The 144,179-nt window shown below is 40.4% G+C and overlaps 4 protein-coding genes across 7 annotated transcripts in view; 3 read left to right on the top strand and 1 right to left on the bottom strand.

Annotated features, from left to right (window-relative positions):
• Window positions 1-47,736, bottom strand: part of lnx2b (ligand of numb-protein X 2b) — a 54,313-nt gene extending 6,577 nt beyond the window's left edge. The window contains exons 1-8 of one of the 2 annotated variants that reach the window (XM_034181614.1): window positions 47,465-47,736; window positions 27,744-28,311; window positions 20,352-20,545; window positions 16,936-17,135; window positions 13,726-14,139; window positions 11,939-12,085; window positions 9,836-10,010; window positions 1,532-1,775 (exon numbers count right to left, since the gene is read on the bottom strand). In XM_034181614.1, coding sequence (XP_034037505.1) covers window positions 1,532-1,775; window positions 9,836-10,010; window positions 11,939-12,085; window positions 13,726-14,139; window positions 16,936-17,135; window positions 20,352-20,545; window positions 27,744-28,150 — 1,781 coding nt within the window. In that variant the 5' untranslated portion in view covers window positions 28,151-28,311; window positions 47,465-47,736. Of the gene's footprint in view, window positions 1-1,531; window positions 1,776-9,835; window positions 10,011-11,938; window positions 12,086-13,725; window positions 14,140-16,935; window positions 17,136-20,351; window positions 20,546-27,743; window positions 28,312-29,591; window positions 29,666-47,464 lie in introns of those variants that run through there. The other variant, XM_034181615.1, reaches the window with a different exon arrangement.
• Window positions 47,737-75,005: 27,269 nt separating this feature from the next.
• slc25a43 (solute carrier family 25 member 43) lies at window positions 75,006-94,635 on the top strand. The gene is made up of 5 exons (XM_034181612.1): window positions 75,006-75,395; window positions 88,294-88,535; window positions 88,666-88,838; window positions 91,843-91,977; window positions 93,609-94,635. Exons 1-5 carry the CDS (start codon window positions 75,124-75,126, stop codon window positions 93,819-93,821), a joined length of 1,035 nt encoding a protein of 344 aa, XP_034037503.1. The 5' UTR covers window positions 75,006-75,123; the 3' UTR covers window positions 93,822-94,635.
• Window positions 94,636-98,499: 3,864 nt separating this feature from the next.
• On the top strand, window positions 98,500-102,933 carry slc25a5 (solute carrier family 25 member 5). Its single transcript, XM_034181613.1, has 4 exons — window positions 98,500-98,686; window positions 101,711-102,197; window positions 102,280-102,420; window positions 102,491-102,933. Exons 1-4 carry the CDS (start codon window positions 98,576-98,578, stop codon window positions 102,646-102,648), a joined length of 897 nt encoding a protein of 298 aa, XP_034037504.1. The 5' UTR covers window positions 98,500-98,575; the 3' UTR covers window positions 102,649-102,933.
• A 3,917-nt stretch (window positions 102,934-106,850) lies between these two features.
• si:rp71-46j2.7 lies at window positions 106,851-140,613 on the top strand. Of its 3 annotated transcripts, XM_034181676.1 has the most exons (16): window positions 106,851-107,172; window positions 112,104-112,197; window positions 116,446-116,659; window positions 116,957-117,099; window positions 122,972-123,128; window positions 123,266-123,315; window positions 123,800-123,984; window positions 124,096-124,206; window positions 124,334-124,459; window positions 135,862-135,960; window positions 136,044-136,202; window positions 136,624-137,230; window positions 139,561-139,624; window positions 139,717-139,895; window positions 139,990-140,078; window positions 140,219-140,613. In XM_034181676.1, exons 1-16 carry the CDS (start codon window positions 106,912-106,914, stop codon window positions 140,318-140,320), a joined length of 2,640 nt encoding a protein of 879 aa, XP_034037567.1. In that variant the 5' UTR covers window positions 106,851-106,911; the 3' UTR covers window positions 140,321-140,613. The 3 variants fall into 3 exon arrangements, with proteins under 3 accessions (XP_034037567.1, XP_034037569.1, XP_034037568.1); XM_034181678.1 differs by lacking the exons at window positions 139,561-139,624; window positions 139,990-140,078; window positions 140,219-140,613 and having other exon boundaries at window positions 139,717-139,858; XM_034181677.1 differs by lacking the exons at window positions 139,561-139,624; window positions 139,717-139,895; window positions 139,990-140,078; window positions 140,219-140,613 and adding an exon at window positions 137,805-138,066.
• The last annotated feature ends 3,566 nt before the right edge of the window (window positions 140,614-144,179 follow it).

Genomic DNA, 144,179 nt, shown 5'->3' with positions numbered 1-144,179 from the left:
ACTCATTTAAACTAACATATTCATCCTGCTGTAACCAGGTTTCTGTTAGGCAGAATAAATCAATATGTTGATCAATTATTATATCATTTACCAACAGGGACTTAGAAGAGAGAGACCTAATGTTTAATAGACCACATTTAACTGTTTTAGTCTGTGGTGCAGTTGAAGGTGCTATATTATTTTTTCTTTTTGAATTTTTATGCTTAAATAGATTTTTGCTGGTTATTGGTGGTCTGGGAGCAGGCACCGTCTCTACGGGGATGGGGTAATGAGGGGATGGCAGGGGGAGAGAAGCTGCAGAGAGGTGTGTAAGACTACAACTCTGCTTCCTGGTCCCAACCCTGGATAGTCACGGTTTGGAGGATTTAAGAAAATTGGCCAGATTTCTAGAAATGAGAGCTGCTCCATCCAAAGTGGGATGGATGCCGTCTCTCCTAACAAGACCAGGTTTTCCCCAGAAGCTTTGCCAATTATCTATGAAGCCCACCTCATTTTTTGGACACCACTCAGACAGCCAGCAATTCAAGGAGAACATGCGGCTAAACATGTCACTCCCGGTCCGATTGGGGAGGGGCCCAGAGAAAACTACAGAGTCCGACATTGTTTTTGCAAAGTTACACACCGATTTAATGTTAATTTTAGTGACCTCCGATTGGCGTAACCGGGTGTCATTACTGCCGACGTGAATTACAATCTTACCAAATTTACGCTTAGCCTTAGCCAGCAGTTTCAAATTTCCTTCAATGTCGCCTGCTCTGGCCCCCGGAAGACAATTGACTATGGTTGCTGGTGTCGCTAACTTCACATTTCTCAAAACAGAGTCGCCAATAACCAGAGTTTGATCCTCGGCGGGTGTGTCGTCGAGTGGGGAAAAACGGTTAGAGATGTGAACGGGTTGGCGGTGTACACGGGGCTTCTGTTTAGGGCTACGCTTCCTCCTCACAGTCACCCAGTCGGCCTGCTTTCCCGGCTGCTCGGGATCTGCCAAGGGGGAGCTAACGGCGGCTAAGCTACCTTGGTCCGCACCGACTACAGGGGCCTGGCTAGCTGTAGAATTTTCCACGGTGCGGAGCTGAGTCTCCAATTCGCCCAGCCTGGCCTCCAAAGCTACGAATAAGCTACACTTATTACAAGTACCGTTACTGCTAAAGGAGGCCGAGGAATAACTAAACATTTCACACCCAGAGCAGAAAAGTGCGGGAGAGACAGGAGAAGCCGCCATGCTAAATCGGCTAAGAGCTAGTAGCTACGCTAACCTAGCGGATTCCTAAAAACACGCAAAGTGAATAATGTGTAAATAATTTAGAGGTGATTCAGCAGAAGGAGTGCTTTAGTTAAGGCACGTAAAGATTACACTGGGAAACAAATCGTAATCTAGATAACTAGATCAATCTAACTGCGCAGATTAAACAGCTAACAGATACAGAAAAACACCGCTGTGCTCCGGAACAGGAAGTGATACAATACCGCAGTGAGAGCCAACCACCAGTAGAGGCAATCTACTGGTGGTAGATAATGAAGATGGTTCTACCTTGGTAGGCCCAGCCAGCGAGTCCACAGTGGGGTCCAGTTGAGCGAGTCTTCTCGTGAGTCATCCATAGCATCCTGTTCGTCCTTCGTGGCAGCCTCGATGTCCTCCTCGGAGTCCTCAGAGATGGTCTGGATGACCCAAAGCACCACCTGGGATTGAGCTGTCTGTGCCTTCAGCACAGAAACCGCTTCATTGTATGAGAGCTGGGTCAGATCAACACCGTTGATGCTCAGCAGAATGTCACCTGGGGGAACACCGACAATTTATCTGGACTTCAGCAGTACAACAGAAACACCTGTGATGAGAAACAACCAATCAGGGGTTTTGGCTACTTTTTACAAATGGACTAATGATGAATAAAGAGAAATATGCACACTTGGACATCATAGAATAGCTAAATGATAATAAAAAAGAAGTTCTTTTAGCAGCATGGTAGATCAGTGGTTAGACTGTTGTCTCACACCAAGAAGGTAATGGGATCAATTCCCACCTGTGACCTCTCTGTGTGGAGTTTGAATGTTCTCCCAGTGTTTGCATGGGTTCCCTCTGGGTGCTCCGGCTTCCTCCCACATCCAAAGACAAGCAGGTTAGGGGGACCGAAAACTTTAAATTGTCCGTAGGTGTGCGTGAATGTGTGTTTGTCTGTATGTTGCCCTGCAACAGACTGGCGTCCTATCCAAGGTGTACCCTCGCCTCATGCCCTATGACTGCTGAGATAGGCTCCAGCCCTCCCCCCAATGACCCTTACTTGGAGTAAATCATTGAAGATGACCCGGGGTCACCACATCAGATATGGATCCACATGTTGATTTGGGACACGTTTTCAATGGATGCCTTTTCTGATGCAACTCTACATTACATGAAGAATGCGCACTAACTGCTTGGCCACTTGAGAATGTGACCAAATCATTGAAGACATTTATATATCTTTCATATAAATGAAGAAATCAATTAACAATGACATACACAGGTATTCTGTTTCGGTGCAGATTGTAAGAATATATATAAGGATTAAACAACGAGAAGCCGTGCATTATACATTTTGAATGCACGACACGGAGTCTAAAACACCACAACGCGAAGCGGAGTGGTGTTACTCCGCAAAGTGTATTCAAACCGTATAATGCACGGCTTCGAGTTGTTTAATCCGCTTATACCATGGTCCCACACAGTGAGCTAACACACAAATATTTATTTAAGTTAACAGAACCTGATAAAAATGTGTAAGTATTTGGGACTATTTCATGCCAGTCTCAAGATATTTTCATCCTTGGCAACCGTTCTCTTCTTCTTTCCCGTCTTCAATCTTGTCCAGTTCGTCCAATGTTAAATCTTTACGCCGTTGTTTTTGCTGGTCTTCACATTTGCTCTCCTCCTCTTCCCATTGCTCAAATGTTTTATTTTGGCCAAAATATTAAAATTCACTTGGAAATCCATGTTTTATCGCATTTCTGTCATTCACCTGTCAAAACACAGCTGATCTGCTCCAACTGATTTGCGCTTTGCTGTGGTGACGACCAGAGCGGAGTGATATTACAGTGACTTAACTCGCCGAACTACGTGTGCGTATACACGAAAATAACGCACGCCAGTTAGACATGGAATTCTCACTGACCATGGTGTGTGATTACAAGGAAAAAGACGGAACGACTGGAGCAGCGCCGCATCAAATTTAGCCAGAAACTGGGTGACAACCAGGTGGAAACCATTCGGGAGGAGCTCGGAGTTGAGCCGCTGCTCCTCCACATCGAAAGGAGTCAGTTGAGGTGGCTCGGGCATCTTTTCTGGATGCCCCCTGGACGCCTCGCTGGAGAGGTGTTCCGGGCACGTCCCATTGGGAGGAGGCCCCGGGGAAGGCCCAGGACACGCTGGAGGGACTACATCTCTCGGCTGACATGGGAACGCCTTGGGGTTCCCCTGGAGGAGGTGTGTGTGGATCGGGAGGTCTGGGCGGCTTTGCTTGAGCTGCTGCCCCCGCGACCCGACTCCGGATAAAGCGGAAGAAAATGGATGGATGTGTGTGTATATATATATATATATGTGTGTGTGTGTGTATATTAATGAATGAATTTATTCAGCACGCACACACACACACACACACACACACACACACACACACACACACACACACACACACACACACACACACACACACACACACACACACACACACACACACACAGTCCAAAACAACAACAAACAAAACTTAAAATGAAAAAGAAGATGGACTGACACTGAAAAAGAAAATGGATTGACAATGCATCCGTGTCCCCGAAAGGGTATAGGCAGAAGCAAAGCTTTTTAACGCCTACCCCTTTAACCAAAAATAACATCATCTAGTCGTCAGAAAGGAGTGCAAAGAAAAAAAAAGAAAAAAAAAAAAACTATTCCCACTCCCATTTTCAACCACTTCAATCTCTTCAACTTAAAGGACACAATCCGAGTGTTACCGAACAAATTTTCAATTACAATTTGGCTACACACAAAACTCATCCTTCTTCATCAGATACATATCTTGAAAACATAATTTCTTTATATTGATTTTTAAACTGATTGATATTTGGACATCATTTGAGTTCATCCGTCAGGTTATTCCATATTCTAGGGCCACACATGGAGACACAGAAGCCTTTCCTGGTCGCCCGAGCGCCAGCAATTTTAAAATGATACAAGCCCCATAAATTATATTTTCCCTCTCTCTCAGTAAAATATTCTTGAATTCTAAATGGCACTTGTTTATTTTTCACTTTGTACTTTAATTTAACAGTCTTGAACAAAATCATATCATGAAGTTTTAATATTTGAAATTTAATGAACAATGGGTTGGTGTGGTCTCGATAACCTGCATTATGAATTTTTCTTAATGCTCTTTTTTGACAAATGAATAATGGTTGCAATGTAGTTTTATAATTGTTGCCCCAAACCTCAGCACAGTAAGTCACCTGGGTGCAACCAATGAACAATATAAAGTATGTAGTGCTCTGCCATCAAGAACATGCTTTGCTTTATTTAATACTGCAATACTCTTTGATACCTTCATTTGAATATGCTGAATATGAGCTTTCCAATTAATTTCTTCATCAATAATGACACCTAAAAACTTATTCTCTTTGACAAGTTCTATGTTTACCCCATGTATATTTAACTGAATTTGTATGTCTTTTTTATAATTTCCAAATAACATTAATTTAGTTTTAGACAAATTTAATGATAATTTGTTAATATCAAACTATCTCTTTAACTTTCTCCTGAGCAAAACAGGTTTGTGTCATCTGCAAAGAGAACAGCTTTAACCAAATCTGAAACTTTACATAAATCATTAATGCATAAAATAAAAAAATTTTGGGCCCAACACAGAACCCTGTGGAAGCCCACAAATGATGTCCAGACATGAAGAACAGTAGTCCCCGAGTTTAACAAACTGCTTCTGGTTTTGTAAGTATCTTTTAATCCAACTCAGAGCAACCCCTCTGATCCTATACAGTTCCAAGTTTTGAAATAATATATTGTGATCAATTGTGTCAAAAGCCTTTCTTAGGTCAATAAATAAATAAATGTGCTGCTATTACCCTTTGGTCCACATGTTTATTGTTCTCTTCTATGGAATCGAGTAGTGCCAGTGTAGTGGACCTTTTCGCTCTAAAACCATATTGACTTTCATCAAGCAAGTTGTGTCGTTCTACAAATTTATCCAGTCTGCTGTTATAAAGTTTTTCCAGTATCTTTGAAAATTGTGACAATAGAGACACAGGCTTGTAGTTAGTAAATAGATGCTTTCTACGAGATTTGAATAAAGGTGTCACTTTTGCCACTTTCATACTGTTAGGAACAATTCCAGTTTGAAATGATTTATTAAAAATATATGATAATGGTTTTGCGATTTCAGTAATTATTTGCTTTACTAAGGACATATGTACCTCATTATGATCCTTTGACTTTTTACTCTTACATATACTAACTATGTTAATAATTTCCCTTTCATCTACTGGGCTGAGAAACATTGTGTGCGGATTTCTGGCGATTAACTGCTGATTTTCCCATGGGCTACGTGGGATTTCAGCTGCCAGATCTGGCCCAACATTAGCAAAAGATTTATTGAAACTATTCACTACTTGGCTCATGTTATATTCATCTTTGTTGTTATAAGTAAAGTATGTTAAGTAGTTATTTGATTTGGGTTTATTTGCTATAATACTATTCAGTATTTTACATGTTTCCTTTGTTTTTATTATTGTTTAGTATTTTTCCAAAGCATGATTTTTTACAGTTCTGCATAATAGTTGTTAGTTTATTTTTATAGTCCTCATATTTAATCTCTGCCTGTCTTGATTTACTTTTAATGAATTCTCTGTATAGCATATTTTTCTTCTTACAAGCCTTTTGAAGACCTTTTGTTATCCATGGGTTAGCTTTATATTTATTATTTTTATTATACTGTAAAATTGGACAATTTTTGTTGTATATACTGAAAAATGTTTTCAAATTTGGAATATGCTAAATTCGCATCTTACTTCTTGTAAACAGGATTCCAATCCTGTAAAAGTAAATCATTTTTTAAGGCAGTGATAGCTTCTTCAGATTGCAAGCGCTGACAATATTGTGCTTTCACAGTACATTTTTTTTTATTGAACTTCAGATCAGTTACTATAAAAATTGGTAAATGGTCACTAATATCATTAATTAATAAGCCACTTAATGTTTTGGTATCGATATCATTTGTAAGTATATTATCAATCAGAGTAGCTGAATGTGAAGTTATTCTTGAAGGCCGAGTAATTTCTGGATATAGATTTAGACTGTACATGAAATTCTCAGTTACTTTATGCTGATGCGGGTTTAAGAGATCAATGTTTATATCTCCAGAGACAAATACTCTCTTATTACACATCTGTGAAAACAACTTCTCTGTCCAATTTTCAAACTCTTCAATTTTGGAGCCTGGAGCTCTATATATGCAGCTAATAATGATATTTTTACCTTTTTCCATACCTATTTCGATTGTGATGGATTCCAAAAGATTTTCCACAGCCATAGTCATCTGCTCTTTAATTTTGTAGTTAAACCTTTTGTCAACATACAAAGCCACTCCTCTATTTCATCTATTCAGATGATTGAATTCATAACCCTCAACTCATAGTTTGTATCATCACCCTCTGTAAGCCATGTTTCCGTTACGGCAATTATACTGAATGGTTGACAAAATTGTTTGAAATAGTCTTTGATACTCCCAAAATTTTGGACAGACTCTTGCTGTTAAAGTGGATTATTGACAATTTGCCATCACAAGTAATGAAGTTATTGTATTGTTCCTCTGTATAATACTGACAGTTACTATCTATGAAGGAATAGAAATGATTGTCCGGATCTATCTCGTATTCCGGATCCTGTATATGATGCTCAGTATATTTAAAAGGTTGTAATTCCAGATTCTGATAACCATGTATCATCTCAGTTATACTATTACTGTTCAGAAGCACTGATAAATGGTCTGTATGTTTGTCAGTCATTATAAAAGTTGGTTGTGTTCACTTACCATGTTTTATTCATATTTTGCCAATTCCTCCATGCTTCTGATCAGCAACACTTTGGCTTCTTCTGGGGACCCATTCAATTTGATGAATACTATTACAATATATTACAGTTTGTAATCCATGTGTTTTTAATTTTTTGTTGTTTTCTCAAGTATCTTGCCTTCTTTGCTGTATCTGCGTTATGTTTAGTGAGATGCTCATTTAAGTAAACATTTAAGTTTATATCCTAGTTTGAGCAGAGTAGTTTTGTCTTTCCTGTTGATGAACCTCATGATGACTGTAGGTTTGTCTGCTGAATTCTTCCTGGGTAACGGGTGACATGCTTCAATAGTGTTTATATCCAGATCGATCCCCCTAGTTTACAGAAAAGCAGCAACTTGTTGCTCCGTGGCGCGTTCATCTTGCTCATCGGGTTCCCTGCTGTTACCAGAGGCAGCTGCCCGAGCATACAATCTGGGTCTGATGTCTGATGATCAATTTGATGAATACTTTACAGTTTGTAGTCCCTGTGTTTTTAATTTTTGTTGTTTTCTCAAGTATCTTGCCTTCTTTGCTGTATCTGCATTATGTTTAATGAGATGCTCATTTAACATTTAAGTTTATATCCTAGTTTGAGCAGAGTAGTTTTGTCTTTCCTGTTGATAAACCTCATGATGACTGCAGGTTTGTCTGCTGAATTCTTCCTGGGTAACGGGTGACATGCTTCAATAGTGTTTATATCCAGATCGATCCCCCTAGTTTGCAGAAAAGCAGCAACCTGTTGCTCCGTGGAGCGTTCATCTTGCTCATCGGGCTCCCTGCTGTTACCAGAGGCTGCTGCCCTTACATACGATCTGGGTCTGATGTAAAGCCCAGATACTACAACACTGTTCATTCACGTGTACTACTCCATATCAGTCACCCTCTTTTCCAAAGACGCGATACGTTTGTCCTTCTCCTCGATAAGGCCTCTCAGGTCCTTAACTTCCTTTACTAGTGCCAGTATCTCCTTCTGCTGAGTTTTTAACGGCACCAACCTCCTCCGTGAGAATATCCAGAACCTTCTTAATATCCTCCAAATCTTCCGTCACGGGTGCTTTCTTTGGCCCCATTCTAAATGTCTTATTTAACAGCTGCTTGTTGTGCAACAGCTGTTAGCGTTTAGCTGTTAGCCAAAAGCCAGGGTGGCTTAGCCTAGCCTGTGACGTCCCGGCTTCCCTGCGGGGCCGGCAGGCCGACTGCTGATGTTAATAGGGGCCTCAAACGAGCTGTGATGAGCCGCGGGCCCGGCTGGTGTCTCCGGCGGCCGAGGGCTGGTGACGGATATATGAGGAAATACTGTCAAGTGACCGTGACGGATTTATTAGCAAACTAGTTTTTAAAGCAACACAAAAATAAAACATAAAATAAGGAGCTGCAACGATAGTGAGTGGATAAGAACTGTGCAGTTTGTTCATGTGTGGTTGTTTGTCATGGTATGTTGTATGGTTGTGGCCCCGTCTCCTCTGTGTCTCACATCACAGTTACTGTCTTCACCACTTGTCTCTCATTCTTGTCTGTCTTTGTGTTGTTTTGGTGGTCGGCCCTTCCTGATAGAAGTTGTCAGTTGGCTTTGAGTAGGATGTTGTAGGCTGATCGGGGTCACACACACACCACATTCACTTAAGCACTACATACCTTCTGTCTTACAAGAATAAATTGCATATATGGGTATTAATGTTCATAAATGGTTCTGTCAGTGTGGCATTTACCATTACTATATATGCAGACAGGGGAAAAAAAGAAGAGAGAAAAAAAAACCAACATAAAATAAGGAGCTGCAACAATAGTGAGTGGATAAGAACTGTGCAGAGAGAAATGACCTTTGAACACATTGACAAGTGACCTCCAGCAACACAAAGGCTTCAATTACCCACAGTTTACGGTATAAATCCCACAGTTTATGGTATAAATCAAACTCCTCACAACACCTGCATTATGTATTATTTGCAAGACATGAACAAAAACAAAGACTTCAGTCCAGGACACTGATCATCTTCTCCAATATTCTGTTGATTTGTTATATATTCAGAGCATGTTGTCCTGAACAAATGTAGGAAAAGTACACAGATGAGCTGAGAGCTCTTCAGCAGGAATCATGCTTTAATGGTCTGAAATGAGTGGTGTATCGTCTCATAGAAACCATCTTTAACCAAGTCACAACATGCACAGAAGCCCGACAACAGCCAGTGTTTCATTTTGCTCAAAAATCAGCATTAATTAATCATAGGTCTTGTGATTTCAAAACCCACACGCCAACAAAACATGATTTTGATTCCAGAATGCTTACTCATTCAGCTCCAAAAGCAGCCATCAAATTTTCAAATCATGGGGTTGGGCAGCATGACTAAGCAACCATCGTTCCTGCTGCCACGTGCGAATGAGCAGGCTGAAATGTTGAGCCCAGCCAGAACATAATGCGTCTCTGAGTGCAACCAAGCGGAAAGAGCCGTGTTCCTGTTCACACCTCACATAATATGTCACAACACCGAGCTATAAACACCATCTTATAAACAGGCCTGTGTGGTAAAAACAATGTGAATAAAGTTTACATTTTAGACTTTAAATTACTGGAACCAAATGAACACAACCCCTGATATCTAGCCAATAGAAATTTCTTGAAACTAAAACACTCCTGTAACTTTATCCACCAAGCAAGTCATAGCATGCAACATTACAGTGATACTAAGCAAAGACTATCTGGTGTGTGGTGTGTGTGTGTATACACACAGAACACCAGATGCTCCTTTTGTACCTCTTTTGATGGTCCCATCTCGGTGCAGACAGCCTACAGGCTGGACACTTGTGATGTAGACAGGCAGCCGACTGCGACAGTCCCTCCCCCCTGCAATGGTAATACCCAGGGAAAGACGAGGCTCCTTCTTCAGGTTCACAGTCTTTTCCTGGCTAGAAAATCCCCCAGGAGGATCCTAAATGAAGAATAGGTGATTTAATATTGGCAATCTGAGACAGGATGGTCAAGTTCACAGAAAAGATTTTTACTTAGTGATAGATACGCCGTGTTAATCAAATAATCTATAAATTATCCAGCCATTATCAAATTTTGTTTGGCGTAACCTCTATGACGTTATGTGCTGCTGACTCTCCAGGATCTTTCGACGTCATTAAGTCCACTTACAGAACCACTCGTGGAAACAAATGTGAAACATCTGAGATGCAGCTGACAGGTAAGGTTATAGGGGTCACGTGCGAAGCCCAACACCGACATGTCGTAGTGGAAAAGACGTGTGGAAAGTGTCAGCTTGAACCGACCTACTCGGTGCTCCGTAGAGTCTGTAAAGCATCAGAAGGGAAGCTAAGGGGAGGTGGCAGGGTGGGGGTGCTCTTCCTCTCCCAGCAGGGAGCTCATCCCCCCCAGTAAGACAAAAAGGCTCTACTCTCCAGGCATAAGCTAACTGTTACCAGCTTTGATCCTCTGCCACACAGAGAAACAGCCCAAAAAACTAAAGACAGTGCCCTCTTTAGCAGCAGAGTGAGCAGCACCCCAAGCCTTTTGATCAGGACGGAGGGAGGCCTGAGAAAAGTGCTTTCATCTCTGCTCACCGACGCAGGTGTCTGCTCCAAGAGATTCTCACTCTCAGCTCGGGAATTACTTTCCTTTATACCAAGCGTGAGTGAAAGCACAATCACATCAGTTACATTGTTTAAACAGAAACATACATTTGTATGATTAGTTAAATTTTAGTGGTGATCTAGATCTCCTTCAATATCACCTTTTATCGCTTGGCAGGAATTCCTTTTATCTCTTTTGATCTTGCCTTGTGATGCCACAAAGCTTGAAAGGTATCCCGCAACAAATGCAATTCTTTGACTGAATTAACTTTTTACATTCAGGTAGTAAATACTAGGCTCAAGTAGTTGGACAATGACTTTTTTTTTGTAATTTAGCCTCTGTACACCTCCATGATAGAGCTAAAATGAAATGACCAAGATGTGTCCGTTGTTTAGAGTTTCAGTTTTAATTCTACATGTTGAACAAAAATGTCACATTAACTAGTTAGGAATTACAGGCATTTTTATTGAGAATCACTCCAATTTCAGAGTCTACAAATAATTGGAAAAAACTAAATTACAAGTGCATCAGAAAAAAATGAGAATATCGTGAAAAACAACAATTTTTTGTCAGTCACTTTTTATATACTCTATCATCATTCTAGGTTCATTACATAAATATAAACCAAAATGTATCAAGCTTTTTTTTTTTTAATAATTACAGCAGCTACAAAAAAACAGAAAGGTCAGTCCAAAAAAGTGTCCAAAACAGTATGCCAAGTCTGACTGAATCAAGCAGTGATAATGTAAGGACACCTGTGAGGGTCTTCTGTGAATATGACAGCAGATTGAGGGGATAGAAAAGGATTTTAATAAAAGAAAACAGATCAAATCTAGGCTCAAGTCTGCCACATGTTTTCTTGTAAACTGTAGCTGAAATGCCAGACAAATGTTGGAGGCAGAATTTCTGTCATCACAGCCTCAGAAGCCTATAAGTCCTTCAGTGTTTGCATGTCTGTCTTGGTGGATTCCCTCATTAGTCTAAAGAAAACTGTCTGCAAACACAATAATTTGTAGGAACAATAATCATTGTATTTAGTTTGTCTAATGGCATCTAAAAATGGGTGGATTGTTTATTAAAATAGCTGTAACTTCTTAACAGTTAATACAAAAGTGAAAGTGAACACTAAGAACATCTTGATGGTTTTTTTCCCCCAACTCCATTGTGGTGGTGTACACAAACAAAATTACAACAAAAAGAACCTCACTGCATTTATTTTCATTTTCAGAAGAGTGAATGTGGTTGAAATCTGGGAAACGACATGATGTTGATGTTGCACGATACCTTCATGTAGGTGGGCTGCCGTCTAAAGTACTGTGGCTCAGGTGCCCTCCTTGCAGTTCTGCTGTGTGAGCTGTCTCTGCTGCTTCCTCCTTCCTCCTGGTTCTCTGCTGGCCTCATCACCACAAAGTTTACTCGCACTTCACTGCCCTAAATACACAAATACACACAAGTTGCATAACACACAGACATCTGATTCTGTGTTTCAGCTGCTGGACTTCATGTATCCATGTTACAGCCAAGCAACAACCGAGCTGCTGAGAATTTCCCAAACCATATCAGACTAAGAGTTGCTGAATTACATTCATTTCACAAAAAGAAAAAGAATTAAAGCATGTTTGAGGTAAGAAATCCACAGTCAGTAAATCCCTTTAACTGTCCGATTGATTCAGTGCAAAATAGCTGTGAAACCACCCAGCCAGCCATGAAATGCTATATGGTTATTAATGGTCCCCAGAAGATGCAAATTAAACTTAGCACACTGCCAGTGGCAGAGCGAGTATATTATGGCTCCTACAGTCAGGTCCATAAGTATTTGGACTTACAAATTTTGTCATTTTCCCCACTGTACACCACAACAATGGAGTTTAAATCAAGCATCTAATATTGCTTATAGTGTAGACTGCTAGGTTTAATACAAAGTGTTCAATAAAGATACTGCTTTAACAGTTAAAAATCTGCAGCCATTTTAATACACCGTCCTTCCATTTTCAGTGCCCATAAGTAATTGGACATACTAAACATGAGGATTACTGTTAATGCAAATGATCACTTTTACAGGCAGTTTTCTTTACATCATGTTGCAAGTCACTGATTTAGGGCTATCACTGACATCAAATTTTTTTATGTTGATATATCACAATATTTGCGATGTGTCCGCTATAATCTAGTAACGTACTTTGGGGACATTCTCAATGTTATTCTGTTTATTGTTCTTTCCTGTCATAATACACAACATGTGACTATCATTATTATTGTTATTACTACTTCAACTGTCCAGTGAGATTTTAACACTTGCAATTTGCGACTGGTATCATAGGTGGCAGCACTGCACCTTTATGTACATTACTGCTGAACATTTAATGGAAAAGAAGATGACTAAACATTAATAAATAAGTCATAACAGGATTTATCTTAATGTCTTTTATGTTGTCAAATTCTGTGTTGAAGCAGTTCAGCTGGACTTTTATTTTTTATAAATCCTAGACACCTGTCACTAGCAGTTATTTGTAGCTTATAGTATTGAGATAAAGCTGGGGCTGGGCTCTGTGTGTGGCTTCTTTGACTAAGAACGGGGACACTGCATGAAATGCAATGCCAATACTGCAACAGAGACACCAGCTCCATGATTAGCCACATCAGCAGGAGCCCATCAGAAGATGACCAAAAATATATAAAAGTCACTGGTGTCCCTTTGAATAAAAAGCTCAAAGTCGGCAAGAAAATCTTATTTAATTTCAACTCCATTGTGGTGGTGTACAGAGGCAACATAACAAAAACTGTATCGCTGTCCAAATACATATGAACCTGACTGTTCATCATGTTTCTAAATACATGACATCCTTTCCTGTAGCTCTACCTTCTCATTTGCATCTGTCCAAGTTTGTGGTTTATGAACTGGAACTTTGGGGGGGAATCTGCTTATGTGAATCCGAGTGGACTGTTTATGCATTTTATCTTGTTTATTTTTCCAGTTTATGATCTCCTGTGGGTTAATGTTTTAATATAGAGAACACTGACTTAACTCACTGAGTAACAGAATAAGCTACATAAATCCACTTGTCTTGTACCTGGATGATCTGGGCAGCACTCTCAGGTGTACCATGCCTCAGGTCATGACCATTGATGGCCAACACCTTATCATTGTTCCTCAGTTTTCCATCCTTGGCTGCCAGACCTCCAGACAACAGGTCCAGGACGAATACTCCACTCTCTTCTGATTTTCGGATGAGTTTGATGCCGAGTGGTTCAGCGCGATGACTCTTCATTAGAGTTACTTGTAGGACAGTGCCAGGTTTGTGATTGGAGGTTGTATTGTTGTGAAGACCAGCTGCACTGGTAGATGAAGGTTGATGATCAGATCGTAATTCCTTTGACTTGAAGCCTTTCTCTTGCATAACAGTGAGTCTGAGCACGGGGCAAGGCTTCCGTAGCACTGCGACAGCCCAGGAATGAAGCACAGATGCCAAACTGGTATCATTCACCTAGAAATATGACACCAGAAAGAACATAAACATCTGTAAAACAGCATACAACCAACAATTTATCCAGCTGTAAATATGTGTGTACATAGTGTATCATATTTGCTTGACTTTTTTTATTTTATTTTTTACTAATTTCGACTTATATTTCAAAGTGAATTATATGTTCAAAAAATAGTGGGGTAATGTGTGCATACATGCACGCGTGCGCACACACACACACACACACACACACCACAGTTTGGTACATTTTCAGTATAATGTAAACAAGAAACGTAACATTTAAGATATTTAGCCTCTGTCCTTTAGCCTAGTTTGTCTTTCTCGCAGTCTTTCCAGATTGTTAAAAAATGTTTTTTCTTGAGTTCTTGTGAAATATAGGTTTCAAAATAAATGTGACTTGTACTTCAATGTGACCTATAGTCTGGAAAATACGGTATGCATTTTACCACATCAGAAATTTCCTAATTCTTAATTTTCCTGTTGATTTTGTCCTGCCCCGCTCGCCTTCGTCCTGCCTGCTTTTACTATTAAGCATCGTGGTCAATGTGTGAACAGTTTTCTGTTTATCAACATTTTCTGAATATTTCCAAACCCTGCAATAACGCTACTCCCGTTGCAATTACATTGTGATGTAGACAATTAGCTGCAACACACAACTTGTGGTTATTTATGGTGTCTTTATCCCAACTAAACACAGCCTTTTTGTTTCATGTCTGACAGGGTACAATGGAGTGACAAAAACATACTATATACTGTATAGGGTAATTTGGTATCTGAAAAACACTGGGTCATCTTTCAATCATGGACTGCACTTTTACATTTCATACACCTCCCACACCAGTTTTTGCCCAATACCTGTAAAAGGTAAGGGCCACTCTCATGCCTCCTATACAAACGAATGTCATGCTTTTAGGTACTGCTAACATTTATGGTGCTTCTTTGCAATTTAACACAATTATTTATCTACATAAATTTATCAAAATCACCAACAGAACCACCATATGACATATGACCAAATGACAATAAATCACAATTATTTATAGTTCTTGCAGGAGTCCCAGTGCTCCTGTTCCAGTAGTGATACCATTCTCTGACTGTTGCACTAGCTTTTATGATGTGTGTCATTGTCTCCCTGGGATTTTATTGCACCAACGGAGATATGTTGTTTTTGCTGCTCAACATGTATCAGGAGATATTAATAAAGACGGCAACAGAATCACACCATGCCCCACCCTTGTTTTAAAATGGCTGCAGCCAGACACTTCTCACTGGACTCCATTAACGTGGACTGTTAACTATGTTGGTTTCTTACCATTGAAACAGTTAACTTTTTTGTATTAAAAGTCTTAAATTCTCCACAGTCGCTTTCTTTCACAAGAATCTCAGAGGAGCTTTGAGCATTTATCCATCTGACAAGTCCTCGGAGTATGTCACCATTTTCACATCAGTGCGCAAGTGGTGAGCATACAGAAATTTCAGACTGCTGACTATGATGACTTGAGGATACGACGTGAACATCTGAGAAGACAAAGTAGGTCTGTTTGAACTGTTCATTGTACTTCTGCTTTATGTAATGTAGCCTGTTTTTTGTCTTTCAATGTGCTCTTATTAGTATATTAGTTTTATTAATGTTTTCAATATAAAAGGTTTTGTCTTAACCCGCCCCATGAAAAAAAAACAAAAAAAACATGGTCTTGAAGAAAAAAATGGGGGGGGGGGGTGTCTTATATCCAGGCCAGTACGATATATGGAACTGAATATCTAGCACACATCCCACATCTTTAACTTTATTATGAATTACAGCGTTATTTGCTCTGTGAAAAAGAAAAATTAATCATAAATTAATGAAAAATATTAACTTTCAGCAACCTCAGGTGCAAATGTCATTATGTCTTTACAATATCTTTTACATTCAGTAACTTTGCACAATAGCGGAGGTTAAAGTTTCAGATCCTGGAGGCACTTTGTTGGTTGAAAGGTTTTTGTTTGTTTTTTGGTTGCCTATCGAGGAAAACCTGCATTTTAGAAAACACACTGAAGAATGGGTGTGACATCGGAGGGCGACATATTCGATAAGTTCAGTTAACAGTGAGACTACAGCCAGAGGGAAGAAATCTAATGAGAGGTTCAGTCAAGGCAAACAAAACTATAATGTATTGAAAATTTCTTCTGCACTCTTTTGTTCTGTTTCATGGGAACCATAAAAGTGCCGTGTTGCTTAAATTCAAAGATTTTTCTGAACAAAACACTATATTACACTTTAGAAATTAGTGTAATGGCTATTCATAAAAATATCAATACTGACATCTAACCATTTGTGTAATATGTAACTTTTCACACGAAACTCATGACAGCTGTACAAAGAACAAATATTTTATAAATTACACATTAAACTTGGGTCCACTTCATGTTTGAACTTTGTCTCTCTCAAACAGCAAAGTTAAATCAGTGACAAGAACAACAAAAAAAAAGTTGCTTTCACTGACATAGGCATTCATGCACACCAATTACTAAGCCACAGCCTGTTACTATGGTGCCAAAACATGTTTGTCTTGAAAAGCTGCTTTTTCGCTGGCTGCTGAACCACACTGTTTACAATTCTACAGAGGTGTGGAGAATGCAAGACAAAGTGTTTATGCAAAAACATTGAAATGACCTGAAATAGCTGTGTTAGCAGATTAGTTTCTCCTCCATGTGTTGATTCAGTGTTAAACAGACAGCGAGAAATGCAATTGTGGAATAACAAGCTACATTATTAAAGCAAAGCTCTAAGCTGATGCTTCGAGTCCTTGTCACCTGTAAAATATGGTCCCCTGGTGCCAGTCTGCCATCGCGAGCCACTAGTGAGTCCCGGGTTATCTCCTGGATGACTATGTTGCCAAGTGGGGTGTCCTTCCCCCCAACAATACGCAGCCCTAACTCCTCCTCCAGCTCTTCTCGCAATAACTCCACCACAATGGCTTCAGCCACCAGACTGGACCGCAGAGGGGTGCTGTCTGCAGAAAAAAATACATATGTTTGAATTTGTTTCTTATGAAATGCATTCTCACTTCTCACTTGGCTGAGTTGTACAACATGTAAAATATGTTTTGTTTTATAACATATACACTACCAGTCAAACGTTTGGACACACTTGAAGGGGAAAGTGTATCCAAACGTTTGACAGATACTGTGGTACATCACAATCACATGTGCATTGCAGATTAATCAATATTATTCTGTGATAAAGATAAAGACCAACTTTATTCGTCCCGAAGGAAATTATTTTGCCAGAGTACAGAAACAGTAAATAACAGTTAGCTAAATACACAATTACAGAAAGTGTAGTATTAAATAAAAATCAATCAATCATTTTTTCTTACAATAAGTCCAACAAATTTATGTGAAATGACTGGAAGATATATTGCACAAGATGGCTGACTATAATATTGCACATAACTCTAACTCATAACTGAGTAACTGAATAACTTTATTCATTATGTCATCCTGCAGAAGGGGAGGAATTATACAGTCTGATTGCCACAGGTAGGAAAGACCTCCTGTGGCGTTCTGTGGTGCAACTCAGTGGTCTCAGTCTATGACTGAGGGCGCTCTGACAGGACATCAGTGTGGTATGCAGGGGTGGGAGGTGTTGTCCAGGATGCTGAGCAGCTTCCTCAGCATCCTCCTCTCTGACACCCCCACCACAGACTCCAGCTCAACCCCCAGGATGATATTCAAACACAGAAAGAAAGAATTGCATAAAACTACACAAACTCTACATAGGTTAAAGAACTATTCTGATATTCCCATTTCTGCTTCCTCTATACACAGTGAGGAAAATAAGTATTTGAACACCCTGCGATTTTGCAAGTTCTCCCACTTAGAAATCATGGAGGGATCTGAAATTTTCATCTTAGGTGCATGTCCACTGTGAGAGACAAAAAAAAAAAAAAAAAAAAAAAAAAAAAAATCCGGAAGTCACAATGTATGATTTTTTTAATACTTTATTTGAAAGTTACTGCTGCAAATAAAAATTTGAACACCTACCAACCAGCAAGAATTTTGGCTCACACAGACCTGTTAATTTTTCTTTAAGAAGCCCTCTTATTCTGCACTCTTTACCTGTATTAATTGCACCTGTTTGAACTTGTTACGTGTATAAAAGACACCTGTTCACACACTCAATCAATCACATTCCAACGTGTCCACCATAGCCAAGATCAAAGAGCTGTCTAAGGACACCAGGGACAAAACTGTAGACCTGCACAAGGCTGGGATGGACTACAGGACAACAGGCAAGCAGCTTTGTAGAAGACAACAACTGTTATGATTATTTATTAGAAAGTGATAGAAACACAAGATGACTGTCAATCTCCCTCGGTCTGGGATTCCATGCAAGATCTCACTTTGTGGGGTAAGGATGATTCTGAGAAAACTCAGAACTACACAGGAGGACCTGGTCAATGACCTGAAGAGAGCTGGGACCACAGTCACAAAGATTACATTAGTAACACATGATGCTGTCATGGTTTAAAATCCTGCAGGGCAGCAAGGTCCCCCTGCTCAAGCCAGCACATGTCCAGGCCCGTTTGAAGTTCACCAGTGACCATCTGGATGATCGAGAGGAGGCATGGGAGAAGGTCGTGTGGTCAGATGAGACCAGAATAGAGCTTCTTGGAATCAACTCCACTTACCATGTTTAGAGGATGAGAACAACCCCAAGAAAACCATCCCAACCGTGAAGCATGGGGGGTGGAAACATCATACTCTGGGGTGCTCTTCTGCAATGGGGACAGGATGACTGCACCGTATTGAAGGGAGGATGGATGGGGTCATGTATTGCGAGATTTTGGCAAACAACCTTCTTCCCTCAGTAAGAGCATTGAAGATGGGTCATGGCTGGGTCTTCCAGCATGACAATGACCCCAAACACACAGCCAGGGCAACTAAGGAGGGGCTCCGCAAGAAGCATTTAAAGGTCCTGGAGTGGCCTGGCCAGTCTCCAGACCTGAACTCAATAGAAAATCTTTGGAGGAAGCTGAAACTTCAAACCTTAAAGATGTGGAGAAGCTCTGTATGGAGGAGTGGACCAAAATCCCTGCTGCAGTGTGTGAAAAATTAGTCAAGAACTACAGGAAACATTTGACCTCTGTAATTGCAAACAAAGGCTACTGTACCAAACATTAACATTGATTTTCACAGGTGTTCAAATACTTATTTGCCGCAGTAACATACAAATAAATTATTAAAAAAAAAATCATACATTGTGAGTTACGGATTTTTTTTTTTAGATTATGTCTCTCACAGTGGACATGCACCTAAGATGAAAATTTCAGACCCCTCCATGACTTCTAAGTGGGAGAACTTGCAAAATCGCAGGGTGTTCAAATACTTATTTTCCTCACTGTATATACAGATTAATCTCAGCTAAATAAAGCAGCGTGGTGGCAAAGTGGCCAGCGTGATTGTTTCCAAAACAGGTGTTTCCTGGATGAAGGCCACCTGTGCCTACTCTTCATGTAATATAGAGATGTGACAGAAAGACTATCATGTACCAAATCAACATGCAGCTCTGTAATGGATTTACTGCAGTGACCTTGATCAAAAAGGGAGGAGCAGAAAGAGCTTGGCTAAATAAATCATCAATATCTCTACAAAATTCACACATTTTTATTTTTATAATTATGAGAAATGATTCCATTCAGAATGATTTGTTTTAAATAGAGGCCATCATTACCATGGTGGAAATTTTTCTGGGGCTACAGATTACCAGTTGCCTAGCAACAACAGTTTTAGTGGACTTTGGCCCATAGGAGTAGTACTGGTTTGCCACCTATAAATAGCATATTCTTGCTCATTGAATGAGACAGTCTTCTGATTAAATCATCTGAGTTGGTACATGTTCTTACGATGAGACTGATGACTCATCAGGAGACTGACAATCCATCTTGGAACTACAAGCATTAGCAACTCCTGTCTGGGTTTTGACAACCCTCCCCACTGAAGGAGAAGGCACATCAAGAAAGCCGTTCACCGTCAGGAATATCTAACAACAATATTCACTGACACAGTTTATATTCCATCTCCTATTACACATTTGTTTCATCATGTTTGTGTGTCAGTGAGGACAAGAAATCCAGTGTCAGTGTATTACAGAACACAGTGCCTTCAGACCAAATCACTGGATCTGCTGCAATGTTTGGTGCCAGGATGGAAAAATGACTTCATACCATCATCAGCGTCTTCATAGGCATGATTAATGAGTCCAGGGTCAGCCTGGTCTCGTGTTGGAAGTCTGGACAGTGGTGCTGAATGTTTAGCTTCACCGGGAGGCTCGCCGTCACTCTTGCGTCCCTTGACTTCATTCCAAGAGGGCCTTTTTAGTTTTTCTGCATCCTCTCTTAGTCTTTTAAAAGTAGGACATCTTAGGCAAGACAAGAACAAGGAGAATTAGATCAGAGAATTCATAATGCAAAAAGTGAACTCTTCACTAATTTCAAATATACAAGTTACCTGTTCTTAATAAATTTAGAGCAGGTCTAGAAATTTTTTGAAGCCAAATATGCCTTTTCTCTTGGGGAACAATTATTGCTTAATTTTATTCATACCTGCTTTAATCACTTTTGGCAGTACAGGAGCTCACCAAAGTTCAAAACATTATAACCCATGCAAAATAAAAATCCTGGTTACATAAATTGTAATTGTTTCCAGTCAAGGTCAGATCCAATGATTTCACATCATCATTTAAAAAATATTATTATTTGAGTAGGCCTGCTAACAAACAGATGACGGTGAAAGCAGAAAACATAAGCACTTTGGTAGAAGTCTCAACAAGCACCGGCACTGGTAGTACAGGGCTTGGACACCAACTATAGAGGGGTGGTGTGGCTGTGTGTAAAAGACCATATGATGAGGATATGTTGATTAGTTTGTGAATTTAAGATGCATCAGATCATTCTCAAAAGCAACTGTGTTTTGCCTATGTAATATTCCATGAGTATAGCTGCCATGTGCTGAATGATTAGTGATGCTGGATGGACTATGGAAAATTAAAAACAACTGCCTGCCTTCATGTGAGCATCATGCAACAACCATTTTCAAGTAACCACAGTGAGAAACACAATGTCCACCAAGTGGGCATTGAGTTTCTAACACGGTACAAAATATAAAACAGAATGACAATGTAAAATTGTAATAAAAAAAAAAACAAACATAGATAGAACGTGTGGCTTAAGCTATCAAACCTTTTCACTGAAACTGGAAATTACTGATGGCAAAGCCAAAACCCTGTTCAGAAGGTTTCAAAAACATTGCATCATCTGTGTTTTTAAACACTGCTCTGGAGTCCTTATCAAAAGAAAAACATCACCAAGATGTGATACATGGGGCCATTGACATTTAAAATGTTCCAGTTGATCTGTCGTTGAAACATACTCAACACAAGTGAATGAACTAGAACCACAGGGTTTAGATTCATAAACGACACTTAAGCAACAACAAAAAATATTACGTTTTTTCATTTATTGAAAACCTACAGTTAACACAGGGCTTGTATGTAAATCATCACATACAGACCACTCTAAATCAAACTGATAAACTGAAATATATGCAGACAGCTGTAGGTTCTATCACAAAACACAGCCAAATTTTGTTTTGTGGATTTTGACTACAGAATTCCCATTTAACAAATTTTACCATACATAAACATTTCTGATACCCCCTTAACAGGTCCACAAACCTGATATTTTACTGAACTGCTATTTCTGTGTATATGCATTTCCTAATGAAATAATAATAATAATAATAATAATTCTTGTACATTTACATTGTATTTAAACCCCTATGCCTTTTTGTCGTCTGTACTAGTGTTCAGCAGTGCATATAATTACAGGTTATTACAGTTGTATGCAAAAGTCTGGGCACCCCTGATAATTTTCATTTTCCTTTATCTGCATTTCTGCAACAGGAGATGAAGGGTCAATGAGCTTACCAAACCAAATTTTGTGTTCCAATAATTAATGCTAAATGTATTCAAATCAATAAAATGAAAATGGTGCCCAAATTTATGCACCAGCCTAATTTTGTTTAAAGAATTATTGCACACTTTCTGTAAATCCTATAAACTTTATTCCACTTCTCAAATATCAGTGTTATTTGTCTGCTATATGATATATTTAACTGAAATTTCTGATCCAAACATCTATCTATCTAGTTTGTTTCCTTGTTTGATGTGCTTTCACCCAGTAGGCACTCCTTGTACTTTTCTTGCCATAACCCCTTGTGGTTACTTCATGCAATAAAGTATTACTAAGTAAAAATGATATATGATTATTATGATAAAACAGCAAGGAGGTGTTTCAAGATATTTGTTATCCAGTCATACAAGGAATAGACATACAAATCAGAGAACATGAAAAGGATTCAGGAATGTGTACTCATGTTGAATTTAGAGGATAAGTCATATATCATATTCAACAATTGTATTATAGGGCATCTGGGACGCACGGTTGAGTCTGACTAGTTAGTTTTCTAGCACTGCTGAATCCTGAACTTTGTCTTGTTGTTGGCTGCAACAGTACAATTTGCAAGAGAAAAGAAAAAAATCTCTCTCTCTCTCTCTCACACACACACACACAAAACCTTGTCTCGAGTTCAATCAATTTCTATCTAAACAGGAACTCTGTTTTAGCCTGCCACAGGAAAAACAGTTTATAAAAATGGGAAAACATTTCTTTAAAGAGCACAAAAAATAAATAAATAAAACTTTTAATGAAAGTCAGTTTACATTCCGACAAATAGGTCAACATGCTTTTGCCTTGAACTAACGTATAAACTAAACATGTGAATCTCATCACTGACAACGATTCGACAAGCATCTCAATACACCACCAGCGATACATGACAATATGATGCGATACAGTTCACCCCTGTTCCCAATTCGATGTGATTTGATAAGTATTTGATGGCAATTCAATTCCTCACAATGTTATATGATGCAATTTGGTGCGATACAACATGATGCAAAGAAATTACACCAAAAATTTAAATAGAAAATAAGAATCTGCAATTCAGTGTGGTACTATGGTATTTTTCTTTGTCTGATTCTACTAGAGACAGAGAATTTGTTTTATTCCTTATAAGTAGCAAATTTATCAGATTCAATATTAAGGAACAGGAATCAGTTCCCTCATATTTGGAACATGTTTGATCACACTGTCAGAACTTAAACAGTACAGTAAACAGTAAAACAATGCCACTCTCAATGAGTGACTTAAAACGTCATTCACTGAGAGTACCACCTTGGCAAAAGTAGTTTGAGATACTTTCTTACCAGTTTTGCTGAGTTAGGGGGCGCAGCGGCAGCCACAGCACTTTCAAAATGACCTGCGTCTTGTCAAGTTTCCCATCTTTTAAATAAAAGCTAAAATAATTCCAAATGCCTGATTTAAATGGCTTAGGTGCATCAAAAATCTTCTACAACTGCTTGCGCTGTTGTTGCGGGCCTCTAGTTTGAAGTAGATTTGTTGCGGTACAAATGTGCTTTCAGGCTTCCGTCTGTGGTGCATTCAACGTGCATCGGAAAAAAAAAAAAAAATAATCGATGCACACTGAATGAATCGATACACTCGCATCACGTACGTTTTTATCCAAATACCGATTTGTACTGATTAATCTCCACATCCCTACTTTATACACATATCTTAAGACATATGGATGGATGGATGAGATTTATTGTCATTACAAGTACAACAACGAGATTACGTCCACACTCAAATTGCCACAGACAGCAATTAATCCACAATTATTACTTGTTTACCGTAATAATGGCACACATCAGAATTAGGACAACACATGTACATTTGACATTGTTTATCTGCCGCCAGCTTGGGGGAAAAGGGGACCTGCTGCAGCTAAAACTGCGCAGCTCCCGGAGGGGAAAAGGGGTAGCGTGGGCGGTGGCCGGGATGGGGTGTGTGAGGAGATGCGACCGCCCTCGCCGAAGTCCCAAGCAGTTATAATACCGAGTAATACCGACGTTGCCAACCAAATGGTGCCCCCTAAAAATTGGTTCGCCCTGCCTTCACTGTGCATGCGCCATTTGGGACCACAGCAGCTCGTCTGAGACTGACTCTCGACACCCAAAGCAATCAAAGGGAATAAAGTTATTAATAATAAATGTTATTAACCATCAGATGAAAAGTAAAACCTTGTAAATCATTCTAAAGTCAGTTTTAAGCAGAAACAATCGGTGAGTCGCTACTGACGCTTTGAAATGACAGATTCGCAGCAAATGCAGCAGCTCCTCTGACTGCTGTGCTCTGATCGCTTCCTCCATCTTTTATTATGAAATAATGCTAAATTTATGTGGAAATGATTGCTGTCTTTTTTTTTTTGTTGTTTTTTTTTAAACAACCAACCAACCAGTGATGAGGAGACTCAATTTCATATAATGCCTTTTGGCATCTGTGAATTTTAATGCTCAACTTTCAGAATTTACTTTATAACTAAAAGATATTTGTGATATTTTCACTTTGTAAAAATGACAGAGTTAACATTAATATCAATAATCCATCCTGAATTAATTTGGTTTTTTGAACTGAATTTATTTATTTATCCGGCACACAGCTGAGCAACAACAAAGACAATAACAAAACATAAAAGAAACAACGTACGAAAATCCGTGTGGCCGAAAGGGTGAAGGCAGAAGCAAAGCTTATAAGCACCCTCCCCTTATACCATTATACCATTAAAAATAAACAATGTATATACACACACACATATACATATATATACATATATATACACACACACACACCTATGGTCATAATAGCTGTACAAGAAAAGAGAGAAAAGAAAAAGAAAAAAAAGTGCATAAACAATTTAACTTAATCACAAAATTTCAAAACACAACCAAACAAGTAAAAGTGAACAGTGACAAAATGTAAACCTAATCCTTCAACCTATAATGGGTAAATATATTCTTTTTGTAAAGCCTTTTAAAACCAACCAGTGTACCAAGTATTTTAATATTATCAGGACAATATTATAATATATTTTATATATATATATATTATATTCCAAATATTAACACCCCTGACGGAAACACATTGACTTTTAACAGTAGTACAGATCTTCAATTTCTCAAATAATAATGTTCCTCTCAAAATGTAGCTGGAGTCTCTCATTTTAAACAGATTTTGGACATGTAGAGGCAAAAGCTTATTTTTAACTTTATAAATAATCTGCATTGTAATATAATCAACCAAGTCCCAGAATTTTAAAATTTGCAGACAAGCAAATAATGAATTTGTTGGCTCTCGATATGGTTTATTACTGATAATTCTTATAGCTTACTTTTGCAACAGAAAAACTGGTTTAGTATTAATTCTGTATGTATTTCCCCAAACCTTGACACAATATATCATATATGGAACAAGTAATGCATGATATAAAGTGGTCAATGCATGTTGGGTGAGGAAGTCCTGGGCTTTGTGCAGAATTGCAATGGCTTTTGACATTTTAGTTTTAACATAGTTAATGTGTTTTCCAGCTTAATCTATCATCAATAGATGAACACCAAGAAATTTTGTATCTGTTACAATTTCAATATCATGTAGTAATAGTTTTTTGCTTAAAGTCCTGGACTTATTCCCAAATATGATACACTTAGTTTTACCAAAATGGAGCGATAATTTATTTAAATCAAACCATTTTCAAATTTATGTAATTTAAATCAAACCATAAGTCAAACCTGCTTTTCTGTTTATGCCTTTTGCCCAAGTCTGGCAGAGTGTATGCTGTGAATGTGAATGACTCTTCCTTACAGCAGTGGGCAGGGCGCACAAAGACAGAAGCTCTGACTCATTGTTTGTGTTGGGTCTGTGATCGCCTTTGATTCTAATCAGAAACACTGGCGGTACTTAAACTCAAAACTGGCTTGTCAGTAGCTGCCAGTGTACCGGAGTCGATACTAAAAGTTAGCAGTCATCGGTTAGCTTCCGCTAATTTTTTTTTCATCAGTTTGTTATACACGCTAACTTTTCAGTTAGCAGATTAGCAGTTATCAAAGCTAACTTTTTAGCTAGCTGTGCCCACCACTGTAAATAAATGCTTCACTGTTCATTATTCATTGTGCTAGCCTGCATAAATCAGCAACACCAAGCTTCAAAAATAAATGCTATTTACAGCCCGATGCAACTTACCTATATTTTTTCACCTCTTCATAACACGTTTTTTGGACAGCTGCGACTAATATGTCAAAGTAGTCTGGAAAATACGCTTATTGCAAGAAAAGAGGTGCACTTAGAGGCGTGTGCACACACAAAACATATTTGCATTTGATCTCATTACAGACTCAGCAGTCGTCAAATTCCATATTACAGGTCCACCCTCTGCAATATACATAAGTTATATATCATACTTCCATAACAAATTTGTGTGAGGTGCATATGAATGTTTCCCTAAAAACCAAAATGGAAGAAGCTGAATGAAAAAGAAAACGTGCACTCTAGAAGAATCAGTAACTGTGCATCTACTCCATTGCCTACTTACCCATGAATGTATGCCCAACATACAATTCCTATATGCAGTTTGAATAATTTGTTGCACACAATTGATAATTAATGAATTCTGACAGCACATCCCCACCAAGACATTCATACATCTGGGAAAACACAGATGTGTTGCACTGCCTCTCTCTACACATACATATATCAGAATCAGAATTAAATTTATTGCCAAGTAAGTTCTCACATACAAGGAATTTGATCTGGTGTCATTGGTGCATAAACAGCAATAAAAAGAAAAGGAAAAGAATATTTCTGCAAGAAGCAATTGGTGCGTAAACAACAATAAAAATAACAGGAAAAAATACTTCTGTAAGAAGTGAAGGAGTCAAGAAGACAAAATGGGCAAAACTATGTTCACTGTCAAATATAACATAGTGGAATGGGGCTGTGCAAGGAATGTAGAAGATGTACAGTACTTTTAAGTGCAGGAATGATCAATCTATAGCGGAGGGGGAGAGGCAGGGTAAATGGGGGTCTCCGGCATTATTTATAAGTCTAGCTGCAGATGAAAAGAAGCTGTATTTGTGTCTTGAGGTTTTAATCCTGATGGACCTCAGCCATCTGCCATAGCTCTCTGAGCAACCAAAAAAATGTATTCTGTGTCAGTAAATGTATTTCAAACTCACACACAATAATAATGTCTGTCACTCAGCATGATATTTGCTTGTTCAGCATGTGCGCTCTGTGTTTGTTCACCTTGGCAATTAACCAGTGCAACAAAACATTGCCTCTTGATATACATTCTTCTCCATTATGCTGGAGTTCTGCATGGACCTCAGATAGAACCATGATTTATTGCACAGCTCCTGACTAGACAACAGTAATGGAAAAACATTATAATGCACTGTATATGCAGTTATTTTGAAATATGCTGCTGTCTTACACTGAAACCTTGATAATGCAGCAGTATACTGCTGTATGATTTTGTAGTGTGCAGGCAGCTTTAGTATCACATTACAGAACTGGGGAAAATGGACTGTTCCAATCAATTATTTCAGTGGAGTACATGCTACTCTTAGTATGTGTGGTCCCTTTTAACCAGTACAATCTTACCTGTTGTGCAGGTGAGGCTGTAGTTCACAGCGCTGCATCTGTTGCTGGCACTCTGACTTGTGAGGGCACATCACAGTCAACTTGTCCAGGAGGTTTCTGACCAGCAAGCTGGAGGGACGGCACTGATGCAACTGCAGCTGCTGGCGGTCCACAGGGCAGAAATCCTGCTCTTTTAAGAAGTTGCTCAGACAATGAAAACAATAGGTGTGGCCGCAAGGGGTGTCCATTGGTCTGAGTAAAGGTTGCAAGCAGATGTGGCACACCAGCTCGTCATCAACTTCATCCTGGTACTCGTAAAGGTGACTGTCTTGGCTTTCATGCAGCTGCCCACATTCCTTACAAACCCGGGCCCATGTCAGAACCCCAATGCCACTGCTGGCAGAACCTTTGGTTTCTGTTGAAGCCATTTCCAGCAGTAAAGTAGTCCACAATTCTACAGCACAGTAAGAAAATCTGTGTCCGTTTTACACCTGTTTTAGTCTTTAAAAGCTGTGTCCTCTTAAAAGCATAAAAGTGAAAGAAAGGTCCATAGTCAACTCTGTTGTTTCCCAGTCTTCATTTTGGTTTTCTGTAGAGAGAAAGAGAGTACAGTAAAAATCCACCGCTGAAGTTGGTATATTCCTACTCATAATAGCGAGCCCCACAGGATACAACAAATCCACAGGACAGCAGCAATATGGCAGCAAGCTGCAGCTGCTTCCTCTCAGCAAGTTTCCTGAGGGACAAAAGGAATTCTCATCTCAGCTAAAAGTCACTGAAAGAGCTCCATTCTGTGAAATGAGCCAAGAGTAAAAGGAGTAAAGTCAAACCTACACTAATGTAAAGGAACAAAGGCACACTACCACAGGAGTGGAACAATATTGAATGAGCCGCGCAGAAATTAAATCCCCATCACTAATGACTTCTTGCGCCCAATCAGCAGTAGTCTCCGTCCCTAATCTCCTTTAATTCCCTGTCATAAAGAGAGCACTGATTAGGAATGCATTCTTCTGAGAAACCCTTGATAATTTCTTTGCATACACTAACTATATATAACAAAAAAATAATACATAAATGGTTATAACAAAGTGATAATATTATATCACACCCAAACACAACCACAAACTGTTATACCTTATAAAATCAAGTTTGTTGACTGAGGGCTTCCAAAAGTAGTCACAATAATGCAAAAAAGGTGAACAATTATGAAGTGTTTGAAGTGACGATCTTGTGTTGTACACAAGCAAGGAATACTGACTCAAAATTTGCACAAGTATTAGGGGTGCAGCAGGTTACAATACTCGCTGTTCAGATCACAAATTTTAGTCATGGATTGGATAATCTTTCAGATCGGGCGGGGGGTCAATGATGACTTTGATAAAACATTGGGAAAAGTGCCCCCTGATGGACTCAGTCTCCTTGGCTCCAAACCACAGTTGGCTCAGTGAGCTGAGGATGCCTGCACCAGGCTGCCTGCTTTCAACATGCTACATTCAAGTGAACACACATCTTTTATTTTCAATGCAACTATGCATCGAGATTTACGCAATTATTACTTTAAAAACAATTCACCATGACAATAAATCTGTATTTCACACCATTATATAAACTTTGCGTTTCATGTGTGCGCTGAACTGGAGGGGTCCATTTAAGTTTCGTTAAAGAAGAAATGCTTGCAACAATACCACTTTAAGAAGTGCAGCTTTGTTCACCATAGATTAAGTAATGAAAGCTGCTGTAAATGAAATGTTCCGCACACAAACCACCATAATTAATCTACTGTGGTTTTTCAGTCTTTGTGACCCAGTCCAGATTCCAGGTACAAAATGAATGTGGTATCTTCTTTGTCATTAGGTATGATCTACTCACCAAAGACGATACCTTTGTTGTCATGCACCCAGCAGCCACTGCACACAAACACAAGTCTAACATAGCAGCTGCGTTGGCTGCCTGAAGCCTGACTGAAACCAGAGCTCTGCCTCAGCAGCACACGATCAGAATAATGACTGTGTGTGTGTGTGTGGACTCATTTTCGGGCGCATGAGCATGGATGTGCTCCGACTTCGCAGCTGTGAGGAATGCAGAAGGGAATTCGTGTAACTAGGCACAGAGGAAAGGAAAAGTATTTTTTCTGCCTTCATCCATGCTAATGAACATGCGGGGGGGGGGGGGGGGGGGGCTCGGCATGCTGATGCTGCACTACTACAGGTAAAGCATTTCCAGAAACCAAATGAGTGACAGCAAACACAAACGACCTGATTACAACCATGTGTGTGAGTCCCTCCACATGCAAACACTGACCGAGGTCACACGGGCCTTCTCTCCTGCCGTCTCTTTTACTTTGCAAAGTGGATACTGGCTCCTGTAATAGATACAGCTCAGGAATCCTGTAACTCAGTACAAACCAGGCAGTGCCCCATTTATTCATGAAATCACCTGACCTGGTGCAAGAATGTGAAACGAGATAAATTTGCTAAGAGAATACATGTCATACTCCTGTCTGTAAAAGGTACAAGTTGTTCTTTTTCAAGACTTGCTCCAGCTTTAGTACTTTTATATTACTTTTATGTTTTTTTATTTAGTAACTGCCACTGAGTGGGTGTCACAACAGTCCAGGCAGCAGCTCTTGAGATTTCATTAAGGATACATGACTTGTCTTCATTATTAGACACATGCATAGTTGCACACACAGGTTTATGTACAACTTATGCCCCATTTACATCAGACTGAGAACTATATAAGAACTGCAAGGTCATGAAATGTTGTCAATTCTCACAAGTCTTGGCTGGTCTCCATTTTGATCTGTTATTTGCACTGACACCAAGCTTACATTGCGACTGAATGGTGTGAGTGAAAAAAAAAAGTTAATATTTGCGATTAATTATGCAAACCCATGCAGAGTCCACTGAGCGTCTATTATGACAAGACCGCTTATGAGACCCATGTATCTGTTAACTGGTCGCACAACTTGTGTAAGTGTTTTGAACAGTTCAATACACTCGCACACCTGACTGATGGTGACCAAGAGGGATCATTTCTCCAACCATGGAGACCAGAATGAGACCAGCCTGCAACCCCAGTGAGAGTCAGTGGGATTGAGGGCGAGCAGTGGTTATTTTTCAATCACAGACCGGTCGTCAACTCTGTGTAAATGGGGTGTTAGCTAAAAACTAACAAACTCAACTTCTTCCAGGTCAGGTCAGTTCCAAGAGCATGCATTCATGCTGCATTCACCACATCATTAAAAGGCCTTTGATCACGGATGGCAAGCACCTGGTTCATCCCAATTTTTCAAAACTACCCATCTACCTGCCACAGCTAGGTGAAATGTGGGCATGCCCTTGGCCCTCACCAGCCACTTGGGTTCTCAACACTGAGGCATTGTAATGCTAAATTTGTAGAACAGTAGCTCAGTGGCTAAGGAATTGGGCTATCTATATGTAGATCTGGGTTACAATTATGTTCGCACAACCTGTCTGTATCCTTGGACACTTAATCTACATTGTGTCAATACACCCAGCTGTAAATGGGAACCAGCCTTAGCTGGGGAAGTAACGTGCATCGGATTGCTGTCTCATCCAGGAGAAGCCGTAGACTTTCATGTACTTCACACTGTGGAATCTTGAAACAAGCACCAGCAGCAAAAGGCCTCAGGATTTATATAGAACTTCTTCTTCTAAATTGTTTCAAAGTTCCAACAGAAGGTCAAGATCATAACTAAGAAATTTAATGAGCTGAAGGCATCAGATACAAATGTTACATTGTCCACCTTTCAGAGAATGCACCATACCCATGTCCTGAAAGGCTGTCACATAACGGAACACCATCCATCTTGTAATTATTATTTTTAAAATATTTATATGGAAGTAAATGGCTGAATCACAATCAAGTTGACCAACTTGCAAGTGTTGATGTTATAGCCCAATCTACAATAAAGTGTGTGTTCAAAAGTATGGAGTTTGTTGTCATTTCCATTGTTGCCAAAAGATACCCTTACCTTCCAAATGTGATAGAGATCGGATGAAAACTTTGAGTGACAGCGAATTATGTGCTTCTAATTTGGGGAATTTTACCATTATGCTGGTGCATGCAAAATATTCAATTCAATTTATACAGCATTACTTGATATTCCAGTTTTGTAATTACTTTTTTCAGGTTCAGGAAGGCACAGCAACCAATCTCAACCATGATGACATATCTATATGAACATAGAACAATATTTAATTTCAGACTTTGTTTTTTCAGATAAACCTGCGGTGTTACAATTTTTTGTTTTGTAAGCACTTATAAAGGTAAAGGCCTTGAAAAAATAAAATACAGTGAGGAAAATAAGTATTTGAACACCCTGCGATTTTGCAAGTTCTCACACTTAGAAATCATGGAGGGGTCTGAAATTTTCATCTTAGGTGCATGTCCACTGTGAGAGACATAAACTAAAAAAAAAAAAAAAAAATCACAATGTATGATTTTTTTTAAGAATTTATTTGTATGTTACTGCTGCAATTAAGTATTTGAACACCTACCAACCAGGAAGAATTTTGGCTCACACAAACCTGTTAGTCTTTAAGAAGCCCTCTTATTCTGCACTCTGTACCTGTATTAACTGCACCTGTTTGAACTTGTTACCTGTATAAAAGACACCTGTCCACCATAGCCAAGACCAAAGAGCTGTCTAAGGACACCAGGGACAAAACTGTAGACCTGCACAAGGCTGGGATGGACTACAGGACAACAGGCAAGCAGCTTGGCAGAAGACAACAACAACTGTTATGATTATTTATTAGAAAGTGGAAGAAACACAAGATGACTGTCAATCTCCCTCGATCTGGGACTCCATGCAAGATCTCACTTTGTGGGGTAAGGATGATTCTGAGAAAGCTCAGAACTACACAGGAGGACCTGGTCAATGACCTGAAGAGAGCTGGGACCACAGTCACAAAGATTATGTTAGTAACACATGATGCTGTCATGGTTTAAAATCCTGCAGGGCAGCAAGGTCCCCCTGCTCAAGCCAGCACATGTCCAGGCCCGTTTGAAGTTCACCAGTGACCATCTGGATGATCCAGAGGAGGCATGGGAGAAGGTCATGTGGTCAGATGAGACCAGAATAGAGCTTTTTGGAATCAACTCTACTTACCATGTTTACAGGATGAGAACAACCCCAAGAAAACCATCCCATGGGGGTGGAAACATCATACTCTGGGGGTGCTCTTCTGCAAAGGGGACAGGACGACTGCACCGTATTGAAGGGAGGATGGATGGGGTCATGTATTGCGAGATTTTGGCAAACAACCTCCTTCCCTCAGTAAGAGCACTGAAGATGGGTCATGGCTGGGTCTTCCAGCATGACAATGACCCCAAACACACAGCCAGGGCAACTAAGGAGGGGCTCCATAAGAAGCATTTCAAGGTCCTGGAGTGGCCTGGCCAGTCTCCAGACCTGAACTCAATAGAAAATCTTTGGAGGGAGCTGAAACTCCAAACCTGAAAGATTTGGAGAAGATCTGTATGAAGGAGTGGACCAAAATCCCTGCTGCAGTGTGTGCAAACCTGGTGAACAACTACAGGAAACATTTGACCTCTGTAATTGCAAACAAAGGCTACTGTACCAAATATTAACATTGATTTTCACAGGTGTTCAAATACTTATTTGCAGCAGTAACATACAAAAAAAAATTATTAAAAAAAACATACATTGTGATTTCCGGATTCTTTTTTTAGATTATGTCTCTCACAGTGGACGTGCACCTAACATGAAAATTTCAGACCCCTCCATGATTTCTAAGTGGGAGAACTTGCAATATCGCAGGGTGTTCAAATACTTATTTTCCTCACTGTATGTTCAAATAAACTGGTTATTGTTCATTTATACTGAGGAGTTACAGTTGTATTAACAGTATGTTGAATATCATTGAATTTGGATTGTTTTCCCAAAAATTTGAGTTTTGTGACCACACCTTTTGTTCACCAAAATCCTGTAGTGTCCGTACATAGCCCTGGAGAATCCTCTACCCAAAGGATGTCAGTGGATCAAATTGTATGTAACAGTAGTCTAGCTTAGTCTTTATTCATAACAGAAAAACTCTTTTTCAATTCTCATTTGAAGTGAACATTTGAGCACTAACAATTGGAAACCGTAGTGTCCATACATAGTATCATGTATTGTGCTAAAATCAGGATAGTAAACAGCAAACCATTGAAATTTCAGCAAATAAATTTTAGTAATACACAAATTGTGATATATGTTTGCTGTTTGCATGTTTTATGGTAAAAATTAATATTCCTATACCATATTTTTAGTAATTTAGAAATCGAAATATTGAACATGTTGAAAATTTGTGGCACTTCAAAAAATGGTTAAGTTAATGATGTGTATCATAGAGTTAAATTCATTTTGAAACAATTCATTGCAAGAGAGTAAATGGTTATATTGGTATATATGGTTATATGGTTGAATGGTTATATTTGGATAATTTATAGGTGTCTTAGCTGTCGTGTCCATACATCAGTATCCAGGGTTTTCATATATCCCATAATCCCTTGTGCGCCAGAGAGTCGCTGCAGTCAAAACAACATAGAGAATCCACATGACAACTGTAAATGAATATTATACTACAAAAATGTAATTTTTTTTATGCGTTTCGTCACGTTAATAAGAGACTGCATGCATGATACCCTGAAAACTTGCTAAAACAATTATAACGAATAATCCGTGTCTGCTACGTTTAATCTGCGTGGAATTTAATAAACGGAAACCGAATTTCAGACATATTATATATATCAGTCTGGAACAAAGAGGACAAACAGTGTTGTAAAGAACAATAATAAAGAATTTAAAGAGCAAACTTCACTTTCCCACAGAACGACATGATCAGGAAGGGAGCATAGCTCACAGCAGCTCCCACTGAAAATAACAGAGAGATAGCCTGTGATTCCCGCATCTTCACATAAAACAAACGCAATAACGACGTCTATAAACCCAGAGAATATATTCACGAGAGTTTTAGGCACAATATAAAAATAGTTTTATGTTGCGATGTTAATGCTGTTGTCCGTGTGCCACGGTTAAAGTGCAGCCCGATCAGAGTGTCTCAATACAGTTCTCAATGTTACTGAGATCTCGCAGCGCGGCAACCTCTCCGAGATTTTGCGGGATTTGAAACCTGAAAAGGGTGGATGCACCAAAATCGTTGAAATTAACAAGTATGTGAAACAACCATGATGTGATGTATATCTGCCTGAAAAACCGTATATGATATTCCATGTGTCTAATAACCCACAGCATCTACATTACCAAAATTATTTACTTATCCTTGCTTTCGTTATCCTTGTTCTGTTATATATTTGGTTTAACATCATACTAACTTTCCTGTAAAAAGTACAGTCCGCCTCCCATCTAGTATGTATTATGTCAATGGTCTATCATGGGGCACCGGGTCCCAATTGCTAAAAAAGCTAGGGGTAGTGTTCAGGTTGTAGTCTTGCCCAACACCATATATGCACAGCTGTTTACGTTCTGTCCCTGTCATTGCTTTTCCAGATATTGTGAAGCAACGCCAACATGAATCCAAAGAATAATACAGCTAATGTGCGCAGATATCGACAGAAGATCAAGGCAACTGCCCCAGAGACATATGAGGAGAGAAAAAGAAAAGACGGAGAAAGAAAGAAGCCAGAGCCAAAAAAAAAAGGAAAATTCTCAGGAAGGACCCAGACTTATTACAGGAAAGTAGAGCCAAGAAGGCCGAAGAGATGAGAAAATAAATCATGAATAATTCCTTATATGCTGATTGCCTTCCTTACTAAGAACTATGGTCACATGTATCTCTGACAATACAAACAAAAGAACATTACAATCACAACCTAAAAACTGATAATATAATCACTACAAGAGAGCTATTACAATAGCATGTAGTGTCCGTACATAGCCAATTTAAGAATTTAACGTTTAGTTCAATGCGCTGTAATTTTGCAATGAAGACAGTTACTTCAAAAATATTTACCATACCATAGATTGTTTTAGAAGTATTTTCATATTCATCTGAGGAACTTCATTTTTCACCTCTTGTGCATCACAGTTAGTCAACTTGATTGTGATTCAGCCGACAGCAAACATTCCAACAGACTTAAAACACATATTGTTTGATAAAATTAAATATGGGAAAGTGTGCTTGAGAGTTTTTTTTTTTCAACTCAGCCACATGGGGTGTGCAGCCAGTACATTCTGAGTGCCGGTCCCAAGCCCGGATAAATGAGGAGGGTTGCGTCAGGAAGGGCATCCAGCGTAAAACAAGCCAACCCAACTATGCAGACTCAGAATTGAATTCCCATACCGGATCGGTCGCGGCCCGGGTTAACAACGTCCACCACCAGTGCTATTGCCCAACAGGGTGCCGGTGGAAATTGGGCTACTGCTGGGCGAAGACGACGAAGAAGAGGAGAAAAACGTTACCACGAACAGCGGGAGAAGAAGAAAACTACAAGGGTGGAAATGAGAGTGGGGACTTTGAATGTTGGTAGTATGACTGGTAAAGGGAGAGAGATGGCTGATATGATGGAGAGGAGAAAGGTAGACATATTGTGTGTGCAAGAGACCAAGTGGAAGGGAAGTAAGAGCAGGAGCATCGGCGGTGGGTACAAGTTGTTGTACCATGGTGAGGGCAGGAAGAGAAATGGTGTTGGGGTAATTTTAAAGGAAGAGTATGTTAAAAGTGTGTTGGAGGTTAAGTGAGTGTCTGACAGGGTGATGAGTGTGAAGTTGGAAATTGAAGGGGTGATGATGAATATCATCAGTGCATATGCCCCACAGGTAGGTTGTGAGATGAAGGAGAAAGAAGATTTCTGGAGTGTGTTAGATGAGGTGGTGGAGAGTGTGCCCAAGCATGAAAGAGTGGTGAAAGGAGCAGACTTCAATGGGCATGTTGGTGAAGGGAACAGAGGTGATGAGGAAGTAATGGGTAGATATGGTATCAAGGATAGGAATGGGGAAGGACAGATGGTAGTTGATTTTGCAAAAAGGATGGAAATGGCTGTGGTGAATACCTACTTTAAGAAAAGGGAGGAGCACAGGGTAACATATAAGAGTGGAGGAAGGTGCACACAGGTGGACTACATTCTTTATAGGAGATGCAAGCTAAAAGAAATCACAGACTGTAGGGTGGTAGCAGGAGAGAGTGTCACTAGACAGCATAGGATGATTGTTTGTAGGATGACTTTAGAGGTAAAGAAGAAGAAGAGAGTGAGAGCTCAACAAAGAATCAGATGGTGGAAGCTGAAGGAGGAAGACTGTTGTGTGAAATTTAGTGAGCAGGTGAGAGAAGCACTAGTTGGAGGGGAAGCAATTTGGACAACTGGAAAAGTACTGCAGATGTGGTGAGGGAGACAGCTAGGGCAGTACTGGGTATGACATCTGGACAGTGGAAGGAAGACAAGGAGACTTCGTGGTGGAATGAAGAGGTCCAGGAAAGCATAAGGAGAAAGAGGTTGGCGAAAAAGTTTTGGGATAGTCGGAGAGATGAAGAAAGTAGACAGGAGTACAAGGAGATGCGGCGTAAGGCGAGAAGAGAAGTGGCAAAAGCAAAGGAAAAGGCATATTGCAAGCTGTACAAGAAGTTGAATAGTAAGGAAGGAGAAAAGGACTTGTACCAATTGGCCAGACAAAGGGACAGAGCTGGAAAGGATGTGCCGCAGGTTAGCGTAGTAAAAGATGCACATGGTAATGTGCTGACAAGTGAGGAGTGTGTGCTGAGAAGGTGGAGGGAATATTTTGAAGAGTTGATAAATAAAGAAAATGAGTGAGCGAAAAGGCTGGATGATGTGGTGAGAGTAAATCAGGAAGTAAAAGAGATTAGCAAGGAAGAAGTGAGGGCTGCTATGAAGAGGATGAAGAGTGGAAAGGCAGTTGGTCCAGATGACATTCCAATGGAGGCATGGAAATGTCTAGGAGAGATGGCAGTAGAGTTTCTAACCAGATTGTTTAATAAAATCTTGGAAAGTGAGAGGATGCCTGAGGAGTGTAGACGAAGTGTGCTGGTTCCTATTTTCAAGAACAAGGGTGATGTGCAAAGCTGCAGTAACTACAGAGGCATAAAGCTGATCAGCCACAGCATGAAGTTATGGGAAAGAGCAGTAGAAGCTAGGCTTAGAAAACAGGTGAAGATCTGTGAGCAGCAATATGGTTTCATGCTGAGAAAGAGCACTACAGATGCAATGTTTGCTCTGAGAATACTGTTGGAAAGTACAAAGAAGGACAGAATGAGTTACATTGTGTTTTTGTGGACTTAGAAAAAGCTTATGATAGGGTGCCAAGAGAAGAGTTGTGGCATTGTATGAGGAAGTCTTGAGTGGCAGAGAAGTATGTTAGGGTAGTGCAGGACATGTACAAGAATAATGTGACAGCGGTGAGATGCGCAGTCGGAATGACAGACTCATTCAAGGTGGAGGTGGGATTACACCAAGGATAAGCTCTGAGTCCTTTCTTGTTTGCAGTGGTGATGGACAGGTTGACAGATGAGATCAGACAGGAGTCCCCATGGACTATGATGTTTGCAGATGACATTGTGATCTGTAGTGAGAGTAGAGAGCAAGTTGAGTCTAGTCTGGAGAAGTGGAGATATGCTTTGGAGAGAAGGGGATATGAAAGTCAGTAGAAGCAAGACTGAGTACATGTGTGTGAATGAGAGGGAGCCCAGTGGAATAGTGCAGTTACAAGGAGTAGAAGTGGTGAAAGTAGATGAGTTTAAATATTTGGGGTCAACTGTTCAAAGTAATGGAGAGTGTGGTAGAGAGGTGAAGAAGAGAGTGCAGGCAGGATGGAGTGGGTGGAGAAAGGTGGCAGGAGTGATTTGTGACCGAAGAATATCAGCAAGAGTGAAGGGGAAAGTTTACAAAACAGCAGTGAGACCAGCTATGTTGTATGGTTTAGAGACAGTGGCACTAACAAAAAGACAGGAGGCAGAGCTGGAGGTGGCAGAGCTGAAGATGTTGAGATTCTCTTTGGGAGTGACAAGATTAGGAATGAACATATCAGAGGGACAGCTCAGGTGGGACGGTTTGGAGACAAAGTCAGAGGCGAGATTGAGATGGTTTGGACATGTGCAGAGGAGGGACCCAGGGTATATAGGGAGAAGGATGCTGAGGATGGAGCCACCAGGCAGGAGTAGAAGAGGGAGACCAAAGAGGAGGTTCATGGATGTGCTGAGAGAGGACATGCAGGTGGTTGGTGTGACAGAGGAAGATACAGAGGACAGGGTGAGATGGAACGATTGATCTGCTGTGGCGACCCCTAACGGGAACAGCCAAAAGACAAAGAAGAAGTGCTTGAGAGTTTTTAGTAAACATTGAAGGAAATATACTTCTGTTTATTATATTTGAACATGTATCTGTGTAAAGCTATGTAATAAAATCCAATACTACTGCAATAACAGAGGTTTATCACATTCTAGCTGTTTTTCCAAGGACACACTCACAAAAAAAAAAAAAAAAAAATCCAAATTCTGTGTTACCTATAGCATGCCATTCTAAGATCAGAAAGGATACTCACCTTTCTTTGAATCCCCACATGAAATAGAGATTTGTCAGAATGATAAAAAATATGAAACCCTGCAAGTGTCCATCAACTATAATTTTGAAATAGTTCTTTAATCTTGAATTTAATGGAGAATTTTTGTTGACAATTCAAACAATCATGCAGAAGTATGCAAATGATTTCAGAAAAAGTACAAAAATACACTAGACTACTGTTAATTCTTTACCTATACTTACAGAAGACAGTTTTGCACTAAATACAGTGCAATACACTTTTTCCAACCAGAAAATGTGTGTCCAACACAACAAGCATGATGAGGGAACATGTTAAACAATCAAATGCTTTGCAATCATGTGACAGTCTAATCTTAGCAGGAAAATACGTATCTCTGGCTTTAAAGTGTCCTACGGTCCCACAGAGGCTTACCAGCAGCTGCGTGACTTCAGAGTTGAGCCAAATCACTTGCGTTGATAGGACATATGACTGAGTCACAAGTACAGCCACACCCCGAGTGAACACAACTGAGATTACACTAGACAAAAAAAAAAAAAAGTTCACTGAAGCACCAGACATGAGGTGTATCATGTCTTGAGCTTCAGAGAATGTCCGGCATTACCAACAGCAGAAATGACATAAATATTTGACTTACTGTAATGTTTAATTCGATAACACCAGGGGCAATCCATGTTAAGGGAGTGTAATTTCAGGAAGTTCTGAAAAATTCTAGCTAAATCTGCAAAAAAAAGAAAAAGAAAAAAAGCTTCCACAATTTTGGAAGCCAAACTAAAAATGTATCCAATATATGCCCACTTGAAACCTAGACCATGCCAACCTTTCGAGAGTTGCTTTTAGTTTGTCATTTCTATTTGCTGAGAAAAATATAATGCTGTATATTGGCAGTCTGACATACAATTTGAAACAGATTACATGTGTGCACACTAAATCAGTGCTGTGGCTAGGGTTTGCCATCCTGTTACAATCACTAAATTCTGCACAAGAATTAAGGCCTGTGTAGTGTCAGTATTTTAACAGGTTCCTGAACAGAAACATCAGGATTGGAAATATTGCAATTTTGACTATGTAGAGGTTATTTCCAAGATTTCACTTTAAATAGGCTTTGAAGGATTACGAAAAAAAACAAAAAACAAACCCTTTGTCTTGTTGGGGGTTCTCCCGCCTCCCGGTCATTTAATGTCAGATGACTCAAAGACTGACAGGAAACAGACTTCAATTTTAGATTTCATATTAAACAATGCCTTCACTGAACAGAGAATTGCTGTGACAGCTTGCAAGCTGCCCTCACACAGCGCTCTCCTGCCTCTTTCTGCCTGCCCTCAGCTCCGCACTCAGGTGTGCAGGCCGTTGCCCTGAGTGGATCAGTAAAGTTATGTGATTGGTTGAAAAAAAAAATGTTGCATTTGACATTTATAGGTGGTGACTGCTCTCATTGTATGTCTGAACCAGAATGTGTAAAAGTAAAACTGCACCACAGATAGATATTAGGGCACGGAAGACTCCACTGAATTTTGAAGGTAAGCCAGATCCAGATTGGCGGACATGAGAAATCTCGGATTGCTCGTTATTATTATTATTACTTCTATTTTGTCAGTTGATTTTTAAATGGACCACAATGAAAATAAGTGTTTTCACTTTCTTGTGTCATCCATGTATTTCTAATGTATTTACAAATATATTATGTACTTACTAAATAAAATCATGTACACATGCACTCAAACTTTTCATATAAAGATGATTTACTGCCCCCTGTTGGAATGGCGTATGAGTCCAGAATGTAGTTAGCTAATATAGGTAGTTTGTCCAAAAATATTAGTCCTATCAGCATTCCGTTTTGGTGCCATTAAGCATACCAAATGGCAAATGTCACCTCTTCCCAGTTTGTCTGAGTTTGAAGTTTTACACACAGGCATGCTAATGGACTTTTCTGCATTCTTCCACAAGCAGGTGCTTTTAATTTTACACATGCACAAACAGAGACGTGTCAGAAGACATCAAACACAGTGCAGTTCTCACTCATGGTAACAGCAGCATGACACTTACCTAAACTGATTAAACCAATTGAATTACAAAAACACAATGAATCAATAACACTAACAACACTGTTAAACTATCATAAACCACAATAATAACATTTAAAACCACAAACTCCAATGGTGCACTGCAGCACAATGTCTATTGTTCACTGTTAGCTAATATCGCTAATTTCTCCAGAAATATTCGTCCTATCAACTTTCTGTTTTCACAGTGTTCATTCTTGACCCAAATTACATACAGTTGTGCTCAAATGTTTGAGATTTTGGCAGATTTTTTAAAATTTTTTGGCCATTTTTCAGAGAATATGAATGCGCACACAAAATATTTTTTTCCACTCATGGATAGTGGTTGGGTGAAGCCATTTATTGTCAAACAACTGTGTTTACTCTTTTTAAAATCATAATGACAACAGAAACTACCCAAATGACCCTGATCAAAAGCCTTTTGTGGTAGTTGTGGATGAGGCTCTCGGATGGCGAAGCTGCCACTGAATGTGTCTTGGAGTTTATTTACATCAGTTACGAAGAAATACAAACAGCGTGGCACTCTATGGTAAATCTGCATGGAGTAGACCAGTGGTGTCTAAAGTATTGCAGAACTCATCCCATCTGCTCAAAGTGATGTTAATCAGTGAAATCACCTGCTGGAGTCAGAGGCTGCAATGAAAATCTGCACCCTCTTGGCTCTTCCTGGAATACTTTAGACATCACTGGAGTAGACAGTTCTCACAAACTGAGTGACTGTGCAAGAAGGAGAAGAGTGAGGAAAGCCACCAAGACAACCCAGAAGAAGTTATAGGCTTATGTGTCTATGATTGGAGAAATTGTGCACACTGCAAGTTTTGCATTTTGTATCACCCGTTATACAGCTTCATGATGAAGTGGTATAGAGGAGGATTTTCTTAAAAAGAGCTGAAAGTTTAGCTGCAACATGCCAGAAGGTACATCTGAGATGCAAGCCTAGATTTGATCTGTTTTGGTGAAAGAATATCCTTCTCCGCTCTACTCCAGTATGAAGCTAAGAGTGGTGATGCAAAATTTGCCTTGCACAATTTCTCCAATCACAGCCACATAAGCCTATAACTTCTTCTGGGTTGTCTGGGTTTCTTTCCTCGCTCTACTCCTTCTTGCACAGGTCATTCACAGCCCCCTTGGCTAATTCCCATTCTGAAGGTCCTCAGCGCTGAGGCACATGCATAATGGACTTCACACAAAGAAATGCACCACATGGCCTTATTACTGTAGCTCACATTCCTTCACAATGCAAGTCGTGTATCTCACTTGCATCTCTCTAAATAACAACTCAGTTCACACAGTCATTCCAAAGGTTTCCAAGAATTCTCTGAAGATAAGTATAGTACCTGGAGGCCCAGTTGCTACCTTAGATTTGTGTCCAAGTCTCAACCATACAATAAGTCTGAAAATTCCAGGAACCTGATGCCTTAGACCTTCATTCTCCAGTGCAAAGGTGTTAGCATCGACAAACACCTGTGCTCAGCAACCTCACATTTTCATAAACTCTTCACACATGTCTCTTAAGATCATAGGATGGGCTCCCAGGTACAACCCCAGTTCCAATGAAGTTGGGATGTTGTGTGAAATGTAAATAAAAATAAAAAAAAGAATACAATGATTTGCAAATCCTCTTCCACCTATATTCAATTAAATACACCACAAAGACAAGATATTTAATGTTCAAACTGATACTTTTTTATTTTTATGCAGATATTTGCTCATTTTGAAATGGATGCCTACAACACGTTTCAAAAAAGCTGGGACAGTGGCAACAAAAGACTGTTGATGAATGCTCAAAGAACACTTGTTTGGAACATTCCACAGGTGAACGTAAACCCAGACCACTCTGACTCCTCATTCAGCTTCAAATTCAACAGTTTCCAGACGAGGTGGAAAGAATGAACGTAGTACCAGTTTTATTCAGGAGCAAAGTCCTCCCAATTAGGACTTGCAACACTGATTGAAAGCAGATCCTCTACTGTGTCTACATGAAAAAATATTCTTACATGAGACTTGACTCTTTTCTGTGAGGAGAACCCCCTTTCACTTACAGAAGACACTGGGAGGATCAGTATTATCTGGATATGGCACTGGAAGTTCTTAAAAAAATATATCTCAACCACTCATGAAAGGAATGGACTCAGAATCCACGATTCTAACAGTTGTTGCCAATCAGGTTTGAATCCCTTCTTTTTCATAACTATAATTTGATACTTAAATTTGGGCATATTTTAGTTTGACCATAACACAATCAATGTTAAATATTATAATTTTGACTCCATGCTGCTTCAGTTTGCTGCTTATTATGCTGAAACACTGTGTGGTTGCTCTGCTGGGCGCACACCTGTCGCAGCACAGTTGATTTTTTGGACATGTTGGTTGTGAGGTCTGAAGGAGAAGGACTCAGTTTTACACACAGCTTATTTTTTCCCTACCTGCATTCATCAAAGATAAATATCAGGATTACAGCCAATCAGAGGCAGAGTTGGGGTGGGTGTTCACAGAATGTGGGGGGGAAGCAAAATACACACATTCGCACACAGAGACAGACCTGCAAAATACAGTGCAACCAAAGAAAATATTTTGTCATACAGATTTTTCAACGTGTGGCCATTTTGGTCGCACTCTTCATCAATAATTAATGTACAAAAAATGTTCAGAACAAATAGAGGACACACTGCTGAAGTGCAATACCATAAATACCACTGAAGTCAATGTGAGACATTATGAAGATATTCAAACTAAATTAGCCAGCAGCCACATTTGGCTCAAAATCTAATCAACTGTCCCATGATCTTAGAGCTACAGTGTAATCAAATTTCACTGTCTTTTTCAGATGTTATGCTTACATACTGACAAGCAAAATAACAATCAAATGTCAGATCACTAGGCCTGTCATGATAATTTGTTGTTGTTTTTTTGGGTGATATATTGTTCCAGAAATAATTCTGATAAACTATGTAATTTCAAGACAGTTTTAAGTAACTGATAACACCATTTCAAAGATTAATTTTCCTCTTTTACACCGTGATGTGCTGGGGGAGGTGAGGAGCACATCCAAGAAGGACACATCCAGGCCAGACAAAACTGCTCAGGCGGGCTGTCTCTGTGGTTGGCATGAAATTAATCTGAAGTCTGGTGACAGTGGCAGAGAAAAGAACACTGGACAAACTGCTGGACATGATGGACGATGCCAGTCATCCTCTACACACTGTCATCAGGAGCCTCTTCAGCCACAGACTGCTCCTTCCCAAGTGTAGGACCAACAGACTGAAAAACTCCTTTGTCCCTCAGGCCATCAGACTGTACAACTCCTCACTCAGGTGAGGAGGAGTAACAGGAAGACAGGATGGGAAGGAGAGGAACAGTAGCAGCCAGTAGTGAGCAGTATTTATATTTATATTTTCAAATTGTTTTTCACTTTCACTTATGATACTCTGTGGGCTTCTTACCCTGTGTGCTGCTGTACAATGCTGCTGGAACTTCAATTTCACTGAGGGAGTCTTCCCACAGGATTAACGAAGTTCTATTTAATCTAATGAACTTTTCCAATTAAGAATATAAAGAATACACCAAAAATATTAAAATATCCTAAATAAATCAAATAAAACACACACACACACACACACACACACACACACACACACACACACACACACACACACACACACACACACACACACACACACACAACACAGACTCTCAAGCTGTTAACAAAAACTACACAAACAAAAAAAATTTGAAACAGATCCATAATGTGCCCTTTTCTCTCGTTCTGTTAAAACCAAAACATTCCTACAGCACCAGAGCTTCCAAGTTAAGTTCGGTTGGACTTTTCTTTGAAACTTTCTGGTGGGTATTATGCAGTCATCAAGAAACAGACTTGCAAATCACCACTGAGAAACATTATCTTCACCTACTTCACTGTCACTCTTTGTATGTATATGTGTGTGTGTACGTGCACATGAATACCATACGTACTGCCCACCGTGAAACTCAGACAGAGATGAAAGTAACAGGCACAGCAGCTATATATATATATGTCCACTCTTAAGAAAAAAAAAGAAAAAGAAAAAAAAAACTCAGACGTTGCACCATGGTGATGAAAACCATGCTGTCTATTCTGGCATCATGTTCTCAACATTATTATGAAAACAAATACAAGCATAAACACTGTAAATGGGTAATACTGAGGACAGAAAAACTAAAGTCATGTCCATACACCATATGATTAGTCGCCATAATGACAGGCCTACCGATCACACGACCTCCTTGTTTTCTTTCTCATAAGTGTCCCAGATGTACTTTTTTTAGTGCAATGCACTCCACTGAGCGTCCCACTAGTGGATCATTACATTGTATGTGTTCTGAGCAGTATACAAACTATCACATTTTTTTAAACTCCTAAATCTGCCTGCATTTCGGTGCTGCACACTTCCAGTATTGACACAAGGATCGAAAAACAATGTCTCAGCTATGAAGCAACTGTTCAAATTATTTTACAAGGTTTAGGGTAAGAGTACAATGGGGTAACAGTAGTTTGGAAATCTGAACAATGCTTCCGCTTCGAGATTTTGCACACTTCTGGAAGCACTGCGCAGTAGCAGAATTCCAATATGGTTCAGGCCTATTCTGTAAATCCAGATGCCTTAGTATGTGAAGGTGAAAAGTTCTGAAACTGGACCTGGACCTCATGGACATCTGTGCAAGACCTCCACATGTGAGCAAAGCCACTATCTAGATGTGGGAATATTGTTCAAATTTGTAGAATCCATAAAATGTTTGGAAATTTGGACCATACATCCACTTCTGGACCACAGCTTTGCACATTTCAAGAAGTCTTGCATAGTAGCACAAGCCTGGTATGGTCCAGGTCCCAAATGTTAATAGATCACACTTGCAAAATGCACATAAAGATATGCATAAATATTTCTTACACAGGTGCCATTGAGACAGCCCCATACTCAAAACGAAAACTGCTATTATTACAGCACTCACTGTGATTTAAACAGCCCAGTCTCACTGTTTTTTTTTTTTTCCCCTGTTGGTGCTTTTCGTGACACAGTTTCTTTATTTTGCTATTTATAATCTTTCCCTTCTGCTAACTCTAACCATAACTGTAGCGCAAGTTTCTACCCTCCCCAAACATTAACCATGACGTCCCCAGATGCCCCCCCACCTTTCACCGCACATTTTTTTCCCCGTCACAAAATTAATTTCCGCCCCGTTACGAAAAACATCCCATTTTCGTACCCCCATCACGAACCCACAGATTAATGTACTTTTTGTAACCCAGTCCCACGAACTGCCATGAGACTGGGTTGAATTTAAACAACCCAATGTCACGGTTCATGCACAACCCTAATCTTAAATTTTGTGCTTGCAATTCATCAGTTGCCTCCTGTACATCTTTGACACCATGACGCCACACTTTATCTCGTGATAATTGTGGCGGTTTCTTATTAGATTCCATCCAATCACAGCGTTTGTTAACGGATGCCATATGTGAATATGGTTCCATACCAACAACCATCGTATTTCTTAATATTGTCGTAGATCAGCAGTAATCCCACTAACAGAGGAAACAAACAGGGATGAAATCATAATCCTGCTTGAAAGCAATAAATAACTTTCCTAAAGCGTCCCTTCTGAAGTGTACTTCACATTGAAAGATCAAATATACATAAACACCTTTTACCAAAGTCCTTAATGTAGTGAAATAACTACTTAAGCACAGTATTGAGTACTGGTTTAATAATACAGAGTACTGGTAATCACCTGCACCACCACACTGAGATCTCGTGTCGTGACCAGAACCATAAATAACTCACTGTCCCCTCTTGTCAGCCTATAAATTGTTGGTCTTAATCACTACGGCAAAGTGACATGTAACTGACAGAAGAGGTAATAAAAGGCTGTGACAATCACATATGATATGACTCCAGCTTCACATTAGAACTAAAAAAAAAAAAAAAAAAAACACTATCACGTAAACTGACTTTTATGTCTGCGACGAATAAGTCCAGTAATACACACAAATTGTACCCCCCTCCAGTTACTGAGAGTTTTGTTACATTCCTGCAAACTGTTTAGTTTGGTGTTTCCTTACATAATCGATCAGAATTTACCGAGATAAAAACTCGTCTTACCTGTGTCAAGGTTGCTTTGCGGAAGTAGCGAACCTCCTGCTAGCTAAAACAAAGACATCATTCTAAAACTCGGTGAATGCTTTTTTTTTTTTTTTTTTAATAATGCTTAAAAGCTGCTCAGTTTATATCGACGGAGAAGGATTTTCTTAACTTCCCGCTTTCGATAGTTTTTTTTTTGTTGTTTTTTTTTAATCCCAGTGTGCCGTTTCAGGTGTAGTCGAGCTACAGGCGAAGAAGGCTGGGCTTCGTTCCCAGTTTCGAGCAAACACTTTTGTTAGCTGCAAGATGTTCAGCACAGGCAGAACTTCACCCAGGTTATACCAGGTAATCAACGTTAAAAAGTAGTCGCTGCTTGCCAGACCGCAATGAGAAGCTCATTTCTGCTGTTTGACGCAGAATGTTTGTTAATTAATTAATTTATTTATTTATCTATTTATTTAAACAGTAGCGTCATTATACGGCCTCTTTGTCTTTTTTCCTCTTACAGCGTAAAAACTGAATTACAAAATACTATGAACTGAGAATAATATGGGGAAAAGGGGTCCTTGGCAGGGGCGTAGGCAGAAGGGTGTTGATGGGGCCTCCCCCCTCCCAACACACACACACACACACACACACACACACACAAACCTAATGTTATGTTCTGTGCAGGCTGCGAATCTGTACTATGGAATCTATACCATACTAGAATTGTGGTAATGTGCAAGTCTCCCAGAGGCGTACAAAGTCATGGTCCAAAACTAGAGATATTATTAGAATTTCCAAACTTTTGGTGTATTCTAGCAAAAATTACTCCCTACCCAAAACTCTTATTCTAGTCCTAGACCTGCCAACTTGTACACATTTTTTTTTGTGCCAGGCACGTATTTTGACATAAAAGTACACTGATACAATTTTTTGCCAAGTATGTAAAAGAAAAAAAACAGCAATGAACAAACAGGAAAAAAAATGTTCAGGTAAATTATTTTCCAGTTATGGTACAATTGTACAAACTATAGAGTATATAGTTATTGGTCAAAGCCTGCATGATGTCACCCAGAGACCTGGAACAGCCGATATGAAATCCATATCTGGGCGTTCCCATGTTGGCCACAGTGGCTGTGCTGATTCACGATGAATGTAAAATGTATTTATTCTCCCTTTCGTATGTCTAGTGTACTGGCATAGTATGGTACAATGCTCTTACTCTTTTAAATTCATTTTATTAGTAAACAGAGCAGGTCTTGGCCTCAACTTTATCTAAAGTCTGGGTCTGTTAATGAAGCTTAGGGCTAGTGGCCAGCAATCACCTTAGTATTTCTTCTGCTTTCCTGTTGCTTAATGCTGATGAATTATACCTTAGGTGTAGTTTTTCTGGCTGACTGATTCTGTTTTCTTTTTCTCTCTGTCCAAGATGTAGCTGGATCTACGTGTTGTGTTCTGTATTGTAAACCTTTTTGGTAGAATGGCCTAAACAGTGTGTCACCCCTTTGAGTCTGGTCTGCTTATTGTTTCTTCCTCAATCATCAGACGGAGTTTTTCTTTACCACTTTCACCTTGGTGCTTGCTCTAGGGGTTGGTAAGGTCAGACCTTACTTGTGTGAAGCACCTTGAGGCAGCTTTGTTGGGATTTGGCGCTATATAAGCTAAATAAGTTGAATTAGCTTACTAATGCATAAAGGGATGGGGTGTGGGTGGCTCATTGTGTGACGAAAGAAGCCTGAACATGCCCTAGCTTAGAGTCTTAACCACCTAAGTTAACAGGCTAACCTTGGTTCAAGTGTATATTAAATTATATTTTTGGGGACTGCACAGTGGTTCTAACAATTTTCTTTGGTGATGATATTAAAAGTTATGAGCCACTTATTTTCTCAGTAATTGCGCATTAACCAGACATTACAGATCAGGCTACCAATTGCTGCTAAAAGTGCAAACACCATTAGTACCACAAGAATTTCACATCGCGTGAATATCACCGCAGGGATGTCTTAGATGTTCCATTAGGACATTTCATCACACAACAAGTATATTTATTATTATTATATTTTTATTATTTGTATTTGTGCATTTATATTTCTATTTGCAAATTATTTTTTACTTTCACTTTTGATATTCTGTGGGCTGCTATACAGTGCTACTGGAACCTCAATTTCCCTGAGGTAGTCTTCTCAAGGAATTAACACAGTTCTGTCTAATCTAATCTAATTTATCATTCCAGGTGTAATAAAATCTCCAAAATGACAGCCCTCCACAACCTCGAGACACTCGGCTCACTCAAAGTGACCACGCCCACAATTATACAGAACTTTATGGCTTAAAACATGGGTGATCAACATTTTTTGAACCAAGATCTACAACCCCAATTCCAATGAAGTTGGGACGTTGTGTGAAATGTAAATAAAAACAGAACACAAATCAAATCAATTTTATTTATATAGCGCCAAATCACAACAAACAGTTGCCCAAAGGCGCTTTATGTTGTAAGGCAAAGCCATACAGTAATTACGGAAAAACCTCAACGGTCAAAACGACCCCCTGTGAGCAAGCACTTGGCGACAGTGGGAAGGAAAAACTCTCTTTTAACAGGAAGAAACCTCCAGCAGAACCAGGCTCAGGGAGGGGCAGTCTTCTGCTGGGACTGGTTGGGGCTGAGGGAGAGAATCAGGAAAAAGACATGCTGTGGAGGGGAGCAGAGATCAATCACTAATGATTAAATGCAGAGTGGTGCATACAGAGCAAAAAGAGAAAAACACTCAGTGCATCATGGGAACCCCCAGCAGTCTAAGTCTATAGCAGCATAACTAAGGGATGGTTCAGGGTCACCTGATCCAGCCCTAACTATAAGCTTTAGCAAAAAGGAAAGTTTTAAGCCAAATCTTAAAAGTAGAGAGGGTGTCTGTCTCCCTGATCTGAATTGGGAGCTGGTTCCACAGGAGAGGAGCCTGAAAGCTGAAGGCTCTGCCTCCCATTCTACTCTTAAAAACCCTAGGAACTACAAGTAAGCCTGCAGTCTGAGAGCGAAGCGCTCTATTGGGGTGATATGGTACTATGAGGTCCCTAAGATAAGATGGGACCTGATTATTCAAAACCTTATAAGTAAGAAGAAGAATTTTAAATTCTATTCTAGAATTAACAGGAAGCCAATGAAGAGAAGCCAATATGGGTGAAATATGGTCTCTCCTTCTAGTCCCTGTCAGTACTCTAGCTGCAGCATTTTGAATTAACTGAAGGCTTTTCAGGGAACTTTTAGGACAACCTGATAATAATGAATTACAATAGTCCAGCCTAGAGGAAATAAATGCATGAATTAGTTTTTCAGCATCACTCTGAGACAAGACCTTTCTAATTTTAGAGATATTGAGCAAATGCAAAAAAGCAGTCCTACATATTTGTTTAATATGCGCATTGAATGACATATCCTGATCAAAAATGACTCCGATTTCTCACAGTATTACTAGAGGTCAGGGTAATGCCATCCAGAGTAAGGATCTGGTTAGACACCATGTTTCTAAGATTTGTGAGGCCAAGTACAATAACTTCAGTTTTATCTGAGTTTAAAAGCAGGAAATTAGAGGTCATCCATGTCTTTGTCTTTAAGACAATCCTGCAGTTTAGCTAATTGGTGTGTGTCCTCTGGCTTCATGGATAGATAAAGCTGGGTATCATCTGCGTAACAATGAAAATTTAAGCAATGCTGTCTAATAATACTGCCTAAGGGAAGCATGTATAAAGTGAATAAAATTGGTCCTAGCACAGAACCTTGTGGAACTCCATAATTAACCTTAGTCTGTGAAGAAGATTCCCCATTTACATGAACAAATTGTAATCTATTAGATAAATATGATTCAAACCACTGCAGCGCAGTGCCTTTAATACCTATGGCATGCTCTAATCTCTAATAAAATTTTATGGTCAACAGTATCAAAAGCAGCACTGAGGTCTAACAGAACAAGCACAGAGATGAGTCCACTGTCTGAGGCCATAAGAAGATCATTTGTAACCTTCACTAATGCTGTTTCTGTACTATGATGAATTCTAAACCCTGACTGAAACTCTTCAAATAGACCATTCCTCTACAGATGATCAGTTAGCTGTTTTACAACTACCCTTTCAAGAATTTTTGAGAGAAAAGGAAGGTTGGAGATTGGCCTATAATTAGCTAAGATAGCTGGGTCAAGTGATGGCTTTTTAAGTAATGGTTTAATTACTGCCACCTTAAAAGCCTGTGGTACATAGCCAACTAATAAAGATAGATTGATCATATTTAAGACCGAAGCATTAATTAATGGTAGGGCTTCCTTGAGCAGCCTGGTAGGAATGGGGTCTAATAGACATGTTGATGGTTTGGAGGAAGTAACTAATGAAAATAACTCAGAACAATCGGAGAGAAAGAGTCTAACCAAATACCGGCATCACTGAAAGCAGCCAAAGAGAACGATATGTCTTTGGGATGGTTATGAGTAATTTTTTTTCTCTAATAGTTAAAATTTTATTAGCAAAGAAAGTCATGAAGTCATTACTAGTTAAAGTTAAAGGAATACTCAGCTCAGTGATGAGTAGTAAGATGTCCTAGCTTTATGGAGGGCTTTTTTTAATAGAGCAACAGACTCTTTTTCCAGGCTAAGTGAAGATCTTCTAAATTAGTGAGACGCCATTTCCTCTCCAACTTACGGGTTATCTGCTTTAAGCTGCGAGTTTGTGAGTTATACCACGGAGTCAGGCACTTCTGATTTAAGGCTCTCTTTTTCAGAGGAGCTACAGCATCCAAAGTTGTCCTCAAAGAGGATATAAAACTATTGACGAGATAATCTATCTCACTCACAGAGTTTAGGTAGCTACTCTGCCCTGTGTTGGTATATGGCATTGGAGAACATAAAGAAGGAATCATATCCTTAAACCTAGTTACAGCGCTTTCTGAAAGACTTCTACTGTAATGAAACTTATTCCCCACTGCTGGGTAGTCCATCAGAGTAAATGTAAATGTTATTAAGAAATGATCAGACAGAAGGAGGTTTTCAGGGAATACTGTTAAGTCTTCAATTTCAGAAGTCAGAACAAGATCTAAGGTATGATTAAAGTGGTGGGTGGACTCATTTACATTTTGAGCAAAGCCAATCGAGTCTAACAATAGATTAAATGCAGTGTTGAGGCTGTCATTGTCAGCATCTGTGTGGATGTTAAAATCGCCCACTATAATTATCTTATCTGAGCTAAGCACTAAGTCAGACAAAAGGTCCGAAAATTCACAGAGAAACTCACAGTAACAACCAGGTGGATGATAGATAACAACAAATAAAACTGGTTTTTGGGACTTCCAATTTGGATGGACAAGACTAAGAGTCAAGCTTTCAAATGAATTAAAGCTCTGTCTGGGTTTTTGATTAATTAATAAGCTGGAGTGGAAGATTGCTGCTAATCCTCCGCCTCGGCCCGTGCTACGAGCGTTCTGACAGTTAGTGTGACTCGGGGGTGTTGACTCATTTAAACTAACATATTCATCCTGCTGTAACCAGGTTTCTGTAAGGCAGAATAAATCAATATGTTGATCAATTATTATATCATTTACTAACAGGGACTTAGAAGAGAGAGATCTAATGTTTAATAGACCACATTTAACTGTTTTAGTCTGTGGTGCAGTTGAAGGTGCTATATTATTTTTTTCTTTTTAATTTTTATGCTTAAATAGATTTTTGCTGGTTATTGGTGGTCTGGGAGCAGGCACCGTCTCTACGGGGATGGAGTAATGAGGGGATGGCAGGGGGAGAGAAGCTGCAGAGAGGTGTGTAAGACTACAACTCTGCTTTCTGGTCCCAACCCTGGATAGTCACGGTTTGGAGGATTTAAGAAAATTGGCCAGATTTCTAGAAATGAGAGCTGCTCCATCCAAAGTGGGATGAATGCCGTCTCTCCTAACAAGACCAGGTTTTCCCCAGAAGCTTTGCCAATTATCTATCTAACACAATGATTTGCAAATCCTCTTCAACCTATATTCAACTGAATACACCACAATGACAAGATATTTAAAGTTCAAACTGATAAACTTTATTGTTTTTGTGCAAATATTTATATATATTTATAATATATTTGCTTATTTAGAAATGGATGCCTACAACACATTTTAAAAAAGCTGGGACAGTGGTATGTTTACCACTGTGTTACATCACCTTTCCTTCTAACAACACTCAATAAGCGTTTGGGAACTGAGGACACTAATTGTTGAAGCTTTGTAGGTGGAATTCTTTCCCATTCTTGCTTGTTGTATGACTTCAATTGTTCAACAGTCCGGGGTCTCCATTGTCATAATTTGCGCATCACAATGCGCCACACATTTTCAATGGGCAGCAGGTCTGGACTGCAGGCAGGCCAATCTAGTACTATGAAGCCACGCTGTTGTAACACGTGCAGAATGTGGCTTGGCATTGTCTTGCTGAAATAAGCAGGGACATCCCTGAAAAAGACGTTGCTTGGATGGCACCATGTGTTGCTCCAAAACCTGGATGTACCTTTCATCTTTGATGTGCCATCACAGATGTGTAAGTTGCCCATGTCATGGGCACTAACACACCCCCATACCATCACAGATGCTGGCTTTTGAACTTCGCACTGGTAACAATCTGGATGGTCTTTTTCCTCTTTTGTACAGAGGACACGACGTCTGTGATTTCCAAAAACAATTTGAAATGTGGACTCATCAGACCACAGCACTCTTTTCCACTTTGCGTCTGTCCATTTCAAATGAGCTCGGGCCCAGAGAAGGCAGCGGCGTTTCTGGATGTTGTTGATGTGTGGTTTTCGCTTTGCATGGTAGAGGTTCACCTTGCACTTGTAGATGTAGTGACGAACTGTTAACTGACAATGGTTTTCTGAAGTGTTTCTGAGCCCACGCGGTAAGATCCTTTACAGAGTGATGGAGGTTTTTATTGCAGTGCCACCTGAGGGATCGAAGGTCACAAGCATTCAGTGTTGGTTTTCGGCCTTAAATTCTCCAGATTCTCTGAATTTTCTGATTATGGACTGTAGATGATGGAATCCCTAAAGTCCTTGCAATTGAATAATGAGAAACACTGTTCTTAAACTGTTGGACTATTTTTTCATGCAGTTGCTCACAAAGTAGTGATCCTCGCCCCATCTTTGCTTGTGAACGGCTGAGACTTTTGGGGATGCTCCTTTTTATACCCAATCATGAGTGTCCTCAGTTCCCAAATGCTTATTGAGTGTTGTTAGAAGGAAAGGTGATGTAACACAGTGGTAAACATACCACTGTCCCAGCTTTTTTGAAACGTGTTGCAGGCATCCATTTCAAAATAAGCAAATATTTGCACAAAAACAATAAAGTTTATCAGTTTGAACATTAAATATCTTGTCTTTGTGGTGTATTCAATTGAATATAGGTTGAAGAGGATTTGCAAATCATTGTATTCTGTTTTTATTTACATTTTACACAATGTCCAAACTTCATTGGAATTGGGGTTGTAGTTTTAACATTGAAAGTGTATCAAGATCTACCAACCATATCGAAAGCCATAGCGTAGCCACAATATATTGTGCACCAACATATTAGCACAATTTTCTAGCACAAAGATAAAGTTTTTAACATTAATAATAACACATTACTGAAGTACGAGGTCTATTAGATAATAAACCGACCCTTTTATTTTTTTTTTAACTATATGGGTTTGAATGACGTGCAATTACACCAATCATGCTTGAACCCTCGTGCGCATGCGTGAGTTTTTTCACGTGTCGGTGACGTCATTTCGCTGTGGGCAGGCCTTCAGTGAGATGTGGTCCCGCCCTCTCGGCTGAATTCCTTTGTTTCACACGCTGCTCGAGACGGCGCGCGTTGCTTTATCAAAAATTTTTCTGGACCTGTGAGGAATATCCGAGTGGACACTATTCGAGAAATTAAGCTGGTTTTCGGTGAAAAGTTTAACGGCTGATGAGAGATTATGGGGTGTTTCTGTCGGTGTAAGGACTTCCCACGGGGCGGGACGTCGTGCAGCGCTTCCAGGCGCCATCGTCGGCCTGTTTTGACCTGAAAACATCCTAATTTAAGGCTTAATTCACCCAGGACGTCGTGAGAGAACAGAGAAGATTCAGAAGAGGCCGGCATGAGGACTTTATGCGGACATTCCACTGTTTAAGGACATTTTTTAATGAAAGACGTGCGCGCAAATTCACCGAGTTGTTTCCGTAACGACTCGGCAAATCTGTGTGCGCCGCGACAGGAAAAACACCTCCGTGTTGAAAACCATTTGTAAAATTCAGGCGGCTTTTGATGGCTTTCAACAAGTGAGTAACTGAGAAATTGTTTAACAGCTTGGGCATGTTCCAACTTGCCCGTCAAGGTTTCCAACGGAGGTGTTTTTCCTGTCGCGACCGGCCCGACATGCGACTCTGCCCGCACGTTCTTTCATTACAAAATGTCCGTTAACAATGGAATGTCTGAATAAACTCCTCATGCCGACTTCTTCTGAAAGTTCTCTGTTCTCTGACGACTTACTGGGTCAACAGAGTCTGAAATGTGGAAGTTTTCAACTTGAAACAGCGAGACGCTGCCGCCTCGAAGCGCAGATCGCCGTCAGGCGCCGTGGGCCGTCCTTACGGCGACACTACCAGACCAAAATCTCTCATCAGCCGTTAAAATTTTTACCGAAAACCAGCCTGAATTTATTGAATGGTGTCCACTCAGTTGTGCCTTACAGTTTTGAAAAACTTTTGATCAAACAAAGCAGCAGTCTCTGAGCCATTCCTAAACAATGAAAAAATCGACGAGAGGGTGGGCCACTCCTCACTCAAAGACTGCCCACAGGCGAATGACGTAACCGACAGGCATGAAAAAACTCTTGCATGCCCACAAGGGTTCAAGCATGTCTAATGTAATCACAAGTGATTCAAATCCATATGGTTTTTGAAAAAAATAATAAGGTCGGATACTTTTCTAATAGACCTCATAAATGTGCATGGTGGATGGAATACAATAATTTGCAAATCCTCTTCAACCTATATTCAATTGAATACACCACAAAGACAAGATATTTAATGTTCAGACTGATAAACTTTATTGTTTTTTGTGCAAATATTTGCTCATTTTGAAATGGATGCCTGCAACACGTTTCAAAAAAGCTGGAACAGTGGTATGTTTACCACTGTATTACATCACCTTTCCTTCTAACAACACTCAATAAGTGTTTTTGGAACTGAGGACACTAATTGTTGACACTAATTGTTGAAGCTTTGTAGGTGGAATTCTTTCCCATTGTTGTATTTTGTGCTTCATAATGCGCCACACATTTTCAGTGGGTGACAGATCTGGACTGCAGGCAGGCCAGTCTTTCAGCACTGATCGTGCCATCACACGTGTGTAAGTTGCCCATGCCATGGGCACTAACACACCCCCATACCATCACAGATGCTGGCTTTTGAACTTTGCACTGGTAACAATCTGGATGGTCTTTTTCCTCTTTTGTCCAGAGGACACAACGTCCAGATTTCCAAAAACAATTTGAAATGTGGACTCGTCAGACCACAGCACACTTTTCCACTTTGCGGCTGTCTATTTCAAATGAGTTTGGGCCCAGAGAAGACGGTGGCTTTTCTGGATGTTGTAGATGTATGGCTTTCACTTTGCATGGTAGAGTTTTAACTTGCACTTGTAGATGTAGCAACGAACTGTGTTAACTAACAATGGCTTTCTGAAGTGTTCCTGAGCTCACATGGTAAGATCCTTTACACAATGACGTTGGTTTTTAATGCAGTGCCACCTGAGGGATCAAAGGTCAAGGGCATTCAATGTTGGTTTTCGACCTTGCCGCTTACGTGTAGAAAGTTCTCCAGATTCTCTGAATCTTCTGATTATATTATAGACTGTAGATGATGGAATCCCTAAATTCCTTGCAATTGAAAGTTTAGAAACACTGTTCTTAAACTGTTGGACTATTTTTTTCCACACAGTTGTGCACAAAGTGGTGATCCTCGCCCCATCTTTGCTTGTGAATGGCTGAGCCTTTTGGGGTGCTCCATTTATACCCAATCATGACACTCACCTTTTTCCAGTTCACCTGTGGAATGTTCCAAACGGGTGTTCTTTGAGCCTTCATCAACTTTCCCAGTCTTTTGTTGCCCTATCCCAGCTTTTTTGAAATGTGTTGCAGGCATCCATTTCAAAATGAGCAAATATTTGCACAAAAATAAAAAGGTTAATCAGTTTGAACATTAAATATCTTGTCTTTGTGGTGTATTCAGTTGAATATAGGTTGAAGAGGATTTGCAAATCATTGTATTCTGTTTTTATTTACATTTCACACAATGTCCCAAATTCATTGGAATTGGGGTTGTAGTAAAACAATGTTATTTTTTTTTTCAAACTGAGAAAAGACTATTTCCTTTATTAAACTCAAAGTATACAGTTTAGACTGTAGGTGTACAGTGTGTTGTATTTTTTTTTATTTTTTTTGGTTTGTCTACTTGTACCTGACCTGATTCCCCCTGCATAAAGTAGTACTCCAAGGCATTCTTCAAGGTTGGCAGCTCTGTGATCCCAAAGTGTGGGGTGTAGCCCCCTGTTGGGTCACAAATATACTGCAGGTGGGTCATGATGAGTTGATCAATAAAAATAAAAGTCTTTTATTTTCAATTTTGGAATTAGGTTTGAAATATTTGGTTATTTATAATATGTAATCAGAAGTAAATGGACTGCATTAATATAGCGCACTCCCATGTGAATCTGATGCTCGAAGCATTTTGCAATGATGCCTTACATTCACATACACACCAGTGTCAGTGTGCCTCCATGCAAGGCTTTCAAATGCACACCGGGAGCAACTTGGGGTTTAAAGACTTTGCCAAAGGAACATTAGCAATTTCCTGTCTGATGGAGAATCGAAGTGGCGATCATCTGGTCACAAGTCTGCTGCTCCAGTCGTATTGAATGATCTGAAATTAGATTACAAGATTCTTCCAGGCATGAATATGGGAAATATATTGTAAAATGTACATTTCTCCATATCACATATAGTTACCTAGGAAGCAACATAGGGGCACACTATTATTATTTCCTTATTTTTGCAGATATTTGCAGGCACCCGTATGTCCACATCCAGTTGCATGGTCAGAAAGCAAGGGATAAAGAGGATACATGCAGTTTATTAAATTTTTATTACTTGTGGCATTGTCATCTTCCTGAAACTGTAACTGTCATCCATGATGAAAGGAGTCTGGAGATAAGGCATGATTGTAAGGTAACACGTGCAGAAATAAGGACAGTTGCCAGGTAATGCAAAGCAAAAGCATGACTGCACGAAAGTGTTTGGAAGCTTGGTTGACTAATAAAAATCCTGGATGTTGATGATGCAATGCATTCTGGGTGAATGTTTGCTGATATGTGATATGGAGAATTACATTTTAGGATATATATATATATATATATATACACATACATAGAATTTCAGATTTACTTGATTTTATTTAAGGCACACATAAACAGTGATGACAGATGTCTTAATTGTGCTTTTTCCCCTCATAAGACTGGCTTCTTCTTGTCACCAAAAATCCAAATATGTTGTTACGTTCTTTGACAAAAAGTGTGATTTTTTTTTTTTTGAAAAATACTGTTCCATAGATGCCTGAAATATTATGAAAATAACAAGAATCTGTGCAACGATTTATGTGCCTGTGCCAGTTAAAAGGGCTTTGACACATGAACAGGGTAAGGTGCCATACCCCCTGCAGAATAGAAGGGAAGTCTCTGTGCCATAAAACCTCTCTGTGAAGCCTGTTTCCCCCAGGATTTACAGCTCTGGTATAAACCCCAATACAAAGTGACATTTGCTGATACAAGAATTAGACACTTTGTGGTGGCAGTACAAAAGCCAGTTGGGCTCTTATCTGTCTATCTGTCTGTCTGTCAACAAGAAAGAAATTCTACTTTTTTCTATCAGTATAAGCAGAATTACAAGTTTCAGTCTGAATGAAAAATGAAGCAATGGCCATTACGACCCAAACAAGTTCATGAATACAAATTTTCAAATAGGATGTTTGAAAGATAATGCATTGAAAATTATTTTATTTTAATGTGACATAGAATGTTTAATACAAGATCATTTTTAAATTAATTACATAAGCTCCTTAACTAATATACATGCAGCACAATGTCTATGACTTTTAAATACTCAAAACTAAGTGATGTGATCAACCAGGAATAAGTAACAAGCAACTGAGTCCTAATGACTGTGTAGATAAGAAAGAGTGGCACCATGTGTTCAGAAGAGGCATATTACAAAGTACAGTACATATAAATACGAGGGTGCAACAAAAACAAACAAACAAAAATAAAAACCAACAACTTCAAACTGGCCAATCCTAGGGGCGTGCATAATCCTTTATAAATACTGTAAGTAAATAAATACTCGTAAAATGTGTTCTTGTCATTAAAAAACTGTCAGGTGGGGTTGCTAGAATAAGTCTATAAAAATAAAGCAGAAATATGTAAATGCCTATACAGAACAAACTGTAAATCTTACATTCCAAAGCTGTTGTCATTTAGAAGAAAAATCTACATTTTAAATCAGGAAATCCAGCAGTTTTTTTATTTTATTTTTTAGAAATTAACATTAGTACAGCATCAGTTGAAAGTACACTCAACAAAAATATAAACGCAACACTTTTGGTTTTGCTCCCATTTTGTATGAGATGAACTCAAAGATCTAAAACTTTTTCCACATACACAATATCACCATTTCCCTCAAATATTGTTCACAAACCAGTCTAAATCTGTGATAGTGAGCACTTCTCCTTTGCTGAGATAATCCATCCCACCTCACAGGTGTGCCATATCAAGATGCTGATTAGACACCATGATTAGTGCACAGGTGTGCCTTAGACTGCCCACAATAAAAGGCCACTCTGAAAGGTGCAGTTTTATCACACAGCACAATGTTCATTTCTCTACCATAAGCCGTCTCCAAAGGCGTTTCAGAGAATTTGGCAGTACATCCAACCAGCCTCACAACCGCAGACCACGTGTAACCACACCAGCCCAGGACCTCCACATCCAGCATGTTCACCTCCAAGATCGTCTGAGACCAGCCACTCGGACAGCTGCTGAAACAATCGGTTTGCATAACCAAAGAATTTCTGCACAAACTGTCAGAAACCGTCTCAGGGAAGCTCATCTGCATGCTCGTCGTCCTCATCGGGGGCTCGACCTGACTCCAGTTCGTCGTCGGAACCGACTTGAGTGGGCAAATGCTCACATTCGCTGGCGTTTGTTACGTTGGAGAGGTGTTCTCTTCACGGATGAATCCCAGTTCACACTGTCCAGGGCAGATGGCAGACAGCGTGTGTGGCGTCGTGTGGGTGAGCGGTTTTCTGATGTCAATGTTGTGGATCGAGTGGCCCATGGTGGCGGTGGGGTTATGGTATGGGCAGGCGTCTGTTATGGATGAAGAACACAGGTGCATTTTATTGATGGCATTTTGAATGCACAGAGATACCGTGACGAGATCCTGAGGCCCATTGTTGTGCCATACATCCAAGAACATCACCTCATGTTGCAGCAGGATAATGCACGGCCCCATGTTGCAAGGATCTGTACACAATTCTTGGAAGCTGAAAATGTCCCAGTTCTTGCATGGCCGGCATACTCACCAGACATGTCACCCATTGAGCATGTTTGGGATGCTCTGGACCGGCGTATACGACAGCGTGTACCAGTTCCTGCCAATATCCAGCAACTTCGCACAGCCAATGAAGAGGAGTGGACCAACATTCCACAGATCACAATTGACAACCTGATCAGCTCTGTGCGAAGGAGATGTCTTGCACTGCATGAAGCAAATGGTGGTCACACCAGATACTGACTGGTTCCCCCCCCCAATAAAACAAAACTGCACCTTTCAGAGTGGCCTTTTATTGTGGACAGTCTAAGGCACACCTGTGCACTAATCATGGTGTCTAATCAGCATCTTGGTATGGCACACCTGTGAGGTGGGATGGATTATCTCAGCAAAGAAGTGCTCACTATCACAGATTTAGACTGGTTTGTGAACAATATTTGAGGGAAATGGTGATATTGTGTATGTGGAAAAAGTTTTAGATCTTTGAATTCATCTCATACAAAATGGGAGCAAAACCAAAAGTGTTGCGTTTATATTTTTGTTGAGTGTACATTGAATACTTTTCAGTGAGATTTTCTTCTGTCACTCCTAACTTGCGCAGGACCACTGCAGGTCGTTTGGCATGGAAACCCCATGTTGATCTTTGGGTTTATAAGGAGAATAAGACGCTAGCAGTCTTGAATCTTGGATATTTCACTTGGGAAACCAGCACGCTTATTGCTTGCACCATTGTGCAGTCATACAATAGGAACTACTCTGAAAATATAATGAATTGTATATCACATTGCCACATTAACAGATTTTTACTGCGTTTGTATTAAGTATATGTTAATGTGAGTTCTTAAAAAAAATGTTTTTTGTTTAGAATTGAATAGACTATATATCAATTGGATGTAAAGCAGGGGTAACCAAGCCTTTTCCTGGGTAGCACCTGCCCTGCATGTTTTCTAACTCTCCCTGTCACACTCCTAGGCAATTAACTCTAATTGCCTGGGAGTGGGAGTGCCTGGGAGTGATTGGCTGAGGTGTGTTCAGCCAATCAAGAGCTGTAAAACTCCACTTTTAAAAAGGTTGATGTGGAAAACATCAGCAGGTGTTCTCCAGGGACAGGGTTGGTGACCCCTTGCATAAACTGTATAATTATAAAGGATTCTGCAGTTCATTACATTTCAGACTAATTCACACCACCTGACTAAATGCTTGCGCAAGCTGTTGGTGGTCTTGTTTCTTAAATAAAATATCCCCAGTTCAAGGCTGCCTATGACTCACTCATCACTCACCTTCAACCACTTATCTGGGAATGGAGCGGGGGACCCCAAACTTCCCTTTCTTGGGACACAGTGACCACCTCTGACTGGGAGAGCCCAGTCCAGTTCCCAGGCCAGTGTGGTGATATAATCTCTCCACCTTGTCCTGGCTCTTCCCTGGGGTCTCCTCTCAGCTGGATGTGCCTGGAACACCTCCCTAGGGAGGCGCCCACTAGTCATCCTAACCAGATGGCCAAACTGTCTCAGCTGGCTCCTCAACATGAAGGAGCAGCGGCTCTAATCCGAGCTCCTCACGAATGACTGAGTTTCTCACCCTATCTCTAAGGGAGGCTCCAGCCACACTCCTGGGGAAACTCATTTTGGCTGCTTGTACCCACAATCTAGTTCTGTCGGTCATGACCCAACCCTCATGACCATAGGTGAGAGTCAGAATGAAGATTGACCAGTAGATCGAGAGCTTCGCCTTTCGGCTCAACTCCCTTTTTGTCACAACATTACAGTAAAGTGAATGGAATACTGCCCCTGCTACACTGATTCTTCAGCCAGTCTCATGCTCCATTGTCCCCTCACTTGTGAACAAGACCCCGAGGTACTTGAACTCCTTCACTTGGGGTAAGACCTCATTCCCTACCCGGAGTAGGCAGTCCATCGGTTTCCTGCTGAGAACCATGGCCTCAGATTTAGAGGTGCTGATCCTCATCCCAGCCGCTTCATGCTTGGCTGCAAACCGATCTAGTGAATGTTGGAGGTCACAGGCCAATGAAGCCAACAGGACCACATCATCTGCAACAAGCAGTGATGACACCCTGAGCCCACCAAACTGAAGACCCTCCTCCCCTTGACTACGCCTCGATAACCTGTCCATGAATATCACAAACAGGATTGGTGACAAGGTGCAGCCCTGGCAGAAACGAGTCTGACTTACTGCAGAGCACCCAGACACAGCTCTCGCTTTGTGAGTATAGAGATTGGATGGCCCTGAGAAGGGACCCCCTCACTCCATACTCCTGCAGCACCTCCCACAGTATCTCCCGGGGTACCCAATCATATGCCTTCGCCAAATCCACAAAACACATGTAGACTAGATGGGCATACTCCCAGGCCCCCTCCAGGATCCTTGTGAGAGTGAAGAGCTGGTCAGTTGTTCCACAGCCAGAACAGAACCCGCACTGTTTATCTTCAATCTGAGGTTTGACTATCGGCTGAACCCTCCTTTCCAGCACCCTGGAGTAGACTTAACCAGGGAGGCTGAGTAGTGTGATGCCCATGTAACTGGCACACACTCTCTGGTCCCTTTTTTTTTAAAAATATGGGGCCCACCACCCCAGTTTGCCACTGTCCCAGACCTCAATGCAATGTTGAAGAGACGTCTATGTCTCATTCTGATTTTATTCATTTAATTATTTTTGCAAATTACAATGGCAGTAAAACAAGCCAATATGTGTCTACATACATGAGCCACATTATGAGTCATATATGAGACTTTATTATGGAAAGTTTCAATTTGATGTGATTCTATTCTGTGTGACAGATACAGCCTGATACAATTCTTTTTTTAATGCAGACATTCATTTATTTATGATTAATTAGAATAAGCCAACTCAGCCACATGGGGTGTGCAGCCAGTACATTCTGAGTGCCGGTCCCAAGCCCAGATAAATGAGGAGGGTTACGTCAGGAAGGGCATCCGGCGTAAAACAAGCTAACCAAAGTATGCAGACTAAGAAGTATGGAGTGGCGGAGAAGTATGTTAGGGTAGTGCAGGACATGTACAAGAATAGTGTGACAGCGGTGAGATGCGCAGTCGGAATGACAGATTCATTCAAGGTGGAGGTGGGATTACACCAAGGATCAGCTCTGAGTCCTTTCTTGTTTGCCATGGTGATGGACAGGTTGACGGATGAGATCAGACAGGAGTCCCCATGGACTATGATATTTGCAGATGACATTGTGATCTGCAGTGAGAGTTGAGAGCAAGTCAAGTCTAATCTGGAGAGGTGGAGATATGCTTTGGAGAGAAGTGGAATGAACGTCAGTAGAAGCAAGACTGAGTACATGTGTGTGAATGGGAGGGAGCCCAGTGGAATAGTGCAGTTACAAGGAGCAGAGGTTGTGAAAGTAGATGAGTTTAAATATTCGGGGTCAACTGTTCAAAGTAATGGAGAGTGTGGTAGAGAGGTGAAGAAGAGAGTGCAGGCAGCGTGGAGTGGATGGAGAAAGTTGGTAGGAGTGATCTGCGACCGAAGAATATCAGCAAGAGTGAAGGGGAAAGTTTACAAGACAGTAGTGAGACCAGCTATGTTGTACGGCTTAGACGGTGGCACTAACAAAAAGACAGGAGGCAGAGCTGGAGGTGGCAGAGCTGAAGATGTTGAGATTCTCTTTGGGAGTGACGAGAATGGACAAGATTAGGAATGAACATATCAGAGGGACAGCTCAGGTGGGACGGTTTGGAGACAAAGTCAGAGGCGAGATTGAGATGGTTTGGACATGTGCAGAGGAGGGACCCAGGGTATATAAGGAGAAGGATGCTGATGATGGAGCCACCAGGCAGAAGGAGAAGAGGGAGGCCAAAGAGGAGGTTTATGGATGTGCTGAGGGAGGACATGCAGGTGGTTAGTGTGACTGAGGAAGGTACAGAGGACAGGGTGAGATGGAAACGATTGATCTGCTGTGGCGACCCCTAACGGGAACAGCTGAAAGACAAAGAAGAAGAAGGAGAAGAAGAAGCCAAAAAGTGGCATTGTGTAGTCCTTGAAAGACCGGGGACCTTATTCAGGATGTTATTACAGCATTGAAGCATGTTGGTGCTGCCTATGCACGCCTTTTGGTCACTACTGGGGGCAGAAATACATATTGTAGCAGAAAATGCAGCACAGAATTAAGCCCAGAAGAAGTCAGATGTAGTTTGCCTGTTAGCATAAACAGTGTTGCCACAGTAACTTTGAAAAGTTACTTTAAACGGTTACTTCATTAGCAGCTGCTGAATGTAACTAATAAGGTAACTAGTAATCTAACTTAAAAGTTAAAAAAAAAGATTGAGTACTCAGAAAAGTAACTATTAGTTACTTTGCTGATTAGTTAATCGGCTGATTAATCTTAAGAATCACCAAGTTAGATTACTAGTTACCTTATTAGTTACAAGTTGTTGGCAGCGCCCAATAAAGTAACTGCATAAACTAACTGTATGAAGTAACTACAAAAGTAATTAATAAAGTAACTTTTCAAAGTAACTGTGTCAACACTGAGCATAAATAGCATAGGTTAGGTTTCTCATTCGTAACCATTATGAGTATTAACACACTGCGAACCGAATGTAAAGTTCAAATGTGTACATTTATCCGATATGCTTTCTCCAACATGCAGATATTGTTTTTAACCTCACAGGCAAAGTTAATTTTCCTGTGACCAGCCTCACGAGACCCTTGCGTTGACCTCTGAGCTTTTATGAGAATTTTAAGACACAGAAGTAGCGGAGTAACAGTTTAACGGATGACATTAAAACTGAGCTATCAACTGGTTCGTCTTGGTTCAGTTCAGCAGTCTGTGCATTAATATAGCTGGATCTATATTTCCGATTTGTATTGGTGAATTAGTACACGCGTAGTAGATCTGCAGGCCAATTATTCAAACACCGCGTGGTGTCTGGACATGGAATATTATCGCATGAAGTTTTGCAAGTGTTTCAGGACTTTGCCAAGGATAGGGAAGTGGGGGTTGAGCTGCTTGGTCTGCTGTCACTGTGACACGGACCCAAATATGCAGTAGAAAATGAATGAATGAATGAATCATCCATGTTTTTAGTTTTGTGTTTTTCTTCTATGCTTGAATGAGAGGTGACAGGAATGTACCATGCTTTAAACCGTACCATGACCATGAATATGTGGGAGGTGTACTGTTAAACTCCTAATAAACAGATGTATTTCTCTTTTTTTTATCATTCTGGCTCTAGCAATATAATTCTCAGAGTGATGATTATATTGAATATCAGAATGAAATATCAGCCACCATCAACTGCGAAAAAACAAAATAAACTATTAGTAGTGGTTGAATGTTGAATTTGTTCAACTTGTGATGAGGTGAACAGAAAGAGACAAGATAAACACTTAACATTCCAAAACATCCTGAGGCTGACACTCTCACTCATTCAGAAAGAATGGGTCTACAACCTTCTGAGCTTGGGCACCTTCAAACCTAAAAGGTGCTGTTTGTCTTTCCTGGGATCAGTAAACATCCTCAATACAAACAAGTTGCTCTGGAGAGAGAGGAGAGAAACTCGCACCATCAGGTCAGCTGTCCCTTTGATGCCCAAAGAAGCTCCTTACGTCTTCATTCTTTGAACTGGAGCATGGATGTAACAGGTTGTTGCTACCTTCTTATTTCTGATAGAAATTTTAGACATTTTTAGAGCACTTTCAATCAGAAAATTTCTGAGTGTTCTGCATAGTAAAAATATCAAAACATCTCAGTAAATAAGAGTAAAAGATGACAAAATTCAGTCACCAAAAACATCATGCAAACCAACAAATCTGAATAATATGGGATTAAAATAATCCCCTAATTAAAAGCAGTGGACAATAAATATATAAGTTAAACCTGAAATGATTCAAGTAGCATTGTGATGTTTGCAGTGCATGATGAGCAAAGAGCCTAACGCCTGTTGGTGCACAAAGCAAGCCCACGTCCTGAAACTACAGGGGAAATGAAGTGTTTTGGAAATTATTACAAAAATGCAATCATTTGTCTTTGCTAAAAAAAGGATTTTGGACACATGTACAGGGATTGTGTTATTTCAATAAAAACCAAGGACAGATTTAACTCGGTAGCAGTTTGCAACCCCCCCCCATAGGCACTCCAGGTGAAAATCTTTCCATCTTCCCCCTGGGCGAGACGGTGAAGCATTTAGTTCAGGCCCCAGCTTGTACTGCAGCCCCAGGTCCTGTCTGGTGTCCATATGGCTTTTAATCAGTGACTTGAGAGACAAAAACCCAGCAGCCCATGTGGTGATATTTAGGCTCCTTTTAATTCTATATTCTCTTATGTAGGCCAAATCTGCTGAGTAAGACTTCTACGTATGATTTTTAATCATGTCATTATCCCAAAAATTGATTTTCTTCTTAGACCTTATTGTAAAATGAAGAAATGCTACTGTTCATTAACAAAAACATCATGCAAACAACTTTACGTCACTGCTGAGATCAAAAACCTTATTTATATTTGTGTGTTCATGTCAGATTCCCCCTGTGTAAACATGTTTAGCCCAGATCATCTTCAAGAGCTCTCTCTTGTTTGTACCTGCCATGTCGTTCTGCTTGTCCACCCAGCATGACACCCTGTAGTCCAGGATCAGCCTTCCAGAGATCAAAAGAGCTCGGGGACACTTATCAGATTATATTCTTGTCCGCCTTCCCTCCCCTTCGAGTCCATCGTCATCACACTGCAGACCAGCACGTACACTGTTCCTAATGGCCCTTTGGCCTTTCCTTTTCTTATCACCATGTTGACCAGGCCACGATAAGACAGGTCCAGCCTCAGGATAGAAGGAGGTTACAATCCACTCTTCTAAAAGCCTCCTCAGTTACATAAGTTGGACACCTCAGGGCAGTTAATAGGTTATCTCAGCTTCACGCATGTGCATTTTGCAAACCTGCAAATTGGATGCATGAGATAATACAATGAAAATAAAATCAGTTCTATTGGAGCTATGTATGATTGCTTTGGTTATATTTGTAACCACTGTAAGGCCAGAAGGGGGTGTGGAAATGGACTCTGTGTGTGTGTGTTTATTTATTGGGTCCATGATAATTTGAACAAAATTTATTGGATTTTCACCAAATGTGTACTGGACATCATCACAGATGAGTTAGAATTTGTGCACGATCGTGTTTTACTGACACCCTCTAAAGACCATCCATTTTACTGCACAGAGTATTGATTGTCATGTGTACAGACCAGAGCATTCAAGCCAACCATAACACAACTGAATACCATCTTACAAATTACTTGTGGGGGGATGTTCAGCACACAGGAGTGTCTTATTGTTTATCTTGAAAGTTTCACATTTTAGTTTCAACTTTGTAAGTGTTGTTCCCATCCATTCAAGGCTCAAACTGACTCCAGTATACAGCCATATTTTAACAGTGACATGTGAGTCCATCTGTCTCCTGTGTTGCAAACACACAGGCCAAGCAGACAGACTGTGAAGACTGGTGTCCAAAGTCATGACCCTTCCCTGACCTGGATGAAGGAAATGGTCACGCTGCTTGAGACAAAGCAGGTTAAAGAAGAGTCTGAGGGGCTGGCTGCTCCACATCTAACAATGGGTCCGTGCTCTGAGAGTTGCCCACACAAAGACCAGAGAAACTCCCTCTTTCTCACTCCCCCATTGCAATAGAACTGACATTTCACACTGGCTCGTGAACAACCATTCAAACTACTGTTTAACCTGACCCCTGGTCTACACAAAAATCAAGATGAGTCTGGCAGCATCCATTTAAGCAAGTGACCTTATTGATCTATTGACAAGTCATGCTGTCTTCACACAGTAACACTTTCTTTTATTCATTCATGTACACTAAAAATACTAGATGTACCTGGTTTTCAAGTAACACCTCTGAATATGCCTGAAAAGCATGTAATCAATAATCCACCCAATAAATAATGTGCCCAGTGATAGGTGTTAAGGACCAATAGTTCCCTGGGGAATAAGAGACAGCATCAGACCCTTCGTCTGGGTCAACTATCCTCCAGCAAGGCCTGAGAAGCAGCCACGTGTGCCTCTCCTCAGCCGCCTGCTCCTCCCCTCTACCTGTACATGGCTTGGATCAAGGTGTGGGGGGCGCATATCAAACACACCCTGAGCCTTTGATGTGGATGGAAACACACACACTGATTTGACCAGAGTCGTAACAGCTTATTTGTTTCCTTTAGTCATTCATTGAGCTGCTTGTTGAATGTGTATGTCTTCAAAGGGTAGCTGCATGCACCGGCGGTACAGTAGCCAAGGAGGCCCTGAGAGAGTCTTGTCCTAGTGGGTTGTGGGAAGGCCATCTGGCTTCCTGTTCTGTAGATTTGATATTGATTTATTGGCTGTACATAGGAAGATAAGGGGGAACCAGCTGCCCAAGCTTTTAGCTCTTCTAAACCTCACTGATAACTGGTCTCCTCATTATCCGCAGCCCGGGTATAATGCAAGAACCCTTGTAAAGTTTTCTTTCTTTTTCTTTTTAAGAATAACCAAAGTGAGAAATTATTAAACAAATTACAATTACATTGATTTGTACTGACACAGTATTAAAATGTTAATTCCAGTGCACCCTTATAAAACAAAATAATACATATGTAGGTACACGGGCTATGGTATGATTCAGGAAGGGTATTTTTAATTATGGGTCCATTTGATTCAGTGTGATATGAGCCAACACAATCCTTTGTATAATGTAGACATTAATTTTCCATGATAAATTAGTGACATTGCTTACCTTCAAAAACATATTTCATTAAAAACCAGGGAACTTCTTCCAGTTTTAACTAGTGTGTGCAGTACATTAGTGCTACCTCTGCTCACCTTTTGTTCACCAATAGGGGCAGCACTGCATACAGTAGCTAAAATTGCAGCATAGAAGAAAACTATAAGAAGTTGGCTGTTGTTAGCATAGCATAACTTTCCTGAAGTGGTATAACAGGATTAAAAATTGTAAGTCCAACATAAAGTTCAAACAGGTAAATGTATCAATTATACTGCCTGCCACTATCGGACATTTTGATTTTATTTATGTTTTTATTCAGAAAACATTCCTGTGGCCTCTGTAGATTGTATTCTTGAGGTCGGCGCCATGTCACTTCCGGCGAAATGACCAATCTGAAGGCAAAAATTTGTAGTTCCGCATCTGGCCGCTCGGTGAAAACACGCTTGGACTGTATGCTGTTCTATTAAAATCAGCTGGTTTGGTTTTGTCTCTAGCTTCTATAAGCCAGCTAATACCTGGAATAATGGGATTTATATGCCACGCTGACCTGAAATTAACCATTGTACATTGAATTGACTTTATTGACCTCTTTGAAAAGTGCCCAAATTACATATATTTGTACTGAGTTCAGCGATGTTTTCACAGACACAAACAGCCCCTAGAGGGCGCTTGGGTAATGCCGACTGAGAATATATAGGTGACCATCTCAAAGAGTGTCACGTTGATCTTTGAACTTTTGCAAGAGATTGAAGACACAAATGGTAGAATAAAACCAACATTAATTCAAATCGTATATATACGATAAAAAAATCGTCCTTCAGCCAGTCATAGATAATTAGATCGATTTAAGGGTCAGTGTAATCGATGTACTCTTATCTATGACTTTAAAAGTACATTTTCAATTCATATTGGTTAATTATTAGACCTCTAGTATATAAAGCACCATTTTATTTAGATATTTTAGTTGACAGCAACTACTTCTTAAAACAAATCAACTCTTCACAGGTTCACTTTTGCTTCAGAATTTGTAATTTATATGTTGTATTTCGACACATTTATTTCCCTGCAGAGCTGCGAGAACAGCAGCTTGAATGTTTGTTGTAATTAAAACCATTCCCAGTAATGAGGTGCAAAATAGCACTGACTATTCCTAACAAACACCGGCAAGCTTTCACAGTTAACCCATCACAGAAACAATTGATTTAAATTCACTCTCTTATGCATAACAAGTCTCCCATTCCCGTTAAGTGAGCTGGGGAGCGCTGCAGTGTGGCCTGAGCCTTGTTGCTGCAGGTGTCAACGTGATGTTCTAGTGAATTGTACTTAAAGCTTACGGTACTTCTCTCACCGTTACACCCTCCCATCCATCCCTCCCACAAAGATACACACTCTGGTGTCACCCACCCAAACCTTGTCTTCATCCCTACCCCCCACCCTTTCTTCCCTTTCCCCTCCCCTGGCAACACAAGCCTGTGATGTGACTGTTTCAGATAATGAGGTGAGAATTTTATTGCAGCACTTTGTGGAGCCTGGCACCAGTCTGTGACTCATTCCTCTGATTCCTCACTGGTCACAAGCGCCCCCTGTTGACTGCTCCAAGCCCACATCGGTCCCCCCAGCTCCAGCACTTCAAAGTGGGAGATCAAGGGTTGGCATGCGCATGACATCCAGCCAGAGACAATGTCTGCTTACTGCTATGTGCGTGTACCCAAAACCCAAAGAACTGCAGGCATGCATAAAATCTCCTACTCCTCTTTGGTTACTGGAGGATGGTGCTACGTAGTACATGTACGTACAGTACATCTGTTGTGGTTAAAGACACAGTACGGAACAATCTCAGAAGACGTGAGTGGCAACAGATACTTGGAATCCTGTTTGATTGCTGAGGCACTAAATGATAAGATACAGCATGAGTCCACATCACACTGCTTATCTTGAAAGAATGCATCCCGGTATCTCCTGTATTACAAACTACACATGACAGTCAGATCAAAGGTGATTTGTTTCAAAGATGTTTTTATTGCTCTTGGGAGCCAAAACAAATATCCTGTGAGGGCTTTATCAAAGCTGGAGCACATTACACTGTTGCATCTTTCCAGTTTTTAGCTTGCAATCACTGCAAGTACTTTTACGCTATAAAGATAATTAGTGTGGCATTTTCAAAGGTGAAAGCAGAGCAGAGCATCCCATTCACACACAAAACCACACCCATTTCCAACCCCAGTAGGCAGCTCGAGGGTGAGTGAGGGGAACCTCTTGTGAACAGACTGTCATTTCCTCTGGTGGACTGTTATTCCAGAAGCCTTTGTGAGGGAGCCAAGTGGTCCAACTGCAGACAGAAGGTGGGCTCCTCACATGCATCTGAGGTTGTCAGCCCGGCAGGGGACGGAGGCACCGCTGGCAGACGAAGACAAGGACAAAACAAACGTGCTGAAAAGAGACAGATAAACACAGTTTCTGTGTATCGTAAATCAAACTTCATTGAACAATACATGAAAGAATTTTCCCAGTTGGTGCAGGAGCATGCTGGCAATGTTGCTTAAAACCCAGTGCATTAAATGTCAACCAGCCAGCTTTAAGCTAAATATTACCTCTCTACTAGAGCAGCTGTTTATTGAAAGACAAAAATCTCAACATGTTTTTTAGTAAGTAAGGCTGTTGTGTGAAAACAAAAATTCCAAGACTCCAAATTTTTAGAAATAAAACGAACAAATACGTAAAATTAAGGTGCAAGTCTTTCGGGTCCAGTACTGCCTGTCTTTCTGTGTGGTTGCGAGACTTGAACACTAACCAGTGATCTAAGGCAGCGACTAGGTTGCCTTTAATATTCGGTCTCTTCAGAGGATCTTTGGTTACTGCTGGAATGACTTTGTATCAGTGTACGGTTACTTCTGTTAGGAGTATTACTTTGATCATGAGGGAACATCAGTTATGACATTTTGGCTATGTGACACATTTCTCTGTGTATGATCTAGCAGGCAGGTGCACTTCAACAGACTGATGGTTATTTTCAAGAGGTAGTGTTGGACCAGTTGTCTGATTGAACTCACTGTAAAAGTGAAGATTTTCTGTAAATTCCTCAAAGAGTGCAAATTATTGTACCAGTGTACATTATATGTCTGCATTTTTATTAAACTATATAAAAGCATTGTTGTTGTTCAATCATTTGGACATTTTATTAAATATTATAACTATACAAACTTAGTTCATTTGCATTTATTTTGAACATAATACAAATTCAGTACTCAAAAATCAGGGTTTTGATCATTCTGAAAACAAATGTCCAGTTGGAGGCACAAGCTTATTTACACCTTGGCTAAAAACCTTTAAGTCTTGATGATCTGTGGCACAAAGTTATGTCTAACTTTGCTATTAACACTGTGTAATCTGCACAGAAAATAGGGCTCAGGGTGCAAAGGTGTTGTAAGAGTTACCTAATTAGTCATGCGTGAGTTTTGGTCTGAACATGAAATAAGCGTGTTAACTTCCCGTCTTCCCTTTAAGAGGCAGGTGTGTCAGCTGCTTCTGCAACGCAGTAGTATTTAGATGATAAATTCATAAAGTGAAATGTTTTCTAAGAAAGGAATCTGCGTGAAAAACATCAACTTGCACAAGCGGGAGTGGCGGAAATCCGCCAGAGTTTCCTGAGGTGAAGCAGCTGAGTGCCTCCTGTAGCTCCTCTTACTCATCCTCCTCTGACCACCCGACTTCTTTCATATCAGGCCAGGTGCAGACAGTGCTTCCTGTCTTACTGTACAAGACTTGGACGCTAACCAGTACCCCAAGGTGTTGACTGGATGTCTATGGCACTAGGTCCCTTCAGAAGGTCCTTGGGTACCACTGAGATGGCTTTGTGTCAACAGTCACTTAGGGAGTATCAAATGAGGATTACCACTTGCATTGTGAGGGAAAGGCAATGATATTTCGAGCATGTAGTGCTTTTAATAAGTGATCATGTTCCAGTGTGTTGGTGCCTCAGTGTTGAGGACCCCAGCAACTGGAAAAGGTCAAGGAGATGTGCACGTTTCACCTGGCTGCAGTAGCAGATAGATGGCTACTTTTGAGAGGTGAGTGGGATAGACTACTTGCATGCCAAGTAGAACATGATTGGAACACTTTTGTTCCAATCATGTTGAAAAGTATGCCACATTATTTGTCTAACCAAAAAGATTTCAAAAACGTATAGTTTGGATGATCTGTGACTAAGTGCTATGGAGGTATGGTGTAAAATGGTGACAAAGGTCAGTTTCAGTTTGTACAGGGGTCAAAAGTTAAAGTTGCTCCAATTTTGGAAAAAAGTGATGCAAATTATTGGTTGAGTTACTGGGATTCTAAAGGAACATTTTTCAGCATCTGTCACGCGTAGTTATCACGTTATGGGGTAACATACAGTGCCTTGCAAAAGTGTTCAACTCCTTGGGCTTTAACACATTTTAATTTGTTTATGCCTAATTTGAACACAAAAAGTAATTCAGGCTCTTCTATTTTAAAATTCCCTTAAACTCAACCTGAAAGCAAACCTCCACAGCTTGATATAAATTAAATAAAAATACCTAAGCCAAGTTGATGACTTCCCTAAGTAATGCTCCGCTTTAGTATAACACACTTAAATCAGTTTTATTGCCAGTTTCCTTCAGACAACTACCTTGTATGACCATTACTTTAAAGACCAAGCATTCAGTGCTGTCAGAAGTATTCCATTTATTAATCCTATTAACTCAGCCAATAATTTGCATCACTTTTTTACCAAAACAACTTTAACTTTTGACCCCTGCACAAACTGAAACTGACCTTTGTCACCATTTTTGCCGTTTTGACCCTGTAACATAGCTATACTTTTTGGGAATCTTTCTGATCAACCAAATAATGTGGTGCACTTCTCAATATGATTGGAGCATTTTAAATTTTGACCCCTGGCTCCAGCTATCACCCTGCAGTGGTACGTCATACTTTGTTCAAGTCCCAATGTCATATCAAAGGTTTTGCCACCCTGGGTGGTACTGGCTAACCTATCTAGCCCACAAATTACAGTGCCATTTGTAATTTGCGCACGTGTACTGTGGATGCTCTTTAAAAAAAAATATATATATATATTGGCGCGCGTCTACAATTTTCAAAACTGGGTCGTGGAGCGCCCCCTGGTGTCGCTAGAACGTGACTACAACTCGCAACCATGAGAGCAAAAGTGACGTGAGTTTGTGACATAATGCGGCTGGCCTGCACAGGAGACGGGTAGTTTGTTTTTTGTTTAGGTCTTCTCAGAAGTGTGGCTTGTAAACAAAGAGAAGCCGGGGGACGAAGACATTTCCGAGGAAGGCCAAAGAGTTATGGCCTCGGTTAAAAAAGACAACAGGCTGACCGCGTCTCAGAGCTTTATGTGCGCCGCTTTCGCTGGGCTCTTGAGTAAAACCGTCACCTCGGCCTTAGAGGTGGTAAAAATTAAAAGTCAAGTGGGCACTTTTCACTGCAAGGGGGGGTTTTGGCAAAGTTTTCGTCTCATTTACCAGAATGAAGGATTTCGAGGATTTTGGAAAGGAAATCTGGTCTCCTGCTTGCGGCTGTTCCCTTACACCGCGGTTCATCTGACGACTTATAAAAAGTAGGTGAACTTACTCAGTGTGGCACAGTGAGGATTAACTATCAGGTATTTGGTGTGGTAACTAAAGAGAAACGTTTAACTTGTACTATACTTTTTTTATATAAACTTCCTGTTTTTGCCTAGCAAGGCGCACCTTCTGTTTTCAGCCAATCAGAGCCCTCGGATTTCCTCAGCCGATTGTGGATTTAATGTGGGCTTGTTAACCCTGAGTTTTGTCTGACAGGGTTATAAAAACAGCATTGTTTGGCGGAAAAAAAAATGTTCTTAGATATTACTGAAAACAGTAGTCAGCCTATTTATTATTCACTGTTATCATGTAATAACAAAGTGACAAGTTTTGTGACAAAGTTTTTTTATTCGGCACACAAAATATTCAAATAGAAAAAAATGAACAATTCCACAAACAAACACAGACAAAAACTAGTGAGTCCGAAAGGGTGTGGACTGAAGCTAGTACAAGTCCAACATTTCTAATCAGTCATATTTACATAAATACAAATTCACTACTACATGTCGACACACAGACATACACATCAATATACTATTCACTTATAATTATATTTATATAGTACCAGATCACAAGAAAATCAAATCAAGGCACTTTACGCCAGTAAGGACTAACCTTACCAACCCCCAGAGCAAGCACTAGGCAACTGTGGTGAGGAAAAACTCCCTTTAAGGAAGAAACCTCAAGCAGACCAGGCTCTTGGGGGTGACCCTCTGCTTGGGCTGTGCCATATATACCTATATACAAACGTATATACTTTACAAACATAAATATATACATACATATACACCTACCCATATCTATATATCTACATACGCATATACATACCCACACATTCAAATTTACAATAAGTCCCACTTATAAATTGAACATTCCATATAAATCAAATTATATTTGCTTCTTCATGATACTTAGACATAATGTTCTTTTTGAGTAGTTTCTTAAATCTTACTAAGGTACTACTCATTCTAACCTCTGTTGAACATTTGTTCCATTTCCTCACCCCAACCACAGACACACAAAAACCCTTTACATTTGTTCTTACTGGTGGTTTCATAAAAATTGCACAACCTCTTAAACTATATCTGGATTCCCTCAATCAGAACAGACTCTGGACATGTCTCGGTAAGGCTTGTTTTTTCGCTCGAAATAAAGTTTGAATTGTAATGTAATCGACCAAATCTATGAATTTTAATAAATTTAAAGACACAAATAGAGAATGAGTTGGTTCACGATATTGCTTATTGCAGATGATTCGTATGGCTCGTTTTTGCAAAAGGAATATTGGATTGGTATTTGATTTGTAAGTGTTTCCCCATGACTCAACACAATATGTCATATATGGTACCATCAGAGAATGATATAAAGTAAGTAACCCTTCTTGCGGCAGTAGGTCTTTGGCTTTATACAAAATGGCTATAGATTTGACAATTTTGATTTCACATAATTTATATGTGGTTTCCAGCTAAGTTTATTATCAATTATAACACCTAAAAATTTATTCTCTGTTACTAACTCAATTTCCTTATTGTTTTATAGTTAAATTTTTACATTTTGGTGCCTGTTTATTTCCAAATATAATACATTTAGTTTTCCCAAGGTTGAGTGACAACTTTAGCGTCAAACCAAACCTTAAATTTTTCCAGTTCTTTCTCCACTATGTCCAGAAGCTGTTCAAGATTTTCACCGCTACAGAACACAGTTGTATCATCCGCAAAAAGGACACATCTCAGTGAACTCGACACCCAACTTATATCATTTATATAGATTATAAACAACAAAGGACCCAGCACTGAACCCTGCGGCACCCCACATGTGACATCCCTGAGTTCAGAATTTATATTATTGAATTGAACATACTGAAATCTGCCTTGTAAATAACTAGCTATCCATTCATATGCCAGACCTCTGATTCCATATTTCTGCAGTTTAATTAATAGTATTCCATGGTTAATTGTGTCAAACGCTTTCTGTAAATAAAAAAAAACACCTATTGTGTATTGTTTATTGTCAATTGCAGTTGCTATACTTTCCACAAAGTCCATCAAAGCATGTGATGTAGTTCAAGACCTTCTGAATCCATATTGTTCTTCACAAATGATGTTATGCTTCAGTAAATAATCATTTAATCTTTTAGCAAATATTTTTTCCAAAATTTTGGGAAATTGTGGCAGGAGTGATATAGGTCTATAATTAGAAAATGTGTGTTTGTCACCAGTTTTAAATAGAGGAATTACTTTGGCTATTTTCATTTGAGAAGGAAATTTACCAGTACTTAGTGACATATTGCAAATATAATTGAACGGTTTTACTATACAATCAATAACTTTTTTTAATAAAGCCATATCCAAATTATTAAAATCAGTCGATTTGTTACTTTTTGAACCATGAACCAGATCAAGTATTACCCTTTCATGAGTACCACCAATGAACATTGAAACAGATTTGTTAAACGTTGAATTATTTACCCAGAAGTTATTAGTTGATGAGTCAGTTTTACTGGCAAGATTTTTACCCACATTAACGAAGTATTCATTAAAGTGTTCAGCAACAGACTCGTCGTTATCAATCGTGATGTAGTTGTTACTCTGAAAAAATGAAGGATAATCTCTAGTTACTCTATTCTTTTTTACTATTTCATTTAATATGTTCCATGTGTTTTTGATATTATTTCTATTTTTGACAAGTAACTCATTATAATATATTTTTTTACTGAGTCTCATGATATTGATTAACTTATTATTATTATATGTTTTATACTTACTTTCAGCTTCCTTAGTTCGTAGTTTTATGAATTGTTTATATAGTACGTTTTTCTTTTTACATGCCCTCTGAAGCCCCTTAGTTATCCATGGTTTGTTGCTATATTGATTTCTATATATTTTGTCAACAAATGGACAGTGTTTATTATACAAACTGGAAAAAAATGGAAATGAATGCATCATATGACCTGTCAGCATCATCAACAAAAACATCTGACCAATTCTGACTTGATAAATCCTCCCTTAAATTATCAATTGTTTCAGGTGTTACTTTTCTACTCATGAATTTGATATTGCTTCGATACATACAACAACCCTCCAATGCAAAGACTGAGAAAACTGGCTAGTGATCACTGATATCACTGACCAGTAGTCCCCCACTAAGATTACCGGATATAACGTTAGTTAAAATATTGTCAATGAGAGTTGTTGTATCCATAGTTATTCTGCTAGGATGAATGATGGTTGGAAACAGTCCTATACAGTACAAGGTGTTTATAAATGAGGTAATTTGTGGATGATTGTGAGGGTTTAAAAAATCTATATTGAAATCTCCACAGACAAATAAATGCTTATTTCTGTTGATTTTGTTGTACATTCCTAAGATGATGTCTTCAAAGGTGTCAATATTTGTCCCAGGAGCTCTGTAAATGCAACTAACAACTATGTTTTTGGAGTTTATAGATTAATTTCTATGGTAACACATTCCATGATGTTGTCCACTGTAAATGACATGTTGTTAATGAGTTCACAGTTATAATCTGACCTTACAAACAATGCAACGCCTCCGCCCCTTCTCGTCTGCCTATTAACCAGGAACAATTCATAACCATCAAGATATACCAGATCTTTATTATCCTCATTTAACCATGTTTCTGAAATTGCAATAACTGAAAAACGTTTTTTGGATGTTTTCAAACAATCATTAATAGTGGACAGATTACGAGAAAGACTTCTGCTGTTGAAATGTATAATTGAAAAATCTTCATCATTGATTTTACAATTTTTGAATTGTTCTTCTGTAAAATATTTGCACTGTCTCACAATATTCTCACTGAAAAAGGTATCGGGATCATTTTCAGATTCGAAGGGGTGGTTAGCAGAGTTATTATAATTAAATGTATCTAGACAGAGCTCCTGGGCAGAAATAAACGGATCATTATCCTTAGTCATTATGTCTCTCTTGTCTCCGGGTGTAGATGATGTGGATGAGTGGGTTGCTCCAGTCTGCATCATGGTGCTGTGATGTGTTTGAGTCCTCATACCTATTGTTCATATTTGTCCAGCTCCTCGATGTTCCTTATTGCCATAACCTTTGCTTGTTCTGGTGATCCATTCAGTTTGATGAATATTTTACAGTTTGAAGTCCATGTGTGCTGGATTTTTCCCTGTTTCTTTAAGAAGCGTGCTTTCCTGGCAATGTCTGCATTCCGTTTGGTGAGATGTTCATTGATGAATACGTTTGTCCCTTTCAGTTTTCTTCCTTGTTTTAACAGTGCTGTTTTGTGTTTTCTGTTGATAAATCTCATGATGACGGTTCGTTTATCACCGTCATTTCTCCGGGGCAGAGGGTGGCACGCTTCAATGTTATTTAAATCCATTTCTATACCTTTAGATAGGAGGAAATCAGCAACCTGTTTTTCCACAGAGCTGACCTCCTGTTCACTGGGCTCCCCTCCGCTCTCATCTGTTACCGCCCGTGCGTAGGACCGTGGTTTGATGTGAAGACCGGTGATGATGACGTCGTTGATTCTGGTGTACTGCTCCAATTCAGCCACTCTATTTTCCAGCTGCACCAGATGCCGGTCTTTCTCGGCGTTCTGGAGCCGTAATGCCTTCACCTCCTCCACCAGATCCATGATTGATTTCTGTTGCTGCTTCACAACAGAAATCTCCTCTGATAGAAAGTCCAGAGATTTTTTAATATCGTCACCTTCCTCCGCTGTCAGAACCTTCTTAGGCCCCATGGTCGACTTATGAGCAGCTTGACGATCGCCGATGTTAACAGCCTGCGTTGTTTGTCACCGGGATGGATCTGCACTGCGCTAGTGCCGCGCGGCCTCGGTGTTTCCGCGCTGATGGATCCGCGGTGGCTGCACGAGGCCTCGGGGAAGCGGCACTCGTGACGCGCGGCTCTAATGACGCAGCCTCAGTGAATTCACCACGTTGGGCCTCGGACGTTGCTGCTGTCCAGTCGCGGGGCTATGTTGCCGGTTGAGGTGGTATTCCCACTGTCCGGGTTGGCAAACACCGGCGTGACAGATGGCAACTACGCCTCAGAAAACTCAGGTACAAACTTTTTGCCGCTCGCTCTGACGACACGCAGCTCTGAGAGAGTGATGACACGCAGCTCTAACAAACTTTTAGAGAGGAAAAGGGGAACATTGATTATAATTTCCTTGAGCCTGATGTACATCTTTTTTTTTATTTTTTGGCAAAAACCATAAATATAATAACGGGAAAAAATGAGATATCGTGTTTTAAGAGTAAAAGCAATCCGTTAACTGCATCACTGGAGGATTCCAGTTACTGCTGTCTGTTTTGAACTGCCCTCGAGCAAGGCACTGAACTGGGAATTACTCCTGTTGTTCAGGCTGACACTTTATACCAAATCTCCTGAAATTGGTGCAGTTGTAAGTTATTTAAAATAAAAGCTGTAATGTTGTAGTTTGACACTTTTCCTGGCATTTTTCTGATTAATTATTTACCAATATAGCGTGATTGATTTTCTCTCCATACGCTTATTTATTAACAAACTAATTGTTTCAGTAAGACTTTTCATCTCTATATAATGAGTGAGGTTCATTTAGTGCAGGCTTGTTCAAAGGAAATTTTCTGCTGCTCTGTTTTCTGAAATACAAAAGATTATAATCTTTTACCATCATCCACCTCTGAGATTTTACAAAGTAGCTGACATTTTTCAGGGGTGATAGTAAATTATTAAAGTATTAAAGTTTCCATAATGCGTTGGAATGGCGTGTGAGTCCAGAATGTTTTTAGAACCTTAGACGTCAACAGTTTTTCGAGGAAGAACTCAGCCCCTTTTATTTCCTGTTAATTACATAATTTTTTAAATGTTAATTTACTGTCTTAATATATTTATAAGTTTAGTTTTTTGTTATCATGTACACACTATTATTATTACTACTACTATTATTATTTTATTATTACTTGTATTGTTTGGTTGTCCATTTGGCTGCTCCCGTTTTTGTTCGGGGTCGCCACATCGGATACAACCAGATCCGCATTGATATTTGGCACAGGTTTTACGCCGGATGCCCTTCCTGACGCAACTCCAGTGTTACCTGGAGAAACACACACAGCCGCTGGTGTTCCAAAGAGGCCTCCCATCCAAGTACTAACCAGGTCCCACACTGCTTAGCTTCTGAGATCTGACGGGATCAGGCTGACACAGTCATTTGGTTTTTAAATGGGGCACATTGGAAATGTGTTTTTGCTTTCTTGTGTCATCCATGTATTTTTAATGTATTTACAATTATATTATGTACTTACATTGAACTTAGTAAATAAAATCACGCACGCACGCTTTTAATATATAGATGATTACCGCTCCCTGCTGGAATGGCGTGCAAGTCCAGAATAGAATTATCAACATATATTGTTCAGTATTGTTGGCTAATATTTGTAGTTTCTCGATAAATATTAGTTCTATGAACTTTCTGTTTTTGCAACATTCATCCTTGACCTTCTTCTTTGTCTTTCGGCTGTTCCCGTTAGGGGTCGCCACAGCAGATCAATCGTTTCCATCTCACCCTGTCCTCTGTATCTTCCTCTGTCACACCAACCACCTGCATGTCCTCTCTCAGCACATCCATGAACCTCCTCTTTGGTCTCCCTCTTCTCCTCCTGCCTGGTGGCTCCATCCTCAGCATCCTTCTCCCTATATACCCTGGGTCCCTGCTCTGCACATGTCCAAACCATCTCAATCTCACCTCTCTGACTTTGTCTCCAAACCGTCCCACCTGAGCTGTCCCTCTGATATGTTCATTCCTAATCTTGTCCATTCTTGTCACTCCCAAAGAGAATCTCAACATCTTCAGCTCTGCCACCTCCAGCTCTGCCTCCTGTCTTTTTGTTAGTGCCACTGTCTCTAAACCATACAGCATAGCTGGTCTCACTACTGTTTTGTAAACGTTCCCCTTCACTCTTGCTGATATTATTCAGTCACAAATCACTCCTGCCACCTTTCTCCACCCACTTGACCCAAAATACATAAACATACCAAATGGCAAATGTCAGCTCTCATCAGTTTCTCCATGATCAAAACCATACACATGCACATATACATGCACACAGAGGCCACTTGACTACTAATATGTATATGTCGCGGACATGATGAGTGAAGCCCTTCAGCATTTCACACAAAGTGCAGCAACAGTAAAAATTAAACATTCTTAAACAAAACAGTAATAATACTGCACTCATTTTGCACTCATCATCATCAAAGTATTGGAACACTTGGTATTTCACATATTATATGTTCGATGTCGCTGACATTAATGAGCAAAGCTTTTCAATATCTGTGTATATATCATCAAGCAATGATTTAAAATTGAATAATTGTTGCAGAACCTACCATTGGTTTCTGGCTTTTTATGACAATGTTGTCCGGTTTGTGGCTTTGTCTACCATCGGTTTGTGGCTTTTTATGGCATTTTACGACAGTGTTGTCCAGTTTGTGGCTTTGTCTACCATTGTTTTGTGGCTTTTTATGGCATTTTTATGACAGTGTTGTCTGGTTTGTGGCTTTTTCCCCTATGGGCAGTTTTTTTTTTTTTTTTTTTTTGCATTTCTGGATAGTTTTGTGCCATTTCCGGATTGTTTTGTGCCATTTCCGGTTTGTGTCTTCATCTACCATAAGAACAAGCATCGCACCACTGCGTGGCGCTTCGCTCGTATAATACAGATACTCACATAAATATCAGTCATATTGGGTAAGACTGAATACTCAGAAGTATGAATATGTAAGAGGTGTTACATCTGCGTCATATAAGGTTTAGTATGGTGACCAGAGGCTTAAAGGTTCACTTCCCTGATCAGACGGGTAACAAAATCACCAAAGTGCCCTCAAGCAAGGTCCTTAATTGATCCCGATGTGCAGTTGAGCACCTTGCATGGCAGCAGCCTGACGTGTGTGTGTGTGTGTGTGTGTGTGTGTGTGTGTGTGGATGAGGATGAACAGTGCATCTCTGTAAGGGTTTAAGTGTTTTAAATGTCTGTAAGACTGAATGTGATGTCTGTAAGAAATGTCTTCAAATTATGTTTAATTTGAGTAAATATTCCAAGTCTAAATATCAAACATATAATGATATATAACAAAGAAGCAGGGTTGGTGGCCATGCATTTAAGTGCGCTGGAGTTGCGTCAGGAAGGGCATCTGGTGTAAAACTTGTGCCAAAATCAACATGCAGATCCACCTCTGATCTGCTGTGGTGTCCCCGAGTGACACAAGGGAAATACTGAAGGGACTCGCTTAATGATATATAGAAAATAAATCAAGTTTTCTGCCTTTAAACCTTTTTATAATTGATACTCAATATAGTTGTTCATTTTTCCTGTTGAACAAGATGATGAATTCAATAACCATTTCAGCTCTAGTATACTCATATAGCTATGCTTCCACATTATCTGTGTGAATTTAATAGTTTGGCTATGCAAGGCTTGTGCTTGGTAAGATGGGATTTGTAAAATAAAAAGACAAAGGTGCCTGGAAGCATTATCTGAGGGCAAATAATGCTCACAGCCAGGTGTAGCCAGGTCAAATCAAATCAAAATCAAATCACTTTTATTTATATAGCGCCAAATCACAACAAAGAGTTGCCCCAAGGCGCTTTATATTGTAAGGCAAAAGCCATAAGGTCACTACAGGACAAAACATTGTACAGTCTCGATGCCGTTGTATACGACAGCTAAGACCAAGCTTTACTAAATTAAAAATAACTTTTTAATGATATGAGATAGAAACTTCCTTTTTTTTATTTTTTTTTTTTTTGCTGAAAAGTTAACTCCGCAGACTTTCGAGCCAGCCATCGGCCATCTTTGTACTCCTCATAGAAGCTGTGTGATGACGTGCGCAATGTGAGTGTCCAATCGGAATTGGTTCACTGTCGCATGGTTTTCCAAAATCCAATCGTAGCGCAGATTTCCCTCACGTGAAAAACCAAAGATCGTTTTCAGGAGTGATGTGTTACTAGTTGGCCCATTTGAATAGCCCCCTGGGTGCTCCAATGAGTACATACTACAACCCCTGGCAAAAATTATGGAATCAGCAGCCTCGGAGGATGTTCATTCAGTTGTTTAATTTTGTAGAAAAAAAGCAGATCACAGACATGACACAAAACTAAAGTCATTTCAAATGTCAACTTTCTGGCTTTAAGAAACACTATAAGCAACCAGGAAAAAAAAATTGTGGCAGTCAGTAACAGTTACTTTTTTAGACCAAGCAGAGGGAAAAAAATATGGAATCACTCAATTCTGAGGAAAAAATTATGGAATCATGAAAAACAAAAGAACGCTCCAACACATCACTAGTATTTTGTTGCACCACCTCTGGCTTTTATAACAGCTTGCAGTCTCTGAGGCATGGACTTAATGAGTGACAAACAGTACTCTTCATCAATCTGGCTCCAACTTTCTCTGATTGCTGTTGCCAGATCAGCTTTGCAGGTTGGAGCCTTGTCATGGACCATTTTCTTCAACTTCCACCAAAGATTTTCAATTGGATTAAGATCCGGACTATTTGCAGGCCATGACATTGACCCTATGTGTCTTTTTGCAAGGAATGTTTTCACAGTTTTTGCTCTATGGCAAGATGCATTATCATCTTGAAAAATGATTTCATCATCTCCAAACATCCTTTCTATTGATGGGATAAGAAAAGTGTCCAAAATATCAATGTAAACTTGTGCATTTATTGATGATGTAATGACAGCCATCTCCCCAGTGCCTTTACCTGACATGCAGCCCCATATCATCAATGACTGTGGAAATTTACATGTTCTCTTCAGGCAGGCATCTTTATAAATCTCATTGGAACGGCACCAAACAAAAGTTCCAGCATCATCACCTTGCCCAATGCAGATTTGAGATTCATCACTGAATATGACTTTCATCCAGTCATCCACAGTCCACGATTGCTTTTCCTTAGCCCATTGTAACCTTGTTTTTTTCTGTTTAGGTGTTAATGATGGCTTTCGTTTAGCTTTTCTGGATGTAAATCCCATTTTCTTTAGGCGGTTTCTTACAGTTCGGTCACAGACGTTGACTCCAGTTTCCTCCCATTCGTTCCTCATTTGTTTTGTTGTGCATTTTCGATTTTTGAGACATATTGCTTTAAGTTTTCTGTCTTGACGCTTTGATGTCTTCCTTGGTCTACCAGTATGTTTGCCTTTAACAACCTTCCCATGTTTGTATTTGGTCCAGAGTTTAGACACAGCTGACTGTGAACAACCAACATCTTTTGCAACATTGCGTGATGATTTACCCTCTTTTAAGAGTTTGATAATCCTCTCCTTTGTTTCAATTGACATCTCTCGTGTTGGAGCCATGATTCATGTCAGTCCACTTGGTGCAACAGTTCTCCAAGGTGTGATCACTACTTTTTAGATGCAGACTAATGAGCAGATCTGATTTGATGCAGGTGTTAGTTTTGGGGATGAAAAGATACAGGGTGATTCCATAATTTATTCCTCAGAATTGAGTGAGTCCATATTCGTTGTCCACCGACCATATCGGTGGACAACGAAACGCATAGACCATTTTGTATATATTGTTCAAAATGTGCATTTGTGTTTATTGTTTGAACCTTTTTGTTGTACAGTCTTTCACACAAGACCTCAAATAACCTTTATAACGTGTCAAAACAGTTGTTTATTATAGTTTGCTGTGTGTTTTGAATAAATGTGTGTGGAAAATTATTTTTCGCTTTATTTTTTCCTTGCCTATTTTTGAGTGTAAATCTTTATTACACTTATAAAACACAACAGAAGCATATATATTATGAAAGCACAGGTTGTCCTGAAGAAGAGACATAAAACTTGATTGTGGGATGCAGGGAGAGCTGTTAACAGCAATAATAAAACATTTATGCCAGGCAAGTGAACTGTCCAAAAAATGCCCTTGGACCCCAGAGGGTGAATAAACATGCAAGACAGTTAATTATAAATTCAATTATAAATGATCTGCATGCACAAAAACCATGCCTCTGCCTTTATCCACGCATTAATTGGAATTTATAAAGGACGACTGTGTGGTGAGAATGTGCATACCTCACACATTCTTCTGACCTGGCCAAACTTGATAGGATGAAAAGGAAAATTGAAACAAGATGAACAGTAATTTCACGTAAAACATAACAGCCAACAACACAGAGCTTATATTTCTTATTAAAATATTAGTTCTGCTCCCACACACATATTGATATGTCAAGTAATGCTAAATCATTTACCATTCACGAACTGCAGTGCAAATTATTTAGTGTGAAGTAAATCTTCTGATTATTATTTGTGTATTTATTTATTTTCTTGTTGGCGTTTCGGTGTGGCAGTCAGTGGTTCTTTTTTTTTTTTGTGTGTTTCCAGCATCGAGGCTTCCAAATGAAGCATGTTTCCTTTCATTCCCTTCTACTCCACCTCTCCTCTCCTTTTTTACTAGAGCTTGACCATATGGATTTTTTGGGCAGACAATATTAGGGAATAAAAAAATATGATACTGATGAATCTGCCGACATATACATTAAAAATGGCAATGATTTCTCATATTTATTATTAAATCCTTATGAAAAAGAAATGTAAGTGAATCCTGGAATATTGCAGTTTAAACATGGACTTTATTATTAATAACCACTGTATACATCTAACCAACGTACATCCTGCTGTTATCACACTGCCTTCACACAGGTTGGCACTCGCCGTATCACATTGCTCAGCAGTTGAATCAAATAGACATCTCGTATTTTGGTGGCATGGTGACCACTTGTTTCTTGTTGCTGTAAAATGCCAACTCTGATGGAAAATGAATGACCTGAGATAACTTGGTACTGTCTATGATGGCTAATGTAACCAAGAGTTGATGTGGGACCCAGCCATGCTTGATGCCATTGTAAGCAATACTGTTGGATGACCAGCCAAAACTATTATACCAGTCAAAACTAATGCTGATACTGATATGCTTGTGAAAGGACTGGCTGATACGAGTCTACTGGCTAACTGATATATGGGTCAGGCTCTGTATTGCACACTAATAACAGTGCTGTCTTATTCACACTGATATGTGAATGTGACACCTGATTCTACAACTACAGTTTTCTGACTGTAATTATTCAGCCTCCAAAATTTGCATAATAACAGCTAATATTTTGCAAATGGACCTGAGAGGAAAGAGGTTGGATGAGGATGGATAAGCGAAGGCTCACAGAATTTCATAATTCTCTGAGGATCCTTTAAAAAAAAGTGATAAATGCCAAGAAAAGCAACATACTTTCAGTTTGCCTCTATCACTGTGTTGTATTTTTGTGCCATAAAATGGAGAAGTTTGCGGTCTTCTAGCCCATCAAGATTCACTAGGACTTATTGGTCACTATAAACCAAATTAATGTCATATAATAACCTCATTGTGATGTCACACATTAGAATATGACATTATATTTTCAGATTTAGATGCTACATCATCCTGTAGTGTAATCTTCTAGTTTCAGATATACTGTCACATGAAGGCATGTAGTGACATCATCATCATGTCCCATACAAATCAGAACATCTGTTTGCTGATTCATGTGATATGCACTTGAGATTATCCATCTAGCTCTGTTGGTTTCAGAGTTATTGCAAAAAATGTGCTTTTCAGACTCTTCAATGACCTTGACTGAACCTGAACTGTGGCCTTTGTATTCATGTCATGCTGGGATGTTGTCACTATCAGCATTTGCAATTTGAATGAAATCAACAAAGTAGAGCTATTTGTACACACACACGCAGAGAGATAAAATGATTGGAATAGTCTCGCAAACCTCTCATCATGATGAGAATATCCACATTAAGTGCCTGATCCTGTCATTTAACTTACTATAGTTCCTCTGACTGTTAGTAATTTTGACCTTCTTTTTGTCCAGGATTGTCCACCTTCACATGGACGAGTTGGGCTTCATCTCTCAGTGGAGGGCGATATTTGCTGGTGGACTGGCTGGCGTTGCAGCTGCCCTCGCCACTTACCCTCTAGAGGTGGCAGAGACCAGACTCATCACTCAGAACTGCAGAGAGCCCACGTACCGTGGCGTATTTCACACTGTCACAAAGATCTACAGGATTGAAGGGCTTTTAACTCTCTACAGGGGCTTCTCCCTGACAGTGCTGGGTACGTAATCATGTGAACTGCGTTTCTCTTAGTGTGACCTAATGGTGCTGTTATGTCCTCACGGGTTTGTGCTTGCCATATTTTATTATTAGTGTATTTAACATCTTTCTTTCACTTCTTTTCTCAACAGGTGCATTTCCCTTTTCTCTTGGTTGCTTTGCAGTCTATGTGAACTTGGACAAGCTCTGGCAGGAGTCTCCTTCTCGCTTCACTTCCCTCCAAAACTTCATCAGTGGCTGTCTGGTAGTGGGAGTGGCTCAAAGCCTTTCCTATCCATTTGAAACTGTGAAACGGAAGATGCAGGTACGTTAACACCAGTTCCCTAAACGGAGTCTGGATTGTACAGCAAAAATGTAGATGAGTAGGTGAATGGGTGAGTTAGTCTATCCCAGCCATCTTTTGGAAGTAGTAATGCAAAAGCAGTCAATCCTGTAATTTTGTAGCTCATAAAATTAAATTACCCCTAATGAGGAGGAGGTAATGAGACAGTAGTTAACTTTGGTGCACCAGCTCAGTGGAGAAAGTAAATGTTGGATGGTTGATGGACGCTGGATGGATTATAGAAATTTAGAAACGTCTGTGGTTGAATTTGCATGTAGTTTCTCTGCTACTTGCTGAACACCGGGCCCATAGTGTGCTCACTGATAGGCTCCGCCTACTGTTGCTCGGCTTCACAGGAGTGTCAGTCAAGGGGTTAACTTTGATAAAATCAACAAACAAAGGGGAAATTAACATGCATTCATTAGCAACTTTGGGCATGATTGAAATCGTTTGCAGAGGAATAATATCAATAACAATATGGGGGATTTTTTTTCTTCATTATTTTAAATCAGTCATCTCTACATTATGCAATATTAACCTTAAAATAATTTACAAACTAGATGGGCACTCAGAGTATGTTCTCTGCCCAGATGAAGCAGTTCCTTCATAAATGACAACTTTTCTTCCATGCATATGATTTTTTTATTATTATTGAGAGCTACACCTTTCATCAATCAATCAATCAATCAATTTTTTTATATAGCGCCAAATCACAACAAACAGTTGCCCCAAGGCGATAATGATAAAATAATGATAAAATTTCATAATGATAAAAAAATGAACAAACATAAAACCAACAACATCTTAAAAGCACAGTTTCATAATAAAGATGACAGTAAAAAGAAGAAGAAGAAAAAAGTTTTCCAGATTTGCATGAACATTTCAGGAGGTGTTCCAGGCACATCCATCTGGGAGGATACCCTGGGCAAGACCCAGGACTAGGTGGAGAGATTATATCTCCGCACTGGCGTGGGAAGGCCTCAGGATCCCCTAGTCAGAGGTGGTCAATTTGGCCCGGGAAAGTAAAGGAAAGTCTGGGCTCCCCTGCTGGAGCTGTTGCCCCCGCGACCCAATCCTGGATAAGCGGTTGAAGATGAAATGAGTGACTTCAGGGGGTCTTCTATGGCTCATGCCCCACCCCTTCTTCAATTGTAATTAAAAATTGGTCCACAAACTTTTTGAGTAATTTAGCCTAGCGATCAAACAAACGCAGCTCTGGTCACACCTGATCGTGTCAGATATCAGACATTAAGTAGAGAAGGTTGTATTTTGTACTTGGCTTGTACGATCGCTTAGGAACACCAGGAGCAGCACACATTAGTACATGTAGAACAGGAGTTGCATCACGAAGGACATCTGGTGTATAACTGTGCCAAATCCTATTGTGGATCCCTGCTAATTCCACTGGAGGGACCCCGAGCAACTGGAGGCAGCTGAAAGATTAGTGATTAAAAAAAAAATCTTTATCTTTCAACTGTACTCCCATCCATACCCAACTTTAACAAAGTTTTTTTTTTTTCTTTATGAGCCACTCCTCTACCAAGTTTTATGAAAATTGATTAATCAGTTTTTTTTTTTGTTTTTTTTTGTTTGTTTGTTTTTTTTGTAATCCTGGTGACAAACAAACCAATCAGCTGTATTAGCTGACTGGCTGTGGTAATAACTGTATAAAGGATTGTCTGCTCCGCGAACTGATCCCAGATAAGCGGTTGAAGATGACTGAGTGAGTGAGAGAGTATTGTCCACGCTTAATGGATATATTCTTTAGCCCAAAAGGGGGCAGTATAGGTGTCCCTAACTGAAGCCTTCTGTAATCTACCATTCAACACTTGAGAGTATGAAACCATCAAACATCATATGCTTTTCAACATTTTTTCCTCCATATGTTACAAAAATACTACACTTGTGGGGGAAGAAATCTTGATCTGCAGTACATTTGACATACACCATGGCTGAGTTGACTTCTGTGTGTCTGAAAGACAACAGTAGCACTGCGAAGGACAGAACATGCAGTTTTATTTGCCTATTTATTATTAGCTGCCACAAGGTTCAGCAGCAGCTGGGAATGTGAATGTACTGTGGGTCTGTAATGGCTATAGATAAGTTATCTAAAGATAGCAGTTGATTATTGCCCAACAGGCACATTAGCCATTGTGTTTTTCACTTCATCAAATCAGCACAGCTGCATCACCTAAGCAGAAAGAAAAAATAAATGACTGTTATTGATTTAGAGCTTTGGCAAATGTCATCAGGCATTAAAGGGGAACTCCAACATTTTTGACCCTAGACTATTTTGTTAGATGTTTTGGAGTTAATCTTTTCACTCTGTACAAAACAGCATAGAGTAAATATTAATTTAGAACGCAAACACTGTTACTAACTGGTGGTATAATTTGATTGTTCGGGGCAAACTAAAAACAATTGTTGGAAATGTCGTTAGAAGTGTCTCGTAGTATGGAGATACTCAAATGTAAATGTGCACTCTTTTACTTCTCGAAATATAAATAAACTTTTTAAGATAACTGATCATACAGTTAGCTGCTTACCTTAACCTCCTAGCTGTCGGCTAGCACTGCTGTCCATTGAGACGTTACAAGTTGATTGCCTTATCTGAGCTAACAATATAATTGGACATTTTATAATGTTTAAGATTTAATGAGGTAAATGGGGATATTTAGCTCAGCATTTAAACGGTCTGTCTAATTGGGTACTTCTAATGACATTTTCGCCTGTTCAGTGGTGACAAGAATTGGTTTACTCTGAGTACTTAATGCCCATTCCAGTAACGTTAATTAGCCAGTTAGCTTCTCGTTGCTAATGTGGTGTTTTCAGTTTTGTCCCAAGTATAAAGATAACCCCAAAACATCTGCAAAAAATAGTCTAGATTGTAATTCATGAAATTCTTCTGTAAATGCAAGAAGTTGTGTCTAAGTTTGTTTGTAGACACATTGTGACACTGCTGTTGCTTTTAACCCCCTTTTCTCAGGCCCAGAGTTCCTGTCTTCCACATTGTGGTGGAGTTGACGTCCATTTCACCGGAATGATTGACTGTTTCGTACAGGTGGCCAAAAACAAAGGTGTCCTCTCGTTTTGGAATGGCTTTACTGCCAGCACAGTAAAGGTGGAGTTCTAATATTATTTTGTGCATAATTTTACATGTGTTGGTTTTATACATTGTCTCAGCCAGTCAGTTTTGCCACATGCTTTTCATGTGGCCTGAGTGCTGACCTCTTTGTGTCAGAGAAAAGTAACAAGGACAGAAATAAACTGAAGAACACTAAACGTACATGCTTTTGAACTTGAGCCTCTTTATCCCAGTAACCCATGTCACATGCAGAAGGGGGCGTTGATGGGCGGAGCGTTAATAGTAATTCATAGCAGAAATATCACAGGGCAAGGTGAGCAAAGTCTGTCTCCGGAACAGTTTGCTCTGCTATCGTGTTCAGTTGCAAATGTCATCATGGCTGCACACAGTATTTTACAAATGTCAGACCTCATCACATGCACTTATTTAGCAAAATGTTAATCTGACTGAATACAAAACTCATGACGAGTTCTACAAACAACTTGCAGTTATTTGAATTTTAAGATGGTCTCCCATTGCCAATTTTTGAAACCTAATTGCACACATTTTTGGCTGAGGGTGTAAAAAAACAAAAAAACTAAATAATTTGATACATACAGTAGTTCGGGCACGAAAACATGTGACACTGGGACATGTGATGATCATCATAATCAGATGTAATTTGTACAGATGAGGGTAATATGCATCTTTCACTTTAATTTTACCTGTGGGTTTAGTTTTTATTTCACTAGTGTATCTCAAAATAAATAGTTTCTGCTTGAATGTGGGTTTGGCTGCGCAGTCATTTTGAAGCCAGGTTACAATTAAAGGCTTAAATTAAAATTCAACACAGATTTTGTGTTTTGGAGCAAAGTGACAGAGCAGCCAATGACTGTGGTCAGCCATGTGTGCTTGTAAAGATTAGTACAACTCTGTGGTATAGTGGCTACATGCCAAGATGCACAGCTCTACTCGTCACTCTGGCAAAAGCACTGCAGAGGTTAGTCCAGAGGCTGTATGAAGCATTTGCTGCATACCAGACTGATACTGTACGGCACACGCCGTGCATCTATTTTATTTTTTACACATGGTGTTGCTGTTATTTCATCAGTGCCTCTTGAAATAAATAATTTCTGCTTGAATTTTGGATCAGGCAGCTCACTTATTTTGATGCCAGGTGACCATGTAAACTAAAATTAAAATACAATGCAGATTGTGTTTGTGAAGAGAATAGTGGGCAGTTTCTTTGCAGCAGGGTGAAAATGAACCGAACGGGCAGCGACACACTCAGTCAGTGTGCGTTCAAAGTCTTACTGTTCACTGGCCTCTTTAAATTTTCTCTGGAAATATATACATCCATAATCCCATGAATGGCATGGTACATTTTTTAGCAGAAGACAGTTTTCGGATGTTAACAGATATATTTTAGCTTTCTGGTAAAGTCTTGTTCTTATCACAGACACAGTGCATAGACTGCACCTGATTTCCACATTTTTTAAATCAGGACTTGAATTGGGGCCAGAAATCAGCAATAGGGCACTACCTTTAGTTAGACACCACCACTTTTCTTTTATGAACTACACATGGTAAAAAGGTCCGCATCACACGATTACTTTCTCTCATTAAAAATGTGACCGTTCCCTGAATACGCCCACCCAGTATTCTGCTTTGTTCTTATTCCTTTTCAGATCGTTCCCTACTTTGGCCTTCTTTTCATCTGCTTTGAGATGTGTAAGCAGGTTTGCCTTTACCGGAATGGGTACATCATCTCACCTCTGAGCTGTAAGCCTGCACCAGGCGTCGACCAGAGCCTGGGGCCGCAGGAGCTGCAAGAGCTGAAACGTTACTTGAATAACAGGAACTTTGAGTCGGGGGAATCATCCCTAGGAAACCGCTGGTGAAACTTCACGTAAGGTATTTTGTGACAAATACTGACTGCTGACCACACTGGGGTCACAAGATAAGTCAGAAACATTTAATGGACTGATGCTGTTTGGAATTATTACATATCATTGTTATTCAGGTTTGATGTTGTTGAAAGAATTATCATAAAATTACAGCCTGTCTGGCCAACAGTGGACTACCTCATTAAAGAAGTCCTAGTCCGATTATAGGCTCTGATGTCTTTTGGTGCCGGTGCTTATCTCCAGATTCTGTAGCATGAAGCAGCCGAGAGTCTATGACTCCCCCTGGACAGGACGTCAGTCCTACACAGGTACTTCTCCAGCCAAACCCAGGGCTGGGAATCTAACCCGGATCTACATAATGTATTGGTAGCTCAACTCCTTATCCCACTGAGCTACCCCATTGCTTCTTTTTCTGACAGTATTATGAGGTACTCATCCACCCACAGTGCATTTCCATGAATGCGTTTTTAAAATCTAAAACTACACTATGTGCCTTGACCATTAAATAATTTTTTCTCTTATTTCAGTTATTGTATATTTGTTGTAGTGCCATTAGTGTAGCATAAGCACATAATGATATGCGTTCTTTCATCTTTGGCATTCTGGCCTTGTTATGCTGAATAATTCATATTGCTTCATAACAATTTCAGTAGTTTTGTACATTTATTAAACTGTTGAATAGTGCTTACATTAAAATATTACGTAACACATATGCACATTTTTCAGCATCTTGGCCTTTTTCTTATACATCTTGAATGTAAAAAATAAAATAATAAAAAAACCTAATTGAAATTAAAATTTGAGCCCACATTTTCTCCAGTATATTTTTCTATTGTCTGTAGTGTTTTTAATCTGACATATAGAAAAATGCAATTTTTTAAGAGCTTGACTTACTAGTTACTACTGTAGGTAGTTTTTTTTTGGGGGGGGGGGGGGGGGGGGGGCATTGTAGAAAGACAACAGGCAACATCCTTGTGCAGAGAGTTTGATTTAGGCTCAATCATCTGCAGACTCAATGGTCGCAGGAGCAAGTTCCCCAGCTCTAATCATCTTAGATAAGATAAGATAAGCCTTTATTCATCCCTCAATGGGGAAATTTCAGTGTCACATCGCAGCATAGAACAGTAGGAGTAGACAGAAGGGCATGCAATAAAACGAACAAGCATCTCTTAAAAAACAATAACTAAAAAAACACTGAGTGCCGGGTAAAGCTAAGGCTACCATTGTTCAGTTCAGTGCTGCACTGCCAGAATGATGTACACTGTCGGGATGTGAGAGTGATCAGATAAAATGACTTCAGCGTGAAATGTACGATAAGTTACTCTGATATTTACAATATGGACAGGTTAAAATATAAGTACTATATATATGTAATATGTAGTGTAATATATGTAAAGTGATGGTGTTGAAAGCGCTGGAGAAGTCAAAGAAAAGAATCCTCACAGCGCTGCCGGGCCTCTCCAGGTGGGACAGTGAGTGGTGCAGCAGAGAGATGTGGCATCCTCCACTCCGATGCCAGGCCGGTAAGCAAACTGCTGTGGGTCCATAGTAGAGCTCACCGTGGAGCGGCGGTGACACAGGACGAGGCGCGCTAGGGTCTTCATCAGGTGGGATGTGAGTGCCACTGGCCTGAAGCTGTTGAGGTCCTTGGCGTGCAGTGTTTTGGGCACTGGGACCACACATGACATTTTCCAGAGGTGTGGCACCGTCCTCAGCTTCAGGCTCAGGTTGAAGACCCGCTCCATGACCCCACACAGCTCATCTGCGCAGGATTTGAGGAGCCTCGGGCTAATCTTGTCTGGACCTGCTGCCTTTTTGCTCTTTATCCTCTTCAGCTGACTCCTGACCTGATCTGCCGTGAAGAGTGGAGAGCAGGTGGGAGGGAAGGTAGGGGTGGAGGAGGGGGAGGAGGTCTGGCTGGTGCCAGGATGTGTATTGGGAATGAAGCAGTCTGTGGTGGCGGTGTGAGCGGAGGTGTAAGGAAGGGGAGGGAGGATACTGGGCAGAGGCACAGAAGACAGAGACAGAGCAGGGGGAGGAGGAGGAAGGGTTGTGTAGAACCTCAGGAAGTGCTTGTTGAGGTCGTTTGCCCATTGATGGTCACCTTCCGCCTGTTTGGGAGGGGGTTTGAACCCAGAGATGGTTTTCAAGCTGCTCCACACCCCCCGGATGTTCTGGTGTTGGAGCTGCTCCTCCAACTTCCTCTTGTAGGCAGTCTGAGCTTTGCGAATTTCCCTCCTCGCTTCTCTCTGTATATTTTTCAGGGCCTCTCGGTTCCCTGACTTAAAGGCTCTCTTCTTCACCTTCAGCAGAGTCTTTAGGTCAGGGTTAGTCCATGGTTTGTTGTTCGAAAAACACCGCACTGTCCGGGTAGGTATGGTGTCTTCAAAGCAAAAGTTGATGTAGTCCGTGATGCATTCTGTCATGGTGTTTATGTCCTCCTTGGGTCACTGGTTCTTGAATCTGTTTTAGGAGGTGCCATTCGTAGTTTACCTGAGACTGTATTACTTGAGAGAGCATGTTTGTTCCTTTTACATAAAACTTTTTGCTTTGTATGAATATGAAATGTCCAACTGCACAAACCCAGCAAGTCCAAAACCACAGATTTTAGTTTAAGCCAACATGCAATTGACTAGTTATGTAACTATCAGTGTGCAAAATATTAAAGAATTTGAGCATACATTTTCTTTTTTTATGTAAACTGTGCATTTTCTCAAGTTTTCCTTTAAATTCCCATTTTAAATTGCATTTTTCTCTGTTTAAAAATAAATGGAGTTACAGGATTTTGCATCTGAACCCTTCATATACGAGGTCTGTTAGAAAAGTATCCGACCTTATTATTTTTTTCAAAAACCATATGGATTTGAATCACGTGTGATTGCGTCAGCCAAGCTTGAACCCTCGTGCGCATGCGTGAGTTTTTTCATGCCTGTCGGTTGCTTCATTCGCCTGTGAGCAGGCTTTGAGTGAGGTGTGGTCCACCCCTCTCGTCTATTTTTTTATTGCGAATAAATGTGAACGATTTGGATCTTTGCTGCATCAATTTTTTTCCAGAAACTGTAAGAGACCTCCAGGTGGACACCGTTCGAAAAATTAATATGGCTTTCAGGGACGATTTTATGGGGATTAAACAGATTACGGGGTGTTACTGCCCCTTTAAGGACGGCCCACAACTGCTGAGAGCGCAGCGCGCTCCCAGCGCCGATGGACAGGCTGACAGCCCGCACAAACAACCAGATCATTTCCAACGTGAAAGCTTTGTTGATCCGGGACCTCGTCTGACTTTCACAAAAAGGCAGAAGATGTGGACATCAGCACTTTTTCCGGCACATTCCACCGTTACAGGAGTTTTTTTTTTTCATGGAAAAAGAAGCCGAGGGACGCGCCACGGAGGCGTTCATTACGCGGGACAAAACCACCTCGGTGTTGGTCTCACAGGACGGCTTAAAGGTGGATTTCAGAAGGATTCTGGTTGCTTTCCAGTCGTGTGAATATCCGATTGTGATTGTGCATGAGCTGAACATGCCAGAACAGGTCCTGTGAGGCTTCATCACGGCGTTTCTTTTCGCCATGCAGCTCCGCCGTGACGTGCGGAATTCCTCCGCCTTTGTTCCTCTTTCCATGACAAAAACTCCTGTAACAGTGAAATGTGCCGTTCATTTCTAAACTGGACGCTGTCTTCGCCGGTATGTCCTCTGACTAGCACAGGAATTGTGAAAAGACGTGGACATCAGCACTTTTTCCGGCACATAAGACAGACGTGCGGAGGAGTTCAGTGCGTCGTGGTGCAGCCGCTCGGCGCAAAGAAACGCCGTGATGAAGCCTCACGGGACATGTTGGGGCTTGTCCAGCTCAAGCTCAATTTCTCGGATATTCACACGACAGAAAAGCAACCGGAATCCGTCTGAAAGCCGTCCTGAGAGACCAACACCGAGGTGGTTTTGGGCCGCGTCCCTCGGCTTCTTTTTCCATGAAAAAAAAAAACTCCTGTAACGGTGGAATGTGCCGGAAAAAGTGGTGATGTCCACGTCTTTTCACAATTCCTGTGCTAGTCAGAGGACATACTGTCATTGCCAGCTTCATCTAAATTAGTAAATATACACTGATCTGCTGTTTAAACTTATCTGATCAAGCTTACTACTACTAAACTTAATTCCTGAACCAAAGCTTCACTCGCCATCTTGCGGGCCGTTATGGTGATTTCTTGTGGTCTTCCGCTGACCCCTGGCCAGTGACGTCAAATCAGTCATTTGACTCAATGACGTCCACATTGTGGGAATCTGAGTGACATCTAACACACCTAAGCAGACGGAATGACCTTGTTCCACTACAGGCGAGGCCCTTTAGGCCTCAGTTCTGTTGGATATCACATGACCTTGAACCAACTGGAGCCAAAACTTCAGTAATATAACAGTGCCCCTCTAATTCTTTTCAGATACGTTTCATCTACGATATGTTAATAATAACTTGGCACGAAGATTAAAAATATGTACTTTATTATGTATAATAAACTCCATGAATGAATCATGACGGAATCAACCAAAGGACATCAGTCGTTCCCGCCCACAGACTGGATGATCCCGCCCACTGTCGCCGCAGCCCACCAATGAAACGCAAGAATCCAAGTCACGTTTTTTCTCGCGTTCGTCCCCTTAAATCTCCCCTCTTCGACATTGAGTTCGGCCATTTCATTCCAACCGGCAAACTCCACCGAGCAGGTACGAAAAAGCGACTGGAAAAATCTGAAGATGAGCGAACAGGCCATCTCCTTCGCCAAGGACTTTCTGGCTGGTGGTGTTGCCGCTGCCATCTCCAAAACAGCTGTCGCCCCCATCGAGAGAGTCAAACTCCTTCTGCAGGTGAGACGGTATTTTATGCTAACGACGAGCTATTTCATGCTATTCATCTTCCGCGCGCACGAATCGTTAGGGTTTCTTATTAACGGTGTCACTTCCGCTGATCTGATGATGAAGTTAGTGTTGTTAATTAATTAATGTGGTCATTGTGAAACATTTGATTAAAGTGAAGATCAAACTGGAGCAGATGACTGTATTAAAGGCGCAGCAGATTTGGTTATGTAATGCAGTCAGCTGCAGCCCTCCCAAAGTTAAAAAAAAAAAAAAATCACAGGAGTCAGTATTCCTCTACCGTATTGGTGGAGGTCAAAAAGTCGTCATCGTTTGCGACATTCATTTGTTGGCGTCTTGACAACCTGCAGCCAAGGTCAGGGCAAGGTTTGCGTTACTGCATTGGTCTGAGCAGCAGGGGGCGTGGCTGTGGATTGTTGAATGAAAGCCATCAGAGTTGTACTCTGATCACACTCTGTGACACTGACACGTGGATGCAAATGTGTCTGTCAGGCGAATACATGATGTGTACTCTACTCTGGTTGCCTCCACCAAGGAGGTTATGTTTTCGGTCGCGTTTGTTTGTCTGTCTGTCTGTTTGTCAGCAGGATAACTCAAAGTTTTGAACGGATTTTGATTAAATTTTGTGGAGTGATTGGAAATGACAAGAGGAACAAGTGATTAAATTTTAGTGGTGATCCGGAGCCCGATGCTAACGCGTTAGCATGTCTATGGCATTTTCAGTGTTAAAAGTTAGCATTAAGCAGTTGCAGCTGTCATCACGTTCGGGTGCATTTGTTTTCAAATTGTAATATTTCTTACATATATTTTTGTTTATATATTAATAATCTAATGATTATTGTTTATATATATTAATAATCTAATGATTATTATATACAATTTTAGAGAGAGACAAAGAAATAGATCACTGTGCCAAGGAGGGAATCTCTTTAGGGTCAGTGACCCTATGGCCTTGTTTAGAGAAGTGTTTCATAAATGTTAAAAAATTCATATATTTGCAGTTTAGTTGAATAATAAATTGAATTTTGTCTCATTTGTTTTTGTCTATAAGCACATGCAATATCAATATCAATGCTCAGATGACAGTAGCTTCTGGGAAAGGTGCAAGTTGCAATAAACTGTGATGCCAAGCGCTAAGGATACATGCTATCCAGTCACAGCAGATGAAACTTCTTTTACTACTGAGCAAACACCATTGTTTGACTTTCTTAGGTTCAATGATTCCACGGCGTGTAGATGTTATGGCGTCAGTGACCCCATGGCCTTGGCGGAGGTTTGCACTCTGAGTGCTTCTGGTTAAACTTTGAAGTTTAAATGTTTAATTATTTTTGGGCTATTCACATCCAAGTAGACAACTATTTAACTGCCCTCTTTTGCACATGCTATACTTGTTTTAACCCACCCCCGGAGGGCCTTGTGATACCCAGTGCATGTGAATAAGGGTATAATTAAAGTGTATTTATTAGCAAAAATAAGCTAAATGGCAAATGGACTGCATCAGACACTCAAAGCGCTTTACTATAATGCCTCACATTCACCCCGATGTGAGGGTGCTGCCATACAAGGCACTCACTACACACCGGGAGCAACTAGGGGATTAAGGACCTTGTCCAAGGGTCCTTAGTGATTTTTCCAGTCAGCTGGGATTTGAATCGGGGATCCTCTGGTCTCAAGCATAATGCCTTAACCACTAGACCATCACCTCCCAAGAGATGGCAAGTATTCTTGTGATTAAATGTTTATTCAATTAAAAGAAACCTAAGCCTTTTGGCTTCTCATGCATGTTGCGTTTCATATATTGGTTTGGTACACAAGTCATATCAGATGCCCTTCTTAACATAACTCCAGATGTACAAGGAGAATTGGGCATGAGTGGCCTTGAACCAGGGACCTTCTCATTGGGAGGCAAGCAACCCAGCTGCTTGTGATACTATGCAGCCAAATGTATGGTTTACAGAATAGTTGCATGTTGATTTGGCACAGGTTTTACACTGGATGCCCTTCCTGACGTAACTCCACATTACATGAAGACTGGTTACAGGTGGTCCTGAACTGGGACCCTTCTGCTGATGGAAAGAAGCACACTAACCACTTAGCCACCACCATGCTGTACACCACAGTTAAGTTTTCTCCCCTAATTTGTGTTGGAGGAATTCTATACTCAGTATTTTATCAAGACTGGAAAGAGAGAATGAGTGACTTTTCTTTATCGCAGTTCCTGATCCTATTCTGACATGTTGCCAGAACAGCATAATGCAACACACAGCTTTTAGTGCAAGTGTTTTGTAGTAAGGCTGCAACAAACTATTTCCAAAAGTGATTAAGAAAATTGATCAAGTATTAGTTTGGCCATAATATGTCAGAAAATGTGTATCAATCTTTTCCAGAGCCCAAAAAGATGGCTTCAGATGTCTTGTTTTATCCACAACCCAGAAAGGAGTAAAGAAACAAATAAAATGAACTCAAACTATTCACATTTAAGAAGCTCAAAATGAAAAAAAAAAACTGTTGGTTATTAATTATTGTTAATAACTATTGTTATCAAATTAGTTGTTGATTAATTTGATGGCAGCCAGTACAGTATCTTCATTACTGGTTAGCCCTGGTGCCTCACAGCGAGGAGTCCTTTCTGTGTGGATTTTGCATGTTCTCCCAGTGTTTGCCCCATCCCTCCATGTAGTTTTCGTCCCACTTCCAAAGACACGCAGGTTAGATGAATTGGTGATTCTAAATTTGCTGTAGGTGTGAGAGTGTGAACATTTTTTTTTTTCTGTCTACACGTGTTGACCCTGTGATAGATTGATGACCTGTCCAGGTGTGTATAATATGACCCATTTATTCAGAAAAGAGGGCATCTGTTCAGCAACCTATCAGAAATCTTAAAAATAATCAAGGTTGATGAGGGCATCTCTCAGATAGTAGGTAATTTGCAGTGTCTTTTAATAGTCTTGCACAATCCCCCCCACTGTTGTGATCACTGATCTGTAATATACTATACTTTTGCTTCAATTACAGGTCCAACATGCCAGCAAACAAATTTCAGTTGAAAAGCAGTACAAAGGCATCATCGACTGTGTTGTCCGTATTCCCAAGGAGCAGGGCTTCCTTTCATTCTGGAGGGGGAATCTGGCCAATGTCATCAGATACTTCCCCACTCAGGCCCTCAACTTTGCTTTCAAGGACAAGTACAAGAAGATCTTTCTGGATGGTGTGGACAAACGTACACAATTCTGGAGATACTTTGCGGGGAATCTGGCTTCTGGCGGCGCTGCTGGTGCCACATCACTCTGTTTCGTCTATCCACTCGACTTTGCAAGAACGCGCCTTGCTGCTGATGTTGGCAAAGCTGGACATGAACGTGAGTTCAAAGGTCTGGGCGACTGCTTGGTGAAGATCACAAAGTCTGATGGCATCAGGGGTCTGTACCAAGGGTTCAATGTGTCTGTGCAAGGCATTATCATCTATAGAGCTGCTTACTTTGGCATCTATGACACGGCAAAGGGTGAGTTGTCTTCATCAGACAAAAATAGTCTTGATGTCCATTTTGTCTGTGCACATTCCAACTTTGAGGCTTTCTTTTGTAGGCATGCTTCCAGATCCCAAAAATACACACATCGTTATTAGCTGGATGATTGCTCAGACTGTGACTGCGGTCGCCGGTCTCACGTCCTACCCCTTTGACACAGTCCGTCGTCGTATGATGATGCAGTCTGGACGCAAAGGAGGTAAATGAAGATAGAACGTTTTGCTTATGAGTTACAAGACAGCGGCTAACTTCGTAATCTCCCATTTTAGCGGACATCATGTACAGCGGCACTTTAGACTGCTGGAGGAAGATTGCACGTGATGAGGGTGGCAAGGCTTTCTTCAAAGGAGCATGGTCCAATGTTCTCAGAGGCATGGGTGGTGCTTTTGTGCTTGTCTTGTATGATGAGCTTAAAAAGATCATTTAATTTTGTTTGTATGTTCACTGTTCATGTTATGTTTAACTGTAACATATCTTGTACATTTCAAGGACTTATGCCATAATATATTTATAGGGACCAACTAGTATCTTCCTACTAGTTGTACCGGGGGAATCTGTTACGCACTGATATCTTGGCATGGGTTTTTGTTCCCCCTTTCTTCCCCCCCACTGTTGTTTCACACACACACACCTTCTCCCCCACCAGAACATCATTCCCTGATCACAGGAATCTTGCTGGATATAGATAAATAAAGGCAACCTACTGAGTGAATCTCCTGCCTGGTTTTAAAGTTGAATGCTATGTGTGAGTGAGGCTATCACATGTCTGTGTTCTGGCAGTCTGTGCTCTGTCATGTTTGGCAGCTTCTTGTATGAAATGTAAGCTTAGAGCTGTGGCGGTTTCCCAGGGTGTGTTTGGGGATGTGCCAAAATCAGCTGAGAAAGTTGACTTGTTGACAATATTTTGAACAGGGCACTTGGAGAAAACTGATACACAAGACCAGCTGCAAGACCAGTGAAGTATTTAGCAGATCACTGTGCATTTGTTGACAAATCACCTAGACGTTTGTAGAAGAGATTGTGTGCAAGGATAACTTGTTGTGAGGTGGGTTACTCTAACCTACTTTGGTCTCCTGCTAAGCCTAGTGAGGATTTTAAGCTGTTAGACCAGTATCGACTACAAGTTGAAGGGTGCTTAAAGGGTGTGTACCCCCATTATCCTGACCTTTCCTGATCTAGAAGGACGAGACTTGTATTGCAATGTTAAAGACTGGACAATTTAGAGGTGCATACAGTGCAGCCGGAAAGTATTCTTTTACGTTACAGCCTTATTCTAAAATGGATGAAATAATTTTTTTTTTCCTCAAAATTCTACACACAATACCCCATAATGACAATGTAAAAAAATAAATAAAAAAAATTGAGATTTTTGCAAATTTATTAAAAAATACAAAAAGAAACTATTACGTGTACATCTAAGTATTCACAGCCTTTCCCATCAAGCTCAAAATTGAGCTCAGGTGTATCCTGTTTCCACTGATCATCCTTGAGATGTTCCTACAGCTTAATTGAAGTCCACCTGCTGAATTTAGTTTATTGGACATGATTTGGAAAGGCACACACCTGTTTACGTATAAGGTCCCACAGTTAACAGGGCATGTCAGAGCACAAACAAAGCATGAAGTCAAAGGAATTGTCTCGAGGCGCAAATCTGGGGAAGGGTACAAATACATCTATGTTGCTGTGACTATCCCAATGAGCACACTGGCCTCTATCATCCATAAATGGAAGAAGTTCTGATCCACCAGGACTCTTTCTAGAGCTGGCCGCCTGTCTAAACTGAGTGACTGGGGGAGAAGGGCCTTAGTCAGGGAGGTGACCAAGAACCCAATGGTCACTCTGTCAGAGCTCCAACATTCCTCTGTGGAGAGAGGAGAACCTTCCAGAAGAACAACCATCTCTGCAGAAATCCACCAATCAGGCCTGTATGGTAGAGTGATGCAATGAAGACACACACAACCAAAACACATTAAAAGGTGTGCAGGACCAAAAAAAAATACCAAAGAGAGAAGCCGAATGATCTGCACAGCCACAGCGCTCTGATACTAAATAAATAAAAATATTTAACAAAAGATTGTTTCAGGCAACCAGCACTTCTTGTATGGTAGAGTGGGCAGACGGAAGCTACTCCTTAGTAAAAGGCACATAGCAGCCCATCTGGAGTTTGCCAAGGACTATGTCCATGAGAAACAAAATTCTCTCAGCTGATGAGACAAAAGATTAAACTGTCATGAATAGCAGGTGTCATGTTTGGAGGAAACCAGGCACCATCCCTACAGTGCAGCATGGTGGTGGCAGCATCATGCTGTGGAGATGTTTTTCAGCAGCAGGAACTGGGAGACTAATTAGGATTGAGGGGAAGATGAATGCAGCAATGTACAGACATCCTGGATGAGAACCTGCTCCAGAGTGCTCTTGACCTCAGACTGGTGCGATGGTTCATCTTTCAGCGGGACAATGACCCTAATCACACACCCAAGATATCAAATAGTGCAGCAGATAACAATCCACATGGTGATACAAGCACCAGATTTGGCATGAATGTTCATAAATGAGCGTTTGAGAAAAAAGTGCTGGCCACTTGAAAATCCAATATGGTGGCCACATAGCTGGTCAATGAAGAATTACACAGAGGTCAGAATTTAAAAATGCTCCAATCATATTGAAAAGTATAACACATTATGTGTATGATCACAAATATTACAAAAAAGTATAGTTTGGACTATCCATGACTGAATGTTAGGGAGTCATATTGTAAAAACATTAAGAATGGGGACAAAGATCAATTTCAGTTTGTACAGGAGTCAAAAAAGTTGCTCCAATTTTGGTAAAAAGTGGTACAAATTATTGGTTGAACTAATAGGATTAATGAATGGAATAGTTTTGACTGTGTTGAATGCTTGGTTTGCAAAATAAATGTCAAGCAATGTCGACGTCCTTTGGATTCTATGACATGACATTCTGTAACGTGACAACTGAGCAGGACACATGGTACTATTCCTTTTTAAAACCCTATTAACCAATAATTTGCATCACATTTTACAAAAATTGGAGCAGTGTTAACTTTTGACCCCCGTACAAACTAAAACTGATCTTTGTCACTATCCTTACTGTTTTACCCCATAACTCCATAACATTCAGTCATAGACATATACCTTTTTGGAATATTTATGATCAGACAATGTTTGGAATATATATATATACAGTTGTGCTCAAAAGTTCACATACCCTGGCAGACTTTTTGCTTTTTTGGCCATTTTTCAGAGAATATGAATGACAACAAAAAAAACTTTTTTTCACTCATGGTTAGTGGTTGGGTGAAGCCATTTATTGTCAAACAACTGTGTTTCCTCTTTATAAATCAAAATGACAAGAGAATTACCCAAATGACCCTGATCAAAAGTTTACATACTCCTGTTAATACTGTGTATTGCCCCTTTAACATCATCCACAGCTTGGAGTCTTTTGTGGTAGTTGTGGATGAGGCTCTCTGATGGTAAAGCTGCCACTGAATGTGTTTTGGACTTTATTTACATTAATTACAAAGAAATACAAACAGTATGGCACTTTATGGTAAATCTGCATGGAGTAGACAGTTCTCAAAAACAGTGAATGTGCAAGAAGTAGAAGAGTGAGGAAAGACACCCAGACAACCCAGAAGAAGTTATGGACTTATGTGGTTGTGATTGGAGAAATTATGCACAGTGCAAGCTTTTAATAATCAGAGACAAAAGAGCATCTGGGAGGCCTGAAACAAGCTGTGTCAGTCATGTATTTTCGATTAAAATTTTTTAAATTATTTTATTTAAGCAAATACAAATAATCGTTATATTTTAGATATTTTACACCGGGACTAAAATGTAAATTTGTGTATTTTTTATTTTACAAAATATCTATTTCTGAGCACAAAAACAGTAATTATAGGAGGTGTAAGCATGAGTTTCAGCATTTTGTTAGCCTGAAATCCAACTCCGTTTTATTAGTGACACTGCCAGAAGCTTGTGCTCTTGTCAGAGCCTTGGTTTCTACTTTATGTAAGTATGAGCAAGATATTGTAAGAACACCTAATCTGATTTTGATCATGCTCTGCAGGTGCATTCGGCCTATGGATAGAAAAAAATTGTTTCACTTTTCGTTCAAATCTGTAAATGATCAAGGCAGGCGTGGGGTCAAGGTAAAGTTACAGCTCCATGTTAATGTGTAGAAAAATGGGAATTTTTGTGGAAATTAGTTAAAATATTTTAGTTAAATTTCTCTCCGTGCTAATACTTTGAAATATGTGTGTAACATTGAGGTGGAGTTTGAGTACTTTTGTTTTAGTTTTTTTTTTTAGTTTTTTAGTTTTTTTTAGATTTGATGGCTGCATTGGTAGTCTTTTTAATGGAACATATCAAGATTAAAATTTGAGAAAATAAGCCATCCAGAAAATAAAGTAACGCAGAACAGTTTTTAATGAAAAGCTTGAAATCATTAAAAAACAAGTCTTAAAATAAAAAATATGTTTGGATGCCGATGATTTCAATATTACGAGTTTGAGTTGCAGGTATAATAGGAACCTGTAGATGGCGCCCGAATGTAGCCAACAACAGGTAGCCAATCACAACTCATTTTTCCTCGGTCTTGAGTTCTGCTTTGAGGAAACTGCTTCTTATGTGCTAATCATGCGAGTTTTCAAAGTGCTCTTTGATATATGCAGAATACATTTTGCGGAAGTGAACGAAACGGCTCTCTAGCAAGAAAAAAAAAAATGTATCGATGGCGTATTTTCATCGCTATAATTCTCGGCTTGGTGTGGTATTTATCGGATTGCGGTGTGCCTCTGGCCATAGACTTTATGACTGTAACACAGTACTTTTTATGTTTTCTCTTTTATTTTTCAACTCCGTTGTTATTCGGAAACACCGGTCGGGAAAGCAGCACGCAAACAGATGAAGAGGAACATCCGCTCCAGGTATTACACGGCGTCATTACTGCACCGCGGTTTAGCAGACAACTGAGGTTTCCTGTTCAAAACGGCACCACATTTATTTAAAAAAAACGAATTTACAGTGTTTTTCTCAACAACTGTTTGATTAGCTGAAAATATAACATTACTTTATTATATAGGTAAGGTGCACAAACACGAGCAGGGGCGTAGGCTCAAAACTTGAGGTGTTTCACACTGGTTGCAGGTTTTCCTGTCTGCGTGATTCTTTTAAAAACTGTTAATTGTAGTGGCTGCAAAGGAAGTTTATTTTAAACACTGCTGTAGAATAATGTAGCACGCAGTGTATGAATTTGAAATATTCCAGAATTGGTCCTGGACCATGTCAGAATTCTGCCACAGTTCAAAAAGGACTGCATTTTTATAGCACGTTTCCAACTATTAGATGCTTTACAATAATGCCTCACATTGATTTCCTGAGTTAAAGGACATGTCGCACCGAAATACTATCACCTTAGATTTAGGCTGTTAGTGACCATCCGATGATTTGTTTTTAATGTGTGTGTAACCAGGTTAGTCCCATTGAGATTGAGATCTCTTTTACAAGGAAGACCTGGACAATTTTTAAAGTTTCCAGGTCACCTTACTTGTATGTCTTTAGATGTGGGAGGAAGCTGGAGCATGCAGGGGGGAACCCACGCAAACACAGGGAGAACATGCAAACTCCATACAGAAAGGCCACAGGTGGGAATTGATCCAATGACCTTCTTGAAGTGAACAACAGTGTAGCAGTAGTGCTAACCACTAAGCCTCCGTGCCACACCGGATTTACTTTGTGCACTTTCGTGACCGGCATTCACAACAAACAGCTACGGAGACTACCGAAAATAAAGTACTCGTGAGTACTCGTTTTTCCTAGTGTTTCCGACAGCATTTACGTAGGTTTGAGGAAACGTTCCAGCGTGCGCTTGAATGGAATGTAGCAGCTAACGTTAAGAACGGAGCCACAGATTAATTGTTTCCATAAGTGTGATGTCATGTTATGATGACTCGTTTTTAAGTGAGAACTGTTCATTTTGATGCAATCACAATAGAAGCAGCAGCCGCTCTCCACTGTGAGAAGACTTAGTGCATGTGCATGTTCATCATGAATGCAGCCTGTTAAAAACAGTCTCTGCTAGAGGCTCAGTTTTGTGCACACATATGTGTTGTCATCGATATAACTGTCAAAAATCTAAGAAATACATCTATGTGATCAGACAGCCTGAAAAACAGCTGACAGTTCCGCATGCACGTTCATGACAGGAGTTATAATGGGGTTAAAACAAAGTGGTGCTCCGGTACAGAGAACAGACTCTGCACACATCGACATCCAAAGTCCGACAGACTCTCTCTAAGTAAAATAAAAATAAAGCCTTCCAGCTACACTGAAGAGAACAAAATACAAAAGAAAAAAGAACCTCTAAAAAAAATTGTTTCGGGGTGAAGTGTGTCATCTCCTCTCTGTACATTCTATGTAAATCTGAGCCATCACTTTCGTATGAAAGCTCAGAAGCTTCATTATCGGACGTAGCAGCATTCATTTCACTCTCTGTTGGCCCTTGGGATGTTTCTGCTTTTCCTGAAATGTACATCACATGCTGAGAAATGCTGAATAAGACGTTTTCCAGAAATGCACCTGCTAACTTGCAGAGCAAGAGGAATAATTAGCAATAAAATACATCAATGACCACTAATTATTACCGCATGTGCACAGATAGAGTTACAAGCATGAATACTTTGATGATATGTTGGTAACTGGGACGCTAAATAACGCGTGACATGTCCTTTAAAGCTGTATTCATTTTGACAGTTTGGTGGAATGAGATAAAGATGATGGATCTTGTCCAAGCACACACACAGGTAGCATGACCATTGTTCAAAATTAGGATCTGGTTTTATGACGTAGTGGGAGATAAACTGAGGCTACAGCTTAGTGCTCAAACTCCAGTCAAAGACTAAAAATGATGCCGTGCTGTGGGGACCGACTAGTTAAATTAGATCTGTCTTAATCTAGCCCAGAAGTCTAAAATTTGGACCACCCATTGTACTCTAGTGTGACGGGGATAACGATTGAGACATTCAGCCAGGATTTGATGTGCTTGAACAATTTGTACAGCCCCTCAAACGTAGTCCGAATGGTTTGAATTGCATAGGAATTGACGTATGTATGTCGTACCGCATTCATACGGCAGTTAGAATGTGATACGACTGCAACTCGACCGCCGTTCAAATGTTTTCCAACACGAGCACAAGACAATTGTAGAGTGCATGTGCTCTGGCCGCACGAATGTGCCGACTGCTGTAAGATAACATGTCCCGGAAGGACTCCTCCTTAGTCGGACGGCTTCCTTGACCACTGGTACCCACCACGGTGTTCAAGGATCGCCGCCCTTTGAGGCACCTAAGCCCGTCAGGCCTCAGCTCTGCATTGCAGCTTCAGCAACGGAAGCTATGAACATTGCCCATTCTGGTTCAATGCCCCCATCCTCCATACGGATGCCAGAAAAGCTCCGCTGAGTTGAAGATCTGTTGGACAGTGGGCTCCCCCAGATGTTCCCAGTTCACCCGCACTATCTGTTTGGGCTTACCAGGTCTGTCCAAAGTCCTCCCCCATCCTCTCATCCAACTCACCAACAGATGGTGATCGGTTGACAGCTCTGCCCCTCTCTTTACCCAAGTGTGCAGAACATGCAGCCTCAGATCAGATGATACAATCACAAACTCAACCAGGCACTCCAGGGAAGGCAGAATACTCCAAACTGCTGTTTAGTACCTATGAACAAACAATAGTCAGAGTTCCTTACCTAAGACCAATTTGCCATGGGAGACCCTACCAGGAGCACGAAAGGCTCTAGACAACACAGCTCTCAGGTTCATAGGGGCACACAAACCTCTCCACCGGGATAAGGTGATGTTTCCAGAGAGGTTGCCCATAAGTAATTGGACAGTATCATTCATACAGATCATCACTTTTCCAGCCAGTTTTCTTTTAACTAGGGTACATTAAGATTTTCAAGGCACTGAATATGTCTTGGACTTCCTTTACTTCATTCATTCAGAAATACTATAGTACTGTATAGTAAATGTGACTGCAGTAGGCAGTTCTCAAACACAGTGGCCATGCAAGGAGACTGATGGAAGTTATTTACGTAGATGCCCGTAACCTCTCTGAAGCAGTTCTAGATGAAACTGTGCAATGTGCAACTTTTGTCTGTTGCATCATCACTTATCCAGCTACAGCATTGCTTCTGTTGAAAATGGTGTGTGACTGGTGCCTTTGTGTGTCTCAAATGTTGGAGGACCAACAGTTGTTAGCGTTGTCAGATAACGTCAGGGACAGTTAAGGCTTGAATACAAGATTAAATGAATGGTGAAGGGAAAGTGGTAATGAGAATAGTTCAATGTGTGGATGTTAATTTATCAAAGTTGTTGTTTTCCTCTCTATGGCACTGTGGGAAACGTTCGTCTGTCTGACACCACTTCTCTACACTACGAAGAGCCACAGATGTGGCTGATTTGGTGGTGAGAAATGTTTGGTGGGAGTTGGCAAATGCTTGTGGGAAAGAAAAAAGCCAAGTTTGTGTGCATGAAAAAAGTGCATAATATTATTTCAAATAAGCAATGCTCAGGTAGAGAACTTATCTTATACAGTTAATCATTCTGTACACACATGCATGCAGTTAACACTCCGATTTATTGCAGCACCTCAGAAAATTGTGGCTATAACTTTGCATTTGTGTGAAAGGCTTCCTTAATGCTTTCATATCTGTACGAGGTCTGTTAGAAAACTATCCTACCTTTTTATTTTTTTCAAAAACTATATGGATTTGAATCATGTGCGCTTGCATCAGACAAGCTTGAACCTTTGTGCGCATGCATGAGTTTTTTCACGCCTGTCGGTTGCATCATTCGCCTGTGGGCAGGCTTTGAGTGAGCACTGGTCCACCCCCCTCGTCGGATTTTTTATTGTCAGGAAAATGGCTCACAGACTGGCGTTTTGCTTCATCAAAATCTCCTTTAACAGTGGAAGTGCTGATCCCGACCTCTTCTGAAACGTCTCTGCTAGTCACACGACGTCCCGCATCAGCAGTTTATCGGCACATTCCACTGTTAAAGGAGATTTTGTAATGAAAGACGTGCGGAGGGATTCGCACGTCGGGACGGAGCCGCAATGGCGCTGGACAAAAAACACCTCCATGTTGGAAACCATTCGTAAGATTCAGATGGCTTTCGGTGGCTTTTCAGTCGAGTGAGTATCCGAGAAATTGTGTTCCAATTTGTCCTGTGAGACTTCCAACACGGACTTGCTTTTGTTGTCCGCCATTGCGGCTCCGTCCCGACTCGCGAATCCCTCCGCACGTCTTTCATTACAAAATCTCCTTTAACAGTGGAATGTGCCGATAAAGTGCTGATCCCGACCTCTTCTGAAACTTCTCTGCTAGTCACATGACGTCCTGGACCAACAGAACCTTCACTTTGGAAATGATCTGGTCGTTCAAGCCTGTCGATGGCCGTGCGCCATTGTGTTCCGTCATTAAACTGGCTGAACTACTCCTTAATCTGTGTTATGTCCATAGAATCTTCACCGAAAGCCATCTGAATTTTTCGAATGGTGTCCACCTGGATGTCCCTCACAGTTTCTGAAAAAATTTTGATGAAGCAAAGCGCCAGTCTCTGAGTCATTTTCCTGACAATAAAAAAATCAGACGAGGGGGGTGGACCAGTGCTCACTCAAAGCCTGTCCACAGGCGAATGACGCAACCGACAGGCGTGAAAAAACTCACGCATGCGCACGAAGGTTCAAGCTTGTCTGATGCAAGCGCACATGATTCAAATCCATATAGTTTTTGAAAAAAATAAAAAGGTCGGATAGTTTTCTAACAGACCTTGTATGTAACAAATTTTCTGTTTACCAGGAAACGACTGAAACGCTGCTTTTCGGTGACTCAACTGACGGAGGAATTAGGCAGCAATCCAATTATCCACATGTCAAGAGATCTCTGCAGCAAGGTCAGAAATGTTCAATGAAGAAAAATGTAGCACTTCAAACACTTTTTGTATGCTTTTCTGTTTGCAGCATAAAATCACATTATACAGTATTAAAAGTTTTCTGGAAATCTGAGTTTTTACGGTGAATGTTTCAGGGTTATTTTTGATAGCATACATCAGAATGCATTAATGTTCCACGCCCAAAATACTGGTAGCGTTAACGCACCATGTTGGCTTGCAAACTGCCAATAAATTCGACAGAACAAGTGTTATTTTTGTTTTCCTGACCTGCATCGGATTTCGTCTGTGGTCTGTCTTCATGAAGTTTGTACTTGTGAAATTGTTTGGAAATGTCTCTGAGATGCCTGATGTCTGACATTTTCACATCCTGATCCTATATTGAATGTTTCGTGCCACCGCATTTCCACACAGCAGCCAATGAGAGACGCTGTTTCAGATTTTACCATGAACTCCGCACCTTGCTGAAACTACAAAACAAGTTGATGAAATGTTGTTCTGATGCGTGAGATAATTTCAAATTCATCAGAAAATGGGGCAGGTTTGAGCAAAGGGACCAGAACGGCAACCAGACTTTTTAAAATCGTTTATACAGAAAACCTAACACTGTAATAAATTAACACTTATTATATTATGTTTCAAAATCTGTTTGGGAAGAATTTACTTCAAATTGGCTCCATGCAACCTCTAGCCTGCTAAATCTGCTGTTTATGGTTCTTCTGAATACAGGCTTTCTGATGTTTTGGGGTAAAAAAAAAAAAAAAAAAAATCAGAAACAATGGCAGATTTCACAATTAAAAAAAAGGGGACAGCCTGTCTTGTGATGACTGTGTGAAGAACAAGATTACATTATTGTTATTATTGGTGACAGTGGTTAGAGGAAAAAGATAAGAATGGCAATTTTTTCACTGTCTTGCTCAGTTTCACTTCTGCACACAGTCTACGGAATCAAGCCACCAGCCTTCTATCAGTTTGTTGGTTCTTTTAATAGCTTTTTAATTTATACACTATATTTTTTAGTATGCATTTCATGCTAATTAAAAGCATTCCTTCTCTTGTCTTTTTTATGAATCTGGTTTACACTTATATGCAGTGGGTAAAATAAATATTGAACACATCACCATTTTTCTCAGTAAATTTATTTCTAAAGGTGCTGTTGACATGAAATTTTCACCATATATTGCTAACAACACAAGTAATCCACACATACAAAGAAATCAAACCACAGATGTCCATAAATTATGTGTAATAATGTGAAATGACACAGGAAAAAAATACTGCACACCTGAAGAAAGGGAGGTGCAAAATGGCATGGGAAAGCCAAGACACCATCTGAAATCTATTGGTAATTAGAAAGTAGTCCTTCCCCTTGTCAGTGCAAATTAATATCAGCTGATTCAATCCCAACTAATGGCCTTAAAAGGTGTCACACAAGAAACATCTCATAAAGTAAAGACAAAGAGCTCTCTCAAGATCTGATGGCATTGTTTACAGAGGGATTTCTGTACTTCTAAATGCTTTAGTGAGCAATGTGAGGCCATAATCCAGAAGTGGAAAGAACATCATTTCACCATAAACTGGTCTTGACCAGGTGCTCCTTGCAAGATTTCTGACAGGACTGAAAAGAATTATCAGAAGAGTTGTCCAAGAGCCAAGGACCACTTGTGGAGAAAGACCTTGAAGTAGCAGGTACAATTGTTTCAAAGAAAACAATAAGTAATGTATTCAACCGTCTTAGCCTGTATGCATGCTCACCACACAAGACTCCATTACTGAAGAAAAGCACAAGTTCATTTAAAGTTTGCTGCACAGCATTTAGACAAGTGAGAATATAATCTGGTCAGACAAGACCAAAACTTAACTCTTTGACTGCCACAGCACCACAAAAACACCACACCAACAGTGAGGTTTGGAGGTAGGAAATTATGGTGTGGGGCTGTTTTTCAGCATATGGCACAGGCAGACTTCATATAATTGAAGGAAGGGTGAATGGAAAAAATGTACAGAGACATTAATTAAAAAAAAATCTACCAGGATAATGAAGATGAAACAAGGGTGGACATTTCAGCAAGACTGTGATCCCAAACACACAGCCAAGGAAACTCTGTTGGTTTCAGAGAATGAAAATAAAGCTGCTAGAATGGCTGAGCCAATCAGCTGACTTGAATTATGGCAGAAGTAAAGACTGAGTTCATAGAAGACGTCCACAGAACCTTCACGATTTAAAGAGTGTTTGTGTGGAAGAATGGGCTAAAATCACACCTGAACAATGCGTGTGACTGGTTTCTCCATACTGGAGGTGTCTTGAAGCTATCGACAACCAACAAAGGCTTTTGTACAAAGTATTAGGTATAAGGTTTTTGTCATTTTGCTGTACACCACCACAGTGGAGTTGAAATGAAACGCTAAAGATGTGCTTGGAGTGTAGACCTGTAGATTTCATTCAATGGATTTAACAAAAATGTTACATTAACCATTTCAGAATTACAGTAATTTGTATACATAGTCCCATAAAAATTTCAGCTAGAGTTTACCAGCAGGCACATAGGAGACTTGAGCCTAGATTTGATCAGTTGTATGAAAATACTTTTTTTTTCTGTGCTAATCCACCATGAAGCTATGACTGGTGGAAAAGCAGACAGAAGTTGCAGTCTGTACAGTTTCTCCGAACACAGCCGTGGAAGCCTAGAAGTCTTTCAGGTTTGACTGGATTTCTGGCGGCTTTCGTCACTAGTCTCTTTTCTATACAACTGCAGGTTTGACTGGGTTTCTGGTAGCTTCGCTCACTAGGCTTGTTCCTATACAATGCCACACTCTTTTTGTATTTATTAGTGACCCATGTGAATGAAGTCCAAAATGTTTAGAGTGACTTGGAGAGTTCATGTATCCATCCAATGACTTGGACGTTCCTGCAATACTATTTTACCATATTTTTCAGTGTAAGCCATGTTTTTTATTTTTAATTTATATTTATATAGCGATTAGCATGTCCGTCTGTCAGTTTTCTCTTGTTACAAATTATATATCAAAAGGGCTTTTCAGCTTTAAAATCAAATATCTGCTAAATCCGCAATACAGATCAGATGCAGATCAAACTTAGTCTATTCATTGAGCATACTAGTTTGCACCTTATTGTCCTAAATGAGTGTCATTGAGACAGTTTTGATTGAGATATAATGCTAAATGTACACCATATGGGCATCCACAAAATCCACAGTCTGGATCAAACTTTGTTAGGCGATAGTGAGTGCCAGTCTGCACTCATTTTCAAATATGAGAGTGATTGGGGTATGTTGATTAGATATAATGCAAATATACCATAAATGGGTTTTCAGTGTTAAATGGCCACAAAATCTGTAATCTGCATCAGATCCAGATCCAACTTGATTAGTCAATAAAGGATACCATCCTACATAACGCTGTCAAATATGAAAGAAATTCAATCTTTTTTGACAGAGTTATGAATTTCTGAAAATTTGTTCATTGTTAAAGGATAGGGATTTTTTTTCCAATATTCCAAGATTTTTCCTCACTTTGACCTTTGACCTTGAAAATTTAATCAGTTCTTGCCTATGAGGATATGAATCCTCTGTTAAAAAAAAATCATAAGACTTATGAAAATTGTGAGTTACAAACAGGAGTGAAACATAACTTCCACCCAACTTCATTGGTGGAGGTAATAATAATAATATTAATAATAATAAAACTTCTCAGTTAATTGGAACTTCCCTAAATTTACCACAATGCTTCATTTCAGCTTGAGCTAATGCATGTCATCGATTTGAGCTTATTGTTTTTAAAGAGGCATTTCTTTGATTGTTGGGTGGCTTGGGTTGTACTTGAACTTGAATAAAGGAGTGAGCCTTTGAATTTTCAGACCTTGACTGCATAACTGCTAATCCTTGAAATTTGAATAAATGAAGAGAAATATTTCAAACTTAGTCTTTAGTTTTTGGCTGTGTTGCCATGGTGAACAGTTCTTTTCAATTTTCTCCTTGATACCAGAAATAATTTTGTCTCTCTGTAGCTGAAAGAGATTTTTTTTAGCATGGGGTAATTTTTTTAATGTCATCTAGGCTTTCTATTCTGAATGTTTGTCATCTGCTCATGCATGAGTGAAAATGTGTAACATTTGATTGAGATTTGTTGGGAATAATTTTGATGAGAGTTCTTGATTTTAAATGAATATTTCCATCAGAAAATCTGATCTAGTGTTGATGTGCTTTACTTTTTGTGTGTGTGTCTCCTCAGTGTTTGAGTGTGCTTATGCTCAGCTGGTGCTGCCTTGGTATAATGTCCCTGAACCCATTGTGGTCCAGCCTCTGCACCAGGTACTCAGCAGGGAGCTCAACTTTGTCATCAATCAAATCATTGAAAGGGCCAAGGACTTTGATGTTTGCCAGGTGGTGGTGGGTTCAATTCGTATTTTGACCCAGCACCTGCATAATGCTAAGCAGCCCGACAGGTGAGACTTTAGACTTTCCTTCTGTTGGAAATTACCCTGACTTCATGCTGGCACTGCTTTAATTGTGCTTTGCAATGTTCTAACCCCTATAACCGCCTCTGTTTTTTTTTTATTTTTTTTTTTTTATCACGTATGAATAATTTACCATTATGTTATTTGCCTCACACTTGCAGCCACACCTTGCTACTGAGCCACTAAAGTTGCTAAATGTGATTATCAGATTTAGATAAGATTTTGGTCAGAATGAATGAACATATAGTTCTATCTTTTTGCTTCCTGTTGCTACTTTCTTTGCAGAGAGCTGCTGTTCAGCTCCAGAGCAGCGGAGATTGCAGTTCTCAGAGAGTTTTCTGAAGCTTTGGTACGAAACCTTTTTGCTGAATCTCTCTGGGGCCAAGGAGTCAACCGCTCTGCCTTAAATGAGATCATTGCCTTAAAGGGTAAGAAGGCGTTAAATGCGCTCGCTGCAGTAATACAGTCTTACATAAGCCACTCATGACTTCTTTTACAACTGTGATTTCTGTGTAATCCTCATCAGTAGCAGGATAGTGCTGAGGACATGAATTTAGTGGTGTAGAAAAGGTTCTCCTTCAGTGTGGTTATAGATTGTTTTATGCACACATTCCCATGTACCAGCGTTTACAGTTGTACATGGGCAGCTTCTTTTTTTAAAAGCAGACTTCTTTTCATTCTCCTCATTGTATACTATTCTAATATTATTGTGTTTATAGTAGTGTGACTAAAGCCCTAAATGGACAGCAGTAGCTTAATGTGGGGAGGTGAGGCAAAGTAATACTTACTAAAGTCCCTCAGTGTTTTTTTTTTTTTTCACAGTCCAAATGCTGTGTTTTTATTATTATGATTATTATTTTTTTGCATGTTCCCGGTAAAGATTACGGTACCTTTTACCTTCTGCTGAAGGAACCGTAAAAATTACCTCAGGTTATATTAATCCTGTGTAAATAGAGACATCACTATTTGGTGAATGGCTGCTGACGCTCAGAAATGATGCTGCTCATGCTCCGAAATGATGCATGCACAGTGGAGGCAGAGCCGACCGATATTTGGTGGGGAACCGTTCGGGCGGTGACACCGGTTTTTGTACCAGCTGTACCGCTGTCAATAAAATTTGCAGGCAGGGATGATAATCGAATGTTGTTTTTTATGGCGCCTAACTTGCTGGTTGGGGCTTTCGTTGTCCTGTGAATCTGATGAACATTAGTGATGTTAAAGTGAGGATCACTAGTAATCACCATCAACATGTTTATTAGACCCCATTCCTGCCAGGCTGCTCAAGGAAGTCCTACCATTATTTAATGCTTCAATCTTAAATATGATCAATCTATCTTTGTTAGTTGGTTATGTACCACAGGCCTTTAAGGTGGCAGTAATTAAACCATTACTTAAAAAGCCATCACTTGACCCAGCTATCTTAGCTAATTATAGGCCAATCTCCAACCTTCCTTTTCTCTCAAAGATTCTTGAGAGGGTAGTTGTAAAACAGCTAACTGATCACCTGCAGAGGAATGGTCTATTTGAAGAGTTTCAGTCAGGTTTTAGAATTCATCATAGTACAGAAACAGCATTAGTGAAGGTTACAAATGATCTTCTGATGGCTTCGGACAGTGGACTTATCTCTGTGCTTGTTCTGTTGGACCTCAGTGCTGCTTTTGATACTGTTGACCATAAAATTTTATTACAGAATTAGAGCATGCCATAGGTATTAAGGCACTGCGCTGCGGTGGTTTGAATCATATTTGGTCTAATAGATTACAATTGTTCAGGTAATGGGGAATCTTCTTCACAGACTAAAGTTAATTATGGAGTTCCACAAGGTTCTGTGCTAGACCAATTTTATTTCACTTTATATATGCTTCCCTTAGGCAGTATTATTAGACTGGTATTGCTTAAATTTTCATTGTTTACGCAGATGATACCCAGCTTTATCTATCCATGACGCCAGAGGACACACACCCAATGAGCTAAACTGCAGGATTGTCTTACAGACATAAAGACATGGATGACCTCTAATTTCCTGCTTTAAACTCAGATAAAACTGAAGTTATTGTTCTTGGCCCCACAAATCTTAGAAACATGGTGTCTAACCAGATCCTTACTCTGGATGGCATTACCCTGACCTCTAGTAATACTGTGAGAAATCTTGGAGTCATTTTTGATCAGGATATGTCATTCAAAGCGCATATTAAACAAATATGTAGGACTGCTTTTTTGCATTTACGCAATATCTCTAAAATCAGAAAGGTCTTGTCTCAGAGTGATGCTGAAAAACTAATTCATGCATTTATTTCCTCTAGGCTGGACTATTGTAATTCATTATTATCAGGTTGTCCTAAAAGTTTCCCTAAAAAGCTTCAGTTAATTCAAAATGCTGCAGCTAGAGTGCTGACGGGGACTAGAAGGAGAGAGCATATCTCACCATATTGGCCTCTCTTCATTGGCTTCCTGTTAATTCTAGAATAGAATTTAAAATTCTTCTTCTTACTTATAAGGTTTTGAATAATCAGGTCCCATCTTATCTTAGGGACCTCATAGTACCATATCACCCCAATAGAGCGCTTCGCTCTCAGACTGCGGGCTTACTTGTAGTTCCTAGGGTTTGTAAGAGTAGAATGGGAGGCAGAGCCTTCAGCTTTCAGGCTCCTCTCCTGTGGAACCAGCTCCCAATTCAGATCAGGAGACAGACACCCTCTCTACTTTTAAGATTAGGCTTAAAACTTTCCTTTTGCTAAAGCTTATAGTTAGGGCTGGATCAGGTGACCCTGAACCATCCCTTAGTTATGCTGCTATAGACGTAGACTGCTGGGGGTTCCCATGATGCACTGTTTTCTTTCTCTTTTTGCTCTGTATGCACCACTCTGCATTAATCATTAGTGATCGATCTCTGCTCCCCTCCACAGCATGTCTTTTTCCTGGTTCTCTCCCTCAGCCCCAACCAGTCCCAGCAGAAGACTGCCCCTTCCCTGAGCCTGGTTCTGCTGGAGGTTTCTTCCTGTTAAAAGGGAGTTTTTCCTTCCCACTGTAGCCAAGTGCTTGCTCACAGGGGGTCGTTTTGACCATTGGGTTTTACATCATTATTGTATGGCCTTGCCTTACAATATAAAGCGCCTTGGGGCAACTGTTTGTTGTGATTTGGCGCTATATAAAAAAAAAATTGATTGATTGATTGATTGAGTGTCAGATTGGCCGGAGAATTGGTGCAGCAGGGGGGGTATTGCATTCGCTGTGCTGAGCCAAAAGGTGACGCTCTCAATCTACTGGTCAACCTTCATTCCTACTCTCCCCTATGGTCATGAGGGTTGGGTCATGACCGCAAGAACTACATCACAGGTACAAGGGAGATGCGGAGCTTCTCACCTTATCTCCCATAGAGATAAAGTGTGAAGCTTGGTCATCCATGAGGAGCTCGGAGTAGAGCCTCCCAGTCAGATGTGGTTAATGTTTCCCGGGAAAGGGAAGTTTGGGGTCCCCTGCAGGAACTGTTGCTCCCACGACCCAATCCCAGATAAGCGATTGAAGATAAGCGAGATGAAATGAATGTCTTGACAACCTCATTGGAAACTACAAATCGCTTCAAAACCTTGCATATGTTGATGGAAAAAAGAAGGGAGAAATCTGCTATGGCTATAGTCATACAAATTTCTGCCCATTCGCTGTTTCGCAGTTGTGAATCTTGTGGTCCGTGACTTGCGCGAGAGGTCTGCTTCAGCAGAGTTCCGGTGTCAAGAGCTCAGCGCTCAATGTATACAAACCTCGTGAAGTATATACAACAAGACAACATCGTGACGTGACAGAAGTCCATCACAGGTGCTACACCTCCTCTAGATAACCCTCTCAACTTGGGAGAATGTGTCTTCATCATAATCGCCCGTGAACTTGCTAAATCAACACATCGACATCCTTGCTTTGCCATTGTTTACATGCGCTTTGCGGACTGGCTATATACACCATGGGTTGTGCGTATTGCAAGATATGGATGCACAATATGCACCATGTGGTGCATATTAATACAATAACATGCTTTTGGAAGGCAAATATTGGTTATTTTGGGCGACTGGGCATGGACGTCGGGCCTCTGAAAATGCATACTGCATGACAACTGCATGTTATTTGCATTATTATCACCTACTGAGATACACAACACATTAACAAATTTAATGTCATTTCAAAATGCACGACACCCAGCAAACGCATACATAAAAAGTTGGCTCACTTTAACTTCTGTCGTGTTGGCTGGTACCACGCTGTTCTCCAAATTTGCCAGTGCATCCTCATCAAGCTGGCTGCTTTGGCTGCTGTTCATTGTTGGACTATCCACGATAAAATCGTCCAGAATATCCATATTGGGACCAACACACACTTTGCGCCTTTTCATGTTATCGTTTGCGGACAGTTCTTGGGTTGTGCATGATATGATGTCGTCACTTTATGCACAGCGGACGGGTATTGGGATACCCGCTACTGCGGGCGGGTATGGACAGGTAGCGTAAATGTAAATCTATGCTACCGGCCCACCAACGCCTCAGTAACTGATAATAATCGGCGATACGAGTGCGTAATTTGCACCACCTTGTGTATATTACTCATCCGTATCACGCAATATGCACCACCCGAGGCAGCCATATTGCATTTTGGGATGGTGTAGACAGTTTATGCAGTAAGAAACTTCGAATTCTTGCTAGTTTGGATCAAATATTTAGCTGTGACTACCAGAAGAGTTTGACCTGAGAAGAGCAGAGGAAGCCATATTGCATTTAATATTACACATTAAATTTGTGTAGATGAGGATGGTGCAAATAGGAGTGTACTAAATCTTAATTTACACATTAGCGGTGTACATAGCTTTTGCCTGTGCTTTGAGATGCCAGAACTCTGCTGGCGCCACTGTGCATTCTGGGAAGCGCAGGGGGCCGCCAGGGGGATTATGGGTAAATGCTGAAGTACCGAATGGGTTTGTGTGCACTTAGGACTTATGTGAGCTTTAGAATCTAACCACTCTTAAACAGTAAAAAAAAAAAACTAAAAAACTTTATTTCTCTGATTTTGTAAATTTCTCTGTGAAATCTCTCTCTCAAACCCCATTCACTGCGTGCGTACCTTGCTCAACCATCATCCTTGCTGTGTTTTTTTATGCTTTCTATGGAGATATTACCTTTTATTTGAGTTTTGGAACTTAACCAATACAAGAACAGAACTCTGATTTAGTATATGTATTTCTGTGTGGAAGTTGTCTCTGTTGACATCACCTAATCATCCAGCAGGTGGCAAACACATCTACTGGATATTGTAGAACTGCATAAAGTAGGGGTGTAAAAATGCATGTATTTAACCATACGGTACACACACGATGGTTCAGTTCACAGAACTGCACTCAGAGTACACGGTACAAATCTGCACAATATGATTATAGAGCCGTGTACGTTTCCGTAAGCACTGACATTACATCTCATTTCCACAGATTGCTTGTCACTCTAGTTTCATGCTCTGTGCAGGAGGCACAGCCAGACCCTCAGTGCAGGAGGCATGGCCACACCCCTCAGTCTGCTGTCTGCATTTCTGAGGCAAAAAGAGGAAAGTGAGCGAGTGAATGGATTGTTCCAATCAGAAACTTATCTTTTTCGTCCGAAACATGAACCTAAAGGTGAAAGTGTACTGATACGCGTTTGTGTTGAATCGTTGTCCCGGGATGAGATCAGTACGTATTTGAGTTTACACAGAAAACAGCACCAACTTATAAGATGATGATGTTTTACATAAATTAGTGTAAAATGTTACAGATGAGATGTTCGCCAAATAGCGACTGTGCATATAATGACTTTACAGTCAGGCTTTTTCTGACATCTCATTTGAGCAAAAAATGAAACTAACTTAAAATGGGCAAAATATTGAAGGGAGTCTGGCTCCACAGGTCACACGACGTAAACTGACAAAACGCTTAATTCATCAGTAAATTCATTCCAACATAAATGAGATGTAATCCAATTCATAAACATTTAATGAAAAAAGAAAGTTTACATTTACGCTTTCTCCCAAAGCACTAAAGTGTCTGACGGCAGCTCTGTGATGCTCAGATTAAAGCTACTGTACATTAACAAATATGAACTGAACCATGACTTCTGTGTACTGTGACACCCCTAGCATACATAGGCAAAACATCATGCCTAAGCTTTTCTAAAGCATAGGATTCGGATTCAACCACATACGTTAGTATAGTTTAACATTATATTTTTCAAATTAAAGTTTTCAGTATTTTTATTTGAAAAGGATGGACTGTTCAAAAGTGTTTTTCTTCAGCGTTGGGGCCGTTGGTGTCATGGCTTTCCGACCCAGACAACCTGAACCAGCTAGTGGTGAGCCAGCTTGACAGTGTGACCCCCAAAGGGTCTGTGGAGGAGCTGAGTGGATCGGACCAGGAACAAGCCTCATCACAGGAGGGTGAAGGCAGTGAAGCGTGAGTGACTTTCTATTGTTACACCCTGTTGATCTGCCCTGGTCATAGTGAGCCAGAGAGGCACTGACTGCAAACAAACCTATCTCTTGTATTATTTTTTTTTAAATGCATCAGACTCTTTTTGTGGCTGGTTTTAGGAGCTTAGAGGAAGCAGAAGGGTCGACCAGCAAGAGGACCAAAAGCAAACGTGCGTTATGAGATTGACTCCTTTTTCTTCTCCTCTCTTCTTTTCCTTCTTTCTTCTCCATAATCCTCATTATCCTGTCATTCAGTAGGTAGTCACCTCTTTTAGTCCAGATAGCTAATTTCACAAACAGTATGATGAATACAAAACCCATCACTGTGCTTTCTTTAAGCAGCTCCTGCTTATTGCAGACTTACATTTTTTTATAACTTGCTGAAAATGGATTATTATGGTATGATCAAGCATCTGAATGATGAGTGTCACTTTTTGCAACCTGTAAAGAAATTCTGAACTCTGTGGTTATTAGGAACAAACCTTTTGTTAGAAAATTTTGATGCGTTTTTAGCAGTTGCATGTGAATTATAATCGTGAAAAGATTTTTCTCACAGTAGTTATATTAGTTGTATTATTTATACCTCCTAAATTATCGTTATGGAAGATATTGTTACATCTGAAGGGATTTCTGTCTGCCTACTGTATTTTTCAGGCAACAAGTTAAAAGAAGGATGGTCAAAATTTGTAGACAAGATGAAGTCTAAGAAAGCCAAGAAGAAGAAAATGAAGAAAATGGAGCAGGAATTAATGATGACGTTCATGCAGTGTGCATCATGCACTAATGAAGATGTCAGCAATATGGAGGGATCCATTCATAGCCAGCATGACTCTGACAGAGTAAGGCTGCTGCCCTGAGCTAATATAGATAATCTAATTACTTAAACTGAAGATGTCCATTTGTGAAGCACAACAGACTCATTGTTGCTTTTGTTGGATAAACATGATTAGGAAGACAGCGATCTGGATGACTACTTGAAAAGTGTTCAAGAGGATATGCTGGAATTCAAGCTGTCGTACGAGATGTGGCGTGTTGGCTGCTGGGCTGTCAGTATCCCTCATGTGAGTTATAAATATCAGTGACAGTGGAATGCTGGAGGCTTTTCTGCTGGCACTCTGTAAGAGCATGTCTTTGCATGGTATGTTAATGTTTGAATTGGAGACTGAGTCACATGCGTCCGTGCATTAGGCCGACTGGGATAATGAGGACCTGATATTCACAGTTCACCTGGAGGAAAAGGACAGCCCCGAAAATCTACACTGGAACATCAGAAAGACCTATATGGATGTCATCTTCTTCCGCAACCGATGGCAGGTAAGATTCCCTTTTTTTTTTTTCCTTTTTTTTGGCTGGGGGGGTACTTCTCAAGCTTTCTGTTTTTAAAGGACATGTCGCACGATTTTTAATGTCCCAGTTAATAAGACAGTATAAAAGTACTCATGATTGTATGTGTCTTTAGTGATCTCTGATGTATCTTATTCCTCTCACTTTGAGCGTTAGCAGGTGCATTTCTGGAAAACATTTCATTTGGCAATTCTCTGCATTTTTCAGTGTGTGACGTCGTAATTAACAAAACAGAAACATCCCAATGACTGACAGAGGGAAACAAACCTGCTCCATCCAAAAACGAAGTTTCTGAGCTGCTATTTGAACGTGATGGCTCAGATTTACAAAAAGGAGAGGATGCGCTCCACCCCGAAACTCTTAACTTTGTCAGTGTTGGATTTTGGAGCCTAAAGTGTGGTGATGTGCTGTTTGTGTGGATGCTGGTTTACTGAATCTGTATATTTGACTGTTTTTAACAGACTGCCTGACACAGAGATGGATTTGTTAGATTGAAAAAAGTCAGAATAAATTATTTCCGGGAATTAATGGACATTATTTAACGTGCCACGATCGAGAGAGAGGCAGAGCTGCACCCACAGCGATCTCGCACGCGTGTGCTACTTTGATCACGTGAAGTTTACATTTGGAAATGAATCCATAACATGACAGTGAGTCTGGCATATTCAGAATTTTACCCTTTTTGTGTTTGTGGCTAAATTTCTTTTTTTTTTTTTTTTTTTTTTTTTTTACTTTGCGAGAGTGTAAATTTGGAGCTGGAATGTGTGTGTGTGCGTGCGTGTGGCAGGCTGCGTTTATGGCTCATGGCAGTGCAGGTGCACATCACCGTTCTTGGAGCCGCAGCTTTTACCATGACTACATCAAAATTAACAGTTATCACTTAAAAACGAGTCATCATAACACAACATCACACTTATGGGAACTTTGGAATAAATCTCTGCCGTTCTTAATGTTATCAGCTACATTCCATTGAAGCGCATGCTGGGATGCTTCTAGTTGTGATGTCACTTGTTGGAAACACCCGAGTACTCACGAGTACTTTGTTTTCAGACGTCAGAAGTGCACAAAGTAATCCCAGTGGATCATTGGATGGTCACTAACAGCCTAAATCTAAATTGTTGTGATTTTGGTACGACATGTCCTTTAAATAACTTGTCAAATTGCTGCTGCTAAGCACATTAATTCTACATTCTGTAAGTAAAATTTCCCCTAATTCATATTTCTCCTTTGCATTCTGAAAGTACAAGCACATTTAGAGTGTGTTCCGCCACCCACTTACTAAATGCCAGTCTGATCATGCTAAAGTAGAAAGAAAATGCTGAATCCAGATTTGGATCCAATCCTAAAACCTACTCTTAATTTAAAAAAATAAAATAAAATCTGTCCATAACCTTGCATATTCATTCTCTTGTCCACAGTCAAACTGCAGCAAAAACACAACCTGCTCTGTATTTTTTGATACAGAGCAGGTTGATATTTTGATATGCAAAAATGATAATCAGCATTTTGACATGTTCTGCCTTCCTGCTTGGATGAATGCAGTTTTTCTCGTTTGAAATGCAACAGGCCTAATGGGAAACGCTTTCCTTCTTGGGCACTTTATGTTGTGTATTTTTTATTTATTAATTTTTTTTAACCAGTATGTTTTTAATTGTTGCCTGATGGGGGCGACATCTGCATAATATGAACATCCGTTTTCTCTGAAGGTCCTGTAATATTATAAGAGTACCATAAATGAGATGCATATTTGAAATTAAGTACAGTTTCTTTAGTGCCCTTGTGAACCTGCAGTGTTACAGTTTACATGTGTGAAAATAACTTTTTGCTTAATCTCATGAATTGTAGGAGTGTCACGGTACACGGAAGTCACAGTTTGGTTCATATTTGTGTTTAGACGTCATGGTTCAGTACGAGGTAGATTTTTACATGCAGTATCTTTAATCTGTGAGGAGCAGAGAGCTGTTGTTAAGCACTGCCACCATGAGACAAAGTGTTAATGGACACTTTCTTTTTTTCATTACACATTTATGAATTGATTACATCTCTTGTCATTCGTGTTGGGATGAATTTACTGTGCAGTGCGTTTTTTTTTTGTTTTTTTTTTTCTTGTCTTTTTTTATATGTTGTGTGACGTGTGGAGCCAGACTCCCTTTACTACTTTGTCCATTTTAAGTTTGTTTTATTTTTGCGCAAATGGCGGCATTTCATAAAGCTCCCCTCTGACAGATTTAAAATCATTGTACACAGTATCGCTATTCGGCGGCCATCTCATCCGTGAAATCTTACACAGTTGTGTAAAATGTCAACTTCATGTCCATGTTTCAGAAGAAAATGGTAAATTAATCAATTCTATTTATGCTTCCAAAGTTTCTCATTGGAATAATCCATCCACACGCTTTAACTGGCTCCACATACACACCAGGCTGAGGGGTGTGGCCACGCCTCCTGCACTGGGGCAGAAGAACACACTTCCTCCTGCACTTATCATGAAACTAGAGTGACACACAGTTTGTGGAAATAAGATATGTCAGTGAGTTTTGGAAACAAATACACACGTGTATAATCATACTGTGCAGAGCCATACTCTGTATTCTGTATACTAGGGATGTGAATCTCATCACTGACAACGATTCGATACGCATCTCGATACACTACCAGCGATACGATACTTCTTGCGATACATGATGATACACAATAATACGATGCAGTACGATTCACCCCTGTTCCCGATTCAATGCAATTTGATATGTATTTGATGGCGATTCAATTCCTCACAATGCAATACGATTTGGTGTGATATGATGCAATTCAACATGATGCAAAGAAATTATACCAAAAATTTAAACAGAAAATAAGAAGCTGCAATTCAGTATGGTACTATGGTATTCTTCTGATTCTATTAGAAACAGAGGACTTATTTTACTCCTTATAAGCAACAAATTTACCAGATTCAACATTAAGGAACAGGAATTGGTTTCCTCATATTTGGAACCTGTTTAATCACAGTGTCAGAACTTAAACAGTACAGTAAACAATAAGACAACATCACTCTCAATAAGTGACTTAAAGTGACATTTTCAATAGTGCAATGTCCATATTCTGTGAGTTTCTCTGTGAATTTTCAGACCTTTTGTCTGACTTAGTGCTTAGCTCAGATAAGATAATTATAGTGGGCGATTTTAACATCCACACAGATGCTGAGAATGACAGCCTCAACACTGCATTTAATCTATTATTAGACTCTATTGGCTTTGCTCAAAAAGTAAATGAGTCCACCCACCACTTTAATCATATCTTAGATCTTGTTCTGACTTATGGTATGGAAATAGAAGACTTAACAGTATTCCCTGAAAACTCCCTTCTGTCTGATCATTTCTTAATAACATTTACATTTACTCTGATGGACTACCCAGCAGTGGGGAATAAGTTTCATTACACTAGAAGTCTTTCAGAAAGCGCTGTAACTAGGTTTAAGGATATGATTCCTTCTTTATGTTCTCTAATGCCATATACCAACACAGTGCAGAGTAGCTACCTAAACTCTGTAAGGGAGATAGAGTATCTCGTCAATAGTTTTACATCCTCATTGAAGACAACTTTGGATGCTGTAGCTCCTCTGAAAAAGAGAGCTTTAAATCAGAAGTGTCTGACTCCGTGGTATAACTCACAAACTCGTAGCTTAAAGCAGATAACCCGTAAGTTGGAGAGGAAATGGCGTCTCACTAATTTAGAAGATCTTCACTTCCCCTGAAAAAAGAGTCTGTTGCTCTATAAAAAAGCCCTCCGTAAAGCTAGGACATCTTTCTACTCATCACTAATTGAAGAAAATAAGAACAACCCCAGGTTTCTTTTCAGCACTGTAGCCAGGCTGACAAAGAGTCAGAGCTCTATTGAGCTGAGTATTCCATTAACTTTAACTAGTAATGACTTCATGACTTTCTTTGCTAACAAAATTTTAACTATTAGAGAAAAAATTACTCATAACCATCCCAAAGACGTATCGTTATCTTTGGCTGCTTTCAGTGATGCCGGTATTTGGTTAGACTCTTTCTCTCCGATTGTTCTGTCTGAGTTATTTTCATTAGTTACTTCATCCAAACCATCAACATGTTTATTAGACCCCATTCCTACCAGGCTGCTCAAGGAAGCCCTACCATTATTTAATGCTTCGATCTTAAATATGATCAATCTATCTTTGTTAGTTGGCTATGTACCACAGGCTTTTAAGGTGGCAGTAATTAAACCATTACTTAAAAAGCCATCACTTGACCCAGCTATCTTAGCTAATTATAGGCCAATCTCCAACCTTCCTTTTCTCTCAAAAATTCTTGAAAGGGTAGTTGTAAAACAGCTAACTGATCATCTGCAGAGGAATGGTCTATTTGAAGAGTTTCAGTCAGGTTTTAGAATTCATCATGGTACAGAAACAGCATTAGTGAAGGTTACAAATGATCTTCTTATGGCCTCGGACAGTGGACTCATCTCTGTGCTTGTTCTGTTAGACCTCAGTGCTGCTTTTGATACTGTTGACCATAAAAATTTTATTACAGAGATTAGAGCATGCCATAGGTATTAAAGGCACTGCGCTGCGGTGGTTTGAATCATATTTGTCTAATAGATTACAATTTGTTCATGTAAATGGGGAATCTTCTTCACAGACTAAAGTTAATTATGGAGTTCCACAAGGTTCTGTGCTAGGACCAATTTTATTCACTTTATACATGCTTCCCTTAGGCAGTATTATTAGACGGTATTGCTTAAATTTTCATTGTTACGCAGATGATACCCTGACCTCTAGTAATACTGTGAGAAATCTTGGAGTCATTTTTGATCAGGATATGTCATTCAAAGCGCATATTAAACAAATATGTAGGACTGCTTTTTTGCATTTACGCAATATCTCTAAAATCAGAAAGGTCTTGTCTCAGAGTGATGCTGAAAAACTAATTCATGCATTTATTTCCTCTAGGCTGGACTATTGTAATTCATTATTATCAGGTTGTCCTAAAAGTTCCCTAAAAAGCCTTCAGTTAATTCAAAATGCTGCAGCTAGAGTACTGACGGGGACTAGAAGGAGAGAGCATATCTCACCCATATTGGCCTCTCTTCATTGGCTTCCTGTTAATTCTAGAATAGAATTTAAAATTCTTTTTCTTACTTATAAGGTTTTGAATAATCAGGTCCCATCTTATCTTAGGGACCTCGTCGTACCATATCACCCCAATAGAGCGCTTCGCTCTCAGACTGCAGGCTTACTTGTAGTTCCTAGGGTTTGTAAGAGTAGAATGGGAGGCAGAGCCTTCAGCTTTCAGGCTCCTCTCCTGTGGAACCAGCTCCCAATTCAGATCAGGGAGACAGACACCCTCTCTACTTTTAAGATTAGGCTTAAAACTTTCCTTTTTGCTAAAGCTTATAGTTAGGGCTGGATCAGGTGACCCTGAACCATCCCTTAGTTATGCTGCTATAGACGTAGACTGCTGGGGGGTTCCCATGATGCACTGTTTCTTTCTCTTTTTGCTCTGTATGCACCACTCTGCATTTAATCATTAGTGATCGATCTCTGCTCCCCTCCACAGCATGTCTTTTTCCTGGTTCTCTCCCTCAGCCCCAACCAGTCCCAGCAGAAGACTGCCCCTCCCTGAGCCTGGTTCTGCTGGAGGTTTCTTCCTGTTAAAAGGGAGTTTTTCCTTCCCACTGTAGCCAAGTGCTTGCTCACAGGGGGTCGTTTTGACCGTTGGGGTTTTACATAATTATTGTATGGCCTTGCCTTACAATATAAAGCGCCTTGGGGCAACTGTTTGTTGTGATTTGGCGCTATATAAAAAAATTGATTGATTGATTGATTGATTGATATTCCTGTCTGCCAGACAGATACTAATATGAACTCTTTGGCAGGTAGGCTAATAAAATAGTGAGAAGCAGAAAGCATTAAGATTTTTAATATTATGAATAATACAAATAATAATAACCTTTCACAGTTAAGTCTTTTACAATTGCTTGTGCAAAGAAAGATGTAAACTATTATTTGGCAGTCATAGCTGCTGTAAACGGACCAGTCTCACCAAGTGTCCGACTCTCACTGAGTCATATTCAATGTCCATAAGACAAACAAAAGAATAAATAAAATGTATACTTTATAAATGCCATTCTCACTGCTAACACCCACTTTGGTGGTTTATTTCATGTGGCTTTTTTTCAGGAATATTAGTTGGTCCACATGTTCAGGAAGAAGCAGGCTGCGCTGTGCTGAACACTCGTTCAGAAGGAACACTTGTTGCAGGGATGGACACGTAACTCCTGGAAAATTTTGAAAGCAGTGGAAGATCCACTTCTTCTTTCCACCACTGCAACACATTGCCACTCTGAGCTAAACTATCCCCCCCCCCCCCCCCCCCCCCGTATTTTGCTGCTTCCTACTTAACTCGCTCGCTCTCTCTGCCTGTGTAAGGTTTAGCAGCGTGGCATGCCTTACCTGTGTCTTGTCATGCTTCCCATAGTTTAAAAAAAAGCCAAAGCATTTCCAAACGCCTGATTTTAAATGTTTTAGGTGCATCAAAAATTTCCTCTGAGTGTTTGCTGCTGCTGTCGCGGGGCTGCGTGTTTGTTAGAAATGTACTTTCAAGCTTCCGTCCATGATGCATTCAAGGTGCATCGGAAAAAAAATCGATGCAAGCAGGCAGCGAGCGATCCATCCACGATTCAACCCATCAAATGAATAGATGCACACTGAATGAATCGAAGCACTCGCATCGCGCGCGTTTGTATCTAGATACCGATTCGTATCGATTAATCTCCACATCTACTGTATACAGTTCTGTACCCTGAACAATTGCGTGTGTACCATACGGTTCGATACAAATCCATGTATTGTGACACCACTAAAGAATTGTGGTTCTTATTCTGTGTTGTTGTCTCAGCTTATATACTACTTGGCAATGATACCACTGGCCATAAAGACTGTAATTGCCTCAGCAGTCTGATGGTTGACCCCAGTGAGCTTGACCTTCAGCCAAATTTTTGACATCTGGGTGACCTTCTCAGGGCAGTTCTGGTATCCAGCTAAGTCTTTCCCACATTAGGTCAAAATCGGGTTAAAAATCAAATTCCTTGAACTTTACCTAAATTAATTCCTTAACAGCAATTTTGGGGTCAACCTTAATTAACACACCAAGCTTAATAGAAATCATATTTGCCATGTTGGGTGAACATTGAAGTGAAAATTAAGGTTTTGACTTGTAACCTTGACTTCTCTCAAAACAGACCCTTTAAGGGCACCTTCCATCCATCCATCCATTTTCTTCCGCTTTATCCGGAGTCGGGTCGCGGGGCCAGCAGCTCAAGCAAAGCCGCCCAGACCTCCCGATCCACACACACCTCCCCCAGCTCCTCCGGGGGAACCCCAAGGCGTTCCCAAGCCAGCTGAGAGATGTAGTCCCTCCAGTGTGTCCTGGGTCTTCCCCGGGGCCTCCTCCTGGTGGGACATGCCCAGAACACCTCTCCAGCGAGGCGTCCAGGGGGCATCCGGAAAAGATGCCAGAGCCACCTCAACTGACTCCTTTCGACGTGGAGGAGCAGCGGCTCGACTCCGAGCTCCTCCCGAGTGACCGAGCTCCTCACCCTATCTCTAAGGGAGCGCCCAGCCACCCTGCGGAGGAAACTCATCTCGGCCGCTTGTACTCGCGATCTCGTTCTTTCGGTCATGAGCCAAATCTCATGACCATAGGTGAGGATCGGAACGTAGATCGATCGGTAAATCGAGAGCTTTGCCCCCCTACTCAGCTCTCTCTTCACCACGACGGTCTGATACAGCGACCGCATCACTGCAGATGCTGCACCGATCCATCTATCAATCTCACGCTCCATCTGTCCCTCACTCGTGAACAAGACCCCGAGATACTTAAACTCCTCCACTTGAGGCAAGGACACTCCACCGACCTGAAGAGGGCAAAGCACCTTTTTCCGGTCGAGAACCACAGCCTCGGATTTGGAGGTGCTGATTTTCATCCCGGACGCTTCACACTCGGCTGCAAACCGCCCCAGTGCACGCTGAAGGTCCTGATTTGACGAAGCCAACAGAACCACATTGTCCGCAAACAGCAGAGACAAGATTCTGTGGTTCCCAAACCAGACCCCCTCTACACCCTGGCTGCGCCTAGAAATTCTGTCCATAAAAATAATGAACAGAACCAGTGACAAAGGGCAGCCCTGGCAGAGGCCAACGTGCACTGGAAACAGGTTTGACTTACTACCGGCAATGCGAACCAAGCTCCTGCTGCAGTCGTACAGGAATCGGATAACCCTTAGCAAAGGACCCCGGACCCTATACTCCCGGAGCACTCCCCAAAGGGTGCCCCGAGGGACACGTTCGAACGCCTTCTCTAGATCCACAAAACACGTGGACTGGTTAGGCAAACTCCCATGAACCCTCGAGCACCCGATGGAGCATGTAGAACTGGTCCAGTGTGCCGCGACCAGGACGAAAACCACACTGCTCCTCCTGAATCCGAGGTTCGACCATCGGTCGAATTCTCCTCTCCAGTACTCTGGAATAGACCTTACCGGGGAGGCTGAGGAGTGTGATCCCCCTATAGTTGGAACACACCCTCCGGTCCCCCTTCTTAAACAGAGGGACCACCACCCCGGTCTGCCAATCCAGAGGCACTGTCCCCGATCGCCACGCGATGTTGCAGAGGCGTGTCAGCCAAGACAGCCCCACAACATCCAGAGACTTAAGGTACTCAGGACGGATTTCATCCACTCCAGGAGCCTTGCCACAGAGGAGCTTTCTAACCACCTCGGTGACTTCGGCCTGTGTAATGGATGAGTCCGCCTCCGAGTCCCCAGTCTCTGCTTCCTTTTCGGAAGACGTGACGATGGGATTGAGGAGATCCTCGAAGTACTCCTTCCACCACCTGACAACATCCCCAGTCAGGGTCAACAGCTCCCCACCCGCACCGTAGACAGTGCTGGTGGAGAGCTGCTTCCGCCTCCCGAGGTGTTGGACGGTTTGCCAGAATCTCTTCGAGGCTGACCTATAGTCCTCCTCCATAGCCTCCCCGAACTCCTCCCAGACCCGAGTTTTTGCCTCTGCGACCGTACGGGCTGCGGCACGCTTGGCCTGACGGTACCTGTCAGCTGCCTCTGGGGTCCCACCTACCAACAAAGATACGTAGGACTCCTTCTTCAGCTTGATGGCATCCCTTACTTCTGGTGTCCACCACCGGGTTCGGGGATTGCCGCCGCGACAGGCACCAGAGACCTTGCGACCACAGCTACGAGCAGCCACATCGACAATGGAGGTGGAGAACATGGTCCACTCGGACTCCATGTCTCCAACCTCCCCTGGGATCTGGGAGAAGCTCTCCCGGAGGTGGGAGTTGAAGACCTCGCTAACAGAGGGTTCCGCCAGTCGTTCCCAGCAGACCCTCACGATATGTTTGGGCCTGCCAGGTCTGACCGGCTTCCTACCCTACCAGCGGATCCAACTCGCCACCAGGTGGTGATCAGTCGACAGCTCTGCCCCTCTCTTCACTCGAGTGTCCGAGACACGTGGCCGAAGGTCAGATGATACGACTACAAAGTCGATAATCGACCTCCGGCTCAGGCTGTCCTGGTGCCACGTGCACTTATGGACACCCTTGTGCTCGAACATGGTGTTCGTGATGGACAAACTGTGACTAGCACAGAAGTCCAACAACTGAACACCACTCGGGTTCAGATCGGGGAGGCCGTGCTTCCCGATCACCGCCCTCCAGGTCTCACTGTCGCCGCCCACGTGGGCATTGAAATCCCCCAGGAGAACAATGGAGTCCCTAGTCGGAGTAGTACCCCTCCCAGGGACTCCAGGAAGGTCGGGTACTCTGCACTGCTGCTTGGCCCGTAGGCCGAGACAACGGTGAGAGACCTGTCCCCGACCCGAAGGCGTAGGGACGCGACCCTCTCATTCACCGGAGTGCACTCCAACACTTGGCGACTGAGCTGGGGAGCAATAAGCAATGCGACCCCAGCTCTCCGCCTCTCCCCGTGGGCGACGCCAGAAAAATGAAGTGTCCAGCCCCTCTCCAGGAGTTGGGTACCAGAGCCCAAGCTGTGCGTGGAGGTGAGCCCGACTATCTCTAGTTGGTATCTCTCAACCTCCCGCACAAGCTCAGGCTCCTTCCCCCCTAGCGAGGTGACATTCCACGTCCCAACAGCCAGGGGCTGTAAGCATGGACCGGGCCGCCGGGCCATCCGCCCTCGACGGCCACCCAATCCTCTCTGCACCCGACCCCCATGGCCCCCCTCTGCAGGTGGTGAACCCACAGGAGGGCGGGCCCACGTCACTCTTTCGGGCTGAGCCCGGCCGAGCCCCATGGGCTAAGGCCCGACCACCAGGCGCTCGCGCGCAAGCCCCAACCCCATGCCTGGCTCCAGGGTGGGACCCCGGCTCCGCCATACCGGACGACGTCACAGTCCTTGATCTTTTACTGGTCATGGAGGTTCTGAACTGAACCTTACAGGTGCCCTGTAAGGGCACCTGTCATCCACAAAACACATTTGGTAGAAATTGGGCAAAGGACCTTGGATGATAACAGAGAATTGTTGCCCATATAATTTTATGATTATCAGACCCACTTATACTTCCTGATGTTAGATGCTCGAGTATTTTGATTAAAAATGTTATGTTGGAAGTCATATCTGTAACACAGTATAGATGTACATGTGGTGAATGACGTTTCTTATCACCTATTCTTGAGTTATGGCTCTAGGAACACTCTATGTAAATTAGCAGCCTAATTAACATATCTTTATATCTATTAATTTTTTTTGTGTCACCATAATATATACACCTTATGAATATAATCTAAAGTCTGTCATAAATCAAACTTCTATAATGGCTGTTTTAATAAAAGTCGCCCTCGTAAATATGCAAATTAAGCACAAGACAACCTTAAAATCTAATCGGCTCATCAACTCACCATCGGGTACGAGTGGGCTAAAGTGTCTGTCATGGTCTGTTTTGAGTTATTGTGTTAACAAGACTATATCCACACAGACACACAGCTTAACACACTCGCACACTGCCAGGACATAAAAATACTTTTTGCACATCTCGCCTCACCCTCTTTCCTGAGATGGCTGCAAGAAAAGACGTTTACTTCTTTCCCTTTATTTAGGATGTGCCAGAGGGTAGAACTTTTCCAAAGACAAACCATTGTCTTTCACATTTTTGGAGTTGAACATGCCAGGAATTTGTTACATTTTTATGTGGTACAGCACTTAAAAGCTTTGTCACTTATTAAATCTGGGGTTGATCAGTGCTACTGTAAAATTGTAAGTGCTGTCATAAAACTTCAAGCATTGACCTAAAACATTTGGTGCACTTTTTGCAGGACTCGCCAAGCCTGCCTCAGCTTGTTGCACTGGAGCACAAGGAACAGAGTGATAAAGTGAAAGAGGAAGTCAGAGCATCAGTGGAGCACTTCCTTCAGGTGAAGTCCACCAGGAAAATAAAACCTACGTCAGTGCTTAAAATCTTCACAACTCAATAATATTTTGTACTTTTCTTTTGCAGGAATTGGTTTCTGACAATACGATTGGCCATACCCAACCAGTGTTTCTGTTTCTCTGCCCACTTGACAAACTCCTGAATGAGGATGAACATTATGGAGGTGTGTGGAGCATCCTTAGTGGCTTGGCCTACTTTCTGACTCCAGGTCAAGAGGAAGAAGAGGTAACATCGCATACTCTTTTTCCATTAACCTCGCATTAGTTGTCTTCCTGGTTGCACTCACATACTATGAACAAGGACCTGAGTCTAGTTACTGTATATCCATATATCACAGGTTCTCAGTCCTGATTCATTTCTTGATTTATGTCTTAACACCTGACTAGATCAGAGTGACTCACGAAGAGCTCTGAACATATGATGTGTATTAATCTCAGCAGAAAAAGCGTGATGTCTCCGGAAAACTGGAGGAGTTGAAAAAATGACTGCCTGTCTGACTTTTTTATTCTCTTTATGTTGCGTAATGCAGGTTCACCAGATTCTGGGTTGTGTTGTCCTCGGGCCTCTTTGGTTTGGACATAAGTGTCTTCTAATTCGTTTTCTCTCTAGTTATCTTTGTGGATTGTCTTTTTCTTCTTCTTTTCAGAATGTTAGTCCTCACACAGAAGGCCCAAAAGAAAATCGGACGCCCTCTGCGTTGCCAAAATCTGCAGCAGTGCCTTCAGAAAAACCTGACCTCTCCAGTAGTGCACTCCCAACTATTGTCATCTCTGAATGTGAACCTTATGTGGCGCCTCAAGAGGAAAGACAATCATCAAAGGAAATCCAGGATGTTGGAAGGTCAGGCTCAAGTCCTGAAATCTATCCCCAAGATAAAAATGAGGACCCTGGTAATTCATCCACCTCACATTTTAAAATGATCATAAAAGGATTGTCTCGATCCAGGTCAGAAGAGACTCTTGTTTCCTCAAAAACTAGCTATGATGAAGACCAGCTGGGCTCAGGCTGCTCACAGTCCAGCCTGAATGGAAGCCTGCGGGGAGACTGCGTAGATGGCCCTTCACGGCTTTATTCAGGAACAAGATCAAATAAAAAAGACAAAATTGGTTTCAGAATGTTGAATGGCCCAAATAAGGCTAAAGGGAAGGACAACATCACTTTGCCAAGAGGGGAGGATGCACAGAAAAGCCAAGGAAACTGGGAGCAGCTGGAAGCAACCAAAGCCATATTTGATTTGCTGAAAGAAATATCAGGTTTGTTCATTTTTCAAATCTTTGTTACAAAAACCTACATATCCCTTTGAAGTTGATTCCATTGTTACGTCCGCCAAGGACGTAACAATGGATTTATTCGTCTGTCTGTCTAACTGTTAACAGGATTACCTAAAAACTACTGAACATATTTTGACAATTTTCACCACAGAATATATTAATGTAATGTAATTAAAATATGTTAATTATTAGTTATTTAAAAGAAAAGTATAACTAATGAGCCCTCTAGTTTATTTAGGTTTCTGTAATTGCCAGGATATGCTTGAAGTTAACAGCATTGTTAAATTGTATATAGGGATAAATATTGATCATATGGAAAGTGTGTGTGTGTGTGTGTGTGTGTGTGTGTGTGTGTGTGTGTGTGTGTGTGTGTGTGTGTGTGTGTGTGTGTGTGTGTGTGTAGTTTGAAGCACTAAGTAAAAGGCAATTGGTATTTAATCTCAAACGTTTTGCATCATTTGCAAAATTTCATTAGAAAAGATGAGCTTTTTGGATTTATCATGTGATGTCACTAAAATGTTTCTTCTGTGTAATACTTAACATCGTGTGTTTCAAGTCTATGAAACCTGCTCTTCACACTAAATTGAAACAGAAGAGGTGAGTTCCTTATTTCTGCAGATATGTTTTTTTGTCAGTTACAGTTGTAGCTCAATTAGTATGTCACCTGAGAAAACCAGTATTCTGTCCAGGAGAACCAGATGAGTCATTCGATCTGGATCATTGTAGATGTCAAGGTTATGCCTTATTCATCTTGATTTTTGGATTGGACTTATTTTAGGAAATGGAAGTCAAAGTATTTTGATCTTTCAGTACTGAAAAAAAAAAAAATTCCAAGATGATCAATAAAGCCTGTTCTAGAATCTGTAATGGGCTGTTACTGGGGACAAAAAATGGCTTTGTGGTGACACACACTTTATGAAAATTTCAGGAAGTGTAATCCATAGTTTTTGGATGCCCCCACACCTTACTAGTAGTTCATCCCGTAACAAGGCTACAAGCCACTCAAGGTTAGGGATTACAAAAGACGTGATTGATGCAGCTGTTTTGATAATGACAGTAACGGTGCTCATGAGATTGAGGTGGCAGTGACAAGAAAGATGGAGATGCTGATGATGAAGATTATGAAATGTACATCAGTTCTGACAGAAAAGGGCAATTGGACTGATGCAGTGTCACAGAAAGATGTTTATTGACATTGGACTTGAAAACACCAAGGTTGTAGTGAACAGGGAAGCAGTCCTTTAGTAATTTGTTCCATAAAGAGGCTGTTTGAGGAAAGAAACTGTCAATGTGAAACTTCCATCTGGAATTCAGAGTACAGATGTAGTGAGGATGGTTTGTATCCATGGAGATGGCTAATCGAGTTCTAGCTGTAAATGAATGAAGAGGTGGAATAAGTGCCCTTCGTTTGTCAGAGCACTTGCCATTAAAATGCTGATAAAGCAAAAACAAACTTGCAACATCTCTTCTGATGGACAGAAGTTGAAGTGTGGAAAACAAGTAATCTCCAGCAAGGTTTCTGTAGCAATTTTGCACTCTATCCAAACAAAATAGTGCTCTTAGCATCCACAGCCCAGATGTGGTAGCAGTATTCCATTTTAGGTCTCATTTGACTCTTATGCAGATACATAATGGCAGCAGGAGTTGGATACCTTCTCAAACAATGACCCCTACCGTTTTACCAGCTGTTTTAGCAACGGACACAATATGAGTTTCAGTTAAGATCTGAGGTGAATTTGAGACCTAACTGTCATTTGAAATGGGGATCTTTAGGGAGACTAGAACCCTTCATATGAACAGAGGGGAATGAGGATTGGATCAGTGGTGGTGAAAAGAGAGTAACTTTGTTTTGGAGGTGCTGAAGGTCATGATCCATTTATTTCCCCATTGCACCATTTCTTCAAAGTCAGAAGACAGATCACCTGCTAAGAAGTGATCATTGTGGTTGCTGGAAGTTTGGCTATAAAGTGTTGTATCATCAGCATAGATGTTGACAAACAATCTAATGATATCAGGAACAAGATAGGTCCAAGAAAAGACCCCTGTGGAACACCTGCATTAATATTGTGGGACACACTGATCTGCTTACAATTCAGTTAAGAATAATTGATGGAAAACATTACTCAGCTGGAAGCGTTTGAACAGCCGTGACTTCAATTTAAAAACTTGATGTAAATATAAAATGCATGGACATGTCCGTAAATACGAGGCAATGTGAATAATAAATTGTTAGGCTTTTGTAATCTGTTGAAGACATAATTGTCCTTGTAGCAATTTTATTCTCCTTTCCCTTAATTTTTTTCCCCCAACAGGAAATTCCATCCTCTTGAACATATTTGATGCCATTTTGAAACCGGTTATGCCCATTTTAAAAAAGTAAGTTGATGATTCCTAAACATTCCACACTTTCTTGAGCTGCTAGATCTTTGTTAGTTGTTTTATGGATTGTCGGTTGTGTTCCTCTTCAGGAAAGTGAACTCTTTCTTGAACAAAATGAACCCAACAGAAGTGCAGATGGCCTCTTACATCGACACACTGCGTGACGAGCTTTGGCCACAGTTTCCCCCATCAGCGCCTCGGCCCCCTCGCACTGAGGAGGAGAAAAATGACACCAGGGACCGAGCACATCAGCTAATCAATGCCAGATGTAGGTGATGCCTCCTTGTGCACGAACAAACAGGGAAACAGGCATTTGTTAAATTAATGTTCTGTGTAAAATTTATCTTATGTTTTTCCTATAGATTCCAGCTATCTTATCCTGAAGAAGACTGACGTGGAGTCTGTTTTTAGTCTTTTTCAGAACAAAGAAGAAAACAAAACACTTGCATATGTGAGTATTATAGGAAGCACTTTCAAGAATTAAAATTATTTCTTTGATTGCAATTTGACATTTAACCTATTTTTATTTTGTGTACACATTGTTTTCAGATTGTGTTGCTTACCTTTTTTTCCTTACCATGCCCACTTTAGATGCTGCTCTCATTCCTGCTGCAGGAATTTCTTCCCAGTGAGAATTCCCTGCATGTGAACTTCAGTACCCTTCAGAAGCTGAGCAACATCAGCAGCAACTGATGTGGAATTTTTATTTAATTATTTATTTATTTTAAATGACACTTAAAATTTTAGAATATTAATATTTATTAAACTGCTTGAAAGACTTAAAATACTTGTCATTTTTATATATTGGGGCTGAATATATTTAGTTTTTTACACACCATTGGGGGGGGAGGATTTGTATTCCTCCCTTGTAAAAGGAGAGAATGGACAGCATTTCATATTTCACATTTGAAGGTTTTAATTAGTTTCTGTACATATTGACTTTGAGCACTTTTTATGGGGAGAATGTTAATGCACCGTTTAATTTGGCCTAAGCTTTTTTTATTCAAAAAAAATATTATTACTGATCACGTAAAGCTCTCAAATGTGGCCAATTGCTCTATCAAAAGAAACTTGAAATGGTATGAAAAATTCAATAAAGCTTTGGTTTTTTTTTTTTTCCTTTTTAACATTTTCTTGATCTGTTATTTTTGCATAATTTAAATATTTGGTCTCCATGATAGATTTCGGAGTTTGTTGCAGTAACTGTCATTGGTTCCAGTGGATTATTTGTTTTACTGGAGTGAATGAGAACTGAGATATGACTACAGCTACACTAAATAACTGTAGTCGGATTTTGGATCGGCTGTAACTGCTGCCACAGAGGAAAACAGTTGGCACTATACAAATTATGAATGTCTGTGGGGGCATTAATCAGAATATTTGCATGTTGAAAGATGGAATGTTCCATTAAATGAGGTGAAGCAAAGTTCAGTGGAACATTCAATCTTGCAACTCATGCAAGTATTCTTTCCTCAATACAATGGGACAAATAATCAGTAACGTGAAATACAATCCACCAGTCAAATGGCTAGGATCTGTTCATTCGTTTTCTGCTGCTTTGCTAGGTCAGGGTAGCATTGGCAGCAGGCCAAGCGGCTCATCCCACACTTCCCTATCCTTGGGCATCTGGGAAATACAACCCCTCCGGCCTGTCCTGGGTCTTCTCTGGAACCTCAACCCAGTTGGATGTGCCTGGAAGCCAACAGATTCACATCAGAAAATGCAGAGAGGCAATTCTCAGGTCATCAGAATGGTGACTGAATTGACACATCGTGGCGGAGGAGTTTGTGGTCTCCAGTGATCCTCAGCTGTGTTGTTTGGAGCTTTAGCTCCTGTTAAAAAGACTGTGGTTGACAGAATAAATATTAGCCTCACACAGATTACGGAAATGGGCATTACTGTGGCTTTGGGGTGGGGGTGTCTACAGCCATGGGCCTCAGTCGGGCTCAGCCTGAAGAAACAACATAATGTCACCTCCATGTGGGATCACCACCCGCAAGGAGAGAACAAAGGGTCTGCTGTGCTGTTCTATGGGCAGTGGATGGAGAAAAAAGCCCACACAAACTGGCAATTGTAGGTTCATGTGTTGGGTGCTTTAGTATTTGGTCTATTATTGAAGCAGCTATCTGACCAGGATTACCTGAAGCACATTATGCCTGTCCATGACGATAACATCCCTGTTGAGGATGAGCTATAAGTGGTCCAGACTAAGAAGCCTCTATGCATTTACAAGTGGCCATTTGCCTTTTGTGCACTGCGTCGCAGATCGCGTCTCAAAGCTGTCAACAGTCACCTTGTGTTTCAAGTTCACAGGGTTGGGAGGGTTACTTTAAAAATGTATTCCGATACAGTTACTAGTTACCTGTTGAAAAATGTAATCAGTAATGTAATCCAAGTACCATAATATTAAAGTTATGTAATTTGATTACTTTAATTTACTTCTGGATTACTCCAATATCAAATATGCTAATACAGACAAAAGAAACTAAATAGAAATAGTCTTGACCACATAGCACAGTTTATTAAGCAAAAATAAAACTGTTTCTTTTACATGGCATGCTCTGTTTTACTTCACATTATGAATTAAGAGCGCCACAATATTGTTTTAAACACACCCAATGTTCACCTGCTAAATTTTCAACAAAAAATGCCAAACAAATGAAGGATAATGAAAACTCAGGCGTGTGCGGATGAATTTGTAATTAAAAATGGCTTGCAGAACAATATACAAAACAAAAAAAAGTCTACTACTTGTTCAGTAAATTCGCACCATGTTTAACATATCAGTCAAAATAACAAAAGCATAATGAAAACCATTAAGTAAATCCTGTCAGTAAGGAGGCGTGATCTCCATTTTAATTCCGGGCAAGTTAGTGATTTGTGTGCATAGAAGTTCAAGAAACAGGTGGAATATGCCAGAAAGCTGCGAATGTTGGCAAAGCCACAAACGGAGGAACAAGGGAGACAATATTTCCTTCCACAAGTAAGTGATTTTGGTTCTTCTTGTCACTTTGTCCGTGATATTTGGATGATAAACAGCTGATGTTTCCTGCCGTGTCGCCCGATGACGCGGACCATTAACTCTTCACTTATGTCTAGTTGATATTTTCCACTGCTAGACCAATGTCTAGTTAAAATACTTGTCGTTAATGATTAAAACTGTTCGACGAGACTGGGTTTTTTTTTATTTTTTTTAAATTAAAATGAGATTATAATGACCCGCGCTGTGCCGCTCACAGTCACACCCACACATAGAGATGTGTACACACACCACTGACTTCATGAATGAAACTGGGTCAATAAAGGATAATTGTGTAAAAATAAAACATGTATATAAATGTATTGTAATGGTTTTAGGAGCTGCGTTGAGCAGCAGCAGGACGGGGGGGCAGCTTTTGAGAATTTAAGCTAAAAATTGGCCATTCTAGAGGTACCCAAAGGGGAAAAGCCAGGTAAGACAGCCCAAGTCCCTTCATCATGTCCAGAAGGCTGGGGAAGTTTGTTGAGTGGGCAATCTCATTCTGGGTTATCCAGTACATGGCTCTCAGTGAGTCAGTAGGAGTCCATGGACATTTTTAAGTCAAGACTTAAAACCTATTTTTATTCTTTCTTATGAGTAGTTTTTATTTTATGTTTTATTCTTTTAATTCTGTTTTTAATTAGGTATTCGATTTTTTATTTTTATTTATTTATTTTAATTTTTTATGTTGAACTGTTCTGTGTGAGGCACCTTGAGACGCTTATGTTGTAATTTGGTGCTTTATAAGCTGATTAAATTGAAATTGAACAACATTTTATTAAGTCTTAAAGTAAATAAATATGAAATTGGTTACTGGATCCTTAAACTCTGGACATAAACTCTACATGGTGGATCGTTGATCTCTGGACATAAACAGAAATAAAATCTGTTAGTTTTTATCAAAAGCATTTCCTTTCAGACATTATTGGCATGAATGTCTTTCCATATGAGCTGAGCTCTTGCAGCTGCGCTGCAGGTCAGGTTCATAAAGAATGCAAGACGTCTCATTTTGGGAGGAAAAAACGTTTTAGTCGATTGTAGTTTGTCTGTATTGCAACGTTTGTAAGAGGTGTCCCTTTATTTAAAGCGGCGATTCATTTTGAAGTTACTAATTCCGTCTCAGAGAGACAGAGTCAGAGAGCCGCGCAGCGTTTGAAACTGACAAAACGGAGGCCGATTCTCGTTTCTCGACTGCAACAAGACCAGAGTACCAGTTAGTGACTTCAATTCAATTCAATTCAATGTTATTTATATAGCGCCAAATCACAACAAACAGTTGCCCCAAGGCGCTTTATATTGTAAGGCAAGGCCATACAATAATTACATAAAAACCCCAAAGGTCAAAACGACCCCCTGTGAGCAAGCACTTGGCGACAGTGGGAAGAGAAAAACTCCCTTTTAACAGGAAGAAACCTCCAGCAGAACCAGGCTCAGGGAGGGGCAGTCTTCTGCTGGGACTGGTTGGGGCTGAGGGAGAGAACCAGGAAAAAGACATGCTGTGGAGGGGAGCAGAGATCAATCACTAATGATTAA

The sequence above is a fragment of the Thalassophryne amazonica genome, chromosome 11 (assembly GCF_902500255.1).
Source record: "Thalassophryne amazonica chromosome 11, fThaAma1.1, whole genome shotgun sequence".
NCBI lineage: Eukaryota > Metazoa > Chordata > Actinopteri > Batrachoidiformes > Batrachoididae > Thalassophryne > Thalassophryne amazonica.
This window is presented reverse-complemented; position numbering and strand designations above follow the sequence as displayed.

Coding starts and splice junctions, on each gene's coding strand:
- slc25a43 (XM_034181612.1), top strand. CDS start 75,124: ATGGCCTCGGTTAAAAAAGACAACAGGCTGACCGCGTCTCAGAGCTTT. Junction 75,396..88,293: donor CATCTGACGACTTATAAAAA/GTAGGTGAACTT, acceptor CTTTTTGTCCAG/GATTGTCCACCTTCACATGG. Junction 88,839..91,842: donor CTGTGAAACGGAAGATGCAG/GTACGTTAACAC, acceptor CCCTTTTCTCAG/GCCCAGAGTTCCTGTCTTCC.
- slc25a5 (XM_034181613.1), top strand. CDS start 98,576: ATGAGCGAACAGGCCATCTCCTTCGCCAAGGACTTTCTGGCTGGTGGT. Junction 98,687..101,710: donor GAGTCAAACTCCTTCTGCAG/GTGAGACGGTAT, acceptor CTTCAATTACAG/GTCCAACATGCCAGCAAACA. Junction 102,421..102,490: donor GCAGTCTGGACGCAAAGGAG/GTAAATGAAGAT, acceptor CTCCCATTTTAG/CGGACATCATGTACAGCGGC.
- si:rp71-46j2.7 (XM_034181676.1), top strand. CDS start 106,912: ATGCAGAATACATTTTGCGGAAGTGAACGAAACGGCTCTCTAGCAAGA. Junction 116,660..116,956: donor AATGCTAAGCAGCCCGACAG/GTGAGACTTTAG, acceptor CTTTCTTTGCAG/AGAGCTGCTGTTCAGCTCCA. Junction 139,625..139,716: donor GTTATGCCCATTTTAAAAAA/GTAAGTTGATGA, acceptor GTTCCTCTTCAG/GAAAGTGAACTCTTTCTTGA.